This window comes from Lepisma saccharinum, chromosome 15 (genome assembly GCF_977018435.1).
Source record: "Lepisma saccharinum chromosome 15, izLepSacc3.1, whole genome shotgun sequence".
Lineage (NCBI taxonomy): Eukaryota > Metazoa > Arthropoda > Insecta > Zygentoma > Lepismatidae > Lepisma > Lepisma saccharinum.
The window spans coordinates 47887948-48032126 of NC_139243.1; the positions used below are offsets into that span (position 1 = coordinate 47887948).

The window sequence follows — 144179 nt, forward strand, 5'->3', positions numbered from 1 at the left end:
CAATGATCATAATTCAATAATGAGATACAAAACTTTGAATCCAGATTGAACAGCCAATTATGCTAGTTTACCCAAAGCTGCAAAATGTGTGATTCAGTCTATGGAGTTACGCATGCCTATAGTTTGATATGAATCTAATTATGCTCTCAAATACAAAGCCAACATTTTGAAAAATCCTCAAATTCCGATACAATTTTATACATATGAATGTATACAGAGGCCAGTGGAGGGTAAATTCTTTGAATTCGATATTACTAATCAGTTTCAATCCCTACAATACGATACGCCAGAGTTTGTAGCTGTATTGTTTCAGACAGAGAGAAATGACAATCAGGAAAATGATAGCAGCCAGTTTGATAATTGTAAAATTAAAAATATATATCTGAAGAATGGTCGAAAGGAGGTATTCCCACGTGAAAATTACAATTTAAACATTGCAGATCAAGATTATTTAAAGTTATATGAAGCATTTAGTGCATTTAAAAGGGTAACTGAAGGAAATATCAATATGTATTATAATCCAGACGAGTTCATAATTCACAGACCAATGTTTTTAATAAATGCATCAAAAAGAAAATTGTTAGTTATTAATGATCGAATAAATATTAAGTTAATATGCGAGTTTCATGAAAATTTACCTGAAAATACCATATGCAATGCAATTTTGATTGTAGAGAAATCATTATATACAATGTAAAAAATGAGAGAGTGATAGAACAATTTTAATAGAATAGAATACAATATATTTTTTATTTATTTACTTCAGAGCAAAATTTAGCCTTAGGTCTACTCTACACCACCTAACTCTTCAAATATATATTACAATAAATAAGAAAAATGTTAAAAAAATATAATATTAATATCTATATCACTAACATTTATCACACTGTTTACTTGTATTATAGTGTCCATATTCTCTAGTATGGACATTGCAATTTAATATTTGCAATTTATTATCATCCCCATTGAGGGCTATTTTGTTTCTAATTATTGTATGCACACCAGGCAATTTGCTATTGAGATGATATGAAGACATCCTTTTTGTTTTCTTTTTAAATAAACATTCTTTAAAATCTTCCATTGTAAGTTTTCTTGTACATGCTCAACTTACACCCTTAACTTTTTTAATTTCTTCTTCACCATCAATATTTAGGCAATACATTTTTCGTCTTAGACCAGCAAATTCTGTTATTATAGACCCTGCTGCTTCATATTTCATTTTCCAAGGAATCATGTGGTTTTTAAGACTGTATAATAGATCTTCTGAATAGTTGCTAACATCGAAATATTCTTTCTTAGAAAACAAATCACTGTATAAATGGTGTGTTTCTATCACATACACAAAACTGTCCTTATCTATGTAAGCTACTTTATTTTTTTATATATATATCTAAGTTTCATAACATCATAATGAAATTTATACATCACCAATTTAGCTAATTCTAGGACGGTAACACCCGCAGCTATTGGAGCATCACACATTACATTAGTATTGCATCTTTCAATAAGAGTCAGATCATCAGTAATTCTTGTAAAACCTTTGTATGTTGGATCGGCAATAAGTTTCTAGAGTTTTTTTCGATGGGACGCCAAATTACACCTTACTCGATTTCTTTTGTTCTCTAAACATTTTCCATATATGGAGTTACTCATTAATTTATAAATATTTTTTTCAACTTTAGAATTTGTTTGTATTCGATTGTCTGTATTTTTCTCAATATATTGAGCTAACCATTTTTTTTTCGTCAAATTTTAACCCTTTATGGATTTTTATTAATTTCATACCATGATTCAAATAAAATTGTAACAGTCGATAATGAAGCACATAATTATTTTTGTTCTCAAATGATAATATCAATTTTGTTTCCTTCATACCCGGGACCTTCTGAGAAACTGGTGCCATAGTGTTTGTCATGGAGATTTGATGGATATTCCAAATCAGCTTCCAGTAGACAACCTTTTGGATAATCTTCAGACCAGTTTAAGAAATCCGTGTCTTCAAGTTCTGTATCGGTCATCCATTCGTAATTACCAATAGGGAGTGATTGAGTCATGACATACCCATATAAATTGTTCATATGAATATATAGAATATATTCATTTTTGTCATCAGCATTATAATTAGATAAATATATATTGTTACCTTTAGCATGTCTTAAAGGGCATTGGGTTATATCACCACATTTAGCAGATTCAACAAACATGAACTGATTGATATTGTTGATGAGACCAATTTCAACTTTTGTATTTAAAAGATAGCCTGCCGGGTGTTGTATACATAAAAACAGGATCAACTTCATATAATTTAAAACAACATTCTCGAATATTTTCAAATACATCTGCCAACAAGAGAACATCTAGAAACAAGTACTTGTCATGATAATCTCCCTTTGTTTTGCAATTTAGTGTTTTCCAGATTCTCTGTGCATATTGATAATCTTCCTCACTACATTCTTCATCTTGAAGTTTGTTATAAAATTTATCTCTCGATTTTTAAAATTATCTATGAAATCATATGGGAAGACTAATTTTCTCCTTAGCAATTTCATGTTATCACTACCAAAATATTATTTTATATGAACAAATTCATCATCGGTTAATTGACTTAATAGAGTAGCCAAACTGCTAGATAAAAAATGATATGAATCCAGGAATCTAAGAACAACTTTTTTTCCATTTTCTAATTTGATAGTTTTCTCTATAGTAATATATTTATCTTTACTGCGTGGTATAATATTAATATTCTCTGCATCATACCCCAATTCTTTGATAAATAAATGTGCATCAAAATTTTGCAAATTGTGAATGAATACTGGAATGAAGTTAGGTTTCTGTATTTTGAAGTTACATGAATTACAAATTGTATGAATATATTCTCCATTAAAATGGTTGTGGTGTTTCTCTTTTTCACTATCAGAAATAAAATATCTATTACAGTATTTACAACTTAAACTATTATCATGTTCCAATTTTTGTTATGGTGTAAGATTGTTCATTGGTTTTTCATTATGTAAAATTGGAGCATATTTTTTTACCCTCTCTCGAAGTGTTTGGGCTGCATCTTTGCCTCGATAAATATATGGAGGTGGACTGTTTTTTCCATATGTGTTTATCAGTTTTATTCCAAAGCTGCAAGCTTCATGCTTAGCCATATTTGTTGTATATGATGCATTCGAATCTGGGATACATGTTGCCATTGGTTTTTGTATTGTTTCGAAATCAGCATAGATTACAAATGGATGTTGTACCAATGGATTATAATTAGAAAATTTTATATTTTTGGATGGAAGTTTGTAAGTTACATGAGGATAAAGATAACATTTCTCAACATGTTCCTCTAATTCTTGTTCGCATGATTTGTTACCCCTACCATAAAATATTGACAGACAGTTATCACATATAGTAATTTTATGATGATCTGGTGTTATTTGTTTTCTTACCAATTTTGGGAGATCCTGTATAAGACAATAGTGTTTCTTGTTTCCCTTTATAACATATAATAATCTTATAATATGTGCACCATATGGTGGTGAATGGTGTCTGTGTATATAAATATCATAATTTTCATTATAACAATAAACATTCACAGCTATCGATTCATTATTATACTTTTTATATTGTTTTTTTAAATTGCTCAATAGCTGTGATGTGTACTGGATATTTTATTCCTGACATGGATTTTTTAAATTTTGTTTCAAAATTTTTGTGTTGGGAGACACGGTATTTATTTTTTTAACTGGATGAAAATATGCTACAATGCACCAGAGAAAACATTTATTATCATTATTTTTAATATTCAATACAGCTTTTTTATTTTCAATCTCGGGCAATTTAATATAACTAGATTCACCAAATGGGGTATATTTTGCTATTTTCAATTCAAGTTTATGGTTTGCATCACAAAGTGACCAACCCGAACCTCTCCCTTGGAACAGTTGTTGTTTTAACTTAAGTTCTTCACAAATTTTATCATAAATATCATCTAATTGATGAATGTCATCATAGTGTAAAATTACCACACGGGTAGGATGAAAATATTTTTCTTTTTCATTACGAGGATTTTTATACATTGATGATGAAATAAGATATATTTTGAGGGAACAGTTCTATAAGTTTTTTACAGATTTCATTTTTAATTTTGGATTTAAGATTACCTAGAAAATTTGGAATATCTAATGCTTCATTATTTATATTTGTTGCATCATATACGACATGATATAAAATTTCTTGTTTTTGGTTTAATTTAATTTGTTTGTTATTCATTTTATTTTTTTTATAATTAGGTTTTATATATAAAAAAAATTAGGTTAATATATTTAATTAAAAATAATTATAAATTTATATTATTAAAAATCTGTAGAAAAAACAAAAAAAATATAAATATATACTATACACTGCAATAAATATTTACTTTTTATATGTTTCTTCTCAAAACTATATAATTTTAGGTACTTATTTATTAACAAACCTCTTCTTACAACCTGTAATTCACAAATAATAATTTAAGATAGCAAACCTCTATTTAGAACCTCAATTTACTAATCTGGAAATTCCCCTTAGCCAACCAATCAGCACAAGTCACATGACCTTGTGGGCATGACATTCCTGAGCCAGTATTATTGATGTGACATTCTTAACAGGTCAATGTTCATAGGCAGCTGTAAGTGCATCAATCTCCACACACATGCACACTCAGGAATGTTTGGAATGCAAAGCATTCTCGTGACAAGACTATTGATTTGTCTGAGTAAAAACTAGGTTACATGAGAATTCCTGCAACATTTGTGTTAATATTCAATTTGCTTAGAAAAATCTGCAATAGAAAGGGGATTTTGAAATTCAACCCTATTCAAAACAAATAAATAACATTTTTTTAAACTTACACACAATTTTCTAAACTTACACACTGCTTATCAGCGATGTTTGCAGAATGACTTCAGTTATATATACAAAATTGAGAATGGTAAAATCCGCTGCAACACACTCCTTGAGGAATTCCACTTTAGATTACCTATGCAAACAACTCGCAACACAAGATCATTTTATACAAAAAACCCTAGACTAGAAATTAAAAAAAAAATCTCTTTTACAGACTTGCCACAAAATACAATGATCTCTCATCAAGATGTGATATATTTTCATCCGAGTTTGGCTTTCGGTCTTCTATTAGAAGGAATGTTTGTAAATAATATCAAACAGTGTCATTTTTACTTATTAACTGTTGATTTGCTATTCACTTTTGTGTTATTTTGTTACTTTTTATTATTTTTATATTTTTTGCTTATTATTATTATTTTTATCATTCCATTTTCATTGTTGACAATTTCAGTATAAATGACCACCTGTGCTGTATCTGGAATTTTCTCAATAAATAAATAAATAAATTCTAAATAGTACCTGGCATCTTGAGATATGGACTGAAGGAAACTTTTATCTGTCTCTACTTTTTTTTAAATACAGTGATAAGTGGGAGTTTGATTTTTAAGTCCACTTAGTAAACAGAAAGGCTTCAAAGACCCAAACCATTATGAGCCTCCAGCATGTATCAAACCCGTGAACTATTTATTACAAGACAACAACGTTATCGGGGAGGCCTGTGATGTTTCTGGTTTTAAAGTTGTTGACTAAGTAGATATGTTATATCATTTCTATGCCAACAAGATACAAGAGAGGCAAATACATATCTCAAAGCTATTTTTTATTATGTGTTGTCAATCTCACATTCCTTAACCCCAGAAGAAACTGAAATTCCAAAGATCACCGTACACCACATAACAACACTGAGGACCAAATTTTAACTTATTTTCTGCATCAGAAAGGAAATGAGGTGCTCTTTACATACTCGCATGTGCTGATTTCATAAATTGTCTCCAATCAGTTTTTAGATAGACAGGGTGCACAGAAACTCACCACCATATGCAGCACGGACACCAACCTGTCAACATATCCTTCAACCTTTCGTACTTTATGAATAATAATGTACTGTATAATATTCTGAAAGATTCATTAATTGTTTGATTTCGTGTTTTAAGTCCACTTTATGCATCGTAAGGCTAATCGAGACTGGACCTGCAGTTTAAAGCGAGGTCCGAACCACTTAGTGCCTCCACCGGGTATCGAACCCGGGACCCCTTCATTACAAGGTGACGACGCTACCACTGCGCCATCATGGATGCCAATATTCTGAAAGAATCACAACACATTACAAGAAGAGCAGAAGTATATTTGGAACCAAGGGGCAAAAATATAAACAGTATCACGTATGCGAATGGACGAACCTTACATGCTGCATTTGGAAGTGAGTTCATCTCGGCAGTTTTTGTATGAGGAGCTCTGTCTCCTTTTAGAAACTAATTGTAATCTGCTAACTTCGAAGTGCTACCCTCACATCGTCTCTCCATTTTACCTAATATCCTAATATACCCTGTTCATCATTTATGTTGCCAGATTGTCTGGAAAGAAATCCAGATGTTACACATGGCACCCTAACACATGGAATATTTCAATGAGGTCAATGATCAGCTGCACATAATTTGGTTACTTCGTATTTTCCAAGAAGTCAGTACACACAGCAGCAAATGCATTTCATTCTGCTGATACAACAAAGTTCATTGCTGATTTCAATTCCTTGACAATTAATTACAAGTAGTGTGATTTACACTTCATTATAACAAGTTATGTGCATAGAAAGGTCACATTCCATAAAAAATAAATATCAAACTAATTAAATGACGGTATGAAATCTGAATTATATTGAGGTACGTCAACCGAGCTACCCTTGGATTCGACTGAATTTTTCTCCACCGCTCCTTGGTAAATTTCTACGATGTACAGTCACGGGCCTTTCTGTGCTGTAAGAATCTCATAGACTCTCAATAGGATCGCTACAACTCAGGCGTGTAGCGACTGTACGTCTCCTGTGAGTGCCAATTCATAAGGAAAGATGTCTTTCTAATTCGAATTCTTCAAACAAATTTGGTTCATAAGGCAAGATTACTTCCTCAAACATAGCAAGCGAATATCTAACTGGTTATTTATAATTAGACCACATAATATTTTGCTTATTTTAAGTAAACATATAATGAAGTAATGGATAATCAAAAAGAAGAAAGCTTTTTGGAAGGTGCGTAGCATCGTAATGACGCATGAATAAGAAGAAAATATATATGAGAAATTTCCTTGTCGAAACTGGCTTCTAAATGTAATACTGTAACGTATGTGTGTTTTCAATTCTTGAAACGAGAAAGATACAAGTAAGTATAAGCCGAGACGAGACAGAGGAAGATAGAGGTTGCAACTAGACGAAACATACTCACTCACGCTCCCTGATGACGGAATTTAACTTGGTGCATTTTCAGCTCATCTAGAGAAGCCAGGTGCTTCCATAAAGAATGCTAAGCACCTACGAACTTTTAGGGAGGAAAAGTCTTTCTGCTCTGGTTGTAGTTGGTCTCGTGGAGAGGAATTTTTTCCTCGACCTGCATAAGCATCTCCGGGCTCACCTAGCTCTCAATTGGTTGGTGTCCGTGTGAAATCCTGGGGTAAAAGGTCACTCGGAGACTGTCTCCAGTATGGTAGATATCAATAATGTATGGAGCACTACCTCCAACTCACACTCCCTACATGTCCTCATGAAAAGGTCTAATGAACTCATTCATCTTTGAGCCGTTTGGGAAGCAGAGGGTTGGTTCATTGATTGAGGTGAGAATCACTTTGGATGCATCAGCAGTAAGGCTACTTGCACAGTCATTTAGTACGAGAGCAAGCTTCTTCCAAAAGAGATACACTGCAATCGAAAGACAAACACGAGTCTGTTCTTGTGCTAGGAACAACACAGATGATTTTCTTGTGTCGGTATTATTCTTAGAATTTTTATGGTAGTATTACTACAGTCCACTCTTCAGTAACTTGTAAAGATGGCGGTAAACATAGCGTTGGGATATTAATTCACCAGAGAATTGGAGTCTCCAACCAGTGGCGGCACCAGGCAAAAGTGACAGTGGGGGGCGAGAAAATATTGTAGGGTAAAAGTTACATTAAAAAGCCTTAAAACACACACACACACGCATGAACCCTCTCCTTACACACAAACAAGAAACATGTTGAATTAATTCAACAGTTATATTTCCTCAATCACATGAAACAACTTTTGATTTTATATAACGTAACTAATAATAAATGTTATTCCAACGCACATGGCATAACGATAAAATACAACATTAACATCAGCATTAATGCACATGTAAATAACATAGAGTTACAGTTTCTTTTAACTTTCAAATTTTAGAAATTTGAGAGAAGTTGCAACTTCCAAATTATTAATACACAGGATTAACATTTCCACCCTCATTTGAGTGGTAAATTGAAGCTCGTGAATATCCCATTTGACAAAGGAGTGACACTTCATAGTAAAATATATGTATTTACAAAATGGACATGTTTTATACACACACGTAAAAAACGCAAGTACTTTCACATATATTATACAATTACATAAAGTTGATTAAAGTGAATAACATAACTTCTTGTGTAATACACACAATAAGAGTTTTGAAATACATTATTTGTATTATTTAAAAATATATTTCCTCAACAAGATGAAATAATACAATAATAATTATTGATTTACATACAATATTTACATTTAATAATTACAAAATACAACATTTACATGAACATTATAAATGTAAATAATGTAAAGTTACAATGAAACTAATTTTCCCATTTCAGTGAATTACAAAATTTAATTCCTTATTATGAATACATAATGTATGCAAATCATAAGAACGAAGCAGCTTGTGTGTGCATTGGAAACTTGCAAAATGTTTGTAATCTTCTAGTGCTCGTGATTTGCAAAACCTTAAAATCATAAACACATAGATTCTTTCAAATTATATTATTTTACATCGCTTTTCTACCTTTTGTATCAATCGCGACGACGAGAAGGAATAATGAGCCAATGAAATGAATGATAGTGCCACCATGTTAGGGTTTGAAGCTGGACCTTTGGCTACACATTGTCATACATTCGTTGGCTAGGTAGTCAAGTGAGTTGAGTCGTCGACTTTCATAACTCCACCGAAGTTACCTAGTAGAGTCCCTGTCATTGCGTGGAAGCTCTTTGTAAGTGTTCCTTCATCAATTTCATCTAATCTCTCTCATCCTCTTCGTCGCGATTAAGAGTAACAGGAAATCAACGCATAATAAGTTAAATACAAATTAATACATACTTATATAATACATATATATATATATTTATATACACATTTGCACACACACATATAGGTATATATATACAAACATATACATACAGTGGTGGTGGAACAGGGTATGCAGCAGAAGATAGCATACACAAACTTTAAGAAGAGGACACAGTTTACCTTTAAGTCATAAATGCACATGTTACAAACCTGAATATTTGTCTGAAAAGTATAAATTGTTAAGCTTGGTAGGAGATTTCAATAATAAAAAAACATTTTTACTCCCTCAAATGAAAAACCATTCCTGCGCCACTCAAAAGATCATTTGATATGTTTCCAATGTGAAGATTCTTCTAACATCAAATGTATGTATATTGTCTTCATTACAGACTCAGATTCCATTAGCACATGACAGTTTTCTTCACTAAATACAAATTCGTGCAGCAATAGAAAACACAAGATGGACACAAACTCCAATCATGAAAAGCACATTCTAATTCTTTCATAGAAACAATTTTAAAAATAAATTAATCTTTCCTGCATATTTGACATTGGATTGATAATAGTGAAAATTTTTCTGTAATATGATCCTCCAGCATGGAATTTATTAATATAAAACTCTTTGTAACAAATAGAGGAAGCGTGACAGGGGTTGAGTTAGGTCGCCAATATAATGGAACTGTGTGCTTTCTAAGTCACCGTTGATACAAAACCAAGATGGCGGACACCACAAATATAACACCATTAAGCCTTGTTTCCATTATTATGAAAAAATATAAATATGCTGACCAAGGCAGTAATTTAATTTATTAAAAACATAAACTAAACGTAACGTTTCAACCTTCTAGCAAGGTCTTCATCAGACTCTGTATCAAGTACAAAAGTAACAAGATACCTAAAACAGGGCATTATATATACACAAAACATTACTCCCTCCAGACTATTAGAAAGTTGTTTTGGAACTTTCTAGCAGGTGGCTGTCACTATTGAACTGTACTTTCACCTAAAAGGCGAAAAATATATACTTTCATATAGAATGTGGATTGGGTTTTATATCTCACGCTCTTTTTCCTTCATTTTCTTCCTTCTCCTCTCCTCTTTCTCTCTTGTCCTTTCCACTCTTTCTAACACTTTCTTCCATTCTTTGTTTAACTTCAGTCCCCCATTCCAGTTCATTGTGTCTTCTTCACCTTTCTTCTCTATTTCCTTGGCTTCCTTCCATTTTCTCACTAGCATTCTCTTCTCCCTTCCTATCTGCTTAGCCTCATCCCACTCTATGTCATGTCCTGTTTCTCTCGTGTGTTTAAATATCGCATTTCTCTCTCTCTCTTAAGTCGTACATCATCCCTATGTTGTTTCAACCTATCTTTCAGTCTCTTTTTTGTTTCTCCTATGTACACACTCTGACATTCTTTACATTTTACTTCGTAGATAATCCCTTCCTCTAGTGAGAATGCTAGTGAGAAAATGGAAGGAAGCCAAGGAAATAGAGAAGAAAGGTGAAGAAGACACAATGAACTGGAATGGGGGACTGAAGTTAAACAAAGAATGGAAGAAAGTGTTAGAAAGAGTGGAAAGGACAAGAGAGAAAGAGGAGAGGAGAAGGAAGAAAATGAAGGAAAAAGAGCGTGAGATATAAAACCCAATCCACATTCTATATGAAAGTATATATTTTTCGCCTTTTAGGTGAAAGTACAGTTCAATAGTGACAGCCACCTGCTAGAAAGTTCCAAAACAACTTTCTAATAGTCTGGAGGGAGTAATGTTTTGTGTATATATAATGCCCTGTTTTAGGTATCTTGTTACTTTTGTACTTGATACAGAGTCTGATGAAGACCTTGCTAGAAGGTTGAAATGTTACGTTTAGTTTATGTTTTTAATAAATTAAATTACTGCCTTGGTCAGCATATTTATATTTTTTCACACAAATATAACTCTTATTTGCTAAACAATGGTTGATACAAGAACTGCCTCCTAAAATGGAAAGGACGGATAAATAACTTTTTCCGCAAGAAAAAGTGGAGGTGTTCACAAGAAAATTGTTTTTTATAGAAACAGTGATCTTATAGCGTCGTTCCAACGGGAGACATTGGTACGGAATTTCGTTGGGACACCAATAGCTGAAAAATCATTTCTAGGTTTCTGTACTGTTTATTACGGTGGAGTGAAAAATGAAAATTTACGAAGTTTGACTTGTAATAGCAAAATGCTCGTCAATGCTCGTCTCAACAGCTTTAAAATGTGGGTATGCAGTCACGCTGTACATTCCACTTGTAAGCGATTTGCAAGCACATTTCTCCAACTATGAGGATTGATGTCGAGCAAAAATGGTACACATCAATCCTCAGAGTTTGATAAATCGCTTAAAAGTGACATGCATTGCGTGGTTGCATACACACAACGCTTCAGAGCCTTATGGGCGAGCCTTAGAATCGAGATAAAGTGTAAACTTGCCTTTTTGAAGCAACACGGCAACATAAGATTGCTATTACATGTCATATTTTGAACATTTTCATTTTTATTCCACCATACTCTTTATTAAGATGCTAGTACCTACTTCCAATGAAGTAACTCTCCTGATTTTCCTGACTTCATTAATTGATGTTACATTCTTAAAAGCATCAACAATTACTGAAATCCTATTCTAAACGAAGTGCTATATACAAAGAGCGTTAAAATATTGTAATCAATAATAGTGAATATCCACTATTCGTTTAATTATAGAACTAAATCATGAATTGGAAACATTATTGTATGTGGAAGCTGTAAATTCACTACAGCTTGAAAATTCAATGAAAAGAAAGGAAAGGAGAACATGACATAAAATATTATCAGATATGATAAAAATTTGCCATTTTGATAAGTAAAATGATATTTTGATAATACATAAACAGAGTTTGTAAAATAAATATGATTAATGTTGCACGAGAGAATTACGTGCAGTCACCGGAAATAAACATACAACACCTACACCCTGAAATACAGGCTTCCCTGCAATGCGTTATGTGCAGTGGTGTGGCATGGGGGCACTTTCCCCCAACTATTTGCCACTTTTGTTACATGAACTATGCTAAACCGTATGTACCAAGGGAAAGTAAACTGTCCTTGCCTCCAACCCTCAGTTTTGGAACCCATTCGCCACCACTGGTTATGTGTGCTATCTTACGCTACAGCGATGACAGAACGTCCTGTTAAAAAGTTTCTATTGAAGTCATCTGATTTATTTATTTATTTATACATACTCCCCATAACAGAGATATTGCTCCACTTACAACGGAGGTTTACAATTAAATAAGTTTACATATGCATAATATTCGTATACATAATCATAAATACGAACATATACAAACACTTAAAACTAATTACATATACACAAGTAATTAAATGATACCAATGCCTATTTTCAGTTGTATGATACATACAGAAATTATATTTAGCATTAATAAAATAATTTAAAATATAAAAGTATAAAAGCACAAACTTTTAGATCACCGTAGAATTGAGAAACACACATAATACATTGCAGGGAAGCCAGTATTTCAAGATGTAGGTGTCACATTTTTAATGCCGGTAAGTGTACATCGCAAATAATTGGGGGAAAAAAACAACTAATTTAGAAACTTTTGTAAGCTTCTCATAATTCAGTATGTTCTTCTGATTGCTCTTAGATATTATGATTATTTATTAACAATAAAATAATTGTTTATTCATTGTAACAACGTTTAGAGTGTTATTATATTAGGCATCTATACTTCAGGCTACAGAACAGACACTCTGATTTCTACAGATTTGTGGAAAGTGTTCGTCATAGGTCCCGAGTTTATTGTATTCCCCGCGGCCCGCATGTAGTTCAGAAAATACAGTGAGCTGCGTTCATCATACATCCGTCAAAAAATACAAATGAAGTACAACAATAAGAAGAGGAACTCTAGTTGAGTGAAGAATGCATTCTCTGATAGCTGCAGCCTCACACGGAGGACTTTTAGAAACCGCTGCAGTGTGAATGGACCACAAATAAATTGGCGTATGCTGCCTAGATTTAAGATGAGATTCATTCAAGGTTCAGCAGATAAGAACAATATTGTAAATTTACGCGTCACGACTACCAGATTTGATTGTGGCCGCCATATTGGTCTTGAATGTGTGATGAAAACTGAAGCGTAGTGCATCCACCTGTCCCCAGGAGGCAAGAGTATACAAAATGGCGAACAAAGGAAGACTTACGACGGAACAGCGATCAGCAACTGTGCTATTGTTCGCCGAAACAAAGAGCATTGTGGGGACTCAAGAGGCGCTTTCGTGCACATTTCCAAACTCGGTGGGCCCCCTCGAGTAAAACGATACACAAACTGCATGAAATGTTTCTAGTGGAAGGAACAGTACTGGAATCGAAGCGTGATCGTCGTAAACCTGTGCGTTCGCCTGAGTATATTGAAGCCGTCTGCGTCGCTGTGCAGAGAAGTCCTGGCAAATCGACCAGAAAAGCAGCAACACAAGTTGGGATATCAAGACGTTCTGTTCAAAGGATTTTTAAAAGTGATCTCCACATGTATCCGTACAAGATTACCGTGGTGCAAAAACTCACAAATGAACAGAAACAGAAGAGACTAACCTTTGCTAATTGGGCCGAGGGTAACAATGCAACACTGTACATCATGTGGTTTTCTGACGAGGCGCACTTCCATCTGGATGGTGTGGTTAACAAACAAAATGTGCGCTTTTGGGCAGCTGAGAATCCACGAGTGCTTCATGAAGAACTTAGCCATGCACCGAAGGTTACGGTCTGGGCTGCTATCTCCAGTCATGGTCTGATCGGACCCTTTTTCTTTGAGGAGACAGTAAACAGTGAACGTTACTTGACCATGCTCCGCAATAGCTTTATTCCACAGCTTTTTGCCACAGCTTTACTGTTCAATATGCAGTGGTTTATGTAAGACGGTGCAAGGCCACACACAGCAAATATTGTGCTGGATTTTTTGCACGACATTTTTAATCTTCATGTAATTTCAAACAGATTTCCTGATCGTTTCACTGGTGGACAATCCTGGCCCGCATATAGCCCAGATCTCAACCCTTGTGATTATTTTCTTTGGGGTTTTTTGAAGGACAAGATTTTCGGAATAAAACCCTCAAGATTTAATGGAACTGCGAAGATTTATTGTTCAGGCTTGCAGTGAAATTACGGAACCCATGTGCCGTAGGGTAATTGGAAATATTAGTGTTCGCTTGACTGAGGTTAAAAGTCAAAACGGTGGCCATATTGAGCATGTATTTCAGTAGTACGTTTTTCCAAAGTGTAACCTTTGTGTCATTTATGTTTCATTGAGAGATTCTTTATGATATAGTTTTTATTCAACAACAAAATGGTGGATCATTTCGTGTGCCACCCTGTATCTGCTCGCAGACCTTTTTCCTGTATGCATAAGGAATAGGATAATTTCTTCCCGCAATGGGTTTGTCTGTATCCAAATGCATTTCGTGAACATAACCTCTACGGAACTCTGGTATATTGGAAAACAAATCCTCATACATGCCAAAGAGATTAATGAACAATTGTCTTTGACGATCAGTCAATGAATCGGCTTTATTTAAATGTTCCATGAATTTACTTTCGGTACAATTAACTGGTACTATAACATTATGATCGGCAGTCACCTGTACACAATTGTAGTACATTGTATCCTCTTTGATATCAACAATTGGAATAAAACGTGTCAGAACCTGACCTGTAGTAGTACTTACTAAAGCCTTGTTGGAAAAATCCAGTAAACTATGCATTGAATAAAATACATCAAGGCCTAAAATGACATCTAGCTGGAGGTTCTGCACTACTACAAACTGAACGTACATTTCGACAGATTCAATCATTATGTTTAACTTAACAATCAACATCACCTTAGATTTTTGATTGCCAGTAAAACCAACTAACTTCATATTTGAAGCATTTAACAACCGGGGTTTACTAACCAATATTTCTAGCCAAGTTTTCTTTCTTAATGGAACAATTTAATGGAAGATTAACATTGTGGTCACTTTCATCCTCATCATATTGAAAATCTCTCTCCCAATCACTCATTTGAACTACAGAGATGGTAGGATTTATATGATTTCCTTTGACACCCACCTCTGAGCAAAGGATTCTTTTTATTTTTTGTTCTATCTAAAGGATTTCTTGTCCGATGAAGTTTCACATTTGAAACAGTTTCATCATCCTCCAAAGTAATAGAATGTGCAGTTGCTTTAGTATTTAGCAAGTGTACATCATTATTGAAATTTCTATGCTTAAATCACAAACTCCTATTGTGGATAAAAATTGAACAACTTTTCCATCCCTAATTTATTTCAATGTATAATATCAATATTGTTATTAGATGGATGCCCAAAATATTGCTCATAAAGAGATTCATCTAGTTTTCCATTATCTAAAAAGAACAATGGAGCTATATTAAATACCTTAACTGTCGTGTTAGTGTCCAATGACAATAAAAATGCATTACATGTGTCCCATTTTGCCCATACAGACTCATTAGAGGTATGCATAAGTTTTGCTAAAAACGGTAATGTTAAAATCATTATTTGCCTAGTTTTACCTTTTAACACTGTCAACATTCTAGTAAAAGATTATTTCATTTGTTCAACTGGCTTTCCCCTGAGTAAATCATTCGTACCTATCATCAATATTACACTATCTAATAGCTCAATATCATCAATGATACGTTGTGCAAGATTATCAATTGTCTGACCAGACACACACAAACCTATGTGTCTGGGACCATTAGGTTCTTTACTCCATCTATACCAAAGCATAGTTTGTGATAGTCTGACAAATAAACTGTCACCAAGTAGTTGTTTGTCACCCACTAGAGGAATCCTGTTACCATATTTCTTACTACAGTTGATGTCATGTGTACTTCCTAATTTGTTATAAGTATAAGGTGAATTATATTTTATCCCATCACTCTTAAAACCAGTATTTTATTAGTAAAAAATTAGTAAAAATGTTCCTTTTTTAGGAATACTCACATCCCCATCGACATGAGTACTCACAAGATTTCCGGTTGTAGATCAACATTATTAACATTTTTTGACACTTGTCTACCACTTCGATTGAAAGTATTGTGTCTCCAATTACGCCTATTTAGCTTACCTACATAATCAGTGCTTATGTTATTATCATGTGGTCGTTCAGATCGATAACTACGATTATGATTTTTTACCAACAGTGACATTAGCTATTCCTGCCTTGAAGTTACGGTTTCTAGAACTAGTGTCAGCATTATCATTTTTGGAAGTAACAGTCTTCAACGATTCGAAGTTCTCAATTATTTGTAGCACATGCAGGAATGTACTAACATTATTAACAATTATGTGCTCACTAATTTTATGAGGCAGCAAGGTAGCTATTTGTGCTACAACTTGAGTTTCCTCTTCATGTGGTTGAATTGACATTAGACTTTTAGAGTTCTTGTTTACGAATTGCAACATACTACCATGAACGCTAGAAGAATAAGGTGTATTCAACACTCTTGTCAATTTCACACTTTTCCATCTGCTATTCTCATGATGTGCCAAGAAAGCATTTTTAGTCTTGATATAACACGAAAAGTGATTTGTGCTGATTGTACCAGCTCCTAGCACAATTTAGGGATATATTGCAAATACTCAGTTTCTTGCAAGTTATATATCTCAAAGTTTTCTTCAACCCTATCTGAAAATTCTGAATGAGCAACATCAGTTGTTACCCGTGAAAGTGTGGAAAAAATTTTATGTCTTGTGGTTTTATAAATGGATGGCCCTTAGATTCCTTAACAAGTGAAGAAGACTCTATTTTAGTCTTTTTATTATCAGCGTGGATTTCAATACCTGTTTTTATGGTATTACTACCAATGTCATGATGGTTTCTTTCGCCTTTCTCTATGCTTCCTACTTGCACACTGATGAGTATTGCGGAATGGCTGGCTGTCAGAACAAATAACACCATCTAATTCGGAATCTGGAAAATCTGAAGAATCGGATCCTGTATTAACGGCAACATCTCGTATTGTTTTAAGCTTCTGTAAAGGATTGGCATTTTTACTATCAATCAATGTATCAGTATTAACTGCTTTATCCTCAAAGTTACATGCAATTGAAGTCCGAGCAGCCGGTGTGGAACGAGAGTTCGTGTTGGAATGGTAATGTAATGGAGGGGAAGGTGGGACAGCAAAGGAGGGGAAATAACTTTCACTACTTCTCAATCTGTGCTTCATTGCCAGTGCTGGCTTAGCAACTGAACATGTTTTATCGATTTTATAAGTACCTGATGCTAAGTGGTCTCAGGGAGAATGAGTGTCTTTTTTAAAACTTGATTTTTAACTGGTTGTTTTTAGACAGGAATGTTGTCAGGGATTGTTCAAGTTTTTCTAACCTAATCCTTTATTAACACTTAGTAACACGGCATTATGATTAGTGCCTAGAGAAAATTCGAACCTGTTGAAGGGGGCAGTTGAACCCTGAAACGTTGTTTTCAAAACTTTATACTCACTTACGTATGTAAGTAGTTTCAATTTTATACTATTTTTAGTATTGCTTATAACACCTATCTTTTGAAGTATTCACAATAAAATAAATAATACAGTCATAAATAGTGTTTTATTATAAAAAAGACAGGATATTACATATAGAGTGCAAAAATAGAAAACACAACATATAATTTTAAGGTTCTGCCAATTCATATGAACCAGAGAAATTATATGGTGATTTCTCTTGAATGGACATTTTTTAAATGTATTACTTGTTATAACTTACAGAATTCATCAACATGCATAAAACAATATATTCATTCTGATTCACTCAGAGTAACTCTAAAACAAACCCAAATTTGATCACAAATTCAGTGTCATTCAAAAGTGTGGAATCACCCATATAATTTCTTCAGATATCAATGTACATGAATGGAACCATATGAAGTAACTGGAAGACCAAATGCTTCATCCCAAAGGTATGTTACAAACCTAATCCAATATCTTGAATTCAACTTCACTTCTTCAGATGGGAATAGGGGAAAAGAGATACATCAAAATCATGTAAAATTTTCTGGCAAATTATGAAATCCATTTAACAATGTTATTACACAAAAAAAAAAACAAAAAAAAAACATGAAAAGATGTGAGATGCAGACAGTGATACTCGATATCGAGACCTATTACCAAAAGTGAAATAAGTACAAGACAGTGGAGTCAACCAATTCAGTTAATCCATTGCACTAATCAACTTCGTAAATGCCCTCGGCTAAATCTGAAGTCCTGACTGGTACAGCATTATACATATATACCTGTCAGAATTCAAACTAAGTGTTAGCACAGTAGAAGCTACGGTTCTATGATGAAAAGGAAATACCAACTTATATTTAACTAAGGAACAACATTCATATTTATGCTGAAACAATTATAAGTAATTTTATGCAAAATATATTCTTAAAAAAAATACATCATCAAATTATGCATAGGTTATAAAGACCATTATCACATATAAATGTAATTGAAATAAAAAAAATATTTCTTTATTATAACCTCTTGAGGTAGCATATGTCTCTTTCATATATTTTAGCATGTATCAGTTCTAAATCTGAGTATACTCAATATGTCTCTTTCTTCATCCAGGTTTTCTACAATCCTGGTCTTCAGCTTTCAAAACTCAGCATCTGGCTAAATCACATCCAAATGTAGAATATATGGGTGTCACTTTATGTAACTTTCCTCAAAGCATCCATTTGAGGTATTGTAGCATTTGTAAGCTTGCTTGTTAATGGAGATGAAAGCAGATTCCAATTAACTGCTTCAAATTCAACATGGCATATTTTATACATATGAGTGCTATTCCACAACTTTCCACTTTTTTGAAAGATTATACCATAATCAAAGTTCTTCAAGATTCAGAAACGGCTTCTATATAGCTTAAGCATTCAATTTATCATTAAATTGCAAAGTCTAATGCTTTAAGAGCAACAATAATTGTACAAATATATCCATCACATATTGTCACATTTGTACTTATATTTGTTCCATCATCAGCCATCAAAAGTCACAGACCACTAGTATCAGAGCAACTAATTCAAGAAAGATTTTTTAGCATGTATTATCTTCAATCGCTTTTGTTTTATATTTTTGTCAATAAGTGCTTAACAGCTTGAATCTTTGTGAAGTAAATGTACATATTTGCTCTGTTACAGCTATTTTAAAATGTATATTAGAATATACTTATCTAATGATTACAATTACCTTTTTTTTTTAATGTTGATACAAAATACCAAGAATGACATCATATTATACATTGAACAATTTTAAAGAGTTGACTTTTGTATATAAACCTTGATGCCAATGCATCAAATTTTAATCAAATTAATTATAAATTTGAATGTATCTTATCTTGCTTGTCTGAAGGAACACATATGATTGAAGATATTTGTTTTTCATACTATCAGTCAAAAAAAACCATTATGAATATGAATTCAAAGTATTGCACAATTTGATAACTTTATCATAATATACAAATTGGCTTTTTTAAATATCATATTTAATAAAATTAGTTTAAATAGTAATTTCAGACACTTAGTTACATTATATGAATAAATTTTGAGTAATCATAAGACCAAAATTATTATAACTATTGAACAAATGTGGAACTCTGAACTTAGCCTAACCATTTCAAATATTAATATGACAATACATCAATTTTATAGTCATAATGTATTTAATAATTTTCAATTTACTCAATGTTAAGGATAAAGCCTGCCATTGTTATGTATGCTAATCATTAGAGCCCGGATTTATATGCGAAATGCATGTTTCATGTAGCATGCAAAAACTTATGGAAAATATTTTTTTCTTTTCGACGAACTTGTAAAGAGTCTTTTGAGACGCATATGATAGCGCATATAAGTGCATATTTTGAGTGAATTTTGTTGTGCATGCATATTTCTTAAACTTTGCAGGATAAGGCATATTTCGAATTTTATTGTTACATACTAGCATATTTCATAGTCTATCAAGAGAAAATAGCGTTGAGTTTGTCGCCCACAATCGTTGGTCAATTCACTTTCGACTGCACGGCGATAACCGAATGACGAACATACCAACGTTATAATTTTCAAAGTTTTTTTTTCCAGCATTTTATGTAGCGCTTTTTAAACAACAGCGATTTAGCGCCTCCTGATGCTTTTACAACTGTCAACTAGCGCGAAGCCTTTCTCGCTACTTGGCAACTATTTGGAAAGGGTTTCTGCTGTCAGTATCAAAGGAGTTCAAGAACGTGTAAGTGTTATTTTGTGTTCTGTTAAACATGCCATCTGAAAAATCCAGTAAGGCGGTATTGTTACATAAACACGTATAATAATTTGGAAGTGGTGTATTCACAGAAGATGGGTCAGTTTTGTTCTGTGTGGTGTGCGAAAAAAGTTTTAGCAGAGAAGAAATTTCAAGTTACTCAAGATGTCAATACAGCAAGAGGCAGGGAAGCCCTTCAGAGAAGATCGCGCAGCAAACAACAACTGCTTACTATTGCGTCCACTAATTCAAGATCTGAGTGCACAGTAAGTGATACAGTCTATGCAGATCTGCGTTCTGCGTTTCTGAGTGCTAATATTCCTTTGTGGAAACTGAGCAATGCCCATCTACGAGGTTTCCTTGAAAAGTACACGGGAAAGAAGGTGCCAGATGAATCAACACTACGTAAAAACTATGTGAATGTTTGTTTTAATGAGGTCATGGGAGAAATTCGGGAAGCGTTGAAGCACGAGAAAATATGGGTGTCTATCGATGAGACTATTGACGCGGCAGGACGTTGTGTTTGCAATGCTGTTGTTGGTGCAATGAAGGCGAGTGGTAAACACTACTTACTGAATATCGAGGTGTTTGGGAAAGTGAATCATTCCACAATTGCCAAATTCTTTAAGGATTCGTTAACTTTGTTGTGGCCAGATCACATCCAGTATGACAATGTGTTACTGTTTGTTACTGACGCGGCCCCGTACATTGTCAAAGCAGCATCTGGTTTGAAAGTATTGTATCCTAAATTAGTCCATCTGACTTGTCTTGCACACGCTCTTCATCGCGTAGCAGAAATAATCAGATACCAATAACCGGAAGTAGATGCACTTGTATCAAATGTAAAGAAAGTATTTGTGAAAGCTCCTTCGCGAGTACGTCTCTTTCGCGAACTGGCGAAAATGTTGCGTTACCTCTGCAACCGGTATTAACAAGATGGGGCTCGTGGCTGAGAAGCTGTGTCGTATTATACAGAAAATTTCAATGAAGTGAAACCAGAAGATGCAGCCGCTATTTGTGTGTCACAGAAATGTTTCTCTAGAAGTGTGCAATTATTACACACTTAGAGTCCCGTAATAGCTAATCCTTTGCAACATTCACTGCCCTTGTTGGGCAAAGTATCGCAAACTTTGTCCAGTGAAACTCACGGTGTTGACAAAATAGCGTCAGAAAAACTTCGCCATTAGACAAAAATCCCGGTTACAGAACAATCTGTGACATTGGAAATGTACTGAATGGTGAAAATGTGGACTTGGAAGAGGACCTAACACAGGAGGAAGTTTGGTGTTTCTCACATGCACCACTGACTTCTGCTGATGTAGAAAGGAACTTCTCGATCTACAAAACGTTTCTCACTGATAAAAGCAGAGGGTTTACAGAAGAAAACCTAAGGAAGACGTTCATAGTTCATTGCAACAGAGGTCATTAAGGTAAGATGTTTGGAAAATAAAATAATTGTATATTGTTCCAGCATATCTTAGTGCATATTTTTGATATTTTTTTTTAAAGGTAAGATGTTTGGAAAAAAATAATTGTATATTTTTCATGCATATCTTAGTGCATATTTTTGATATTTTTCGTGCATATTTGCATGCATATTTTGCTGTTTGTTTGTGCATGGAAATCCGGGCTCTACTAATCATCAATGTTTGTTCCTTGTTAAGCAGTGAACCAAGATGCCATTGATCAAAGAGCACATTGACAGAGTGCAAGGAAAGTTGCAGATCTCTTCATCTGCAGACACACTGAGAGGTATCCGGCCAATTGTTGATAGCACAGTGGTGAAACTTGTACAGAGTGGCATGCCCAAGACGGGGGTTAAAACACCCCCTTTGGCACAGTACGTCTAAAACAAGAATGTTAAAGGCAGGAAAATTTGACAAAATGAGAGCTACAATAAGAAAGTATACATAACCCCTCCCTTTCAAAAATCCTGGGCACGCCACTGCTCATCCACAAATTGATGCAAAGGGGAAGTTTGTGTGCCGGTCACTATGAAGCACCATGGTTCTGGCATTGCTTGTGAAATCAGTTCTGCAGGAATACTGATATTGTTGATATTTAGAGGCACATCTGGGAAACAGTCAAAAGATGAAAATTAAATTAATCAATTTTAAGTTCACGTTAAATGTTACAAGATTCATTTTTCTAAGTGAGAGAAACATCTTTTATGAGTTACATCAGTGGATTTTAAATATCATTTTAACATGGTGTATTATGTAATCTGCTGAAATATGATCATGTGTACATAGGTGACAATGTGCACAGCTCAGGCCAATAAAATCCCTATCCACAATGGTCACAAGTTACAGGTGAAAGTGCCTGCAATGACTGCTTCTTTCTCTGTTTTGTATCTTGGATAAGGTATAGGCATAAGAAATGGTTCGTCTGTTAAAATTCAAACATCAGTATTATCTTTCACCTACTGGTGGCATGTTCGAAAGCATGATTGAGATCCCTGCAGGATATAGAGATATTCCTCCTGAGGTGCAGACAATTAATTCTGATAATGCAGATGTCAAGATCCTAAAGCATGTGAGATGTCCACAGAGTCAAGAGATTTCTATTTAGAAATCCATTTAGAAACACTGACAGTATGATTTCTAAACATTCAACACAAATCAATACTTTCAATATGCAATACTTCCTTAATGACTTCTGTGTGGTGTGTAATCTCCTCATATGCATAATAACTTTATGTTTCCAGACAAAATATTTGATTCAAATTAAATGGTTAATAGATTACTGTTTGATGTGTGTGTCCCCATATGTACTCTGAAGTTATCTTTACAGGAAAATCTTGTCACTAATTCAGTTTCTCTTTGAGAATAAACATCCTCATATGTTTATTAAACTTATCTTTCCAGCTAAAACAACTGTGCAAATTGAATAATTGAAAGGTTTCTCTTTAGCATGAATGCACATATCCGAATTAAAATATCTTTCACTCCGAAAACCTTTGTTATACATTGAACATTTAAATATTACTCTGGACTGTCAAGCTTCAAAACATCTTAGCAAATTCAACAATGGAAAAGCTCCTATGTACTGTGAGTTCTCACATGCACATTAAGTCGACCCTCAGGAGCAAAACCTTTGTTGTAAATTGAACAATTAAAATGCTACTCTTTTCGTGAACATTCATATGTATACACTAAGATCTACTCCACGTGCAAAATATTTCTTGCAAACTGAAAAAATGGAAAGGATTCTCTTTAGTGTGAACCCCAACATGCTAATTATGATCAAACTTGCGGGCAAAATCTTTGTTGTAAATTGAATAATTGAAAGGATTCTCTTTTGGGTGAACATTCATATGAACATTAACATCTCCTTTTTGGGAAAAATATTTACATTAAGATCTCCTTTTTGGGAAAAATATTTATTGCAAGTTTAACAATTGAAAGGCTTCTCTTCAGTGTGAACACTCACATGCACATTAAGACGAACTTTACGGGCAAAATCTTTCCTGCAAATTGTACAATTAAAAGGTTTCCCTTTAGTGTGAACAGTCATATGTATAATAAGATGATCTTTACGGGCAAAATCTTTGTTGCAAATTGAACAATTGAAAGACTTCTCATTTCAGTGAACATTCACATGTATACTAAAATCTCCTTTATGGGCAAAATATTTATTTCAAGTTTAACAACTGAAAGGTTTCTCTACACTATGACCCCTCACATGTGCCCTAAGATTAACTTCACGGACAAAACCTTTGTTGCAAATTGAACAATTGAAAGGCTTCTCTCCAGTGTGATACCTCAAATGTTCATTAAGAGTAACTTTACGGGTAAAACCTTTGTTGCAAATTGAACAATTGAAAGGCTTCTCTCCAGTGTGACCCCTCATATGCTCATTAAGATGACACTTATATGCAAAATCTTTGTTGCAAATTGAACAATTGAATGGCTTCTCTCCAGTGTGAACCCTCACATGCTGATTAAGAGTATCTCTACAGGCAAAATCTTTCTTGCAAATTGAACAATTGAAGGACTTCTCGTTTAAGTGAACATTCATATGTATACTAAGATCTCCCTTACGGGCAAAATATTTATTGCAAATTGAACAATTGAAAGGCTTCTCTCTAGTGTGACCTATTACATGCAGATTAAGATTAACCTTACGGGCAAAAACTTTGTTGCAAATTGAACAACTGAAAGGCTTCTCTCCAGTGTGATCTCTCACATGTTCATTAAGAATAACTTTACGGGTAAAACCTTTGTTGCAAATTGAACAATTGAAAGGCTTCTCTCCAGTGTGACCTATTACATGCAGATTAAGATTAACCTTACGGGCAAAAATTTTGTTGCAAATTGAACAACTGAAAGGCTTCTCTCCAGTGTGATCTCTCACATGTTCATTAAGAGTAACTTTACGGGTAAAACCTTTGTTGCAAATTGAACAATTGAAAGGCTTCTCTCCAGTGTGACCTATCATATGCTCATTAAGATGACACTTATATGCAAAATCTTTGTTGCAAATTGAACAATTGAATGGCTTCTCTCCAGTGTGAACCCTCACATGCTGATTAAGAGTATCTCTACGGGCAAAATCTTTGTTGCAAATTGAACAATTGAAGGACTTCTCGTTTAAGTGAACATTCATATGTATACTAAGATCTCCCTTACGGGCAAAATATTTATTGCAAATTGAACAATTGAAAGGCTTCTCTCTAGTGTGAACCCTCACATGCGCATTAAGATTAAATTTACGGGAAAAATCTTTGTTGCAAATTGAACAATTAAAAAACTTCTCTTCAGTGTGACCCCTCACATGTGCATTAAGATGCTCTTTATGGGCAAGACCTTTGTTGCAAATTGAACAATTAAAAAACTTCTCTTCAGTGTGACCCCTCACATGTGCATTAAGATGCTCTTTATGGGCAAAACCTTTGTTGCAAATTGAACAATTGAAAGGCTTCTTTTTTGAGTGAACATTCATGTGTACATTAAGATCTCCTTTGCAGGCAAAATCCTTGTTGCACAATGAACAACTCAGAGGTTTCTGTGTTGTGGAAACACTCATTAGGGTATTATGCTCAGCTTCATGGACAAGAGTTTTCATTGGATCTGAATAATTAAAAAGCATATGTGGTTCATGGGTTATAAAGTCTAATTTGTCAGAGAAAGTGTTTTTGGAAATGGGGGCTATACATTGCTTTCTGCTGTTATTAGGCTTGAAACCATCAACATGTGTCTTCCTTGCAAGTGTTTGTGGTGCAGGTTCAACCTTTAATTTTTCCTCTCTACTAATACATTCTGTAATTTCTTTTGGCTTCTCTTGTTCTCTTAAGTTTCCTGCAGACACCGGCAAATGTGGAACTGGTCTTGGGACATCTCGTACCTGTTCTTTCACATAGTTCTTGATCAGGTAGCTGAAAAAAATATGATAGAAATGTAGTTTCACTTTCAGAGTAAATAATGAGAATGACTGACATTTGCAAATCATAGAAAAGAAAGGAGACTAGAATAAACTGTTGATGGTGACGTACTCATGAAAAGGTAAATACATGTATATTATTATGTAGAATGTTCAGCAAAAAATGCAGGCTCGACCAGGACTCGAACCCAGGTCTCTGGCATTCTATGCCATTGCTATACCATGGAGCTTTTGAGCCAGCCTGATTTTTCGCTTCCGCTGTTCACCTGTGTGGAATCCAGTCGAGCCTGTATTTTCCACTTAAAGTTCTGCATAGTACATCTTCTCTGTGTGCCTAATTTCATGTATATTATTCCTTCAAGAATGAATACATAATATCTTTCACCATTTAGTCAAGAAATATTCATATTTTTGCTGTAATTTTTATCAGGGTGGCCATAAGCTTGGTGCATATCAATAGTGTGACAATATGTTGCCATTCCCTCCCACATTTACATTCACTCATTCTTCTTTTTTTTTCTTCTTTCTGTTGCAGGGTAAACAAGAGTTACTTCAACCATATCTACATGTGACCTGAGACGCCCATTTGACTAAAGGCTGCCACTGCACAGTGTCAAAGCTCAAGGTCAACCTCCAGCCTTCATGGCCTCAGCCTCTGAACTCCATTTAGGCCTAGTCTTCACTCTCAATGCTCAAGGTCGACTCCTGGTCTTACATAACGTCACACTCATAAGTCTCTTGCAGGTTGGGAACCAGTCTGGGGGTTGAACATTTGGAAGAGTAATTCATTCACAGTAGTCAGAAATGCCTCAAATAATTCAGAAAATAATTAAGGTGCTATATTTGCCTGACATTTTCAGCTTAAGGTGCTATATTTGCCTGACATTTTCAGCTACACTATCTCCACTCAAAAAAACTTATTAGGCAGAAATACGTGTTTACGTTCACACTTCTATTTAATTACAATGCTCTCAAGATTGTAATTCCTTGTAAAGACGAATGCCATATAAATTACAAATTGCTTCTATAAATAAACCTAAAGCATATCCTCATCCATCTAACCCATACCCAAGTAACAGTAGCAAACATTCCCTTATGTCATGACCTCGAAATAACTTCATGTGTAAATGATGCAATCAGAGCTGTAAATAAGGACAGGAAAAATGTGCAAACGTTTCAGAAACTCATCATTACTAAAGCTCGACACACTGCAGGGAAAAATGCACACAAGACATGGATTGCACTTCAACTCATGAACATGAGCTATGCAAACAGTAACCAAGTGCAAGAAATAATACCCCTAAAATGGACAGGAAAAGTCTCAAATGTGAAGTGTGTATATGGTGAAGATATTAAAAATATTGAAAATCATAATGAACTGATACATGATGGAAAAGGAAAAGAGGCGAACGAAGGAAGAGGTAGTGAAGTGGTGAGCGATGGAAAAAATAGTGATGTGGTGAAAGATGGAAAAGTTAGTGAAGTGGTGAATGATGAAAAAAGTAGTGAAGTGGTGAATGAAGGGAAATGTAGTGAAATAGAAAATAACGAAAAGGATAGTGATGGGAGAATTGAAAAAGGTAAGGAAGTGAAAAGTGGCCAAATTAAAGATAAACAAAACAAAATTTTTGTACGAACATCAGATAGAATTAGGAATTTTCCAGACAAACTGAAAAATGATATTGTATGCTAAATGATAAAGATGCAAGTAAAATTAAAGCTGTAAGGGATAGTAATACAAACCAATCTAAAACAATGGTAAACAATCAATCTAAACCAGTAAAAAACAGGGAACACAAAGATGTAAAAATAAACAGTGTATGGGCAGGGAGAGATGGAATGGGAATGTCTCTGAATATTTTCCACCAAAACATCCAAGGTATAAACAATGACAAAAAACTGCAGATAGAATCACTGTTAACAGATAAACTAGAAGACATAGACATAGTCTGCTTCATAGAACATTGGCTAAAATCAGGAGAAATTTCCTTCATAAACTTTCCAGACTTTTACCTAGCTTCAAACTACTCAAGATGCAACATGGGGAGGGGGGAAGCATGTATATTTATAAAGAAGAACATAGTGGCAAATGAATGCAAAATATTTGATCATCTCAATATTGAAAAACATTTCGAATCTTGCATAATTGCACTACCTCTCTTTAAAATAACAATAATATGCATTTACAGAATGCCAGATAGCGATTTAAATATATTTATCAATAATGTAGAAAACATTTTGAACCACTTCCAACAAACCAATAAAAAGTTAGCATTAATAGGTGACTTAAATATTAATTTCCTGAAAAACAATGTACACCATAAACTCAGCATGATTTTAAACATCTTCAACTTGGAGGCTATGGTAAAAGAACTGACCAGAGTGACAAAAAACTCCAAAACTGCTCTGGATCAAATACTTTTAAACACACTACATTTTCAATGTTCAGTAGAGGTTTACGACACAGGTTTTTCTGATCACTTCACACAATCTTTTAAAATTTCCATTTTTTTCTCTCACACAAGAAATGGAACTGAAGCCATAACTGAATACATAAAGAAAATAATTTTTAATTAGAATAATTATGTCTACTTCAACCACTTACTTAGTAAAGAAAACTGGAAAGATATATATGAGTGCAGTACAGTAAACCAGGCATTTGATAAATTCCATAATACTTTTTCCTACTATTATGATATACGTAGCTTTTCCAAAACAACGAGTTAAGAAACAAAAACAGAAAGACAAATCATGGATCACAATGGGAATAAAAACAGCAAGCCAAAAAATGAGATTCCTTAACAAAGATAGAAAACCTATAAACATAACTAAAACCTTTGAAGAATATTTCAGTAAATATAAATCAATATATAGAAAAGTGCTTCAAGCAGCAAAAAAAATGCACAATGACAAATTAATATCAATCAACTCTAACAAATCCAAAGCTATGAGGGATGTAGTAAACAAAGAATTAGGCAGAAACAACAGAGTACAAGAGAACATCACACTGTAGCACAATGAGTTGACCATAAAAGACCCCCAGGCAGTGGCAAACATGTTCAACAAGTACCTCACTGAATTAGAGATAAACAAACTCAAACCTCATCAAACCTATTCACAAATAAAGGTAAAATCCTGTAGCACATCAATGTACCTACAACCAGTCACTGAAAAGGAAATGGGAAACATCATTTCAAATATGAAAAGTAAATGGTCCACCAGGCTGGATGATATACCTTCAACAGTCATAAAGAAAAGTCTTACCCATATCCTCCATCCATTGTGCTATCTAGTCAACCTATCCTTCTCCAAAAATTAAACCAATAACACTGTGTAACAAAGGTTTTCTTTCCTGGATGGTATGTAGTGACCATAATACCCCTTGGTACCCTGATGTAGGAGCACTAGTACATTTGTTTGTATCAGACTCCATTTTCCAGCAAATGGGAAAAAAGGAATTTTTAAAATACGAAATTTCCCTCTTTCAAGGTGGCAACACTTCCCACTCATTACAGTGTGGAACAGGCCTAATAGCAGAAGGTACACATGGATAGTTGATTGAGTTGTTTGTTTTTGCCGTTATTCCACGAATGTTTGTTAAACAAAAACAACAGTCTGTGGTGTGGTCTTGTGGCTCTCGCCACACAATTTGCACGGGAAATGTCATTGCCTTCCCCTTATAGATTTGCAGAAGCCGGTGGTACGTTATTGAGAGAGTGTTTGTGTTGTTATTCATTGTTGTTCTGGATGTTTGTCTGTTCCGAGAACTCTTGTATGAGTTCACACAGTGTTAATGTACTGCTCAGAAGGTACTGGAAGCTGGACTTGCAGCACAAAGATTTCAGTTTGTTGCTACGTGTGACTGTTAGATATTCCTGTTCGGAAGTGACAAGTATCTCCGGTTCTCACATTATATGTGTTTGATGTATCTTTACTGTAAATCATGCCAACAAGTTGTGTAAATAACCCAAACAAGTTCTGTTACATATGTGGAAGAGTGACTGTTAAGTCCAATGTTACTCACCTGACACCTACTGAGGAAAAGGCTTATGAATTGTACTTTTCCTGCATAGTCGGGGAGCAGGATAAAAAATGGGCTCAGCACGTGTGTTGTAAATCCTGTGCTGTGAACCTTCGGGGATGGTTGAACGGAACACACAAGGCAATGACATTTGCCGTGCCAATGGTGTGGCGTGAGCCACAAGACCACACCACAGACTGTTATTTTTGTTTAACAAACATCATGGAATAACCGCAAAAACAAACAAGTCAATCAACTATCCATGTGTACCTTCTGCTATTACGCCTGTTCCACACTGTAAAGTTACCTGTTCGTGTGCCACCAAATGCTTGGACATTGAGTGACTGTGATACTGAACGTGAATCCAAAAGTGAAGGAAGTGAAGATCCTGTGTATGTGTGGAATGCAAGGGAACTGCATATAAATGCCAAGCAGAACTAAATGATCTCGTGAGAGATATGCAATTGTCCAAATCACAGGCTGAACTATTAGCTTCCAGACTACAAGGTTGGAACCTTTTGGGAAAGGACACGAAGGTAACAATGTATCACTGTCGTGGAAGTAATTTAGTGATTTTTTTCAGCTGTCAGGAAGGTTTGGTGTACTGTACAGATGTGTGTGGACTTATGTCTTTGAGTATGACATGAATCAATGGCGTTTATTTATTGATTCTTCGAAATTCAGTCTTAAAGCTGTGTTATTACACAATGGCAATAGTCACCCACTATTCCAGTCGTGTATGCTGTAGGTATGAAGCTCTTGCTTGACAGAATGACGTATGCGGATCATCCTTGGCACATTTGTGTTGATTTTAAGGTTCGTGGTCTGCTTTTGGGAATGCAATCAGGATATACAAAACACTGTTGTTTTCTGTGTGAATGGGATAGCAGGGCGAAAGAGAAACACTATCGTGTGAAACACTGACCCACAAGAAAGTCGATGGTTCCTGGACAGAAAGTGTTAGTTACACGCCTCTTGTTGATCCAAAAAAATTGTACTTACCACCATTACACATAAAATTAGGATTAATGAAGGTGTTTGTGAAGGCACTAGATAAAGAGGGTGGTGGTTTCCAGTACCTAAAGACAATATTTCCACATATCACAGATGAAAAGTTAAAGGAAGGAATCATCGTCGGACCACAGATTAGAGAACTCATTAAACATTCGAAGATATCCTATATGAAAACGAAAAAGAGCGTGGGTTGCACTGAAGAATGTGATAACAAATTTCCTTGGAAACCGAAAATCTGAACATTATGCTGAACTTGTAGAAGAACTGCTACTGAGCTTTCATGCAATGTCCCTAAAGCTTCATTATCTACACAGTCACTTAGACTTCTTCCCAGAAAACTTAGCTGCAGTATCAGAAGAACATGGTGAACGATTTCATCAGACCATTCGTGTCTTGAAAGAAAGGTACAAGGAAATGTGTGGGATTACCATGTTAGCTGACTATTGTTGGAGCTTGAAATGAGAAAACGAGGCACCGATAAGACTACCTTGAACATCTTTATACATGTTAATTTATGTATCATCCTTTCCATCCTTGGATGTATGTACATTACTTAAATTCATCTGCATTGTTACCTCTGATACCTATTGGTGTAATACATAACATATTTTGTTCATAATATATATTTGTAGTTCTTGAATTGATGTTAATTTCATTTAGGCATTTACGTAGGTACCTTTGGCTCAGGGTGGGATAAGGGAGCAGCTAGGGATGTGGGACAGTGGTCGGGCAGGGTATATATTTCGGTACCGGTACTGGTATTTATGCAGATCGGTAGCATTATTGTCATGTAATCCTTGCTTCTTGTACTGTGTAATTTCAAAACCGAATTACTTTTAGTTTCATTCTTCGTTACATCCCATGTCCTGCAGTGCTTCAAATAGCATAGCATTTACATTACACAATAAAATTTTCAACTATTATTTCTCGAAATCGGAGGCTGATACAGGAATTTCAGTTACACCACTGTGTAATCAGCGTGACAAGTTCTATCGGAAACAGTTGCATTCATTTCGGAAAGAGAAAAAAGTTGTAAATTTGTTACACAGTGTAATTAAACAGGGGGATAAGCACAACATAAGTAACTACAGACCCATAGAATTACTCTCCCCTTTCTCTAAAATCATAGAAAATGCAATGAACAAACAACTGACAACCTTTTAAAAAAATAACAACATAATCTCAAATTCACAACATGGCTTTTGGAAAGGTAAATCCATAAATACAACAATATTTGAATACATAGAACATGTCAGAACACTCTTAGACAATAGAGAACAATTCGTTGGACTATTTCTAGACTTAATAAAAGCTTTTGTTACAGTATTGCATGACCAACTCACAAATAAACTAAACCACTATGGTATAAGAGGGCTGGTAAACTCATGGTTCAAGTCCTACTTACAAAACCACAGTCAAATTGTGGAAATCTTACACACAAAAAACACTTCTGTATCTGCCTGCCTTTATAAACCTTGTAAAATATTATGTGGAGTCCCCCAAGGCTCGATCCTGGAACAATTCTGTTCATCATATACATAAATGACTTGTCATCAAACTTATAGAGCAACCAAAACAACTTTATATGCTGATGAATAGTGCTGACTGGCAAAAATGAGCAAACACTTAATTCGAACATCAAACACACAACAGACAGACACAACCCCACCTAGTGGTTGCAGGACCTTGTAGTTGGTGGTGGGGCTTGCGTGCTCTGATGATTCACTAGGCTATACCGGCGGTAGCATAGCTACTGGCAGGGTCTCCCATGCCGGGCAGGCTAGTGAAGAGGAGCCAGACTAAGAAGCAACCTATCGGTCAACGGCTCCAAAGGCGGAAGAAGATGGACGATCATCTCAACGGCGGAGGAGGCGGATGAACCAAGAGGAGTAACACCTCTTTAAAAAACCATGGTTCAGCTGGCTCCGGCTGATAGTACCATGTAAGGGCCCCTTGCCAGGGTTACGGCGAAGTCCTCAACGGCAGATGCGGCAGAGAAGGAATCCTTCGGTACGGCGCAAACGGCGGAAGAGGCAACCCATTCTCTTGGGAGTAATAAAGAGAAAACCACTGCCTTGTGGTGAAGAGGGATCTTCAAAGGTTAAGGGAGAAAACCCCTACAGAAAATCGTCCTGCTTGGAGGTCCAGGTAGCAGCCCTACCACCAAGATCGGGTGCTGTGGGTTAATAACCCGCACACCTTAAACTCCACTATTAAAGAAACATCCACGAAGAATAGCCGGACTGACTCTAAGATGACGACTTTTGGCATGAAAGGGAAAACGAGAATTGGGTGTTGGAATGTGAGAACTTTAAGAGAGAGTGGTAGACTTCAGCAAGCAGTAGCCCAAATGCAGGCCTACAGGTTGGACATATTGGGGATCAGTGAGACAAGATGGAAAGGATTTGGAGAGATGAGAGCTAAAGATGGATTTACATTCCTATATTCAGGAAGAGAAGAGGAGGAACAACATCGGGATGGTGTAGGTATTCTCTTGAGTAAGATATCAAAAAAAAGTTTATTGGAATGGAACCCTGTTTCTGAAAGAATTATAACTGCGAAGTTCAAAGCAAAGGTTTTAGGATATAGGGAAAGTAATCAGAAAGACTGGATGTCAACAAACACATGGGATAAAATTAAAGATAGAAAAATGAAGAAGGAAGAATTAAACACTGCAAAAACAAGAACCCAAAAGAGTTCGCTACAAAGACAATATAAAGAGCTTGATAGAAAAATGAAGAAGAGTGCTCGAAATGATAAACGCAATTGGATAGAACAGCAAGCAAGAGTAGCAGAGGAAGCAGCAAGTAAAGGTGATTTAAAACAACTTTATCAAACAACACGCTTACTATCAAAGCGACAATTTAAGAAAAATATACCAGTCAAGGATAAGAATGGCAGGCTGTTAACGGATAAACAAGAACAAATGAAGAGATGGAAAGAACACTTTGAAGAGGTATTAAATAGGAACATCAGAGAAAATGACAGAACGAGAGAAATAGAGAGTGAGGCTGAAGAAACTGAAGAAAATGAAGAGCGTACAGAGATGAGAATTTCAGACCTTCCTCCTTCAATTCAGGAAATCAAACTAGCACTTAAGCAACAAAAGAATGGGAAAGCAGCTGGAATAGACCAAATTCCACCAGAGATTTTGAAGGTAAATGTGAACTTGATGGCAGAAATATTATATGAAGTGTTTACGGCAATTTGGGAAAAAGAGAAAATGCCAGAAGATTGGAAAAGAGGTCTTATAATAAAAATTCCAAAAAAAGGCAATATGACAAATTGTAATAACTGGAGAGGAATCACGCTGTTATCGGTCCCAAGTAAAATACTAACTAGGGTTATATTAAATCGCATTCAAGATAAAGTAGAAGCCAAGATTAGGAGAGAGCAAGCAGGATTTCGTTCTAGTAGATCCTGCACAAATCAAATCTGTACATTAAGGATTATCAATGAGCAATGCATAGAATGGAATACTAGATTGTATACCATCTTTGTAGATTTTGAGAAAGCCTTTGATTCTATAACAAGGGAAAAAATGTGGCAAATATTACAGAAGTTTGGAATACCACTTAAGATAATAAGGATAATTCAGGAGTCATATCGACAATACAAGAGTCAAGTTATTCATGAAGGAGATGTTACAGAACCCTTCGAAACAGAATCTGGAGTGAGGCAGGGATGTATTCTGTCGCCTCTTATTTTTCTTCTCGTAATAGATACAGTAATGAGGGAAACCGTAAAGGAAAAAGAAGAGGAATGCAATGGGGCCTTATGGATAGATTAGAAGATCTAGATTTTGCCGATGATGTGTGTCTGTTGTCAGAATCTTATAGAGATGCAAAAACTAAATTGGAAGATCTGGTTGTAGAAGCTAAAAAATTCGGACTGACATTAAATAAATCAAAGACTAAAACAATGCGAATAAATGAAAGAATCCAAGATTACATTCAATTAGAAAATGAAATATTAGAAGATGTAGACAATTTTACTTACTTAGGAAGTGTAGTTGCAACAAATGGAGGAGCAGAACATGATGTAAAACAACGCATCAAGAAAGCAAATGGGGCCTTTGTACAACTCTACCCAATATGGAAAAGTAGGATTATAACTACAGAAACAAAGTTAAAGATTTTTAGAAGCAATGTTAAATCAGTATTGCTGTATGGAGCACAATCCTGGAAAGTAACAACTGAAATCACAAATAGACTACAAGTTTTCATTAACAGATGTCTCAGGAGAATATTAAATGTACATTGGCCAGAAGTAATCACAAATCAAGAACTTTGGATACGAGCATCAGAAGACCAGATTAAGAACCAAATTAAAAGAAGAAATTGGAACTGGATAGGACACACACTAAGGAAAGCAGACAACACAATTGAAAAGCAAGCACTTTACTGGAACCCTCAAGGTGCGAGAAAAAGGGGAAGACCCAAAAACTCATGGAGACGTACTGTTGAAGAAGAAGGAAATCAACAGGGGAAAAGTTGGAAAGAAATGAAGAAGATCGCATGCAATAGAGTGAGATGGAGACACTTCGTGGATGCCCTATGTTCCAATAGGAACGAAAGGAATTAAGTAGTAAGTTACACACAAAAAACACTTCTGTATCTGCCTGCCTTTATAAACCTTGTAAAATATTATGTGGAGTCCCCCAAGGCTCGATCCTGGAACAATTCTGTTCATCATATACATAAATGACTTGTCATCAAACTTATAGAGCAACCAAAACAACTTTATATGCTGATGAATAGTGCTGACTGGCAAAAATGAGCAAACACTTAATTCGAACATCAAACACATAACAGACAGATTTTCAGAGTGGTTCAGCAGCAACAAACTAACAATAAATAAAAACAAAACAGTAGCAATAAAATTCCACCACCCAAGAAATAAAAGCCACAACATATCAACTGTAAACATAGAAAATGAAGACATTAAATTTGAAAATTCCACAAAAGTTCTGGGCATATGGATACAAAAAACTCTCAATTGGGACACCCATATTAACTATCTAGCAGGAAAATTGAGCAAAATCATATATGGCATAAGAATCATGAAAGATATTACAGAAAGGAGCACAAAAAAACAACATATATTTCAGTCTGTTCTAATCACAACTAATATATGGCATTATATTCTGGGGAAATGCAGCAAACAGCACAAAAGTATCTAATCTTCAGAAAAAAATATTGAGAATTATATGAGAAAGAAATGGAATGAACCATGTAGGGAAATCTTCAGGGAACTTGGCATTCTACCACTACCCTACTACCCTGCCTCTATATACTTAATTTATTATGGCATGTAAAAATGGATCTGTCAAAGTTCTCCAAATACAACAAGGAAGTACATCATTACAACACGAGGAATAACTCCAATCTTGCAGTTCCAATGCATAACACATCACTATTTGAAAAAGGTCCAAAATCCACAGGCATCCACCTACACAACAAGTTATCAGATAATATAAAAACTACTGAACCAGTAGCCAAATTCAAAAAGAAATTAACTAATCATCTGTTGTACCATTGTTTTTACTCAGTTAGTGAATTTTTGGACATCTAATCCATCAACTCCATTGTGGGTTGATGGAGTGGAGGTTCATAGATTCATCCAAAAGAGTGCTGGATCCAACCTTACATGCTGTACCTTTCATACTTATCACATGAGTGCAAATTTAGTATCATATTATAATGTTATTAGTCTTATCTTTATATGATCTCTCAATATTTAATATTTCAATCCATTACAGAATATTATTTTTATATTGTAACTTTAACGTGTCTTTCTGGTGTTACTTTTATGTATAGACAGTAAAACTGATACAAGTACACACCTCCAAGTATAAATCTGTAATAGGATAAGGTATCATTTCATTGCATGTATATTACATTATTATATTTCATTGTATTAGTATATTGTAATGTTTGACTGACATGTCCAATATCACAGCATGAAAATGCAAATGTGATTCATGGACGAGATAAATCTAAATCTATCTGAGTAAAAAAAAAAGCCAAAAGGTACAGTAAATACAACTCGGTACTGGGAAAAAAATAAATTTCCTGGTGGATATCTTGGTTCAAAAGTGTTAAAGAGGAACTCTACTAGATCAATATACAGGGTGGTTACTCTAGGAACATGATAAAATTCAATGTAATTCCCAGTTTTCAAGGCAAACTGTCAAAAAATTCAAGGGTACAAGCAGATGCTTCCTCTATTTCAACATTATGTATTACAGACTTTCACCAGCCACACACAAACACACACATATATTAACAAAATAATGGGTCTGTGCAATTCCTATGAATCCAAAAATTCTAATTTATTTCAATGAAACGGTATGGTGTATATAAAATTCAATGTATTCAATTTAAGGTGTAGAGTTTACATTTGCCATTTCACATACTCAGGCTTCAAATACATGTACAAACAAAAGCCATAAATGTTATGGAATATATCATTCTATGAAAAATTGTCAATTGTATAAGAATTTCAAACTCAATTTACACAATCAACTTCAAGATATCTTGCAATAATCAGTCTGTCAGATAAATTGTTCTGCAAAGGGCACTAACAAAGTAAACGTATTGAGAGAGAATGCTGTTATATTTTCAATGCATCTTTCCCTTCTTTCCTTCCTAGATAAAAAAAAAGCTAAACTGTGAAAAACTTACCTCGGGGCATTCGTAAATGTATGAATTCATTTGGATTTACAAAAGTTGCAATTTTTTACATACAATTCACGCATAATTAGCCACAGTTGCTGCAGAAAACATATATTTCAGTATGTATAAATGTTCTGAACGTGTATATTTGTTACAGTGTAGTACCATCACAATCAAAGAGGGAGAAGGTGGACTATAAGATTATTGGAAATAGTATCAAGTCTGTCCTAATTACATATTCAATAAATCTGAGGTTCAAGTATAGTATTTATTCATTTCGTTGAATCATCTTTACAGAAAGTACACATGAATGCTTCAAGAAGATAAAATTGATAATATTTTGTATCATGCTGTCCTTTCTTCTTGTGTGTAGGGCATATTTTTTTCCATTTGAATTTTCTATCCTATGAAGTCTCACATGTATATTAAGTATCTTCATAGGTAAAATCTATGTTCAAAATTAAACAATTAAAAGTATTCTCTTTGGTGTGAAACCTAATTTGCACGTAATGTATGGAAATTTTACTGTTGGGATTTAAAAGGTTCTTCATTGTGATGAATACTTAAAACTGTGTTTCAAAACCAATCTTTTGAAGTATTCACAATAAAATAAATAAGACAGTCATATATAGTATTTTATTACAAAAAGACAGGATATTACATACAGAGTGCAAAAAATAGAAAACAAAACATATAATTTGAAGGTTCTGTCAGTTCAGATGAAACAGTAAAAATATATGCTGATTTCTGTAGAACGGAATTTTTTAAAATATATTACATGTTATAACTTACAGAATTCCTCAACATGCATAAAACAATATATTTATTCTGATTCACTCAGAGTAACACAAGCTTGATCACAAATTCAGTGTGATTCAAAAGCATGGAACCACCCATATAATTTCTTCAGATATCAGTGAACATGAATGGAACCATATGAAGTAACTGGAAGACAAATTGCTTCATCCCAGAGGTATGTTACAAACCTAATCAAATATATCTTGAATTCAACTTAACTTCTTCAGATCGGAATAGGGGAAAAGTGACAGATCAAAGTCATGTGAAATTTTCTGGCAAAGAAAATGGTGAAATACAATTAACAATGTCTTTTCAATTTATTCAATATTAAAAACAAAGACTGCTATTCATGAATGTTTGTTCCTTGTTATGCAATGTACAGTGGTGGAAAAAAGTTCTTCCCCATAAGACTTTAATGGCAGTAAATAATGCTGGAAGGGTAGGCAACACACATTGCACCTTTAGGTGATTGGGTGATTCTGTCTGTCTCAAGAGCAACTCGTCTTTCATGCAAAAGCCAACAGGCACAGGAAATGTAGGAAAGTCACGTGACTTGTTGTTAGTCAGAAAATCGCCTTTTCTCAAGCCAGGTCGCAGAACCGACAAGAGCTACACATCATATCTCTGAAAATGATTCGCCTAAAAAAGCCCAGCCAGCATCATATAAACTGAGTACCTGGAGGAAACTCTGGGGGGGGGGGGGGGTAAGGTGGCCAGGGGCATGGTGCTGATCACATCATCCCCACCTTCGGCCTGATGAAGAAAGCTTGGGGCCCTAACTCCACACCCTCTACATGCCTTCATGGCTTGGTGCAAAGCACAAGGTAGCACTTTGCTTTTTAATTTACTATACATCCTGATTCTGTCAGAACAGAACATCCCAATCTCTATGTGGGCTTTCTTCCAAGTTCCATAGGGATGTGAATAGGCTCCAATTTTTCTTGACACAATTTATACATGTTATATTTCCTTTTAAGAACAACAGCCTGTGCGCGTGTGTGGGGGAGGGGGGTATAATCCAAACATGTGAGGTGATCCTTTTCCCACTACTCCATTCTCAGAAATAAATCTCAATTCCACACACTGAAAATGTAGCACTTTCTACATCTTAGCATGCAAATATCTAGTAGCAAAGTAATGTGGGGAAAGAGAAAAATTAACGATTTGTAATGGCACTCAGAAAATTTCGTAATTTTTTTCCCCAATTTGAACTGACATTCATAATATTCATTAACAATCCAAATATTGACTAAAGAATAGGTTAGTCATTCTGCTACATTCAATTCTTCATTAGTGTAGTTACCGTAACTGTCTCTCTTAGCCTTCCCGATGGTGCAGTGGTAGTGTTGTTACCTTATAACCAAGGAGTCCCAGGTTCGATATCCAGTGGAGACACAGTGGTTCGGATCCCACTTTAAACTGTAGGTGCAGTTTCGATTTGCCTTACTGTGCATAAAGTGGACTTAAAATACCAAATTAAAATAAAAATAAAAATCACCGTAACTCTCTACAAAGCCAGAGGATCCAGGTTCGAAACCTCTTTAGGCTTAGATGTAGCATTGCATTCGTAACATTACCCATCATATTCATTGTCACGATTATCGCAAGAGGTAAAAATGCGACATAAAATAAGCCAAACAGATGCTTGGAATCAATCTGAATATTGGTTACGTTGGATACGTGATAGAATTGTCTTAAAAAGCACTTCCTGTGATGTAATAGGGTTTTTGATTAGAGACCATTTGTATAATACATATCGTTGTTGCGAACAATAAGTAGTTTCACGTTCACCATACTCTTCGGTTGTTTAGAAATCATAAGGAAGAAGGATCTCTAAATTTCCGCTTTCACATGTCAATGAAACTAACATAGTTCAGTGTAGGTCACAAAAGAGATTTACATATTGTTATGGTATCTTTTAAACGTCACAAAATCAATTCCAATAGAATACGATACTACACCTTACGTTCCTGTAAATGTTCACCATTAGTCTGGCGAAAAAAAAAGTAACGAAGATTTCCGTGTTTCCTTGAGCAAAGTTAAGGTGCCTGCTTGTAGCAAGCAAGCACCAACTGCTTCGATCAGTGACCTTCACTGCCGGAGTGACTCACAGAAGGCCTGTGCTCGTTCCAGTGTGCGTATTTTATTTTGTTTGTTCCAATCCACAGTTATAACATTCTTATATTTTCGTAAAATATGTAGTAAACAAGTTGTATACATTATGGTCTTCCAGAGTGTTGTTGCCTGCTATTTAAACGTGGGAGATGGGGTTGTTTTAAAACATTTCTGAACCAAAAGGTCGAGCACGAAGGAAAAAGTTGTGTAAACATTGGAGGTAATAACAAGGTAATAGAAGTTGAAGGAAATGCTGGAATAAATTATATCAGAAATTGAGTAAAAACAGTTTTCATCGCAAGTAGGGCTATCAGATCACTCTGCAGCGGAAAGAAGGGCAAATTGTCTCAAAATGTTGGACACGAATGTATTTGCAGTAAATATAATAGGTTACGATGACATCTTAGCATATAATGAGAATATGACACATCTTCAGTTCAAAAATTAATGTTGAAGTGAACGGTTGAGTTCAAAATTCCTCAACTGCTAATGAATAGCATGGCCATATGTGATTTCAACTTGGGTATGCAAGACAACGTTTTTCGTCCAGACGGTGCCAGGAAGGGAAAACAATCCATGAATTCGGGAAGGAAAAAGTTCACAATTTCGTAAACAAAGTCTGGAAGTTCTTGTTTAATGAAATGTAAAAAACTAATATATACTGGGAAAAAACATAATTGTGTGCCTTATTTCTCCAATAAGGACTGCTTATGTAATTTCTGGAATGAAACTTGTTACTTCGAACAAATTACCGACACTTACAGTAGGATCGATAAAACTTCACAAAGTAAACATTTTTATACATATATCCGGACTTTTCCGGATCTAGAAAATCGGGAAATAATTTCTGAGCTGGGATTGTAATTGTTTTTCTGATCATTCAGTAGCAACCATGCACACTCTTTGATTTAATCATACTTCTCCAATGAACCATGTTATCTCAGACTCCCATCAGATTTTCTGTTTCTCAATCTAATTTAAAGTTACGTGATGCCAAAATTACGTATAAGACATTTCTGATTTGTTTCAAATACCTTCTGGAGGCCAGACACAACTCTAAAATCTAGGACACATCTGGAAATAAGAATGCTTCTTATAACCTCTTTCTATTTTATGTAGCGTCGTTCTTCTTTCACCTTTTGCTAATCGCGACAAAGACGATGAGTGACATGATGAAATTAATGAAGGAGCACTCACAAAGAACACCCATACGCACGATGGAATTCGTACCCAGGACATCAGACATCATAGCACACTGTGCTAACCACTCCATCATGGATGGAATTCTTACAGCCCTAATCGTTTCACAATCATTTTTCCTATCATTAACTACACACGAAACATAAAGAACAATCTAAATAAACAGATGCCAGTTCACACTCTAACCGTAAAAAAACATACGCATTTGAAAATGAAAAATAATATTTATTTTTAGGTAGTTGTGATGTACAAGGTAACCAAAAAAGTTCTTGCCGTTTTTGACGTCTCATTAATCATGCGCTCACAGAGAGAAAACGAAATGATGCACGTGCCTGCTAAGCGATCGTGAGTTAATCTGACCTTTGACTGTCACTAATACAGGCACGTTGCACACACACAGCAGTAATAGCTCGTGCAGTGTCAAAGAAATGGAGGTATCGAAGCAGCTTGTTCGTGTGTGTTTGTTGTATGACTGTAAAGTGGTCCTGTCAGCTGCCGCATCAAGTCGCCGCATTGCCAGGCATTTGGGGAGAATGCCATGAATGAACACACTGCCAGGCATTGGTTCCAGAAATTCCGTTCTGGAGATATGAGCCTTTTGGATGACCCTTGCAGTGGACGACCACATGTGTTAGATGACGAGTTCCTGAAAGCAGCCATCCAGGAGGACAGTGGTCTAACATGTGATGAACTTGCAGAAAGGTTCCATGTTTCTGCTGAAACAGCTAGACTGCACCTGCATGGGATATGGAAGTCATACAAGTTAAGCAAGTGGGTACCCCACACATTGTCGGCAGCCAACAAGGAACAACGAGTGACAGCCTGTTTGTCCTTGCTCACTCGGCACCTGAACACATATGACACTCCCAAGCGTACCAGACATTGGTTGCCGCCACGTGACCCTGTTCCTCACACCTCTGCACCCACAAAAGGTTATGCTCTCTGTATGGTGGAATTGTTGGCAAGTGGTGCATTACGAGCTCCTTCCACCTGGTCAGACCATCACTGCTGGCCTCTACTCTCAGCAGTTGCAAAGGGTGCACCGTGCATTCCGGCAAAAGGAGCCGGCATTGGTGAATCGCAAGGTTGTGCTGTTCCTGCACGACAATGCCAAGCCACATGTGGCAAAGAGAACCTGGGAGACCCTTCAGCAACTTGGCTGGGAGACACTGTGCCATCCACCATATTCACCGGACCTTGCACCAACAGATCACCACCAGTTTCATTCCCTCGACAACCACCTCCGTGGGAGATCCTTCGCAAATGAGAGAGACCTGCGGAACGCACTCACGAACTTCTTTGCATCCAAGCCCGCCGAGTTTTATCACCAGGGTATTGTGCAGCTGCAGGAACGTTGGCAAAAGGTGTTGGATGCTGATGGAGATTACTTCGAAACCTAAAGGTACGTACCGTCCACTGCATTGCTCTTTGTTTATCACTGCTCTAGAAAGGCAAGAACTTTTTTGGTTACCTTGTATTATTGTAAATAAAGAAAAATATTAGTGATAAAATGACGGAAGTAGAGGAACAAGGTTCCGAGTTCGAGTTCCGACCAAAATGGGTTCATTATGTATGTTCATTCACGTCTTTAATGTAATCATAAATCGTCGTCATGAATAATTTAACTTCAGAGGAAGAAAACTGAGGTAATTACTAATGAAAACAATAACAAAACAAATTTGATATTAAAGCCCTGGCTTTGGGCTACAAATTCCATCACGGGGACTAGCAATTTACATAGGTGTAGAAACGCTTCATACAATTTGATGATATCGCAATTACATAATTGTTGTACAGCCACTTAAATGAACCCCCCAAAATTACTATTTTATTATTAAATTAGCATAATATCACATAGTTTACCTATTCATAATATGAGCCTCTTTGGTGCACTTTGTAGATTGTTTCATTGGTTGGTTGTCTTAATTAATGTTGTATTAATCAACATCAGGTTAATCGTGGCAGGCAAAGTGGAGGGAAAATGACAATGAAGCAGAATGAGGGGGGCCCTTGGTTCCCGATTAATGAAACTTTGTCTACATGCAACTGAGTTGCTGCGTGAAATCACTGAAAATGTAATTTATTAATTTCTTAATTTTGCTTATTTTATATTGCTTTTCTAGCACTTGCGTCAACAAAGGCAATGAGGATGATTAATGAAGGTATGAAATGGATGATAGGACATGATGATCCATGCCTTACACAAAATTCTAAGTTGGGACTAATGAATATCGATTCGTCTTATCATTTGTCAAGTAGTTGTTTTTAACTCCAATCCTTTTCAAGGACTTCTGGGTTGACAGCATGTGTGTTGCACGATGATGATTCGATGAAAACCACCATTTCAGTGAACTTTCTTGACAATGACTCTAATATTAGTAAAGAGAACATTTCCTTACGAGTAGCTGTTGTTAAGAATCCAATTCGTGAAACTTTTTCTGGTGGTCTCACAGCACCCAGCTGTTGTTTGTTATGACTAGGCCTGGGGGTATGACTCACGCTGCTGTCAATACTCAACCGTTCCCGAGATGCTAGGTTCACCAGGCAAACCTAAGCGACAATTTTGTTATTTGGGTTGCACAGACAACAGGCTTTAAGATGTTACGATAGTGTAGGTCTCGTGGCCCAAGAACTACTTTCTCTGACTGTACCAAGATGCAATTGATCAAAGAGCACATTGACTCTAGCTTACATTGTGGTGGACCCGCAGATCTCTTCAACTACAGACAGATTGAGAGGTGGTTGGCCAATTGTTCGTAGCGCAGTGGTGAAACTTCTCCTGAAATTGATGCAAAGGGAAAGTGTGTGTGGTCACTATGAAGCAGCAACCATTGGTTTAGGTAATGCTTGTGAAAAAAGTTCTGTACGAATGCTGATATTGTTGATATTTAGAAGCACATCTGGGAAAAAGTCAAATAACGAAAATTAAATTCATCAATTTTAAGCCGAATAAATGTTACAATATATTTTTTTCTCAGTGCATCAGAAGCTGGTGAGAGACAAGATATTTTTATGAAATACATCAGTGGTTTCTAAATATCATTTTAACATGTTGTTTATGTAATCTGCTGAAATATAATCATGTGTACATAGGTGACAATGTGCACAGCTCAGGCCAATAAAATCCCTATCCACAATGGTCACAATTTACAGGTGAAAGTGCCTGCAATGACTGCTTCCTTTTCTGTTTTGTATCTTGGATAAGGTATAGGCATAAGAAATGGTTCGTCTGTTAAAATTCAAACATCAATATTATCTTTCAACTACTGGTGGCATGTTTGAACGCATGGTTGAGATCCCTGTAGGATATAGAGATATTCCTCCTGAGGTGCAGACAATTAATTCTGATAATGCAGATGTCAAGATCCTAAAGCATGTGAGATGTCAACAGAGTCAAGAGTTTTCTATTTAGAAATCCATTTAGAAACACTGATTGTATGATTTCTAAACATTCAATACAGATCACTGTTTGCAATACTTCCTTAATGACTTCTGTTTGGTGTGTAGTCTCCTCACATGCATAATAAGTGTAAGTTTGCAGACAAAATATTTAATTCAAATTAAACAATTGACAGATTTTGTTTCATGTGTGTGTCCCCATATGTACTCTGAATATATCTTTATTGGAAAATATTGTCACAAATTCAGTTTCTCTTTGAGATGAAACATCCTCATATGTCTATTAAACTTATCTTTGCATCCAAAACAATTGTTACAAATTGAACAATTGAAAGGCTTCTCTTTAGCATGAATGCACATATGCAAATTAAGATGTCTTTCAGTCCCAAAACCTTTGTTGCAAATTGAACATTTTAAATATTACTCTTGACTGTCAAGCTTTATGTGTACATTAAGTGTACACCTACAGACAAAACATCTTAGGAAATTCAACAATAGAAAAGCTTCTCCGTACCATTAACGCTCATATACATATTAACCCTCCGTCATCTGCGCCATCATAGTAGCACAAATGTCCTGCATGCAGCACTTAGTACCGCGCTTAGTGGAAATCAGGCGATATATATTTGAACGAAAACAGTCCATTTTGGACATTTTCATTTGCTTAACTAAAACTATATAATCTAAAAACATTACAGAAAATATCACATAGAAGTACATGCTTAGACTCTTGAAGCAAAGGCCCCAAAATATTATTCAAAGGTAATTATAATGTTCCCATATAATGAAGGAACACAAAATTGAGCTCACCATTTACAAAATTTTCAACATGTTTTTCAAAATGGTTTGAAATCATACAACTTATGTGGGCTTAGAAAGGAACTATTTGTTCTCTAATTCTTAGTCAAAATCTTCCTGAATCGCAGAAAAAGGAATGAAATGAGTAAAACACAACTCAAAGTTAATTACAAAATATTAAAATTTTCAAATCTCCATATGTTCCTTCTACTTTTACGAGATCTGCGTGAAAAATGATATACAAACGCAAATAAAATGAACGAATATTGTCACTTTTCAATATCGTTACTTTCACAACTCTGACATTTCGTATGGGTTCTGCGATGGTTTCTTCATACAATTAATTTGCATTCCAAACAATGTACCTTCGTTTTATTCTTCTTATATCTGCAAAATTCATGGCTGGAGTGATATGATTTAAGATAGGAAACATTCCCGCGTGAGGTACTGAGTGCTGCCTAAGGACGACCGGTCACTTCAGAGGCATGTAAACAATTGAAATAACACTAGAGAAAAGGTGCGAGTATCTCTGTTTACATGGAAATAGTGTAGATAAGTTACCTAGTGCTTTCCACACCATTGTTTCATTGGTAAGGAAAATAATTCAAAATTTCAGAGTGGGTTAAGAAGGGTTAAGTTGGCCCATACAAGCAAATCTCTTGTTGTAAAATGAACAATTAAAAGGCTTCTCTTTTGAGTGAATATTCATATATACACTAAGATGTATTTTACAGGCAAAATATTTATTGCAAATTGAACATTGAAAGGCTTCTCTCCAGTGTGACCACTCATATGCTCATTCAGATGATATTTACCTAAAAAATCTTTGTTGCGAATTGAGCAATTGAAAGGCTTCTCTCCAGTGTGAACCCTCACATACCTACTAAGATGAACTTTACAGGCAAAATCTTTGTTGCAAATTGAACAATTGAAAAGCTTCTGTTTTGAGTGAACATTCATATGTAAACTAAGATTTCCTTTACAGGCAAAATACTTATTGCAAGTTGAACAATTGAAAGGCTTCTCTTAGTGTGAACTCTCACATGCTGATTAAGATCTACTTTACGTACAAAATATTTATTGCAAATTGAACAATTGAAAGGCTCCTCTTAGTGTTAACTCTCACATGCTCATTAAGATCTATTTTACGGGCAAAATGTGTATTACAAATTGAACAATTGAAAGGCTTATCTCCAGTGTGACGTCTAACATGCTCATTAAGATGAACTTTACGGCAAAATCTTTGTTTCAAATTGAACCATAAAAAGGTTTCTCTCCAGTGTGACACCTCACATGCTTATTAAGATCTCCTTTACAGGCAAAATATTTGTTGCAAATTGAACATTGAAAGGCTTCTCTCCAGTGTGACCACTCATATGCTCATTAAGATGATATTTACCTGGAAAATCTTTGTTGCAAATTGAACAATTGAAAGGCTTCTCTCCAGTGTGAACCCTCACATGCCTATTAAGATGAACTTTACAGGCAAAATCTTTGTTGCAAATTGAACAATTGAAAGGCTTCTCTCCAGTGTGAATCCTCACATGCCTATTAAGATGAACTTTACAGGCAAAATCTTTGTTGCAAATTGAACAATTAAAAGGCTTCTGTTTTGAGTGAACATTCATATGAAAACTAAGATTTCCTTTACGGGCAAAATACTTATTGCGAGTTGAACAATTGAAAGGCTTCTCTTTAGTGTGAACTCTCACATGCTCATTAAGATCTCCTTTACGGACAAAATATTTATTGCAAATTGAACAATTGAAAGGCTTCTCTCCAGTGTGAACCCACAAATGCTCATTGAGTTGAACTTTACGAGCAAAATTTTTGTTGCAAATTGAACAACTGAAAGGCTTCTCTCCAGTGTGACCCATCAGATGCCTATTAAGATCTCCTTTACGGGCAAAATATTGATTGCAAATTGAACAATTGAAAGGCTTCTCTCCAGTGTGAACCCTCGTATGCTCATTAAGATCTCCTTTACGGGCAAAATATTTATTGCAAATCGAACAATTGAAAGGCTTCTCTCCTGTGTGACCTCTCACATGCTCATTAAGATGAACTTTACAGGCAAAATATCTATTGCAAATTGAACAATTGAAAGGCTTCTCCTTTGAGTGAACATTCATATGTACATTAAGATGTCCTTTACGGAGAAAATATTTATTGCATATTGAACAATTGAAAGCCTTCATTTTAGTGTGTATTCTCATATGCTCATTAAGACAATCTTTACGGGCAAAATCTTTGTTGCAAATTGAACAATTGAAAGGCTTCTCTCCAGTGTGAACCCTCGCATGCTTATTAAGATCTCCTTTACGGGCAAAATATTTATTGCAAATCGAACAACTGAAAGGCTTCTCTCCTGTGTGACCCCTCACATGCTCATTAAGATGAAATTTACGGGCAAAATATCTATTGCAAATTGAACAATTAAAAGGATTCTCTTTTGAGTGAAATTTCACATGTTTGCTAAGATCTCCTTTACGTGCATAATATTTATTGCAAATTGAACAATTGAAAGGTTTCTCTTTTGTGTGAACTCTCACATGCTCATTAAGATGAACTTTACAGACAAAATCTTTGTTGCAAATTAAACAATTGAAAGGCTTCTCTCCAGTGTGAACCCTCACATGCCTATTAAGATGAACTTTACAGGCAAAATCTTTGTTGCAAATTGAACATTTGAAAGGCTTCTGTTTTGAGTGAATATTCATATGAAAACTAAGAATTCCTTTACGGGCAAAATACTTATTGCAAGTTGAACAATTGAAAGGCTTCTCTTTAGCGTGAACTCTCACATGCTCATTAAGATCTCCTTTATGGACAAAATATTTATTGCAAATTGAGCAATTGAAAGACTTCTCTCCAGTGTGAACCATCACATGCCTACAAAGATGAACTTTACAGGTAAAATCTTTGTTGCAAATTGAACAATTGAAAGGCTTCTCTCCAGTGTGATGTCTAACATGCTCATTAAGATGAACTTTATGGGCAGAACCTTTGTTTCAAATTGAACCATAAAAAGGTTTCTCTCCAGTGTGACACCTCATATGCTCATTAAGATGATATTTACCTGGAAAATCTTTGTTGCAAATTGAACAATTGAAAGTCTTCTCTCCAGTGTGAACCCTCACATGCCTATTAAGATGAACTTTACAGGCAAAATCCTTGTTGCAAATTGAACAATTGAAAGGCTTCTCTCCAGTGTGAACCCTCACATGCCTATTAAGATGAACTTTACAGGCAAAATCTTTGTTGCAAATTGAACAATTGAAAGGCTTCTGTTTTGAGTGAACATTCATATGAAAACTAAGATTTCCTTTACGGGCAAAATACTTATTGCAAGTTGAACAATTGAAAGGCTTCTCTCTAGTGTGAACTCTCACATGCTCATTAAGATCTCCTTTACGGACAAAATATTTATTGCAAATTGAACAATTGAAAGGCTTCTCTCCAGTGTGAACCCACAAATGCTCATTGAGTTGAACTTTACGAGCAAAATTTTTGTTGCAAATTGAACAACTGAAAGGCTTCTCCCCAGTGTGACCCATCAAATGCCTATTAAGATCTCCTTTACGGGCAAAATATTGATTGCAAATTGAACAATTGAAACGCTTCTCTCCAGTGTGAACCCTCGCATGCTCATTAAGATCTCCTTTACGGGCAAAATATTTATTGCAAATCGAACAATTGAAAGGCTTCTCTCCTGTGTGACCCCTCATATGCTCATGAAGATGAACTTTACAGGCAAAATATCTATTGCAAATTGAACAATTGAAAGGCTTCTCCTTTGAGTGAACATTCATATGTACATTAAGATGTCCTTTACGGAGAAAATATTTATTGCAAATTGAACAATTGAAAGGCTTCATTTTAGTGTGTATCCTCATATGCTCATTAAGACAATCTTTACGGGCAAAATCTTTGTTGCAAATTGAACAATTGAAAGGCTTCTCTCCAGTGTGAACCCTCGCATGCTTATTAAGATCTCCTTTACGGACAAAATATTTATTGCAAATCGAACAATTGAAAGGCTTCTCTCCTGTGTGACCCCTCACATGCTCATTAAGATGAAATTTACGGGCAAAATATCTATTGCAAATTGAACAATTAAAAGGATTCTCTTTTGAGTTAAATTTCATATGTTTGCTAAGATCTCCTTTACGTGCATAATATTTATTGCAAATTGAACAAATGAAAGGCTTCTCTCCTGTGTGAACTCTCACATGCTCATTAAGATGAACTTTAAGGGCAAAATCCTTGTTGCAAATTGAACAACTAAAATGTCTCCCTTGTGCAGGAACACTCATAAATGTATTACGCTCAGCTTGATGGACAAAAGTTTTCTTGGAAACTGAACAATTAAAAAGCATCTCTGGTTGATGGGTTATCAATACTCCTTTGTCAGAGAAGGTGTTGTTGGAGATGGGGGCTATACATTGATTTCTCCTGTTAATAGGCTTGGAACCAACATGTGCCTTGCTTGCAAGGGTTTTTGGTGCAGGTTCAGCCTCAAATTTTTCTTCTCTACTGATACATTCAGTAATTTCTTTTGGCACCTCTTGTTCTCTTAAGTTTCCTGCAGACACTGGCAAATGTGGAAATGGCCTTGGAACATCTTGTACCTGTTCATGCACATACTTCTTGATAAGGTAGCTGAAAAAAAAAATGACATAAATATAGTTTCACTTTTTGAGTAAATAATGAGAATCACTGACATGTGCAAATCAATGAAAAGAAAGGAGGGTAGAATAGACTGTTGATGGGGACGTACTCATGAAAAGGTAAATACATGTAGAGTGTGGCCAGAAAGTCCCTTTACACCCGAACTAAATGCGTGTAACAATGTAAGATGGTAAGATATTTAAGGTTTTTACCTCCCATCCTGATCATTGATATGGCAACAGTGCTCCTCACGTGAATTGCCACGTGCCTGCCACGTAACTGCCCACGGAAGGAGAATTAAAGTCTGTCTTTGGTCTGTGCGTTGACCAGTTCATTATCGCGCCTTTCCGTGTTTGGTGAACAACAATGGCAGATACCAGTGACTTCAATTTGGAGGAGCGCTTAGTGACAAGTGTGTGGGTCCATGAACGAAAGCACAACAACGAAAATATGCCGCAGGTGATGGATAGGTTTCGTGAACGGTTCGGTAAGGAGCCACCAAGTTGTCAGACTTTGATCACGTGAGAGAAGAAAGCTTTTCGCCTGGGAAGTGTTTTGGATGCCCCTCGTTCTGGTCGTCCATCAACCCAGTGTCAGTGATGCGTTCATCCTGCAAGTTGACCAGAAAGCGTTCTGCAGAACTTGGAAATGCAAGGAGCACAATGCAGCTCCACACGAAAATGGACTTAGGCCTGCATGCATTCTGGCCAATGGCCATCAATGGGCGTATCAAGCTGTGCAGGGATCATGGAGGTGCACATACAGATGTTTTGGACAACTAACTGTAAATATTATTCATGTAAGGATGAAATTAGTGGAGGTGTAAAGGGACTTTCTGGCCACCCTGTATATTATTATGTAGAATGTTCAGCGAAAATTGCAGGCTCGACCAGGACTAGAACCCAGGTCTCTGGCGTTCCATGCCTTTGCTCTACCACTGAGCTACCAAGCTGGCCTGACTTTGCCTGATTTTTCACTTTTGCTGTTCTATCTTTGTGGAATCCTGTGGAGGCTGCATTTTTCACTTAAAGTTCTACGTAGTACATCTTCTATGTGTGCCTAATTTAATGTATATTATTCCTGCAAGAATTAATACATAATATTTTTTTACCACTTAGTCAAAAAATATTCATATTTTTGCTGTAATTTTCATTAGGTTGGCCATAAAGGTTGGTTCATATCAATAGTATGACAATATGTTGTCATTGATTCGCACAGTTACATTCATTCAATCTTCCTTTTCTTCTTCTTTCTGTTGCAGGGTAAACAAGAGTTACTACAACCATATCTACTTCTGACCAGATATGTCCATTTGACTTAGGGCTGCCACTGCTTAGCGTCAAAGCTCAAGGTCAACCTCCATCCTCACATGCCCTCAGCCTCTGAACTCCCATCTTGGTCTCATCCCTCTCAGTGCTCAAGGTAGACCCCTGGTCTTACATGAACTAACACTTGTAAGTCTCTTGCAGGCTGGGGACCAATCTCTGGAAGCTGAACATTTGCAAGAGTAATTCATTCACAGTAGTCGGAATTGGGGGATGCCTCAAGTAATTCAGAAAATTATTTAGGTGTTGTATTCACCTGACATTTTCATCCACACTATGTCCACACCAAAAAATTTTATTAGGCACAAGTACATGTTACTGTTCACTCTTTCTTTACAATGATTCCAATTTTTTTGATTTGGTGTTTTAAGTCCACTTTATGCACAGTAAGGCTGACTGGGACTGGACCTACAGTTTACAGTGGGATCTGAACCACTATGTGCCTCCACCGGACCTCTTGATTACAAGGAAACAATGCTACCACTGCACCATCAAGGAGGCCTACAATGCTTTCAAAATTGTAATTCCTTGTAAAGATGAATGACAGAAATTACCAATCGCTTCCATACATATTCTCTACATATTTATAGGTACAAGTTTCCTGCGTAACTGTAACAACTTTTCTCATGAGATTTTGGCCAGTGCATGGGACCATGGCGACCTTCAATCATGAGACAATTGGGGAGCTATTATAAACGAGTACTATAACACAGCCATGGAGACCTACAACAACAACTGGGAGTTTGTTGTGCTGACCACACAACATAGCATAGCTGGTTGGATGATCACCCACCTCTACTGAGGCATGTGGGAGTGAGCCAGGCAGTCATTAGGTAGGCCCTGAACTTTATGGGCTGTTGCACCACAAGTTGAGAAAAAAAAACAACTACATTCAATGCAATTTTTTTTGTATAAAATGTCCAAAATTCAATCATTTTTGAAGATATTATCAATGTACATTAATATTTCGATTTGATGTCTGTTGCCATTGAGAGTCTCATGTTAATAATAATGGAACCTATTATCTAGTAAACACAAGTGCTAAACGATTATTTTGAATATCCATATGGTTAGTTTATTTCTTATGCAGAGGTAGTAAAGCAGCCATTATCACATATAACAAAGTGTATTTTTGGTAAATGTAGATGTAGCTGTAGAAAAGCTACTTTTATGTAGCCTTCTGATTACTGCTAATATATTTGCTCAATACTGGTGCAGTACCAAAGCACAAATAGTGACAGGAAAAAATGAAATGCTGTCTACTTTAACTTTTATATTAATGAGATACAAATAAATTAAGTATACAAAAATTCATAAAAATGAAAAGTGTGCTGTATTTGATGAAAGGATGAACCTAGATTTATAGCGCAATGTAGGTGCGAGACCATGGAGCTTTAGGTCTGACAGTCAAAATTGGACAGACTTATTACTGGACGTGAATGCTAAAACTAAAAATCCTCGGAATCTTGGTACCTTTTGGTCTAGGAAAAAGTAATGGAGTCGCTTGGTGGGGTTTACTGCTTCAGTATTCTCTAAATATTGTTCTTAATATGCTGAACAGTAACATATGGTACATTGCTCAGGAAAAGCAGAGAAAGAAATGATTACAAATATAAACTGCAAAATTTTTATCAAACAGCAATTTGATGTTAATAAGTCTTTATTGCTTAAGTCAAGAAACAAAAGATTCAGAAAACAAAATTATGTTTAGTATGCTTCAAACAGGCAAGTACGGATCACCATCAGAATATGCATCTGTAATCAAGTGTTCTACACCTCTCACATGAAACTCCACTGCAACAAGTGTTCACATTTGGTTCATGCCCTCAATCAAATAACTAGTGTATCTATGAAATCACACTCCTTGGATGGCAGGCTGTCAGTCAGTGATTGAAAACATGCTGAATTTTTGAACACACTATTGGAATGTCAAAAACACGACTCCTTCCCCCTCCCCCATTCCAATATCTCTTTCCTTCTTTGAAAGGGAAACTCACTGAATTTGTCTGCATGCAAGAACATATTGCTTTACCTTTGCAAAATTCATATTTAGGCTACAGAGTTGAAGAACACAAGAAAATGCATTAAAGAAAATAGTATGCATCTAATCCTCCCTTCACAATATAGGTAGAATGAAATTACTATTCATTAATATTAACCTTTTGTGTCCCAAGTATCTCGATCAAGATACCCAAAAGTAAGCCTCACGGTCCCAAGCATCTCGATCGAGACGCTGTGTCAAGGTCGTAGTTTTTACGTTATAACGTTTCTATTTTTGGCTAGAATTTCGATTTTTTTATATATTGTTCCTAACACATGTATTTAACAGAAATGGTTTTTTTGCATTTTTTTTTGTCTTCATGAAAATGGAGGGGAAAAGGTGGGAAAAGGGACTTCTCTTTTGAGTCTCTTTTCAAGGTCAAATTTTTGCCGCCAAAGGAAGACCGGCTTTGTTGTTCTAAAGCAATGCTTTTTCACTCCCGCCTGTGAACTGCATTCGACGGAAGCTTGTTTATCAGTATCCGATGTCAAAATGAAAGTTTTCCGTGAGGGCGGAAGCAGGGGGAGGGGGAAGACTGGTTGTTGAATCTGCTTTGTGAGAATGGAATTTCGAAGCGCGCTGAAGGAAACCTTTGTTTTTTTAGCACAAGTGTCCACAAGTTGCGACAGGGGTTACCCTGCATTGTCTAAAAATAGAATTTCAAGCAGCTGCAAGAATCGGCGCTCATTTTTCACTGCGTTCTAGCTTTTCGTCCGTGAATGTTGTGCGTAGGTGTTATTTTGGGCCCAAGTGTGAGGACATTTTTTGGGTGAAGTGACAATTTTTTAAAATAATTTTTGGGGGTTTTCTCCCTTCCCCCTCCATATATACGCCAAATTTGCATAAATTTTGCATTTTGTGCATTTTTTTTCGGGGGGGGGGAAATCACAATTTTTTTAAGAAAAGTATTTTTAAGGGGATTTCCCCCCTTTCCCCCTCCATATGTATGCCGAATGTGCATAAATTATATATCGTCTGAATCTGTGATTCATTCTGCGTACAACGGTATATCTTTCATATCTCTAAGCCCTGCGACAGGTTAAGTTTGCAGCAGGTTTTATGTATCAATCCACTCTAAAACGGTACTCAGCATCCCCGTGCCAGTCTCGCCTTAACCGCCGAGCTGTTCATATCACAGACAGTGAGAAAATCCGCAGTATTGAAGCGGAACTATTTTCTGCACACACTTTTGGGTCTATATATGCGAAAAGTTGCTGCAAGGTTAACCTGTCGCGAGGCTTAGGGCATTTAGTTTCTGAGCAATAGTCATTTCAAGGTACCGCTGGATTTTGAAGCTTGAATCAGTGGTGTGCCGACCATTCCTTTTGGGGGTACAACTCAAGTTACATTGGTCATACGACAATGATGCAAATATTTTTCTGTTTCTTACATGCGAGCGATAATTTCTATGTGCATTTTGAACTTTTCATATCCTTTTTTTCGGGGTGCGAAACCCCATTTTTTTTAAAAAAAAAAAAGTATTTTCAGGGGATTTCCCCCTTTCCCCCTCCATATATACGCCGAATGTGCATAAATTATATATCGTCTGAATCTGTGATTCATTCTGCGTACAACGGTATATCTTTCATATCTCTAGGGCATTTAGTTTCTGAGCTATAGTCATTTCAAGGTACTGCTGCATTTTGAAGCTTGAATCAGTGGCATGCCGACCATTCCTTTTGGGGGTACAACTCAAGTTACATTGGTCATATGATAATAATGCAAATATTTTTGTGTTCCTTACATGTCAGCGATCATTTCCATGTGCATGTCGACACTGTCATGTACTTTTTTCTTGGGGGGAGGGTGGGGGAACCAAATTTTTTTCCGAAATTTTGAGTTAGCCCCCTCCCCCCCCCCCCGCCACATATACGCCGAATTTGCATAAATTTCATATAGTCTAAATATCTGGTTCATTCCGCGTACAATGGTATATCACTCATCTCTCTAGGGCAATTAGTCTCCGATCTACACTCATATAATTGAAACTCTGCATTTTGCTCAAAATCGGCTTGGGACCGAGAGGCTTACTTGTGAAAATGGCCTTGGGACTCAAAAGGTTAATGATTTGCTTCATAGCTCATGTAGCGATAAGAACATTTATCTATGAACAATATCTGAGTAAAAGTAAATTCCGAAAGGTACAGCGCAGTTGGGTACTGGCCAGAAAAATCTTCCAGTATTAAAAGAGAAAGTAAAACACTACTAGATTGATATAGTATAGTTACAAAATAAAACAAGTATTTCAATATTTATAAATATTCTGAATGAGTATAATTGTTACTGTGCTGTACTATTAAGATAAATGGAAGCAGGGCAGTAAGGTTGTTGGAAGCAGTCTCAACTTTGTCCTAATTATGATATTCAATAAATCAGAGGTTCAAGAGCAATGAATACTACAGGAAGATAAATTTGATCATTTTGGTATCATGTTGTCCTTTTTTCTTGTAATAGGTCACACTTTTTTCTCTTGAAGTGTCCTTTGTTATGAATTCTAAAATCCATAAAAGTTTCTTCATAAGTAAAATCTATGTTTCAAGTTAAACAATTAAGAGGCTTCTCATTGATGTGAAATCTCCTCACAAAAAATTTGCAATATTGTTATATTAGGCTCAAGTTTGGAATATTGTTATATTTGGAAGTAGATGATACACACAGTGGGATATGTTGGTGAAAAAACAAGAACATCCAGCAAACACAGATACCATGTGTTGTTGCATTTGAAGGCTGTACCAATCACGTAATGTAAATACTGTATAACAATATTCCAAACTTTTTGTAAGGTGTGTATATGGAACTTTTAATGTGGGCATTTGAAAGGATTTTCACTGTGATGAATACTTAGGTGTGCATTTAAACACCAATCTTCCAAAGTATTCATAATAAAATAAAAAATACAGATATATATGGTGTTTTATTACAAAAAGCCAGTTATTACATACGGAGTGCAAAAAAGAAAAAAAAGCATACTTTGAAGGTTCTGCCAGTTCACATTAACCAGCAAAATTGAAATGTTCGAAATGTATTGTATTTCGTTACTTACATAATTCTTCAACATATATAAACCAATATATTCTGATACACAAGGCGTACCTCTACAACAAACCCAAATTTAAATACAAAATACATGGTGAGTCAAAAGTGTGGAACCACCCATATAATTTCTGCAGACATCAATGAACATATGCAGTATGTAAGAGACCAATTGCTTCATCCCTGATGCATGTTACACACACAATGCAACATCTTGAACTTTTCGCATGGAAATAGGAGCAAGTGACACTTTAATCTGCCTTTACTCACGAGTGAGTGCTGCGCTTACTTTTCGTTTGAAATTCTTGTAATTCGAGCTTCATGGAAGTGTGAGAGCCAAACTCTCATCAACCTTCCTTTCCGAGTATCCCCATGCAATAAAATACCACACCGTAAAATATGAGTCATCGCTAATGCTTTCTGAGCCATCTCTGTTTTTCATATGTGTCAGAGGCGAGAAAATAAAGGAGCACGAAGCTCACTCGCGACTAACTGTATTTTCATGTGGCATATATTGATTTGATTTTATATTTAAATAAAGCAAGTGAAGCATAAAAAAAGTGTATTATTCATAAACAAAATATACATATATTGCACAAACTTCCTGATTTGACTCAAATTTAGCAACCAAAATCATTACAAATACGAAACTACTTGGGTTGAGTGCCACGCTCAGCCGCGAATAACAGCATGGCAGATCTGATCACAAGTAGTGCCAGGTTAAAATCAAGTGAAATCTTCTGCCAAATAGAATAGTGAAATTCATTTTACAATCAGTTTCAAGTTATTCAATGTTAATAAAAAAGACTGCCATTACTACTTGCATGCCATTCACAAATGTTAGTTCCTTGTTATGTAGTGAAACTATTTTCCTGTAGTATACGGTTATTACAAGCATAAGAAAACAGTTTTTCTTTGTGACGTTTCAGGAGAACACACACTCCTTTCATCAGATATTTATTTTCATTTTGACTAAAGATACAGTTATAACAATGGTTAGTAATTTTTTAAACAAAAATAATCCGTTATATAATGGATGTTGTCAATGTTACATTGTTGTAATATAGCAACTTAACTGTGAAAAATGCAGTCTGTTTTATTTTATTTCAGATTTTTTTAAAATTATGAATCCCAAATATCATCATGTAAATCAAATTCATCTTTGTTTTCACAAAGTCTCTTGATGTTTTCTGTTACATTAAATTTTAAACATGGTGGCTTACTCCATTTGTGAAAAAGAAAACTCCATACTGGATCTATGTTACCATTTTCATTATTTAATTTATTTCAGTGTTCTTCTGCAATGAACGAAGCTTCCCAGACATTCAACTCTGTGTTTCCCGTTAATCTTTTTAAAACCCTTCTCTTTTTAATCAAATGCTTCTCTTCGATGATATGAGTTGACAAACCTGTTCTTGGGTTTAGATTTATAATGTCCAAATCTTGTTCGTGCCATCTTATTGCCATTTTCCTTGCTGTTTGTCCTACATAATCCTTTGAACATGAACAACTTATATTATATATTCCGGTGGTTTCCACATCTGGTAGAGAGTTTCCCAATTTGAATTCATTAAATGTACATTCCAAACTTCTTGGTGATTTAAAAACAATTTTGAAATTAAAACTTCAAAAAAATTTTGCAATTTTATGTGAGAATCCCTTGTGGAATGGAATGCACACAAATTTATTTTCAACAGATTTTTTATCTTTGTCTGTATTTCTCTTTTCCTTTAGTTTTCTTGCGACTTGTTTTTTGATTTGGTTTATTCTGTTAGTGTGAAAGCCATTTTCTTTTGCTATATTAAAAAGCCTTTCTTCTTCATTTTTGATATTCTCATTATTAGAACATAGTCTTTGTGCTCTCAGGAAAAAAAATAAAAATATGTTATCCATTTTTATACGCGAATGTTCTGAATTGGCATGGATGTATTTTTCCCCTCGCTAATTTTTTTCTATGGACTGATGTTTGAATTGTTGAGTCAGTTGTCTTAATTTGCAGATCAAGGAAAGAAATTACATTGTTATTCTTGGGTTCGCAAGTGAATTTTATGCGACAATGTGATTCATTTAACAATTTAAATACATCCATAATGGTGTTCTCATTTTTAGCAATAATTAGCACATCATCTACATATCTGATGTAGAGTTTGATATCCGCACCTATCGCATTAACAATTGGAGATTCTATGTAATGAAGGAAAATGCTGGAGATGATTCCGGATACTGGGTTTCCCATTGATAGACCATTACTTTGCTGATAGATTTTGCCATCAAATATAAAGTAATTGTAATTTGCACATACAGTAAACCATCGAACCATTTCTTATGATTCTACTGGGTTAACCTTCATCTCAATAAGCCATCTGTGTAATGCATCTGTGGCACCTTCTATTGGGACACTAGGATATAAATTTTCAACATCAAAACTTGCAATACGATACTCATTATTCCAAACAATATTTTTTAGTTTCTGTTTCACTTCATATGCATTTTTAACACTGAATGGTGTTTGTTGTTTAATTGTAGCAAGTCTTTCAACTAAATATTTGGATAGTTTGTATGCAGGATGTGTGAAAGTTGCAATGATGGGTCGTATTGGAGTTCCCGGTTTGTGAGTTTTTGGTAGTCCAAAGGCAATCGGCAGCGTTGAATTTTTGACAATGGTGAAACTAGTTGTCATTGATCAATGTAGAGAACATTAACATTAGCTTACATTGTGGTGGTCAGACTGCAATGTAAAAATTTCATAAAAATTGCCCTCCAATTCCGGGCTCTGCCCCTGATGTAATTGTCCTACCACCCCCTACCACTACCGCGACCCTGCCTCCGCTATGCTCTGGCTGCCTGCCTTTTTCTAACGGCATGTTAGAACCTGAGCAACACTATTTTTCAACAAATGTAAATAAAAAATACAAATGAAAACATGATTTTAAAAAAGTTCAATCCTAGTGGAAATTCGTATATATATATCCATGTTCAAAACCAAAGTTCTACCTGGTAATACTGTGTGTTTAAAACAGATTAGGTAAACAGCTATGGTGAGTAATGTAGTAGTAAATTTTTCATTATTTCGTAGAAGTGTAACTTAAAATTGAGAAATGAACAGTCGCAATTCGAAGTGTGAAATATATACTATTAGCAAACATTTTTTTCACCTTCAAACGGTAAAACACAAGGGTCGATTGTGCAATCTAGCCTTAGTTACAGACCTCAACTGCAGACACCCTGAGAGATGGCCGGCCAATTGTTCATAGCGCAGTCAGGCCCCTTGCACACTGGTGGCAAAAAGCCGAACAAGGTAAATTTCAGAATTCATTTGCCTGTGCATGAATGAAGTCGCCATCGATGCTAAACCTTAAATTTCTCATTAAAAATTTAGTTTATGTCTCTATTAATCAATAGAGATGTTCCATCATGGACGTCACATACGAATGTGATGTTGATTGATAAATTTACAAACTTGAAATATAAAGCTTCAAGAATTACTCGAAATAAGATGTACAACTAAAATATACTGTGCGTCATTCTAATCCAAGAAGGGGAATCCAGAGCTGATCTTTATAAAGGAAATCTTGAAAGGTTAGTTAATTATGAATTGTGCTCACTCTTATGTGGGACCTGTGTATTTACAGTGTAAAAATGATTTTGTTTATAGGAAAAAGTTGTCAAAGAAATTAATTTGGTTTTAGTATTGTTTCATTTAAGAAGAATGACATATGGGATCATATCATATGTTGATTAATATATGTGAACGCGAGTAATGGTGCAGATTGTGTAATGTAATGATATTTACAAGTTTCACAGGAGATGGAAGGCATCGTGAATACTGGAAATCACCATTGAAATAATTTTTAAAGTTCAGAAAAACAATTTGTCTGTGTTAAAGATGCAGAAAATTGTAATGTGTGAGTACTAATGATGTATTGAAACGTATGTTGTGCGATTTCTTGTGCTGCTTTCGATACTTTGTTTTCACATTGAAAACATTATAAACTTTAACAGATCATGGAACGTTTGTAAATACTTAGGCGATGAAACCTACCAATATTTAGATGATGAAACCTATCACGTACGGATTGTTACAACATAATCACATAGGAGCATAATTATAATGATAAAATCCCTCAAACCTACACCTAACATAAACATATGCATTAGAGTGATGGAAATACAGTTATCTACATAAAAGAATAAAGAGTATGTGGAGTGCAAGAAACAAGTTCGTGCATGATGCATTCCCAGATGTAGAACCAAGTAAGTACATTGTATTGTGTATTGTGAATGTTGTCTGTCAATGCTGCCTTCACTTGCTTCACCAACATTTGCCCCAGTGGGATGCTAGCATATACTGTTTTCTTCTAAATCCTCAAAAGAGGTAGTGATATGATCTAAATCATTCAATCATACAATTTTGGAGGTTATTTTCATGCTTTCCATGTATGGAAAAATTTGTAGGAAATTTAAATGCGATGCTGAAAGTTACTTTAAGATTATTTAAAATATGATTTTAAACTTTTACTGTTCTGTTTAAAGTCTTACATTTTTATAAAGAAGTCTGGAGGACTTCAATGCATTGTCATAAGTTATGTTAAGAAAAGTATATTAATTGCCAATGTTTCAATAAATACATGTACCTGTATAACAATGTGTTTGTTTATTATCACTCTCATTTGTTATTAGCAATAATATATAATGTTTTACTTTTCTACAGAATCATTAATAACTCCTAAAGTGTAGTGCATTTACTGTGAAATTGTTATTTTCTTCGGGAATGTTTCTGAGAATTCCACGAGAAATAGAGCATGTCACCATAGTGAGTTGTAAATGGTTCATTTAATGGACTTTCATTAACAGCATTGAATATAGTGGAAATTATTTGATCTGCGATTTTTAAGACTTATTTCAGTCTCTTATTCTACATTCCATGTATATTTAATGTTAACAATATAATTTACATTTGGAATAGCAAGTAAGATTTTTGAAACAAATGGATGAATGAACGAGATAAAATTTTAGGGTGCATGTATGACCATTTCGTACCCTTCAAAGTATACGAGAAAGAATCCTCTTTATCTCAAACCCTTGCCTTAAAGTTAAAAAAGGGATGTAAAGAGTCCCTTGAGAAAGTTTACAAATGCAAGCTTGTAAAGGGACCATCAGGGGATTTGCGCAGCATGTTAGAAAGTTAAGAAGACATTAAAACTTCTACATACAGAGTGGCATATGTCACCTCTTCGTTTACTTGTCATCAGCTTGAAATTTGGGCATTTCTTGTTTGTCAGTTAACTCTTTCAACTCTAAAATTCATTCATGCAATATTTATGCTGAATATATGAATTGCATCATGTTCAATACTGTATTAAATATATGCATGTATAAAATACATGTATGTGCAGGATAAGTAATAGGATCTTTCAGTGGTGTATATATAATTAATTTCATTCAGTATGATTCTTGATCCTGCATACTCCATGACTGCATTGGTTTTGTATTCTAAGACATTTGTATTTCGAGTCCAGATTTTTGTGTAACTATGAAATATGTAATGGTAAATTTAGAGCCAAAATGACCGTAAATTAGCCTCAGTAAAAAATCTTAAGGAAGGTGTGGATAAATCACTCCACCATTGGACTTAGTGTTTTGTTAAAAATCTATGAATATGGATTCTATTTGAAAACAAGGAACAAGTATCTACATCAGCTTATTAAATATAATCAACATTAAAAATCGTAAAAACAACCCATTGGAATATTTATGTGCATGAACATTTATAATGTCACAAGAAAATTTCCCAAGCATCAGTGTGTGAAACCAATAATACAAACTAAAAATTATGATTTGTATCTCGCAACATAAATTATCTACAAAGTTCTATAGCAATGCTGATATTGTTGATATTTATAGGCACACTTGAGGAAAAAGTCAAAAGGCGAAATTTAAGATTATCAATTCTAAATTCAAATTAAATTATATAATATTAATTTATCTTGGTGCATCAGTAGAGGAAGGAGTACAGCTTGAGTTCTTTGTGGTGAGAGAAACATTGTTTGCAAAAGCTACATCAGTGGTTTTCATAACACCATTTTAACATGCCGTATTATCTAATCAGCTCTACGAATCATGTGTCACATAAGAACTACGACCATGTGTACATAAAAAGATATTACACGCAGCTCAGGGCCATAACATCCTTGACCACAACAGCCAATATATACAGGTGAGAGTGCCTGCTGTGGCAGCATCATTGTTTGTTTGGTATCTTGGTTAAAGAATAGGCACACAAAATGGATTGCAACTACTGGTGACCTCTGTGAAAGTACAAGTGAGATCACTGCTGGATAATAAAGACATTCCTCCCGATGTGTAGACAACAATTGATTTTGATAAAACAGATGTTTAGATTCTAAAGCAAGTGACATTTGTTGAGAGTCAAGAGATCACTGTTTGGCAAATCACTACTTCTCCCATCCATACAGCCTTAATGACTTCTGTTTGATGTGTAATCTCCCCACATGCATTATAATTTATATTTACAGACAAAATATTTTATGCAAACTGAACCATTACAAAGTTTATTTTTTGTGTGTCTTCTCATATGCACACTGAAGATACCTTTAAAGAAAATTACTAGACACAAATCAACATTTAAGATGTTTCTCTTTGATGGGAAACTTCCTCATATGTCTATTCAATTTGTCTCCAGCCAAACATTTGGTGCAAATTGCATAATTCAAAGCTTCTCTTTAGTGTGAATGCACATATGCGAATTAAGACATCCTTTATTGCAAAGTTTTTGTTGCAAATTGAACACTTCAAAGATTTCTCTTGACTGTGTATTTTGAGTACATATCTCCAGACAAAACATTTATTGCAAATTGAACAATGGAAAGGCTTCTACTTAGTGTGAACGTTCAAATGTGCATTAAGTCGATCATTATGGGCAAAACCTTTATTGCAAAGTGAAGAATTAAAGGCTTTTGTTTCAAGTGAACCCTCCTATGTACACTAAGATCTTCTTTTCAGGCAAAATCTTTGTTGCAAATTGAACAATTAAAAACCTTCTTTTTTGAGTGAACCATTGCATGTATACTGAGAACTCCTTTATGGGTAAAGTCTTTGTTGCAAATTAAACAACTGAGAGGCTTCTCATTGGTATGCTCCCCTTTACGAGCAAAATCCTTGTTGCAAATTGAACAAATCAAAGGCTTCTCTTTTTTGTGTGAACCCTCATGTGTTTACTAATATCTCATTTACAGGGAAAATCCTTGTTGCAAATTGAACAATTAAAACGCTTCTCTTTTATGATTTTCCTTTGCACACACGCTACGAGACGTGCACAGGTTTGAGTCTCCTAGGGAAAGCGCAACAAGAGATTTCGGCCTATGTGTGGGACCGGTGGCCACCCACCATCGTGAGGAAATTGGGGAGTTACAAATGAGTAGCGTAACCCGGCCATGGAAACCTACAGCAAAGACTGGAGGTTCGTCGTGCTGACCACACGAAACCCTGTAACTGGTTGGATGATCTCGCACCTCGGGCAAGTGAGTGAATAGAATCAGGTGGGAGTGAGGCCAACAGTAGGTGGTAGACCTGGGTCCTCATTGGGTGGTTGCACCATGGGTTATATAAATATATGGCCAATATTAGGCACATGATGCTTCTGTATGTTGACAAAACGTCGGCTCTGTAGTGTTGTCTATAAATACTAATACTAAGTCTTCATTCCCCAATTGGTCAAAGAAACATTTTTCCTCCCTGCCAACTGGGTTCATTGTAAAATATTTCACTGCCATCTCAATACTGTGGCCATATGCTTTGTTTGTGTTCATTATCAACATGATTACACATTCATTGCTTGTAACAGTTACTCAATTTACAATTTTGAGTCTGGACCGTAGTTTCTTTATTGTGTTACTGCTAAAATTCAGTGATTACAACAATCTGTGCTATAAGAACATGGCAATAAAATGTACTGGAAGATAAAAACATTAATATTATTTAAAAAAAAGGCTACTGAAGTGCGAAAACGAAAATTGTGGATGATATTGGTCAGTGTGCTCTGTCATTCATGCAGTACTTCCCTTGTTTAACACACACACATATATGTAAAGCCCCTATCACACGGGACTGGATTTCTAGTAGGAATGCCTATTTGGCGCTGAACTAACTTCCTAGTTAGGAATCATGGCAGCCTGGCTGACTGCTTGACTGGTTTGGAGGAATAGGACATCTTCTAATTGCTACTTGCTTTCCTCGACTGGATTCTGTGGAACAGCCAATCAGAGCAAAGTTTTGCCATGTGAAGATAATCTGTGTGTGTCCAAAGGAGCACTTTTGTCTGTGGTTTCCGAGTGTTACTCCAGCAATGTATAACGTATACAGCGTGAAAGGCACGTTGAGTTACACCATCTATGCTGAGTGCACGGTGTTTACATTTGAAACAAGTAAAATATTCTTCCATAAGTGTACAGTAAAACTTGTAAAATATATATTTAAGAAGCGCCATTGTTTTGTACTTAATAACATTCTGTTGAATAGTTATCAGCTTTTAAATATGTGAAGTGATACATTGTTTACATCTCACGCAGCTGTCATTACAACTTCCCTCATATGGGAACAAAAGTCTATCCTCAAGTACGCTGATAAGTATTGTGTGAGGCCAAAACTAGTAAATTGGTAGTCAGTCCAGCGCCAACTAGGGCATACCTACTGGAAATCCAGTTCCATGTGATGCGGGCTTTAGTGCCTGGGTCCATACTTGCTTCAGTAATTTTTGGATGGGAGGGGGAAATACTGGTCAAAATTGTAAAGTCAAGTTATATGCTTCAGTTTGGTTACAGGAGTTATTATTAAAAACAAATTTCATATTTCATTTGCACAAAAAATATGCAAAATCTCAAGCTTGTTTGAGAATTGGATAAATAAATCAAAATGAAGTGCAAAAATTGTGAGTCCTATAGTTAAGGTGGTTTGAGTTATCCGATGAGATTTTGGTTATAACAATCAATCACATGAAGAGAGAAGAAAACAGGTTAGTTTCATGAGGTAAAATTATAATCTAGACAGTACAGTGGGATCCATGAGTATTATCGTGCAAATCGTCCACGACTATTTTCATTAATATTTCTCTTTCAGCCTGTGTGATTTTAAGCAATGGATTTTTATGTATACTTGCGCAGAAGTTGTCAACAGCTTGTTTTGAGTTTTCTTTTCATTCTTGAAGCTCTTATTGGGTCAAATAGAGTGCACGAACATGGTGATGAACAATTTCCATGGTAATACTCATGGATCCCACTGGACATATAGGCATAATGTTCACAAAATGAAACTTGCTAGAATGCACAAGACCACACCAGCAATGCCCTTTCTGCATTCAAAACTACGCAATAGGGCTGCTCATACACATATGGGATAAAAAATCTTTTCTGATCTTTTTGCATAGTTGCTCATTTTGTTGCACTTCGTCCAATAAACTAATGTGTGATTTTTTTTCCAGAATGGATAACATTCAGGGGTTGCTCAAGGCACATATATTTTGAATGGTATTGTATACTTTTGTATAGCTTTCTTATACGAGGTGCATCCAGAAAGTAATTTTCCCTATTTTTTTCCCGTGAAAGTAAACATAATGAGCCGTGTAAATTGCACATGCGTATCAATCATATGCAAGGCGGACAGATCCTGCCCGGCGCCAGTAGCGAAGCAGCAGTGGTCCGAAGTGGAAGCTCGTATTCCTTCTCCCGCTGCATGCCAGTAGCGAGGCAGCAGTGGTCCGAAATGGAAGCTCGTATTCCTTCTCCCGCCGCATGCAAGGTTCGGTCGGTGATAAAGTTCCTGAATGCACAAAGCATTGCGCCAATTGGCATTCATCGTCAGCTCTGTGAGGTCTATGGGCCGAACATTATGAGTAAGCAGATGGTGCATCGCTGGTGTCGGCAGTTTTCGGAAGGTTGTCAAAGTGCCCATGATGAAGAGTGCAGTGGGCGTCCGTCCCTCATCACTGATGATCTGGTTGAGCTGGTGCGGCAGCGCATCGTAGAGAACCCTCGCTTCACGATTACGGAGTTGAGTAGCCTTTTTCTGCAGATATCGCGATCCGTGTTGCATGAGATTGTCACGCAGCGCCTGCTGTTCAAAAAATTGTGTGCCAGGTGGGTGCCGAAAAACCTGACACCCAAACACAAAATGAAACGTTCAGGAGCAGCACTGACATTCCTGCAATGGTACCATGATGACGGCGATGATTTCCTCAACAGGATTGTCACGGGCGATGAGACGTGGATTTCGCACTTCACCCCGGAAACCAAGCAGCAGTCAATGCATTGGCGGCATAGTGGATCTCCGGTCAAGAAGAAATTCAAACAGACGATGTCGGTACAGAAAGTGATGTGCACCGTGTTTTGGGACAGGAAAGGCATTTTGCTCATTGACTTCCTCCCCAGAGGTGAAACGGTGAACGCTGACCATTACTGTGAAACACTAAGGAACTTGCAACGTGGCATTCAAAACAAGAGGCGTGGCATGCTTACTGCAGGTGTTGTGCTCCTCCATGACAATGCTCATCCACATACGGCTCGGCACACAGCAGCTGTTTTGACGGAATTTGGCTGGGAGTTGTTTGATCATCCACCTTGCAGTCCTGATCTGTCTCCCAGCGATTTTCACGTTTTCTTGCACCTCAAGAAATTCCTGTCCTCCGGTGAGCGTTTTGGCAACGACGAAGAGCTGAAGACGTCTGTCACACGCTGGTTCCATTCACAGGCGGCAGAGTTCTACGACAGTGCGATCCAAAAGTTGATACCACGATACAACAAGTGTCTCAATTCTGGTGGTTGCTATGTTGAAAAATAGCTGAACCTTTGCTGTACCTGTTGCCAATAAATGGTTTCCTGAAACTGTGTTGTTTTTTTTTTAAAAAAAATAGGGAAACTTACTTTCTGGATGCGTCTCGTACTATGAAAGTCTCTGTACTGAGAAGAAATGAATATTTGTGTGTGGAGTTGTACTGTTGAAAATGTTGACAGTGTTACTGAAATAATATTACTTTTCCAGGTTACTGAGATGTTTTGAGCAATGGAGTCCAAACACCTCACCACTAGAAACAAGACCATTGTATGGCTTATTGGACATCAAGAGCCTCATCTACCGGATTATGTGTTACCTACAACAGGAGATGTTCTTCGAACCTTCTTCCATTACCATATCTCACTGAAAGAGACAGTTCCTGTCAGCTTGAGGTGCACTTGTGGGGAGCTGGTGACCATATGGGAAAAAGCCCATATCCCTACTGCTTTTGAGCCAAACATCATCTCGAAGATGAAGGGTGTTGTAGATGAATATAATTTGATCAAGAAAAACAAATCATGAGTGTCACAAGCACAGAGAGACAGGAATCAAGTATTTTCAAAGAAAATGTCAAAAATTTTTGACTTTGCTCAAAACAAGCAATAACTTTGATCAAGATTCAAGAAGACAGACAGTTCCTGAAGGATCAGCGTGGTGACAGAAAGATGTGAATGGCTGGTGTAGATGTGCATTTGGCAAAACAGGAAGAAATGGCAAAATTACGGAAAGAAGCAGAAGAAAAGCGAAAGGAACGTGAGAAACAAAGAAAAGAGGAAATGACGCCCATTGCAACAGTTGGCATTTCCAGCAGCAGTGAGGAAGACAATGGCAGTGATGCAAATAGTGATGATGGCGCTTATGAGATGCAGATACCACTGTATTAAAAAAAAAGAAAACTTGACACATCTCGGCCCAAGTACATCAAAGAAGTCCCAAATTTTACAAAACATGCTCAGTTCCCCAGATGTTTCTTCAACATTAGATCGTACTAATTTGTCAGATAACAAATTTACAATTTTAACTGCAGCTATAGCAAAAGCAGATTGTCAGGATCTTGCAGACACTCCACTCTCACGTTCAACTGTGCAACGTAGAAGGTCAGCTCATCGTGCCAAAAACACAGACAAAATAAAAGCAGATTTCACACAAGCAGCGAAACTACCCCTTATTGTTCACTGGGATGGAAGGATTATGAAAAACAGCACAGCCGATGAAACTGCTACCAGAACAACTAGTTTAGAGAGACTGGCTGTCATTGTCACTCGCCATAACTTGAAAAAAAGTACTCGGAATTGCCAAAATACCATCTGGAACAGGAGAAGCACAAGCAAAGATACTTATGAGCTGCTTCAATTGTGGGAAGTGTGTGATGACATTGTAGGGATGAGTTTTGACACTACTGCATCAAATACAGGTCTAAGAAAAGGTGCTTGTTCACTTCTCGAAAAAAACATTGATCGTAACTTGCTATATTTTGCTTGTCGTCACCATATCCATGAAATTGTATTAGCTGCGGTTTTTTTGGTATTGTTTGGGCCAACTAGTGGTCCAAATATAGCTCTGTTTCAATGATTCAAACTGAAATGGCCAGAAAACAACCAAAATGATTTCAATTCTCTTTCTGATCCATGTCTTGATGATCCACACGTGATGGATTTAAAGGAAATGTCACAGAATATCTTACAAATTGTCTTTCATCTGAAAAGGGATATATGCCTTGAGATGATTAACTGCAAATTGCAGAGCTATGTCTTCTTATTCTTGGTGTTCTACCCAGAGGCAAAGTTTACAGCTTCTGAGCTCCTGGAGCATATCATATGGCTAGATGGATGGTGAAAGTAATCTATTGTTTCAACTAGATTACCTGTTTACCTGTTCCGTGAGCAACTGAATTAAACAGCCAACGAGGAAAACAATCTCAAGGAGTTTTGCTTGTTTACCAGTATCATTTATGTAAAAACTTGGTTATGCTCTCCCATAGCAAGAGATGCTGCAGTACATGATTTGCATCTTTACAAGGAACTGAAATACTATGAAGCAGTCAACAAATCTGTGGCTCTAAAATCGTCAAAGAAATTGAAATCACACATATGGTATTTAGGTTCAGAACTGGTACCACTGTGTTTATTTTCAGATAAGCTGTCTCCTGAAGAGAAAAAAATGGTTATTACAAGGATGAAAAGAAGTGGAGAAGATTGGAAAAGATGGGGAATTAAGCTCACAACTGCAGATGGACTACAAAGCAGGAACCTACATGATTTGATAGACTCTGCCTCTACTTCTGCCTTAACCTCTTTCAAAGTCAATATTGATTTCATTTTTAATATAGACCTACAATTGTGGAATGATATTGAAGAATAAAAGGAAGCAAAAAAGATAGTAAATTCATTAAAGGTTATCAATGATGCAGCAGAACGGTCCGTTGTCCTCATGAGTAGTTTTAATGAAACCATTACTAAAAAGGAATCTGAAATGCAGAGACTGATTCAAGTTGTAGAAGAAACCAGGAAGAAAATCCCTGCTGCTACAAAGAGATCCCTGAAATTGCAATAAGTTACTTATAAGACACATAATCACTAGTGTAATCGACGTTTTTAGTTACATATGTTAAAAATTATGCCTTCCTTTATATTTCTTAATTTGTTCGTCAGGAAGTTTAAAGAAATATTATTAATTTATTTCATGAACAACTCATCTACACACTCTTAGTTCAATATTTCAGACTAAATATTGTATTTCTTAGTGTTTAAAAGCAGTTGAGATATAGAAAAAATACATGTTCCGTAAATCAATTTAGTAGTATTATTTCGAGGGCGCTGTGCAACCTCTAAACACAAACCGATCTTCTTGAATTTTGGCAGGTATATTCTCTGATGTGAAAGCAACAAAATAAGCCACTATGTGAAATTTCACCTCACATGTTTTTTTTTGTTTTTTTTCAGAACACCCCTATTACACACGTAATGCCACAATGTGGTATCTCATCTCAAGTGTGCACAGTTTTGCTTAAAACATTGATAACAACATTTATGTTGTTTGGCATGGTGATATGCATGCTGCATCCAACTTAATTTTTTAACTATTTTAAAGGTAACGGTTTCGACTGTTTTATGATTTTTTTTAAAAATTCTCTTAGCAGAAAGACTAATTATAGTAGAATTTTGGAAATCATTGTCACATGAAATTTGAAACTTTCTTAAGAAGCACTGCTTGGATTCTAAAAAAAAGTTATTTATGTTGATTGATTGATTGAATTGTTGTTTTAAGTCCACTTTATGCACAGTAAGGCTAATCGGGACTGAACCTACAATTTAAAGTGGGATCCGAACCACTATGTGCCTCCAACGGGTATTGAACCCAGGACACCTCGATCACAAGGCGACGACGTTACCACTACACCATCGGGGGGGGGGGGAAGCTTTATTTATGTTGAAAAATAAAACTTAAAAATTACCTTACGCAAGCATGCATGCTTCTATGGACAAGGTATTCTTCGTTGACAAGCGACAGTTAGTATGGTAGACTAGTGGGAATGAATGTAGAAGCAAATCAGAACCTTAGTACGTAGAATGCATTTGGGGACTTTATTTTAATGCTAAGAAAACCAAACCTAACCTGCCTAACCTAACCATTAAAGCATATATTTAACAAAATCTTAAGTAATCGCTAAAACTCCCCAGCATGTGTTAACAAACATAAATCAAAAACGAACCATGTAAATATTGCATTCGTAGCATGATGAAATTGCAACAAAACCTGAGCCCAAAATATTTACATGCTGTGTAACCACAAGGGGATGGGAAAAGGCATGGGACATACAGGGGATGGACAAAAATATGGAAACGCCTGCGAAGAAAAGCCGGAATGCTGTAGCTAATAAGGTGAAGGACCACCTTTATCTTCCAAAACGGCCTGCAGTCTCTGAGGAATGGACAAATACAAGTCCTGGATGGTGATAATAGGATCTTGCACCATTCTTCATGCAAAACATGTTCACAATCCTTCTCAGTGTTTGTCTGTCTTTGTCATGCAATGTACATTTTCGTCCACCCAGGTGTTTATCTGATGATGTCTTTCTGGACACACTATTATGTCATCATGATCTTCGATAGAGTCCCTCTCGATATGCCAAATAACATGGCTACTTTGGTAACAGAGGCCCCTGCAAGGCGGACACCAACAATTTGCCCTCTTTGAAACAGTCAGCTCCGACATGATTCAGTATCAACTACACTGCACGCTGTCTGCAGTGCAACTGTCGACTCCTACCAGGCCAAGAGTGTCCTATCTCACGGCGCAAAACACAAAATGTCGCACCGTATCCGATTTCAAGTGGAAAAATTGTGTCGATATCACCTGTTCCGATGTCGTGGTGTTTCCATATTTTTGTCCATCCCCTGTAACTCCCCTTTGGCCATGTATTCTTAAAAAAGAAAAAAATAAAGGTGGGAAAATATGACAAAATGAGGGCTGACTATCAAAAAAGTATATCCTTCCAAAAATCCTGGATACACCACTCTACACATGGCTTGATCCCAACAAAAAAAAAAAAAGAAATCAAATGGCAGGAAATTTCAGAGGACTGTAAATTCCAAACTACAGTTGATATTCCAAAAGAAAAATAAATATATGCGTTCTTATATATGTTTAAGGATATCATGAAACAAATTTTATCCCAATCTGGCATGGTGGGGTGGGACACTCCTGGACAATCTTGTATTGAATGACCAGTAACCCTGCAGCACTGGTGACACAATACAGAAATTACATGAATCATAATCTACAAGCAATCCTTGTACTAAAATTTTCTTCACCTACCTGTCTGCAGGATCTGCCATTTTGCCTTCCACCTCATCAGGATTCTCTACAGAATATTTCATGTCTTTATCTTCACTTAAAATTAATTCACCATCGTCACTGTCCTCAGCTGGCATTCTTGTAACAAGTTGTCCATGATAACATGGATAAAATCCTTCACTTTCATGAACATTTTGCCCACTAGGAACTTCCTGATTTCTGCCTTCAAATTGAATCCAACTATCACCACTCACATTTTCCACTTTACAAACTGAAGTTTCTTTCATGTACTCACTAGATAGTTTGCTGTCAACAGAAGCATCCTCTATGCACTCATTAGATGGTTTGATGTCAACAGAAGCATCCTGTATGCACTGATTAGATGGTTTGATGTCAACAGAGATATCAACATCAGGAGGCTCCTTGAATGATTCAGTTTCTGTCTTGACACATGACTCATCCGGAAGCCACACATTCTCCAGAGATGTTTGTTCACAAACTAATGGATCGGCACTTTCTGATTCAGACTTTATGAACACTTCCACAGGAGACAAACCTGTGTCAGACACTTGAACAGCCACATTTTCTTCACAATCATCGGACCAGGATGCAGAAGCCTTATGAAAGACAAAAACAAGCAGTGTGGATTAAAAATTATGATCTTTAATTTAAATGTCTTTTTTACTTTTTATAAAAAAAAAATCATTTTTTCTTATTTATGAGGCTGTCAATAAATAACGAGGCAGAGGATATTTCACAGTACTTACATTATGTCCCTCAGAAGTATTGTCTGCCACTGTTAGGCATTTATTCCATTGTGACAAAAGTCACAAAATGGCATGCTCGTAGAACTCCTTTGGCTGCTGTTGGAACCAACTGGACATGTAATCCTTGACATCATCGTCCAATTGAAACTGTTGTCTCTGCAGTGCTTTTTTGAGCTCACCGAAGATGTGGAAGTCACACGGGGACAGATCTAGACTATAGGGGGGGGAGGGGGCTCAGGACTTCCCACTTGAAGTTTTTCAGACATTCCTTTGTTGTGTTGGCTGTGTGTGGTTTAGCATTGTCATGCAATAGGCAGGGTTGGCATTTTGCCCAGGTTTCTTCGGAACAACCCAACCCAGGTGGGTTTTTCATTATTATTTTTTCAGATAAAACCTGATAAAACCTGGGCAAAACTGGGTTTTATTGGGTTTTTAAGGTTATATTTAAAAATATATATCTTAATAATGAAATACATTATTCCCCTAGTAGTAATGTATCATAACATTCATTTGTATTGCTTTCTACCCTGTCCCAACTCTCCCTAGAGCAAGCGAACAAAAACAAGTCTCTGCGCAAGTAGTAACATGAGATGGCTCCACCATTGAACACGGGAGAGAGAAATGGATTGCCTGGAGAGGAGTAAGCAACTGCAGTTACCAGCCTTCACAGCAGCATGTACTGCTTTGCTCTGACCACTCTATTTCCTTCCCTTTTCTCATGCTATGCACACCCTTGCTCCAGAGACAATTGTCACAAGGAACAGTTATTTAATATTTCTGTTCTAAAATATTTGTCCAAAACTTGATTCAACTCTTCCTGGATGGTGTAATAATTAATGCTGTTGTTTTGTGCCTTCTGGTAGTCAACAACAGTACTCCATACTGCCACCTTATTATAGGTGAGGACTAATAACATTTTATTCTAACAAGAGAAATGCCTACAATGCCAGAGGTCCTGGGTTAGAATCCCAGCCTGGGCATGGGTATTCTTTGTATGTCCCTTCATCAATTTCATCATATCATCACTCGTTTTCATTTTTGTGATTAGCCAAATGTGGCAGAAAAGAGGAGTAAAATAAAGCGAATCAATCGCTCAACCAGTGAAACAAACAAGAGAAACCCATATGTATGTGTGTGTGTGTGTATACTTGGATGCATCATTGTTTATGAAAACAACACAAATTTGAGTAGTTGTTATGATGAACACATTAACAAACAACACGGTAACATAACATATCAACTTGAATAGTGCCGGAACATTTCTTCCCAGAAAAAAAAAGCAGTAAATAACTTTTTACAGACTTTTAATTTTCTTACTTAGGTTTGCTACCTTCTTCCTCCATAATGATACTCAAATTTAGATGTTAAATCACATATTTTTCAAGATTATGCACATTTTCAGTTAATACTATTAGTAAATATTTCATTCTGAACTTCGCCAGTCCCAGATAGTTAGCACATCATGCTATGATGCCAAATGTCCTGGGTTCGAATCTCAGTCTGGGCATGGATGTTTGAGAGTGTCCATTCATCAATTTCATCACATCATCAATTATCCCCATCTTCGCAAATTATTCAAAAGTTGCACAAAAGCACAGTAAAATAAAGCAAATCAATCAATCAAATCCATTCGGAACTTCAGTTTATGAAACAAATTATTTTGCGAATGCAGTGTTGTACATATGTTGGAATGAATTATGCTACAAACACATTTTTTTCTAATATATTTAATATGCATAGACCATTAAATAATCCAAAAATACTATGTACACGGTAACCAAAAAAGTTCTTGCTTGTCTAGAGCAGTGATATACAAAGAGCAATACAGTGGACAGTACGTACCTTTAGGTTTCGAAGTAATCTCTATCAGCATCCAACACCTTTTGCCAACGTTCCTGCAGCTGCACAATACCTTGGTGATAAAACTCGGTGGGCTTGGATGCAAAGAAGTCCGTGAGTGCGTTCCACAGGTCTCCCTCATTTGCGAAGGATCTCCCACGGAGGTGGTTGCTGAGGGAATGAAACAGGTGGTAATCTGTTGGTGCAAGGTCAGGTGAATGTGATGGATGGCACAGTGTCTCCCAGCCAAGTTGCTGAAGGGTCTCCCGGGTCCTCTTTGCCACATGTGGCTTGGCATTGTCGTGCAGGAACAGCACACCTTTGCGATTCACCAATGCCAGCTCCTTCTGCTGCAATGCCCGGTGCACCCTTTGCAACTGCTGAGAGTAGAGGTCAGCAGTGATGGTCTGACAAGGTGGAAGGAGCTCATAATGCACCACTTGCCGATAATTCCACTATAAAGAGAGCATAACCTTTCGTGGGTGCAGAGGTGGTCTTGAGGTGTGAGGAACAGGGTCACGTGGCGACATCCAATGTCTGGTACGCTTGGGAGTGTCACTTTTCGTCACCAGTAAGCAAGTGATCAAATATGGGTGTGTTCAGGTGTCGAGTGAGCAAGGACAAACAGGCTGTCACTCGTTGTTCCTTGTTGGCTGCCGACAATGTGCGGGGTACCCACTTGCTTAACTTGTATGACTTCCCTATCCCATGCAGGTGCAGTCTGACTGTTTCAGCGAAAACATGGAACCTTTCTGCAAGTTCATCACACGTTAGACCACTGTCCTCCTCGAAGGCTGCTTTCAGGGCCTCGTCATCCAACACATGTGGTCGTCCGCTGTGAGGTTCATCTGAAAGGCTCACATCTCCAGAACGGAATTTCTGGAACCAATGCCTGGCAGTGCGTTCGTTCACGGTATTCTCCCCAAATTTATGTGGCAGCTGACAGGCCCACTTTAAAGTCATACAACAAGCACACACGAACAAGCTGCTTCGATACCTCCATTTCTCTTTGACACTGGAGGAGCTGTGACTGCTGTGTGTGTGCAACGTGCCTGTATTACTGACACTCGATGGTTAGACTAACTCCCGATCACTTGGCAGGCACGTGCATCATTTCGTTTCCTCTCTGTGAGCGCATGATTAATGGGACGTCAAAAACGGCAAGAACTTTTTTGGTTACCTTGTAACACAATGTTTTAAATCTGCTTCAATACACTTTGTTCACAGTTTATCACAGTTGTGTTTTTCCTATTATTTTTCTGGACTTTTAAAGCATAAATACCTCCCCCATGTATTAACCATGCCAAATTATAAGCTTGTCATTTTCAATTGTCTGGCCAATTTCATCCAAATGGAATACCTTATACATCATCCAAAATATCTGGCTAGCATTAATGCTGAATCAGAAACGGAACGAGTAATAACTCCTGTTTGATCAAGAAAACTTGCAAATGCAATCATACCAAAATGCAAACACCTTCCGTAAGCTGGCTTTATTCCAACTACTCCACAATAAGCTTTCAAATGCTATGAGAATGGCAATTCTCATGGTCAAAACATTGGTGACTTCCAATTTGGTCCACAACGATCCCAAAACATGCACTATATTTCAAAACATTTATTGTCAAATTATAGCTTAAGAAAAGCCATAAAATTCTTAAGACTCATAATATCCAAAAATGTAGTTTAGGGAGAGATTTGAAAGTGTCATCAGAATTTGGAATCTACCTCAGCATAAGAAAAATCAATTTTTTATCTACACTCTTGAAATGCTTTGAACAAATGCAAATGCAAAACAGAGCGATTCCCTAGGTATATCTAGTTGGACTAATTTAAACTAAAAACCTCTAAATCTGCTGTAGTTATTGTGGTCTCAAAATTGGTGACTTACCCCCAACCTTCCTAAAACACACACACTACATTACACAGATTTTATTAAAAACTTAAAACTCAAGTGATGCTGTAACATTGCTGAGACTTGCGTTTCTTAATGTACGAAAATATAACCTAGTCAAATATGAGCATAATTTAAAATTCTCGCAAGGCATGTTAAACCAGTCTGTCGTCTACTATCTTTAAACATGGTGACCAATTTTTCTCAGATACAATGTGAGACCAATCCTTTAAGTTATATTGCAACTATAAAAAGTGCAACTCAAAAACCTTTGCATTTATGGCGGTTATCAAAAATAGAATGTGTTTGATCTTACCTATTACCACCATTCCTCTCCTAAGCTAAGAAATATTATTTCAAAAGTTTTACTGCAAAATTACAGACCAATGAAATCTCTAAAATTACTCAGTTTAATTCCTTAAAGGGTCATTCAATGTCAAATCAACCAATTTTAAAATATATGGTTGCATGATCATTTTAGAAAAATTTCATTTTTAGCACATAGGTTTGTACAGGTTTCTATCTTGTAGATATTAAAACCAATGTTCCAAAAAAAATATTGTCTTTAGTTCTTCTGGGACAGCCATTTTTCCAACATAGCGCATGAGTTTTTTTTGCTCATGTAGCAGTATACAGAAACCTTAATATCTCAAAAACCATTAAAGCTAGAGACCTGGAACAAAATTTATTCTGTAGCTAATGAAGTATACTTGCTATGATATTCAGGTATGTTTTGCTTGAAATTGCATCGTAAGTACGAAAATTGTGGTGTAAAATGGGGTAACAAAAGTAAAAAAGTTGCATTTTTAAGCCCAATTTTTTTAATGAAGGGGTTTAGTCTAAGGCTTGATTTTTTTTTTCATTTGTAGACCTACCTGCAGGGTGTCTGTAAATAAAATATCAGTGCTTAGAAATGCACCCCTTTTTTACAGCAAGGGCTCAAACATGGCCGTTCATTGAATTTTGACAGTTTTCGGGGTTAAATATCTCAGATGGGTCGCCTTTAAAAATTCTGAAATTTGGCACACAGGAAGCCCTTCATGAACCTAACTCACAGTAACAATCTCAACTTTTAGATTCAACTCCTTTTGGTCAATATGAGGTAACGTATGTCACATAATTTCTGACCTGGCAAAGTAAGGTTAAACTACATTCCATACTTAGAATAATGAAGTCTTTTCTTTTTCTTTTTTAAATTTGGGTTAAATAAAGGCTCAGAAAATATAGTAACATAAGGTTTTAATACTTGACTTACCATAAATTCAAATTACAAGGTATGACAATTGAAAATCTGCGAAATTTCTTTGCAAAAGGTTTGATTTATTAGGTACCCACGACCAGTTGGTATTGTCAGCTCCAAAACTGAGCTTCCCCCACATTTTTATCAATGTAGCAGTACATGCAGCTTAAGATAGGCAGTGGCATGCCCAGAAATTTCGAAAGGGAGGGGAGGGGGGTTACATATACTTTTTTAGTATACAGCCCTGTTTTTGCCACATTATCCTCCATTTGACGTAATTGTTTATGGAATACTAGGCCAAAGGTATGTAAAGTTAAGCTTGGTTGGTCCACGTTGCCTAGCACACCACACACCGGCTCGGTCCCCTTGAAAGACCAATACTGGGCATTGCTGCCTACCAATTATCTTTTTGTTATAATATATATATGCCACGACTACACTCAGTTCCTGCGGGGCATGAGAGTCCGCATCCCAAGGTTCGGGTAAGGGTCTTCCTTTGAATAATAAAATTAAAATTAAATTTATGCTTACTCATCTAAGACTCCAAAATAAGGTAACCATTCTCATGCTTGAACTTCCATCGTGATCGCACCCGCATCCCACTGACCAGTGAGGATACGCATGCGAGTCGCGAGCGAAATCAGCATAATCGAATCTGACGTCTTATGGATTGATAAAGCCTCCGCCTCACTGACCAGTGATGGCGGGACACCTCACCAAACCAAAAGGATGCCAGTTAATTTGTACTTATGAGACAAATTTACTATAAGGAAATACCTATTAATGATTACAAATTTATTTACAAATCCAAACATAGTTAAGTTAAAAGAAAAATATACAAACTTCTGATCAAAAGAAAACTACAATGCCAAAAAATAAAATTTAGATCAATAACGACCCCGTAACATAGACTGAAACTTGCTTTAGAGTAAACATAAAACCCAGAGAGCTCTCTCTTATATAACATGTCCATATCCCATCATAGAACTAACCCAGCTTTAACTTGGTTTCAATAAACAGGTGACAAATTATTCAGTAATGGTCGACGAAATTACTATTAACCAAAACCAAAGAAAAATTTGAATAACATCTTTTCGTAAATTTCTATTCGTGCTTCTGTCATATTTTCACATCTGCATTATGTTCTCTAGAACTTTCTAGCCTTTCTCTACCCAATATCAAAGCCATATCTCGGCCACAAATTACAAATGTCCACGTGGAATTCCGTAACATAATAGGGGACTCTATGTTTTCCCTTTTTGGCTACTCACATTGCAAAAGCAAAACAATAGACTTTTACAATAAATGATTTCTAGAAAAACTTATATTCGACCGGTCACCTATTATAACTGTTTCAAATTACATCTAAATAAAACCTAAATAAGAGAAACCAATAAACTTTCCTCAACGTTACGGATACTCAGACTTTAAAACGGACATGAAAACTATATAAGCTGTGAGATTTAAAAGGCACCCTCTGACCAGAGGTATGCTCTCGGATTAAAGTAATAAAGAAATAAATTTATTTAAATGAACCTCCTGACCAGGAGAATTCAGAATGATTTAAAAATTACTCGACGAGAAGGATGTATATCTTGAATTTATATCGGAGTCACACTGACCAGTGACAACTTCGACAGAATTTAAAATGTATGAATAATTTCAAAGTTTAAATTATTAAGATTAAATATATAAATATGAATCAAATTATTTATATGCCTGCCAAAATCCCCTTTAAGGATCATGCTGACCAGCACAAATCCCGAAAGGTGGCTTACGGAAAACCTCGGACATTGTGAAAGGGAGAGCTGACCAGCCACTCCTAACACAAAGCCCGTATTCTCCCAGCCCTGGACCTCGACAAGCGATTTAATCACCTAACGGTTCCTGAATCTACTGCTATACTGATTATTTTGCCAGCGAAACGGCTGGTATTTATACTCGCGGGATTGCGCAATTCTATTCCCCAACAAAAGATTTGGACAAACTGAAAAGTTATTTTTAGCTTAAACAATTACCCCTTCCAAAAAGGCATATCGAGAAACACAATGAAAGCTAAACTTATTTACAAACCCGCGCAGCGCCGAACGAAAAAGAGCCCATTGTTGTTAAGAAAGAAAAATTATGCAAGCTTCAACTTGCTTCGCGTTCTTTTTCACTTGGCAGAAACTGCGTTACAATTTTAACAAGGATAAAATATACATTCAAAAGATTAGAACTCCAAAATAATTTATACGAGGGCTATCGAAAAGTAATTTGAATAATAAAGAAATTTACCAAAATTTATCAATCGTTACAATATGCCCCTTTCTTTTTTTTTGGAGAATTTTTATCAAAAAATTTTTAAAATTAAATTTTTGAGAAAAATTCATATAACATGCTTATTTCTCTACCCAACACCTACAGTACGAATATATATATATATACATGTAAATACACTAAAACTACTATTTGAGCTTTAGGGAGAGCCATACCCCTTTTCACCACAATTGCCTTTCTTTTCCACTTAAAAAAAAAAGTTCGCACAAGTGGCTTTAGTAATGAATCGGCACTCACGTTCTTCCATTAAGGTCTCGATAGGCATTCCACCATCTTCAAGCAATTCGTGATAGGTTCCGATTACATCTTCTTCCTTTCACGAGCAGCAAACTTCTCCTTCAGGTTTCAATTTATATGTATATCCATCACTCCTTTCTCACAGTTCTCTTGAAGTGCTTTCGGGCTGTGAAAGTCGTCTAATATCTCTCAGTCTATTGTTTCCAGACGAGGTGTTGGCTGGACGAAACTTCTTCAACAGTATTCTACTTTTCTTCCAACACTTTGACACTGGAATTATTTGCACTAACATTTCGTGTCACTTATCTCATCCTCAGCTTTCACCAAGTCACAAATTTTCAAAGAGTCCATTTTCTCTGCTGGTTTTACTACTTCGTTTTTCCATTTGAATCTCTTCATCAGGTTTCATCAAAGTCCAAGAATCTTCACTTTCAGACAGGTATCAATAAGTGTGTCACTTCAAATTGTAGTCTACTTTTCAAGACAATCTCAGTTAAAATACAATTCTCACTTGTCTGCACTACATCCAGTGTCTTTTCACTTTACTTTTGTGCATACATTCTATATACAATAAGAATATTTTATGGAATAATAGACTATATAACTATTTTACAATATACGCAGATTCCCTTTCTCTTTTGAACCCCGTGCTGGGATAATATACAACTATTTTTTTACAATATGAGCAATTACAGGTTCCCTTTTTCTATCGAGCCCTCACGTTATGGCGCCACTTGCAAAGTTAAGCTTGGTTGCCCCACATTGGGCGCCACTTGTAAAGTTAAGCTTGGTTGGCCCACGTTGCCTAGCACACGACATGCCGGCCCGGTCCCCTTGAAAGACCAATACTGGGCATCGCTGCCTACCAATTATCTTTTTGTTATAATATATATATGCCACGACTACACTCAGTTCCTGCGGGGCATGAGAGTCCGCATCCCAAGGTTCGGGTAAGGGTCTTCCTTTGAATAATAAAATTAAAATTAAATTTATGCTTACTCATCTAAGACTCCAAAATAAGGTAACCATTCTCATGCTTGAACTTCCATCGTGATCGCACCCGCATCCCACTGACCAGTGAGGATACGCATGCGAGTCGTGAGCGAAATCAGCATAATCGAATCTGACGTCTTATGGATTGATAAAGCCTCCGCCTCACTGACCAGTGACGGCGGGACACCTCACCAAACCAAAAGGATGCCAGTTAATTTGTACTTATGAGACAAATTTACTGGAAATACCTATTAACGCAGGGCAAGAAATTTCAAGTTTGAAGTCAGTCGCCGGACTAAAATGTTTGGTCGCCACTATTTGATATTGATAAATAATAAAAATATGAGCAATTATTAAAAAGTTAGGAATTAATGTTTGTGTAGCGCTGTCGTTCTGCACTGAAGTACCACTTATCAATCGCAGCTGCTGGGTCAAACTCTGACAGGGAGGATGGGGGGGGGGGGGTGTCAGTTTACGAAAACTCTGAGCAAATCATCCAGTGTCTCAGACTTCAGAGAGTTCCTGTAAGTAGTCTTGAGTCTGTTGTGACAGTTCAAACCTCCCCCACATGAGGCTGTGCTCATTGGCAGAACAGCACAAAATGTCAAAATCTGGAGCAAATTGGGGAATCTTGCTGAACACTTCGTACTGTGGATCTTCTCCAGCGTCCGATTCAAAGCTGCAAAGGAAACAAAAGTTTGTATTCTGTTCACTCTGCTGACAGAACATCCATTTTCTCATTATAAAGGCTCGAGTTCAAGTATATGTAGAGCTTCTTTATTTCTTCTATCACAAACTGAAGAATATTTTCTTTGATAGGCCAACCCACGGTGTCGAAAACATGGAGAGATGCAATCGCATCTGTTGACATAGACGGCAATGTTTCTGTGATGTACACCTTCGCATTGTTAATTAAGTTTCCTCTAACAGTCTGAAACTCTTGAACATCCCTGATCTTCCCTGAAATGGATACATGGTCCAAGAAATCTTGTTCGCTTGGTCCAACATTAGATTCCAGGTCAGAATAAACTGAAATACAGTGTTCAATTCTTATTTTCAGAGATGAAATCAAAATATTCTTATTTTGTAGTGCCACGCTTAAAGGGTTCAATTGCCCGTAGAAATCCAAAAGGAAGTACAGAAGCTTAACAAATTTAAATTGCTTCAAACTTTTCAGCAAATCCTTAGCTTTAGCGCCATCATTGTCTCTTCTATGGGCCACCTGTTCAAGATGGGTCACAACAGCTTTCCATGATTGCAAGAGAGCTCTTATTGCACGTTCTTTGCTGGCTAACCACCTAATAGTGTGGATATCACTCAGTTTTAGAATTTCTTCTATAACTTCTGCCGATTCTCTCAAGAGGTGAAGTCTTGAAGCGTGTTTGACACACATTTGAAACAACGAAATTTTAGTCGCCAGCCCAAAACGTTTGGTCGCCAATGGCGACCTGGCGACCGGAAATTTCGCGCCCTGTATTAACGATTACAAATTTTATTTACAAATCCAAACATAGTTAAGTTAAAAGAAAAATATACAAACTTCTGATCAAAAGAAAATTAGAATGCCAAAAAATAAAATTTAGATCAATAACGACTCCGTAACATAGACTGAAACTTGGTTTAGAATAAACATAAAACCCAGAGAGCTCTCTCTTATATAACATGTCCATATCCCATCATAGAACTAACCCAGCTTTAACTTGGTTTCAATAAACAGGTGACAAATTATTCAGTAATGGTCGACAAAATTACTATTAACCAAAACCAAAGAAAAATTTGAATAACATCTTTTCGTAAATTTCTATTCGTGCTTCTGTCATATTTTCACATCTGCATTATGTTCTCTAGAACTCATGAGGTAAACTACCATCTTCAGGGTCAACCTCTAATAACATTCATAACAAAATATAAGGGGAGCCTTTCTCTACCCAATATCAAAGCCATATCTCGGCCACAAATTACAAATGTCCACGTGGAATTCCGTAACATAATAGGGGACTCTATGTTTTCCCTTTTTGGCTACTCACATTGCAAAAGCAAAACAATAGACTTTTACAATAAATGATTTCTAGAAAAACTTATATTCGACCGGTCACCTATTATAACTGTTTCAAATTACATCTAAATAAAACCTAAATAAGAGAAACCAATAAACTTTCCTCAACGTTACGGATACTCAGACTTTAAAATGGACATGAAAACTATATAAGCTGTGAGATTTAAAAGGCACCCTCTGACCAAAGGTATGCTCTCGGATTAAAGTAATAAAGAAACAAATTTATTTAAATGAACCTCCTGACCAGGAGAATTCAGAATGATTTAAAAATTACTCGACGAGAAGGATGTATATCTTGAATTTATATCGGAGTCACACTGACCAGTGACAACTTCGACAGAATTTAAAATGTATGAATAATTTCGAAGTTTAAATTATTAAGATTAAATATTTAAATATGAATCAAATTATTTATATGCCTGCCAAAATCCCCTTTAAGGATCATGCTGACCAGCACAAATCCCGAAAGGTGGCTTACGGAAAACCTCGGACATTGTGGAAGGGAGAGCTGACCAGCCACTCCCCACACAAAGCCCGTATTCTCCCAGCCCTGGACCTCGACAAGCGATTTAATCACCTAACAATTCCTGAATCTACTGCTATACTGATTATTTTGCCAGCGAAACGGCTGGTATTTATACTCGCGGGATTGCGCAATTCTATTACCCAACAAAAGATTTGGACAAACTGAAAAGTTATTTTTAGCTTAAACAATTACCCCTTCCAAAAAGGCATATCGGGAAACACAATGAAAGCTAAACTTATTTAAAAACCTGCGCAGCGCTGAACAAAAAAGAACCCATTGTTGTTAAGAAAGAAAAATAATGCAAGCTTCAACTTGCTTCGCATTCTTTTTCGCTTGGCAGAAACTGCGTTACAATTTTAACAAGGATATAATATACATTCAAAAGATTAGAACTCCAAAATAATATATACGAGGGTTATCGAAAAGTAATTTGAATAATAAAGAAATTTACCAAAATTTATCAATCGTTACAGGTATTGGGTTATGACCCCCACAAACCCCTCCTAGGGCACTCCACTGAAAGTAGGCTATTTATTTTGGAGTGTCAAAGCTGGTAGAATATATTATCTTTTGTTTAATTTATTTTCCACTTTTTTTCCCCAAGAAAAGACATTCGTTGAAATAGATGAGTCATGCACAGCATAAGATTCAGAGACATGTTTTGATAGGATGTGGGCCAAGCCTGGAATTGATCTGTGCATGTACAATCTCTGCTGTAATTCTTCCTTTGCCTAATGTGCCGAGAGTAGTGACTTGTGAATGTCCGTTATCTGTGACAGGAAATGGAGAGGACTGTCATAAATACCCTTTTGGTAAGGTTCTCAAAGACCTAACTAATCTTAACAAAGTCAGTGAAAATGATAACACTTCTTAGGTCAAGACTACAGGTGTATGGCTTAGAGACAATATGCAAATACAATTAAATATAGCTTTTTATATGGTAAAGTATGTTGTGATCTTCAGAAGTACCACTTAAAGAAAAGGTTGAGTAAGGTAAGGTAAAAAAAAATGTCAAGAAAGCCTTATACCAGTTAAATCAATATGCCTGATATGTTGGAGTACAAGTTTCATATGTGAAGAAAGTAACTCACTTAAATGCCAGAATTGAAATCATGTCTTTGTGCCAAGCCAAGGAAAACTAAAGGAAAAGCATGAAGTCTGTTCTGTTTTTTATGCATCTCCTGTTTCAAAACTGAGGAGGCTGATTGCAGAAAAACAATAAAGTGATCTTGCTCGAAAAACTATTCACATCCTACAAGGAGCGCAAAGGAAACTGGAAAGTTGCTTTTCACTAAGTATTTGAGTCCCAAAAAAAATGGGGTTTCGCCCCCTCCTGCCCCCCTGAAAAAAATGATATGAAAAGTTCAAAATGCACATAGAAATTATCGCTGGCATGTAAGAAACAGAAAAATATTTGCATCATTGTCGTATGACCAATGTAACTTGAGTTGTACCCCCAAAAGGAATGGGGCCACTGATTCAAGCTTCAAAATGCAGCGGTACCTTGAAATGACTATAGCTCACAAAACTAAATGCCCTAGAGATATGAAAGATATAACGTTGTACGCAGAATAAATCACAGATTCAGACAATATATAATTTATGCACATTTGGCGTACATATGGAGGGGGAAAGGGGGGAAATCCCCTCAAAAATACTTTTCTTAAAAAAAATTGTGTTTCCCCCCGCTCCCCGAAAAAATGTCAAAATGCACAAAATTCAAAATTTATGCAAATTTGGCGTATATATGGAGGGGGAAGGGAGAAAACCCCCAAAAATTATATTAAAAAATTGTCACTTCACCCAAAAAATGTCCTCGCACTTGGGCACAAAATGACACCTACGCACAACACTCACGGACGAAAAGCTAGAACGCAGTGAAGAATGAGCGCCGATTCTTACAGCTGCTTGAAATTCTATTTTTAGAGAATGCAGGGTAACCCCTGTCGCAACTTGTGGACACTTGTGCTAAAAAAACAAAGGTTTCCTTCAGCGCGCTTCGAAATTCCATTCTCACAACGCAGATTCAACAACCAGTCTTCCCCCTCCCCCACCCCCTGCTTGCGCCCTCACGGAAAACTTTCATTTTGACATCGGATACTTATAAACAAGCTTCCTTCGAATGCAGTTAACAGGAGGGAGTGAAAAGCATTGCTTTAGAACAACAAAGCCGGTCTTCCTTTGTCGGCAAAAATTTGACCTTGAAAAGAGACGCAAAAGAGAAGTCCCTTTTCCCACCTTTTCCCCTCCATTTTCATGAAGACGAAAAAAAATGCAAACAACATTTCTGTTAAATACATGTGTTAGGAACAATATAAAAAAAATCGAAATTCTAGCCAAAAATAGAAACGTTATAACGTAAAAACTACGACCTTGACACAGCATCTCGATCGAGATGCTTGGGACCGTGAGGCTTACATTTGGGAATCTCACCCGAGACGCTTGGGAGCCAAAAGGTTAAAACTTAAGAAAAGGAAAGCAAGTGTGACAATCCTTTGAGTGGCCAGTACAATCATATAATTGAAATTATAAGAAGAAAAATTTAAATGAGCAAAAAACTAATGTTGAAAAGGTCAGAATCATCATTTTGATTGCTACCAATTGGTCAAGAAAAAATATGTGATGAACTGAAGGTTTCTGATAATTTACTTAGGAACTTAGTGAAAGAACAAAGAATCCTGCCTGATTTAACAAAGATTGAATAGGAAACTGGAACTGACAATACCAACTGGTCATGGGTACCTAATAAATCAAACCTTTTGCACAGAAATTTCGCAGATTTTCAATTGTCATACCTTGTAATTTCAATTTATGGTAAGTCAAGTATTAAAACCTTATGTTACTATATTTTCTGAGCCTTTATTTAACCCAAATTTAAAAAAGAAAAAGAAAATACTTCATTATTCTAAGTATGGAATGTATTGTAGTTTAACCTTACTTTGCAAGGTCAGAAATTACGTGACATACGTTACCTCATATTGACCAAAAGGAGTTGAATCTAAAAGTTGAGATTTTTACTGTGAGTTAGGTTCATGAAGGGCTTCCTATGTACCAAATTTCAGAATTTTTAAAGGGGACCCATCTGAGATATTTAGCCCCGAAAACTGTCAAAATTCAATGAACGGCCATGTTTGAGCCCATGCTGTAAAAAAGGGGTGCATTTCTAAGCACTGATATTTTATTTACAGACACCCTGCAGGTAGGTCTACACGTGAAAAAAAATTAAGCCTTAGACTGAAACCCTTCATTAAAAAAATCGGGCTTAAAAATGCAATTTTTTAACTATTGTTACCCCATTTTACACCACAATTTTTGTACTTATGATGCAATTTCAAGCAAAACATACCTGTATATCATAGGAAGTACACTTCATTAGCTACAAAATAAATTTTGTTTCAGGTCTCTACCTTTAATGGTTTTTGAGATATTAAGGTTTCTGTATACTGCTACATGAGCAGCCTCCCCGATGGCGCAGTGGTTGCGTCGTCGCCTTGTAAACAAGGGGTCCCAGGTTCGATACCCGGTGGAGGCACAAGTGGTTTGGATTCCACTTTAAACTGTAGTTCCAGTCCTGATTAGCCTTACTGTGCATAAAGTGGACTTAAAACACCAAATCAATCAATCAATCAATGCTACATGAGCAAAAAAGCCATGCGCCATGTCGGAAACATGGCTGCTCCAGGAGAACTAAAGACAATAATTTTTTTGAACATTGGTTCTGATATCTAGCAAAATGTACAAACCTATGTACTAAAAACGAAATTTTTCTAAAATGGTCATGCAACCATCACTGGATGGTTTGGCACTCTAAAAATGTATTCTAGACAGTTTTGAAGAAAAAAACATTGTAGAGCATTGCATAGCAACATGGAGAAAATAAGTTTTTCATCCACCATTTTGAAACAAATTGTTAAATTTGGTTCACAAGTTTCTAGCTGCAGAAATAATTTTACCTAAATAATTCTAAATAATAGTTTTTCTTGTATGTACGCATTGCTTGCATTGTAGAATTATTATTTTCCTATAGTTTGCGGTTATTACAAGCATAAGAAAACTGTTTTTCGTTGTGATGTTTCAATAATCTCCAATTATTAATGAGATAGGTACGGATATCATACTCTACATCAGATATGTAGATGATGTGCTGATTATTGCTAAAAATGAGAACACCATCATGGACTTATTTAAGTTGTTAAATGAATCACATCGTCGCATAAAATTCACTTGCGAACCCATGAATAACAATGTAATTTCTTTCCTTGATTTGCAAATTAAGACAAGTGACTCAACAATTCAAACATCAGTCCATAGGAAAAAATTATCAGGGGAAAAATACATCCATGCCAATTCAGAACATTCGCGTATAACAATGGATAATATATTTTTAATTTTTTTCCTGAGAGCACAAAGACTATGTTCTCATAATAAGAATATCAAAAATGAAGAAGAAAGGCCTTTTAATATAGCAAAAGAAAATGACTTTCACACTAACAGAATAAACCAAATCAAAAACAAGTTGCAAGAAAACTAAAGGAAAAGAGAAATACAGACAAAGATCTGTTGAAAAGAAATTTGTGTGTATTCTATCCCACAAGTGATTCTCACATAAAATTGCCAAAATTTTTAGAAGTTTTAATTTCAAAATTGTTTTTAGATCAGCAAGAAGTTTGGAATGTACATTTAATTAATTCAAAATGAGAAACTCTCTACCAGATGTGGAAACCACAGGAATATATAATATAAATTGTTCATGTTCAAAGGATTATGTAGGAAAAACGGCAAGGGAAATGCCAATAAGATGGCACGAACACGATTTGGATATTATAAATCTAAACCCAAGAACAGGTTTGTCAGCTCACATCATCGAAGAGAAGCATTTGATTAAAACGAGAAGGGTTTTAAAAAGATTGACGGGAAACATAGAGTTGAATGTCTGGGAAGCTTCGTTCATTGAAAAAGAACACTGGAATAAATTAAATAATGAAAATGGTAACATAGATCCAGTATGGAGTTTACTTTTTCACAAATGGAGTAAGCCAACATCTTTAAAATTTAATGTAACAGAAAACATCAAAAGACTTTGTGAAAACAAGGCAGCCAGGCAGGATGGTAATCACCATCACAACTATGGCTATGATCAAGAATATGTGGAGCTCTATACCTTCACTCACCCCCTGTGACTTCACAGTATGTGTTATCTACCTCAAAAGTAAATATTTATTACAAATTAAATGTTCCCTTTATATTTTGTCTTGAGACAAAAATATACACATTCCTCTTTACAATTGCTACAGATGAACATCTGGATTCCCTACCAAACTTGTAAAATTTATTGTAAACTGCATTTTTAAATTATACAAAAGCTTTGTATATTTCTATTCCTATTATATTTTGGTCATTCCAGTTATATATTGCATGTCCTCACTTTCCTAGCTACATTCACATCTCTTACTCAGTATGGCCACTGTTGGACCATGATAAAATACAAGTATAATTCCTGGTTTAAGGTGAACTTTCCAAAAATTCAAGGGTATAAACAAATGTTTTCTCTATTTCAACCTTACATATTACTACCTTTCACCCTCCCACAAATATAACTAACAATCTAAAAGGTCTGCGTGATTAAAGGCCGACACACACATCTCTGCCGTGGTGCAGATCACAATTTTTGTTTCACCTCCCTGCCTCTTATCATCACGTGCATCCCTGCTCGCTAACCTTCGCCATTGTTGCCAATTGTCATTCCATTCCTGGACACACTCACGCAAACATAATTGAAAACAATTCAATAGAGCTCCAGCTCATGGCTCACACTGTTCAACAGGAAGATTAATTTGGAAATATAGCATGATGTAATGGTTTCTTATTTTATGCAGTGCACTTTCATTGGCTAGTTAGTAACTAGTGTGGCCAACTGTATTAATGAAGCACTTTTCTATCACTAAGGACAAAGTGACTGTGAGTTTCGTTGGATTGGAAGCACCATAATATTATCTTAAGTACTTGACCGGTTTGATGTTGTGTGCTTGTGTGTGTATGTGAGTGTTTGGTAAGTGAACATTGAATTCCATAATGCCTCCAGTACTATTGATCATACTTCATCACTTTAGAATTGTTCAAAAAAAAAAAAGATTATGTGGATGCATGAGCATTTCTGTATTTCAACTCTCGGCTCCATAACATGTTCTTGTAGGAATTGTACGAAGGAAGGAAGCTGGTATTTTTGCTGCTTAATGCGATGTATATTGTTTTCTTTGTTAAAATTGGCATGCTTTGATGGCAAGTTCATAACAAAAGAGAAATCCATGCAGCTTATCGTCTGGTGGCAATATATGTACTTGTTATTCTTTTCTTCTTATTCTTGTTATTGTTGTGGAAGCCAGTTTCGTTTGTAAATGTACAACAAAGGCAGCTGACTGTCACCCATCATAGAGAGGCAATAATACTGCTTAAGGAGAAGTGTTTGTGGTCCAATTGTCAAGGTTTAACACGTTCGCAGCACAGATTATTAGTTCTCAAACCAGTAGTAGTGTCAGTCATGTATCACATGTCGTTGCAGTTCCAGTACCAGTGTGGATGGGCTTATTGGGAGCGAACAGTTAAAATGCCACCAAGCCAATTAATGCAATGGAAAAATAATACATTGTTTACTTTATTTGAAATCACACAAATAATGAATCACTATGAAGAAGTCTTCTTTTGCATCATTTTGGGTAATTTTATGCATGTGTTAGTCCAAATTTAGCAAAGTTTTAGTCCATATGTATGTACATATAAAGCCACTTGTTAGCATGTTAACTCGTTATAATGCATGGTATTTAAAACTCAATGTTTAGATAGAGCTGAGTTCTCTAATTTCCCTTGTTCTATGAACAGATGTGCCTCAGTTCACTGAAGCGATTTCTCTATCGAACAGATTAGCAATACTGGTTCACACATTCCGCTGCACCAATCGCGGCGGAGATATGTGTGTCGGCCAATACAACGTATCCACAAAATACTAATTCAATTAAATGACAAATGTACACACTCACATATCGTATATTTATACATACATAATATTTAATTTCAGTTGCGGAGTAGTTTACATTTTCCATTTCACTTGTTCATGCTTGGAATACATACATCTACAAACACAAGTCACAAATGTTAAGGAATACATTAATCAACAAAAAAATTGTTAATTGTATAAGAATTTAAAATTCAAATTTTAATTTTTTGAAATTAATTTGTTGTATTTCCAGTGGTATTCTAAAAGTTGGTAGTGTGTGCAGCAGGCCAATATTTTAAATATTATTAAAATGACACTTTATTAAATTGTGAGTGTGGCATGCACCCATTATGGGTGCGTTCCGAAAGTCTTAATGAAACAAACACATTCAATGAAAATAACTGGGCTCGTGAATCTGGTGAAACCAGTTATTTTACAGACTTATGGGATGCTCTAGGCGAAAGTGCAGGCATAGCTTTTTTTTTTTAGAACATTTCCACATGGTGTTCAGCGGAAGGAATGTTCTTAATGGCAAAAATAAACACTATTGTGGACACTGTTACTCATTTTAATCACATTCTAAGAACATACTCATCTTGTGCATGTTGCTTCATATTGCTATCTGTTAAAATTACAATACATTTTCGAAGTAGTTCAGTTTGTATCCATCAAGCACACGTGTTGTCTGCAAGCAGCAGACGATTATCACTGAACAAACCAGCCTCCTGGCCTGTGCGTTTGGTGAATCTCGTTCTTGCACAAAACGTACGGAATGCGACTTTTGGGACAACATAATGAATCTCACAGAAGCACTTGTGGGACAGCCAGTTACCATAACTCGTTTAACGTGTTAAACTCGTGCGACTTTCGGAACGGGTCCTATACTCTTGAAAAAGAAAAGACGAAGCATTTGCAAGCAATGAGGGAGCATTCTTCTTATGTGATCAAATGTATCAATAACCTAGTAAATGGAATAAACACTGTATGATAGAACAGGGGTTCCCAAACTGTTTCGTTTCATGACACCCTTAGTGTTTCAAGATACTTCTGCAGCGCCTAAGTCAGAATGTAAGCCTATCTAGCACTTGCAAGGCTCAGTTAGTGTAGTTTGGTTGCTTGCCTTAAGTTGAAAAAATAAACACATATTTCAAATTCAGAAACATTTTACACGTAAAAAGTACTAAATAAGCACATATTTGGAAGTGTCATTTCAGTGAAAGTATTGGAACATTTTGCGACACCCCTGTAAGCCACTTGGCTAGAATATTTTGGAAAGGATTTTTTTGTACATATATGTGTAGTCAATTTGGAACCATGTGAGTAGCGAAACTTTTAGTTTGGTTTTGTTTACATGGTTAATACGGGTTCCACTTTTGAATCAGAAGTATGAAATGTACACTATATAATTACAAGCAAAGTTGCACTAAATGTAGACAGGAATGGCATTTTTGGGAGTCATACTAGCTACATCCCTGTTTTGGATGTAATACAGAATTGTGAAATAGTAAGATGGAATGTAGTCTCTCTTTCCCCCTGCTGAACTTTCGTCAATTATTTGCAGATTATCATGTGAGGCTCGAAGGAAGTTTTGTGCTCAAGGCCAGATCAAGATGTGATCAGGTGTTTAAAGAATTTAGGGGCATTATTCTACTGCTAGGAGTCCTAAAGGTGACCCACCTAATCTAACAATCAAAGGATTTCAGAATATTTTATTAATACCAAGAGCCCTAACCTAAACTGACTAACAATAACAAAAACATTTAGGAGTGAAATAATACTCCTTCACATCCCACACATGTGAAATAAGATGGTAGCAGCAGTCTGTATCTAAGACAACAGTAAATGAATGACTGCTTGCAAAAAATCAGATAGAAGTGCTTGGGAGGGAAAAATTGTTCTCCAGAAAAAGTGAGTAAGTAGTCACAAAACCTCTTAAGTATGTTTTAACAGACATAATTAGAAATCAATCCATGTAAAATACCACAGCAATCTAGTCGGTAAGGACCAGCCCCTGTGACGGAGTGATTAGCACATCGTGCTACAATGCCATGGGTCCCGGCTTTGAATCCAGGTCTGGGCATGAATGTTTGTGAGTGTTCATTCATCAATTTCATCATATCATCACTCATCCCTATCTTCGGAAATTAGCCAAAAGTGGCACAAAAAGCAAAGTAAAATAAAGAAAATCACTCACACTCTAGTTGGTAGGGCATTTGACTGTCACGTGGGAGACCCAGGTTGTTTCCAGGGTGGGTGATCTAAGGTCGGAATTTTTCTGACCTTGTCCCTACAAAAATTGGTTCTGGGGTATCTGGGGGCAACCTTGGGGAATAAAGGCAGATGGAGCATAGTGCTGGTCACATCACCTCCAAAAGAACAGAGACTGAAAATGTGCGGGGCCCTACCCCCACATCCCCTAAATGTGCATTCATGGCCATGAAACAATTGGAATTAAACAATAGGCACTTGGACAGGCAGATGCTGATAATAATAAAGATCTTGCTGCGACTGAATTCAGTTGCTGGTGCTGAAAATAATTCTACTTCTTTTTTCTGTCAGGTTACACATGTTGGTATAATTCTGTTAGAATTTTGACAATTTCTTGGTTGTATCACTCTTGATTATCTGCCTCTCTTTACTAATCATGATGATAAGGATGAGTGATGATCAGATGTACAAAATTTTGTTGATGGGATTAAAAGCTTGGCCACAGAGCCAACAAAATTTACCTTCGACACAAATTGGAAACATGCTTGTCATGAGGATGCTGATATATTCAGGAATATCATTCAGCATATTGTTGCCATATACCATGTAGGCCCCTACATGGCCGTGTCTGTAGTTCATACATGATCCATGTGCATTTGACACAATGCACAATTGCAAACACATTCTTGAAATTTACATATTTTTGCATTTCTTAGTATTTACACATGGTTCTACACATTTTGTATGTGCATGCAACTGGTTCAGACACATAAAAATTGTGGAAGTATTTCATGATAGAAGTACGTGGGCCACATGTCAGGACTAAATACATCAGATATTCGAGTTTCTGCATTGCAAACAAATTTTATGTTATGTAAAACATGAATATATATTAATTGCAAAAAAAAATCAACATACATTTAGATCGGTACATTTGGTCACCAGCCCTACATGGGTAATGGTTTCGAAAGTTGAATGATTTTTTCAACGTTTTTACACATTGTACAATGTGTATGTATAATATGGGATGTAGTTTCATTATTTATGAAATGGGAACTTATTATGAGCAGACAAAAATGTTATGCTTTCTTTTTTTTCCAAATATAAAATATATAATTAAAAAATAACAAATATTTGCTCACGCTCTATCTCTCTCACTCTAGTTTTACTAGCATTTTATTTACATATAGTAGCTCTTGGCTTCCAATGAAAACAATTGAGTAAGCATGTATTTATTTGGGCAACAGAATGAGTGTTTTTATTGTTGTTGTTGATTAGGTTTATTTTACTTCGCTTTTCTGCCACACTTGGTTATCGCGAAGATGAGGATGAGAGTGATATATGATGGAATTGATGAAGGCCGGGATTCGAACACTGACGAGCATGCATTCTTGTTCCTGTGTGTTGTACTCTGCAGTGAATAATGAAATGAAAAATTTATTCCAAAACTTAAAAAGCCAAATGAATATCATTGAAGAAACTACAAAAATGTGTGTATTGTTATCTGTTTATCCCCTTAAATATATTGAATTTTTGGTAACAGTTAGAGTTTGTTCATAAGTTTGGAAAAACTGCATATCAGCTGACGATAGACAACGTGAGTCAAGATTTGCCAGCCGAATTAGCAATGACCAAAAAAACATAATCCCAAGTTGTAAAATGTTCCGCTATGCATATAAGGTAAGTACAAATGTAAATAATTCGGAAAAAAATGAGTTAAATGTGTTTTCACTATATCTAACTAGTAACATAATTTTTACATGGTTCCTCCATTCATATTGGGGGTTAGGCGTAGAGCTGACAACTCTGCACTGTAAAAAGCCATGTCAAGAATCAGCAATATAAGGCCACGGATATTCCCAAGGTAAAATATTCCGGAGGTAAAATAGTCCCCCGTTCGAATCTCCGGGTGGGGACTACTTTGGGAGGTCCCTGGACTAAGGATAAGATCTACGTTAGGAATAAGGATATTAAATTTGGCACCTGGAATGTTCTGAGCCTTTACCGGCCTGGGGCATTTCAGTGTACAGTTAATGAGATAGTTAAGTATAAATTAAATGTAGTAGCTGTCCAGGAAGTTAGGTGGCCAGGAGAAGGGAATTGTAAAACTAAAAATTATACTTTTTTCTATGGTGGTACTGAAAATCATAATTTTGGAACAGGCTTTTTCATAAATAATAGAATTATCTCAGCTCTTAAAACAGTAGAATTTATTAATGATAGGATATCATATGCAGTTTTACAGGGTAGGTGGTGTAAAATTATTTTAATAAACATACATGCACCAACGGAAGATAAAGATGATAATACTAAAGATGATTTTTATACAGAGTTAGAACAGGTCTTTGATAAATTTTCTCAGTATGATATGAAAATTCTGATAGCTGACTGTAATGCACAGATTGGCAAAGAAGAGACATTTAAACCCACGATTGGTAAAGAAAGTCTTCATGAATTAAGTAATGATAATGGTATAAGATTGATTACTTCTGCAACCTCAAAGAATTTAATTGTGAAAAGTACCACTTTTAAACATAAAGATATCCATAAATATACCTGGTCTTCTCCAGATGGTAAAACTCATAATCAGATAGATCATATTCTCATTGATAAGAGAAGGCATACTAGTATAATTGACATTCGTACACATAGAGGTGCTGACTGTGCCAGTGACCATTATTTAGTAATTGCTAAATTAAGAGAAAGACTCTCAGTGATAAATCATAAGCAACAAAATCTAAAAGTTCTAAAATTTGGTACAGGAAAGTTTACTGATGAAAGAATTAAGAAAGATTACCAAATGAAACTGTCAAATAGATTTGATGTTTTGCAGGATTTAAATGATGATGAAAATATAAATGAAACAGACGTAAATAAGAATTGGGAGCACATATGTAATGCAATAGAATCAGCAGCTAAAGAAAGTATAGGATACCATAAACCGAGAAAAAGTAAGCCATGGTTTGATAATGAATGTCATAATCTAATAGAAATAAGAAATCAGGCTAGACTTAGGTGGTTAAATAACTCTGATGATACAAATCTAAACAATTATAATAGAATAAAGCGAGAAGTTAACCGCACGTTTAGAAGTAAGAAAAGAGATTACTTGAAAAGCAAAATTAACGAAATTGAAACAAACAGCAAAAACAAAAATATCAGAGATTTATATAAAGGTGTAAATGAGTTTAGAAAGGGGTGGCAACCTAAAGTAACCTTGATTAAAGATAAAGACGGTGATTTTCTTGCTGACCCAAGCGATATTCTAAATAGATGGAAGAACTACTTTAATGACCTTTTAAATGTCCATGTAGGAGATAAATCAGATGTGAATGAAGTACACACAGCAGAACCTTTAGTTCCTGAACCTAACTTGACTGAAGTTAAAGATGCTATTAAAAGGCTAAAGAATAACAAAGCACCTGGCATTGATTTAATACCAGCTGAATTAATTAAATATGGTGGAAATTCATTAATATGTCAAATTCATAAATTAATTTGTTTAATATGGAATAAAGAAGATATCCCTCAACAGTGGAAAGAATCCATAATTGTTCCTGTGTTTAAAAAAGGTGATAAAATGAACTGCAATAATTACCGTGGAATTTCTCTACTCTCAACAACATATAAAATATTATCTAACATTCTTTTAACAAGACTAACCCCATATGCTAATGAAATTATAGGTGATTATCAATGTGGATTTAAACGCAACAGATCAACTACAGATCAAATTTTTCACATCAGACAGACACTTGAAAAAAAGTGGGAATATAATCAAAATGTCCATCAGCTATTCATTGATTTCAAAAAAGCATATGATTCGGTCAAAAGAGATAAATTATATAATATATTAGTAGAGTTTTGAATACCTAAGAAGCTTGTTAGTATGATAAAAGTATGCACCAGTGAAACAGAAAGTAAAATCCGTGGGGGTATTAATATGTCTGACAAATTTACAATTCATGATTTGTCTTAGAATATGCTGTTAGGAAGGTAAAGGAAACTAAAGAAGGACTAAAATTAAATGGTGTGACTCAGTTGTTAGCATATGCAGATGATGTAGACTTACTGGGGGATGATGTGAATACAATTAAGAATTGTTAAAATGTTTTGATTCAAAAGATTCTCATACTCAAATATGTTCATGTAAATTTTTCATAATGTGATATATTCTGTGAAGCAATTTTTTTTACGTTTAGATTGTCCTGTGGCCTAGAAGAGGAGAGAAATAAAACTTCTTATTTCCAGTTTAGTTCGTTTGAATAATGGCTTAAAAGTTAACATGCAGTATCAGGTTTGGGTAAATTTCTCGTATCGGACAAACGGATTTCTTCAAATTTACAGGAGAAATTACTTACCGAATGCAGTTTCTTTAGACTTGTGGAAGTTCGGGGAAGTGTTTTCTTGCATCGTTCATTGAATTTTCCCGGTCAATCATCTATTTTTCGATATAAATGTGTGACCGATGCATGAAAGCTCTTGCATCCATTTACTTCCATGTGGATGTAACCTGTGTCTGATGACGTAATCCCGGTCAGTGTTTCCAAACACATGTTTTTGTAACTGAAGAAGGTACGTTTCCACAAATGGTTTGTGGGGCTATGTGTCAATGGTTCGTGGGGCTATGGGAGAATGGTGTGTGGGGCTACGCATATTTTTTTCGAAACCAATTTTTCACTATTGTAACCTATAGTGACCCTACCTAACCTAACCTTACCGGAAATGGTTCGTGGGGCTATGTATGAATGGTTCGTGGGGCTATGCATCAATGGTTTGTGGGGTTATGTAGGTATTTTTGGGTGCAGTGGGGTGGAAATACTGCATGCCGAGTACAGTAGTGAAACTGTTACCGCCATTTTGCGTGTTACTAAAGGCAAAAAGAAACGAAGAAAACTTACTTGATATGTCGCAAATAGAGCTTATTTCCGTGAAATAAGCGAAATGCCACCTTCAGCAATGTTTCTCAATGCAGAATACATAAGTACGAATATTCAAATTAAATGAAGTAGCAAATTTCAGCCCTTTGTCCGATACGAGAAATTTACCCAGGTTTGAATTATGGCTTCTTAAAATTTAACAGGTTATGGGCCCAGCCCAGGTGTTCATGAACTGTGCTGCAATGTACTTTGGAGTTGCTTCATCACAGTGAAAAATTTTATCGTAAACTTTTGTGATGTACTCATGACTGATCACATGATATGATAATGTATGTAGTGCTTGTGAAGCTTTGAATCGAAATTTGTGCAATGTAATTTTTTTTGTACGAAAATTACGGTGTCAAGAAAATTGAAACAAATTCGATACTACAATGACGACTCCAATCGTGATTAATAGTGGACAGCCAAACATTGAAAAACTGGAAGGTGTTAAGAATTACGCCACGTGGAAGTTCATAATGAAATTAACTCTGATCGATAGTGGTTTATGGGACTGTATCGAAGCTGCTACTCCAGTGGATCCAGTTCGAGACCAGAAAGCGTATGCCAAGATTTGTTTGTGCGTGCATTCTTCTTGCTACCCACATGTTAGAAATGCTGAAAGTGCAAAGGCAGCATGGAAAAATTTGAAGGCAGCTTACGAAAATCAAGGTATAAGTAGGCGCTTAGCAATTAAAAGAAGACTGACCAGAGTGCGTTATGAAGATTTTTCCTTCAATGGACTTGTACCTTGGTGAAATCATATCATTACAACAAGAGTTGGCGGACGTGGGTTGCAGTGTCGATGATGAAGAAATCGCCGAAATTATGTTGATTGGATTGCCTGAAGAGTTTAATCCTTTGGTAATGGGTATTGAAGGAACACAGACGAAACTTACCAGCGAGTTTGTGAAGTCACGGCTCATGCAGGGTGATTTTCGACGAAGTGAAAATGTTTCCAAGGATTCTGCATATTTAGCTTCAGATAAGAAGAAGGGTCCATTTGTACCTATTTGCTATCATTGCAAGAAGGAAGGCCACATAATGCCTAGATGTCCTCAACTACAGAAGTCTAAGAAGCGGATGAAGAAACCTACAGTTACGAAGCAAGGACCAAGTTCTTCGCAACACAATAATTCGTTTTTGTTGACTACCCACAGTGCTTATGCCAGTAAAATATTTAATGATGATGACTGGTTACTAGATTCAGGGTGTACTTCACACATGAGTAAACGTAAAGATTGGTTTGATAATTATTCAAATTCTAAATCATCTGAAATTACCATTGCAAATAATCAAAAGGTGATCAGTAATGGAATTGGTGATGTGAAAGTAAAACTCAAAAATAATGTGCAGAAGTTAATATCTGAAGTGATGTTTGATCCAGATATTACTGCTAATTTGTTGTCTGTTAACAAAGTTACTGAAAAAGGTTATGTTATGCTTTTCGATGACAAACGGTGTAGTGGTTACAATGTATCTGATATTGAGATTAAGGCTACTCCAAAATTTACAGCAACAAAGGTAGGTGGCATTTATAAGTTAGACCAGGCTGAAAATTTGTCCATGATGAATTTAAACAATACTACTGTAAATTCTCTTGAAAATTGTGAAGAGACAGTAGCTATGTTGTCAGTTAATGCTTCACAAGATGTATGGCATAAACGTTTAGGTCACTTGAATCTAAAAGGAATGATATCTTTGAGAGATAATTTAGCTGATGGAGTATGTTTTCATGATGACACCCCAAAACAATGTATCCCTTGCATTGAGGGGAAGCAGAAAACTGCATCCTTTCCCAAGGGAGTGGCAAAAAGAGCTAAAGAAAAACTAGAGTTAATACATTCTGATGTTTGTGGACCAATGTCCGAATCAAGTTGGGGTGGTGCACGATATTTTGTTACTTTTACTGATGATTATACTCGCAAGAGTTTTGTATATTTTCTTAAATTTAAGCATGAAGTATTTGAAAAATTTGTAGAGTTCAAAGCTTTTGTAGAAAATCAGTGTAATTTAAAAATTAAGAAACTTAGATCAGATAATGGTACAGAATACTGTAACAAGAAATTTTCTGCATTTCTCAGTGAACATGGTATAATCCATGAGACAAGTGTTCCACATACTCCGCAACAAAATGGAGTTGCCGAAAGACTAAACAGAACAGTTGTAGAAAAGGCTAGAACCATGCTTCATGATGCTAATCTCAGTAAGAGATATTGGGCTGAAGCAATTTCAACAGGTGTATACCTGAAGAATGTTTGTCCTACAGTTGCAATTAAAGATGCTACTCCAGAGGAAATGTGGACAGGACATAAAGTTAATCTAAGTCATCTTCGTGTATTTGGTTGTACAGCATATGTTTTGACACCAAACTATAAACGAAAAAAGATGGATAGTAAGCCGAAACCATACATTATGGTAGGTTACTGTGAGTTTACAAAAGGTTATAGATTAGCTGATACTTCTAATTCTGGTAAGGTTATTAAAGCAAGAAGTGTTATATTCCTGGAAAATGTTGCAGGGTCATGTGTCGATAAGACAGATGTCAACACTGACATGTCTTCTGATGTAATTTTACCTCTGACTGTACAGATACCATTTAGTGGATCACAAGTTAAAAACAATGACAGTCAAAATATTGTAGGTGCTAGACAGAAATCTGAAGAAAAGTCAAGTGACACTTTATGTTTTGATAGCAATGTCGGCGAATTATCAGAAGTAACCAATTCAGAAACTGCTGAATGTTCTAATGTAGGTAGTGATTTTTCTCAAAATGTAGAACAAGAAAATGGTAGACCTGTTAGAAATAAGCAATTACCAATTTGGATGGGTGATTATGATTTATCCGACACATCCTTTATGAGTTTTGAGGAACCTGTAAGTTTTGAAGATGCCACAACATGCAAAGAAAATTCCAAATGGGAGAGAGCGATAGATGATGAATATAAATCACTCTTGAAGAATGAAGTTTGGGAATTAGTAGATCGTCCAAAAGACCAGAGTGTAGTTAAATGTAAATGGGTATATAAAGTAAAACAAGATGCAAATGGGGATGTAGATAGATACAAAGCTAGATTAGTAGCACGGGGCTTTACGCAACGATACGGTATCGATTATGAAGAGACGTTTGCACCTGTTGTAAGACACTCTACTCTCAGACTTTTGTTTGCTATTGGTGTGGAATACAATATGGACATAGATCATATTGATATAAGTACTGCATTCCTGAATGGTGATTTAAATGAGACAATTTATATGGAACAACCACAAGGTTATCAGGTTGATAATAAAGTGTGTCTACTCAAAAAGAGTTTGTATGGTCTAAAACAAGCAAGTAGAGCTTGGAATCAGAAAATAAATGATGTATTAATCAAAATGAAATATGATCAATCAAAATGTGAACCTTGTGTTTATACAAAATGTATAAAGGGTAAAAAGATGAGTGTAGCATTGTATGTTGATGATATTTTTGTATTTAGTGAAGATGCATGTGAAAAACAAATGTTGATCCATGTACTGAAAGAACATTTTGATGTTAAACTATTGGGACCAGTAAGACATTGTCTAGGAATGGAGGTTGACAGGAATAAGAAATTGAATACTCTAACTTTATCTCAAAAGCAGTATACTAAACAGTTACTTACACGTTTTGGTATGAATAATTGCAAAACTGTTTCAACTCCCATGGAGCTAAATGTAAAATTAGAAAAAGCTGAGAAATGTGAAACCAAATTTCCCTATCAGCAATTGGTAGGTAGTCTCATGTATCTAGCAGTTTGTACGCGACCAGATATTGCTTTTGCTTGTAGTAAACTCAGTCAATTCAATGATTGTTATGATGTAAGACATTGCGTTGCAGCAAAAAGAGTCTTAAGATATTTGGCAGGTACACTAGATTATAAACTTAAATTTCAAAAAGGTGGAAATGAAGTAAAAGTGTACACAGATGCTGACTGGGCTAATGATTTGGTAGATCGTAAGTCATACAGTGGTTTAGTTGTAAAATTTGGAGGCTCAATTGTAAATTGGGAATCAAGGAAGCAACGAACAGTTGCATACTCAAGTACCGAGGCAGAGTATTATAGTTTGGGTGATGCTGCCAAAGAGGCACAATTCATGAAAAATTTGTTATCAGAGACAATTGATAGTAAGGTGACAATTACAATTTTTAATGATAATTTAAGTGCTCATAAAATTGTTGAAAATTCTCAGCACCATAGGCGTACAAAGCACATTGATGTACGACATCATTATATTAGGGATGCTGTTCAACAAGGAGATTTTCATTTGGTTTATCAACCAACAAATGATATGATAGCAGATTTGTTAACAAAACCTCTATCTAAAATTGTGCATGACAATTATGTATCACAGTTAGGTATAAAATAATTATGGTCACATGTATGTAAAGTATACATATTTGAGTAAGGGGAAGTGTTAAAATGTTTTGATTCAAAAGATTCTCATACTCAAATATGTTCATGTAAATTTTTCATAATGTGATATATTCTGTGAAGCAATTTTTTTTACGTTTAGATTGTCCTGTGGCCTAGAAGAGGAGAGAAATAAAACTTCTTATTTCCAGTTTAGTTCGTTTGAATAATGGCTTAAAAGTTAACATGCAGTATCAGGTTTGAATTATGGCTTCTTAAAATTTAACAAGAATAATGCTAAAATATTTTTCAAAACTGCTAAAGAGATAGGTTTGGAAGCTAACAAAGAGAAAACTAAATATATGCTTACAGGCCGAAACCAAGTGTTAGGTAATAATCAAAATCTAATTATTGATAACAACTCGTTTGAACCAGTTTCCAAATTCAAATACTTAGGAGTAATATTAACAAATGAAAATTATATTAAAGAGGAAATAAAAAGTAGGCTTAATTCAGGAAATGCATGTTACTTCTCTCTACATAAACTTTTGTCTTCTCGTTTAATATCTAAGAAACTAAAAGTTAAAATATACAAAACCATAATTTCGCCTGTAGTATTATATGGGTGTGAAACTTGGTCCCTTACATTGAAAGAGGAACATAAATTGAGAGTATTTGAAAATAGGATCCTTAGGAAAATATTTGGACCTAATGGGGATGAGGAGACAGGTGAGTGGAGAAGGTTACATAATTTAGAACTACATAATTTGTATTCATGTCCAGATATTATTAGAATAATTAAATCAAGAAGACTTAGCTGGGCAGGCCATGTGGCACGAATGGGAGAGGAAAGAGGAGTTTACAGGATTCTTGTTGGGAAACCTGATGGTAAGAGACCAGTAGGAAGGCCAAGACAAAGATGGAGGGACAACGTCGAGATGGACCTAAGGGAAATCGGTAGGGATGCAAAAGAGTATATAGATCTTGCTCAAGATATAGACAGATGGAAGGCCTGTGTTGCTGCAGCCATGAACCTTCGGGTTTAAGAAGGCTAGAGAGTTAGTTAGTTAGTCTATCCGATTGTGATTTACGTCTGTTACGTGAGGTGACCTCGACACTTGGCATAGCAATCCGAGGGGTGCCGAAGGGTGGTTAGTGGGGGTCATAACCCCCCCCACACACACACACACACACACTTTAGCACCCAGTATTTCTAAAAAAAGTACACGTAACTCCCACCCTCTTTCAAAAATAAAAAACGATTTCATTTGATTACTACCAGAGATCCCGGCTTGCCATGGGTGTTCTTTGCATGTGTGTCCCTTCATCAATTTATCATCTTTGCGATTAGCCAAAAGCGGCAGGAAATTGAAGTAAAATAAACCAAATCTAACAATCTATCAATGATTTGATTTGATATTTGTTACTTAGAGTAGATTTTCTTGTCACATTTGGTTAACCGCGAAGATGATACAATATAATTAAGGAAGGGACAAACACTAAGAAAATCCATCGCCAGGTGGGGATTCGACCCCCACTGTGATAACTAGAGACCGGATGTTAGGCAAAATGCCTATTCTTTCCTCTTAGAGATATGATGAAAACAAATGTTGCGAAGGCAAGGGGGGAGGGATTAGCTTCATTTAAAGGCAATTTAATTTTGCCTATTTCATACAATATTACCTATATTATTTCATAAATGCCAGATATTGCCTATTTTAGGCATTTTCTTTAAAATTGGGAGAAAATTGCAGAGGAAATTCATGTTTCATTTCCCGAAGTTGACTCTTTAATTTCCAATGCTAAGAAAATATACCTCAAAGCACCATCACGGGTTCTTTTGTTTAAAGAAACAGCCCCTGAACTTGCTTTGCCTCCACAGCCAATATCTGTGGTACTTGGATATCTGCTGCAGTATATCACACGACCAACTATCGGAAGGTGGCTGAAGTAATTAATTCCCTATCTGAAGATAATGCAACATCAATTCGCGTAACACAGCGTCTTTTGAACAATTCTGTTGTGCGATATGACTTAGGATTCATCACCACCCATTATTCAAATTTGCCAGACACAATAACATTACTGGAAGAGAGAAGTGAAACACTGATAAATTCTATGGACCGTTTTCACTCTACAGTTGACCAAATTTGTACTGTACCAGGTGCAAAGGGTCATGAGAAATGTCAGCGAGTTATTGCAGCTAATACGTACTTGAACAAATTAAGAGCAATTCAACAATTTCTGAAAGGTAAAAATATACAAACTGAGTTAGATCCACATGTTCTCGCGTGCTTTATGTATGCTCCGGTAACATCTGTGGAGGTTCAAAGATCTTTTTCAATTCTAAAATATGTGTTGTCCGATTGCAGACATAACTTGCCGGTTTATCACCTGAAGAAATACCTTGTTGTGGTATGCAACCACAATTAGTGCTTCTTATTCAGAGACTGCCAAACCGTACAGTACAAACTTGAAATGGATTTAAACAGTTTCTTAGTTAAAACTGCTGTGTGGAATATATAGTGTAAATTTTTTAAATGAAATAACCCTCTGTGCAGTGATAAAGTGTATATTTAAATAATTTGCATACTGGTTGTAAGTAGCCAACAATTTCTTTTGTCAGACTATTGTGTGTAGCCATTATACAATGGAAAATTTTTGGCTGATATGACTCCTGTTTGCAGTACAATAGTAGACTGCTGTCTCTAATGATGAGCTCCTGGTTTATTTTAAGCAACTATAAAGAATGTACAGGTATGTTTCTATATCTTTAAACACCCATTTCTTTTTGTATGTCTATCTTCATTATTTTGAGTTAAATTTTTATTGCCTATTTTACTGCCTATCTTGAAAATTATAAGTGCTTATTTGCCTGCCTATTTTATGTTTTTAGTGCCTAAACATCCGGTCTCTAGTGATAACCACTCCCCCACGGTTGGTTGATTTGGTGTTTTAAGCCCACTTTATGCACAGAAAGGTAATCGGAACTGGCCCTACAGTCTAAAGTGGGAACTGAACCACTATGTTCCTGCACTGGGTACCGCCGGCCCTCATAGAAGAGTGGTGTTAGCACATCGCACTTCGACATCAGGAGCCCTAGATTCAAATCCCGGCGTGGGCATGGATGTTTGTGAGTTTCCATTCATCAATTACATCATGTCATCACTCCTCCCCATCTTCACAAATTAGTCAAAAGTGGCACAAGAAGCAAAGTAAAATAAAGCAAATAAAAAAATCCACTGGTTACCGATCCAGGACCACTTGCATTCCCCCATGGAGGTCGGCCATCAACAAATACTAGAGGAAAGGGCTAACCATTCCGATACGTGGGTGTCGGTAAAGCAAACTGCATTTTCCCCCAGGGACAATTTTCAATTGGTGTTTGTGTATGATTTTTTTTTTTTTTTCAAAAAATTTCCATTGCTTGATTGGTAAATGTCTTTTATATCGGAGACACATTAAAATTTGATATTTTGTGTTTCGAATGGTTCGTACTTACCAAGTGTGTATTGCGGAACACAGTTGAAGGTGCCATTATGATTTTTACATGAAAATAACTTCGATTTTTCACATTACGAATAATTCTTTTGGTTCCTTTCTTCCGTTGCGGAACATATAATATGGCGCACACAGCTGTGGATCATCGCGCATCATGCTTGTGTTTTGTCGATTTGGAGTGGGTATGCTGTGTTTCCACCTTCTTAACCGAAAAATACGTTCTTCAGTTACAAAACACTTTTTTGGTAAATATTTACTATCCTTCGGACACCTATAACTTCTGAGTTTCGTCAATTTTTGACATTTGTACTTACCTATCTGCTTCGCGGATCATTTTTCAACATGTATTCACGTTTTTAGATCATTTTTTTTTTTAAAAAAAAGTGTTTTTTGTAACTGAAGAACGTACGTTTCCGCAAATGGTTTGTGGGGCTATGTGTCAATGGTTCGTGGGGCTATGCGAGAATGGTGTGTCGGGCTATGCAAAATTTTTTCGAAACCAATTTTTAACTATTGTAACCTATTGTGACCCTACCTAACCTAACCTTACTGGAAATGGTTCGTGGGGCTCTGCATCAATGGTTGAATTTCCGCTATGAAACATTCCCACATCACACAAAACACCTTCCAGATGTTAGACAATACTACAGGAACTTATTACGGTAAGTAGTTTCTTCTGTAGAAATGAAGAAATCTGTCCGAAGGATAGTAAACTAGTACCCAGATAGGTAAGTACAAATGTCAAAAATTGACAAAACGAAGAAGTTATAGGTGTCCGGGGAATATCAGATTTTTACCAGAAAACACAAATACAAATAATTTTCTCCAAGTGCATCTGCAAGGCATTGTGAAATCTGGAGTCCACAGTCCTGTGTTTATGATTGCCCTCATAACTTAAGTTCATTAGCTACTTATTGTGATTAAATCTATACAGCTAGAAAAAGTGATGGTAGGTGGCAAAAATTCGGTACTAGTTAGATATAGTGAAAACACATTTAACTATATCTAACTGTTACCATACCAAAATTGCATTCGTAGCATGATGAAATCGCAATAAAACAAAGGAACTCGGGCAGGTACTACTTTACTATACCAGAGACACCTATCAATGATTTATTTTGCAATTTTTTACATTGCTAACGTACTATTCTGCATTGCGGAACATTTCTTTAGGTGAAATAATGAATTTCTAACGAAAATAATGTCTATTTCTTACATTAACGAGTACTTACTTTTGTTCCTTATTTCCCACAGACCATCCACAGGTATCCCCAAAAACCATTGACGTTAGCCCAAAAATTCACGAACCATCACGGGGACGAGGTATGCCGACTAGGTTAGGTTAGGCCTGTTAGGTTAGGTTCCATTAGCACTCCTTTCGTTAAATTTAGCATATACGGACATCGTTTTTTCTCGATAAAAGAAAATACACGGTATTCTTATAACTTTAACCTTCCACTTCCTGCATTCCACTTCTTTCTTCAATATTCCGTGTTGAATTACAAATTCCACGGTATCTTCCACACCCGGCAACAACTTCACGACGCATCCTCGACACGTCATCTTGTAGCAGCAGCAGGCTAGACTCTAGTTTACGTCGTTCTTGCCCGTTTAAGTCTTTCTTGCGCACTCCTTCTTGCCCGTTTACAAAACCGTGCTTGTAGACAGCCGGCGCTCCGGCATCCGTGGGGTAAGTAAGTTTTTCTTTTTACACTTTCTGTCACTAACCATTCACAGGAACGAGGTATGCCTACGAGGTTAGGTTAGCCCTGTTAGGTTAGGTTCCATTAGTACTCACTTCGCCCCTAAATATGTGCTTCATCATCGAAAAATGTCCTCAGTACGTTCAATCACGCATATCTGGACAACATCGGTTTTTCTCGATTTTCTTCTCCAGGAATCCTCGCCTTGGGATCTGCTTTGTTGAATTCCTTATAAAATAACCGGTAACATTATCGTATGAGGGAAATGGATTCCTTCACATTTACAGGAGAAAGTACTTACGGAAATCATTTTCTTTAGCGTTGTGGAAGTTCCTGAATGTAGATTTGATCCATTTGAATGTGAATGTGTGTTGTTTTCTGCGAAAATCTCTGTCCGACACGCTGTTTCTGCTCCCGCCATTTGCTTTCTGCACGAGAGTGCAATGTTCCGTGTGTTAAGATGATGCAACCCTATAGCCAGTGTTTCAGCCTCGCCGTGTTTTCACTAGAACATGACATGTCGAGTATTTTTAATTTTTTTAATTATGCTTGCCTAACCTTACGGAAAATGGTTTTTGGGGCTAACGTAAATGGTTTTTGGGGCTAATGTCAATGGTTTGTGGAGCTAACGTCAATGGTTTGTGGGGCTAATGTCAATGGTTTGTGGGGCTAACATCAATGGTTTGTGAGGCTAACATCAATGGTTTGCGACATATTAGCATAATTTCAAATCCGGGCACAAAAGTAGATATTTTCCGGTGAACGAGGTTGCAACACTGCATAAATCGACAAAACACTCTCAGAACGCCCCCTAAACCAGTACGCCATCATGGCCATAATGTGTTACAGATTCGAAACAACAAGTAACAGTAAGTACTCGTAAATCTAAGAAATAGACATTGATATGCATTATTTCACTTTAGGAAATGTTCCACATTCGAAAATAACACGTTAGCAATGTAAAGAAGTCCGAAATATATGATTCGTAGGTGTTTCCCTCATACGATAATAGTACCAACATTTCACCCCTAAATATATGCTTTATCATCGAAAAATGGGTAAATATGCGACAACGCCCGGACACCTTTCACTCATTTATTTCCTTAATTTTACCACTGGTACTTACACAATATTGATATTTTGGCTTGCGGAACATTCTTTAAGGTGAAATTATGCCTTACCTCCACAAACCATGCACGTTAGCCCCAAAAACCATCCACGGGTAGCCCCACAAAACATTGACGTTAGCCCCAAAATCCATCCATGGGTAGCCCCACAAACCATCCACGGATAGCCCCACAAACCATTCACACAAGGTTAGGTTAGGTTCCATTAGCACTCATTTCACCCCTAAATTCATCGAAAAAAGAAAGCGCGGCGCCATCTGCACACACACACAATGTAAACAACAGCATAATGTTGCAGGCAATGCCAATTTCTTACGTAAAAAGTGATTAATTCTTGTTCGGCAGCATTAAACTACAAAGTTTTTACTTTCCGTGAAAGAAAATACCTCCAAGAACGTCCAGAACTCTAAAGAAACTCATTTCAGTAAGTACTTTCTCCTGTAAATTTGAAGAAATCCGTCCGGGCGATATCGCATATTTACCGAAAAATGTCCTCAGTACATTCAATCATGCATATCCGGACAACATCGGTTTTTCTCGATTTTCTCCTCCAGGAATCCTCTCCTTGGGATTTACTTTGTTGAATTCCTTATAAAATAACCTTTCCAACGATATATGACACGTATTCCTTAGGAAAAGGACGTAAACTAGAGTCTTACCCAGCAGGGATAGCGCGTATTGTGCTCTCATGCAGAAAACAAATGGTGGCAGCAGCAATAGCGCGTCGAAAATAGATTTTCGTAGAAAACCACATGCATTCGCATTAAAATGGATCAAAACTACATTCCCGAACATCAACAACGCTACAGAAAATTATTTGCGTAAGTACTTTCTCCTGTAAATTTGAAGAAATCCGTTTCCGGTATAGTAAAGTGTTACCCTTGGGCCCCTTTGGTTTTAGGCTCCGCTCTCTTCCAGCTTGAATTCAATGCTAATTTCACCCCTGTAAAGAACACACATAGATGAAAAATTCTGTATAAACCCCCGGCACTAATACGCAGTGGAATTACATTACACCCAAAGTATATACCACTGAAGATACTAATTTTCTTCCAAGAGAACAAAATAACCAGCCTTACCAACTCCATGTGTTCAAGGTAAACATAAACAAGAGAGATGAAAAAACAAAACAGTAACCAAAGCGCCAAATAGACTGCAGAGTTGCCAGATCAAAATTAGAAAAGTCCTCCTATCAGGATATGACGTCCGGTCGAAAGTAGAAATATAGAATCATAGAATAGTTAAGGTATAAAAGATTACCCTACATTTAAACTTCGCTGCGCTTGGAAATTGCAGTTCCGTCGGTGGTAAATAGATGGCGCGGCGGTCTACTTTTGCTGTTTCCAGTACAAATTGGAGGGAGAGCTCTTTCGGTGACAGTCACGTAGGTTCCAAACGTCCTTATTGGTCAGATCTCTTGTACCCTACGAAGCTGGTTACTATAAGGCAGTGTCTGCTGCCACGTTCTTTTTCTGCTGGATCCTCAAAAAAAGATGTGCGTGGCAGTAGACTCGGTCTTTGTTTTATCGTGATTTCATCATGCTATGTATGCAATTACGTCTGTAACACATGCTGTGAAGTTGTAGCGATTACTTTCACAAAAATGTTTTAAGATTAGGTCCCTCAGCATTCTTCTAATAATAAACCTAAATGCTCTCGTAGTTAGGTTAAGTTCTGTTAGCATTAAAATAATATCGCTAAATGCTTTCTAAAGATAAAGGTTCTAAATTACCTGTACATTCATTCCCACTAATCATAAACTTGCATTTCTCTCGTCTTAATCTGTTCTTAAGATTTGTAACATCATCTTAGCAGACGAATTACGTGGCAGCAGCAAATTTGACGCTTATTCTTACTGCTGACACGTGCGTTGCAGCAGACTCGGCCTTACTATAATGGCAGGGGCTCCCTTCCAGCACCGCTGTTAGATTGGAGGGGGGGGGGTGCGATGCGTGCCAGTCACCACAAAACTCTTCCCAATCGTTTCGTGAAGGTTGACCTTGCCTTTCCTGTGTAATTCATAACAGTTTCTCTGAGTGCTTATTTGAAGACGAAATTGGTAATGTAAAATGTAGGGATTTTCAACTGGCGCCTGAATTTTCAAATTCAGTTCTCAAAATCTTATTTCCTAATATTTCACGTTCTCTTATGGAAATATTCATTATCATTTTTAAAATATCGAGTGCAGCATATGTTTTCTGCAACACGTGTATCATTAAATCAGCATAACAAACATGCCATATAATTCTTGAAATTTATGAAAGTATGACTTCGACTATATTCCTAACAATAAACTCCATGATTTCAAGTGTATCGTCATTATTTCCATTTATCGGTCGTGGCGAAATTTGAAACATTTAACAATTTTTCTAAGGCAGCCTTCTGTTTTTGCAGTTCTTAAAAATTAAGATCTACTATTGACGAAATACTATGAACAATACCTCTAGATTCCTCGATCACTATGAATTAAATATTCACCATACTCCTAAAACTTGTAAGGTTATTGTTTGTTTTTATTTTCGAAGAGTGTCAGTAATGTCAATTCACCTCGTATGTGGAGCATAGGCGCCGACTCCATGGGGCTTGGGATGGCTCGAGCCCCCACAATGTTAACGATGTGGGGGCAGAGCCCCCAAATAATTTTGCTTTAGAGGATCTAATGTATTATTTTGCTTCTCTTGTAAAGTTTACTCAGAATTGTGCCACATGAACTTAACTTTAAATACACATTTGAAATGTTCTAGACCATCAATTTGGGGGGCTGAGACCGCTAAACCATCAACTTTGGGGGGGGGGGGGCTGAGACCGCTAAACCATCAACTTTGGGGGGGGGGCTATGACCAGAGACAGCAAAACACTTGACTTATTACTATATACTAAGTATGTAATTATGAGTATTGTTAAAATTTTTACTAAAAAGAGTTTCAAAAGACGATGTGCATGAACTAGAGTAGTGGATGAGACTTTTGGGCTACAAATGGCTCTAACATGATATTCAGAACGAGATCATTGATATATTAGGGAGATCTGTTTTGCGCTCCGTGGTAGCAGATATTAATAGTTGGGCATATTTTGCTATTATGGTTGACGAAACTTGTGAAATATCCATTCGTGGACAGTATTAATATTCTGCATTAGAACTGTGAATAAAAATTTTGATATTTTTGAGGAATTCATGGGCTTTTACGTGATTCCGAACACTGAGATCAAAACTTAAAAAAGGGAGAGAGTGAGTCATTCATTGATTTATTTCATTATTCCCCCAATAATTTTGACAAGTCGGCGCCCCTGATGTGGAGTGAGTTGACCACATGTTCGGGGTCAGTTGACAATACTTGTAGTTCTACGCTTGATATAGTTTGGAATATTTGATTACAAACAATAGGTGGTTATAATTAAAGTGACGGTGTTCAGAGTGGTACAGCACGGGCTGTAATGAGAGTAGCAGTCTGAAACTTCGTAAATATGCTAATGAAGCAATGCGCTCGCGAATTATGCCCAAAAATAGTTCCAATTCTCGCCACCAGGGTACAAAATGGCGCTGTAAGCAGTCAAAACGTGGTATAGTTACAGGAAAATGGCAGGAAAGATCTAGCACATGAGAACAATGGTTCTGGCATGTTTATTAGGAACTATGGTTACAAGAACTGTTCAATATGGCCTCCCAATGAAGCAACATGCTGCATTCGTAACACGGCATGGTCGACGGTTGCTCACAGCATGTCTGGTGAAATCTGAGCGACATGTCGTTGTATGCTAGCCTTCAGATCAGGCAGAGACCGGACATGTCCCTGATAGACCCGATCTTTTAAATATCCCCACAGCCAGAAGTCACATGGATTAAGGTCGGGGGATCTGGAACACCATGCATCTGGAAACTGCCTAGAGATGATGCGGTCATTAGTGAAGGTTTCTCGCAGCAAATCTTTCACGTGGCGAACGACATGTGGTGTTGCCCCATCTTGCATGAAAATGGTGGTTGCAAAGCTGGAATCACGTGTTGCACAAGGAGGTCCCTATAACGTGCAGATGTCACTAACAGGCCCTCAAGGTGTCATCCAAGCAGTCACGTAAACTGAGTGCAATGGTTGTACCTGCACAACATGTGGACGAGTGGAACCCCATATGCGACAGTTCTGAGTATTCACTACACCGTCCAGAGTAAAATGCGCCTCGTCAGTCCACAGAATATTCCCCGGCCACATGTCATCCACTTCCATGCGTGCCAAAAACCGATGGGCAAACTCACAGCGTTGTGGGGTTTCAATTGGTGCACAGTTTGAATCTTGTAGGGATACCAGTGTAAAATGCACCGCAAAACCTTGCGAGCTGTTGGCCAGGGGAGTGACAATTCACGTGCCACAGCTCTAGCACTGGTTGCAGAAGTTGAGGCATGGGCTGGACGGTCATCTACAGCTACAGCAACTTCGTCCACAACTTCCACGGGGATGGGCCGCCTTCCTCTCCCTGGTGCAACACCCAATTCACCTGTTTTCTCGAATTTCTTCATCTTCTTCTTCAGCCCATTAATTGACATGGGCCCTCTTCTCGGCCCTTTCTGTTGGCGATATTCCCGCAGTGCAGCGCTGATATTGCTCCCATTCTGGTAAAACAACTTCACTAGCAGTGCACGGTCTTTCTTTGCCATTGCTTTTTACACGGAAAAATTCAAACTTTTAATGTTCGGCGAACATTCACATCACTAAAGGAAAAAAAGCAACAAGCGTCACCAACGACAACCAGAGAGCTCACACAATGATTAGGCAATGTCACCTACTTCGCCGTCAGAGTTACGGAAAATTCCACGTTTTGACTGCTTACAGCGCCATATTTTACGTTGTTGGCGAGAATTGGAACTATTTTTTTTGGGGCATAATTCGCGAGCGCATTGCTTCATTAGCATATCTACGAAGTTTCAGACTGTTACTCTCATTACAGCCCGTGCTGTACCACTCTGAACACCGTCACTTTAATTATAACCACCTGGTGTAATTCGTATATATAGCTTACATGTGTGTGTGTTAAACATATTAACTAACTAACTAACTCTCTAGCCTTCTTAAACCCGAAGGTTCATGGCTGCAGCAACACAGGCCTTCCATCTGTCCCTATCTTGAGCAAATTCTATATACTCTTTTCCATCCCTACCGATTTCCCTTAGGCCCATCTCAACGTTGTCCCTCCATCTTCGTCTTGGCCTTCCTACAGGTCTCTTACCATCAGGTTTCCCAACAAGAATCCTGTCAACTCCTCTTTCCTCTCCCATTCGTGCCACATGGCCTGCCCACCTAAGTCTTCTTGATTTAATTATTCTAATAATATCTGGACATGAATACAAATTATGTAGTTCTAAATTATGTAACCTTCTCCACTCACCTGTCTCCTCATCCCTTTTAGGTCCAAATATTTTCCTAAGAACCTTATTTTTAAATACTCTCAATTTATGTTCCTCTTTCAATATAAGGGGCCAAGTTTCACACCCATATAATACTACAGACAAAATTACTGTTTTGTATATTTTAACTTTTAGTTTCTTAGATATTAAACGAGAAGACAAAAGTTTATGAAGAGAGAAGTAACATGCATTTCCTGAATTAAGCCTACTTTTTATTTCCTCTTTAATATAATTTTCATTTGTTAATATTACTCCTAAGTATTTGAATTTGGAAACTGGTTCAAACGAGTTGTTATCAATAATTAGATTTTGATTATTACCTAACACTTGGTTTCGGCCTGTAAGCATATATTTAGTTTTCTCTTTGTTAACTAATTTTAAACATATGCATTATACATTATTATGATGTTGTTTATTGTCAAACAGATAATAATAATCAGGGAAAAACATCTTTGTAGCAACGACCTGCGGAGTGTGGAGACCGAAAACTTAAAAAGTAGAAGTTTACATCTTCCATTATAAAACTTCCATTGAGGCATTATTAGCCTCTATAAATCGTATCAGTATATTTCGAAATAGGTCTAACAAGCATAAAAAATTAATATTTATGACGACGTTCAAAATCTAAAGAGCGTTATACAGTATTTATTTTCTGTTTGTTAGTTCCTCATTCGAATTTCGACAATTGCATGAGTGTTAGCGATGCTCCCTCATTGGATTCATCGTTATATCTATTGTTATCGCTGCAAATATTCTACAGGGAGAAATACGATGTTAAGGAATCAAAGAGTACACGAACTACCTAATTCTGAAATGCTAAAACTTCGATATATTAAAATTGGGCTCCCAGCCCAGATAGTCTAGCGATAGAAGGGTTACTTTGATCCCGTTTCGATCCCCTGTGGAGGGAACATTTTGTGAAGTGGTTCGGATTCCACTAGAAGTTTTAGCTCTGGTACCGATTAGCCTCTAATAATAATAACCTTGGCTCGATAGCCCTAGGCCTATCCAGGCCCGTAGCTAGAGAGGGCAGGGGGCAACTGCCCCCCCCTGAGAGCCTCCTTTGCCCCCCCCGTGAAAAATACATAACACATTCCTACTTGAAATTCTCACTAATGTTTAAAATTATATCATGTGTTACTCTAGCAACATAACAAAGACACTAATTAATTTTGTGATTTATTAGGGTGTATGCGATTCCGTATAATGTGGTATCAGGATTGGGGTGGGGGGGGGGGGGAATTCACTTCCAGATTCAAACTTCGGGAAATGATTTCACAATTTTCAGTATCTAGAACAGTTGTGACATTTTGAGTAGTCTTGTATTAATGGTGCCGAATGTGTTCCGATGTTTTTTCTGGGATTTGTTGCTATGAACTTGGAACTTCTTAAATGTTTGTTTCAAAAGTCTACCTTTTGGTAATAGTGATTCATGTGGTAGAAAGAGGGAGTGGATATTTGAATCTTGTTACTTATCATTGCTTTTCTGCCACTTCTGGCTAATCGCAATAATGAATGATGACGTGAAATTGATGAACAGACACTCACAGACAGTGCCGCAACCACAGGGGGCAGGGGCCATATCCCCCCTCCCGACCTTGGACGGAAGTTCATTGTAGGGGAAGCAAACATTGAAGTAAAAAAAACAAGACTAGGAGAGTCTAAGAATAGCAGGACAATTGGATACTCCTGATGGAATTAGTTTTTACGTGTTCCTTGGATTGGATTGATTCGGTGTTTTAAGTCCACTATATGCACAGTAAGGCTAATTGGGACTGGACCTACAGTTTAAAGTGGGATCCGAACCACTTTGTGCCTCCACCGGGTATCGAACCCGAGACCCCTTGATTTCAAGGAGATGACGGTACCACTGCGCCAACGGGGAGGACGTGTTCCTTGCATTTTTCTTCCAGACGGCCAAGGGTACTTGCAAGGGGCAATTGCCCCCTTGGATTTAAAATTTTATACAAATAAAAATACATTTCGTAAAATTTCTTGCTCGCTTCGCTCGCAATTTCTCCTATTCTTATAGTCCAAGTTCAGAGCCATAGCTATATAGGGCGGCGGGAGTCGGCCCTGGGAGCCCCCGTAAAATTTTTTGCCCCTATTAAAACAATTTCTTTCTATGAAACTTAATATCAAATATTAATGATGACACTGTAATCCAAGAAGTCATTGATCAATCAAGGGATTCCTATTTTTTTGTCAGGTGTTGAAACATGTATTTCAACTATAATATAATACAATTCACACAATATTCTGCAAAATGGTTAACGTAACCAGTAGGCAAACATTGGCTATAGTGATGCAAGAGTCTCTCTCCCCTTTGAAGGAAATAGAGTCCGTGGTGGACTAAGGGACCTATGTTTTAATGTTTTAGCAAGGTCAAAAAAGTATTACATTTTTTCCACAATTCATCAAAGTGCAGATAATATGTAACCATTATTATGGAATTGATTCGATTTTGCTTGTACAACACAACACAATGGTGTTGTTGGATTCTCGATAGATTCCTTGTACGTAAAAATCTTGCATACTGGAAACTAGAGGGAATCATTATGAAGCATGATTTATAAAGGGCTCCCTTAATCAGTTCTGCAGAGAGGCCCAAAGCTGTTGTTAGTCATCAATTAACATTATCGACCTGTGAATATCAAGTAGGGTGGAGGCACATAATGGTTCGGATCCCACTTTAAACTGTAGGTCCAGTTCCAATTAGCCTTAGTGTGCATAAAGTGGACTTAAAACACCAAATCAATCAATTACAATATCAAGTAGGTACAGTCCCTATTAGCCTATTTATGTTAAACTTTATATTCTTTGGCAACCTGGAAAGGTCATTATCGAAATATTGTTATTTGATGTTGCTCGAAGTTTTTGTTTGTTCGTTGCAGTTTCAAGATACCATCCCTTTTCTGTTACTTATAGCTTTTGGGGGAGGGGGGCAAGTGCCTCTGTGTACCCTATCATATCTGCCAATGTGACACAATATATTAAAAATTTGCCCCCTCTAGGATTGACTTCGCCCCCCCCCCCCCTACAAAGAATTCCTGGCTACGGGGCTGGGCCTATCTCCCGACCCACAATCCTACCCTAGAGGTCTGGAGTTTATCAACTGGTAATGGGGTGACGTGGGGTCAGCACGTCGAATCCCCAGCCTTATAGGAGATTTCCAACACCGGATTACGCTACTCACTCGTAGCTCCCCAATTTCCTCACGATGGCTGTTTCCAGGTGGACTCGAACCCATGTCGTCCCGCAATCGGAGTTCAAAGCACAGCGCCTTAGGCCGCACGGCAAGGGAGGAGGACCTCTGTGCATATAGTGGACCATTATACAAATCAAATCAACTAATCATTGCAATACGGTGCGAAAATCAGCATGCTTGGGCAATTTTCTTTGTTCGCAGTCATAGTCCTACATGTTAATTAATTATCATTTGTAAGGTTAGAAAACAACTTCTGCAGTACTGTCAAAGTGGACGAATTGGATTCTGTGTAAGAAAATTAATTTTTGAAGCACATCTAAAACTACTGATTCGTTTTTGATTAGTATTTACATGCATTATATATTCTGAAAAAAAAAATGTTACCTTCGTAATCGAATTGGCGATACTATGAGCCCTGTATCCCTGGTACAGTATCCGTGATCAGGGACGGCGCTGCAGAGACCCTATTGTCCTTTGATTTTTTTTATTGATTTAGCTACGTCAACACTTGAGATATTTGCACCCATCACATTATACGTGGCCCAGCCCCCTACCGTAACTAAACTCAGCACGTGTCTCTGTCAGACCTTGGGTTCTGGCTACGGGACGCACGCTGATTTGATTAAGTCCACTTTATGCACAGTAAGGCTAATCGGGACTGCACCTACAGTTTAAAGTGGAATCCGAACCACTATGTGCCTGCACATGGAATCGAACACGGGACCTCTTGATTGCAAGTCGACCACTCTACCACTGCGCCATCGGGGAGGCCTGTTGTCCGTGGAGAAAGAGCTTGCAAAATCTTTGGATTTAAAAAAGGTTGCAGCTGCTCATAAAAACAAATTAATCTTATCGTAGTTTCTTGCTGTGGTTCATTTTCTCATTTTGACAAAAAGGTACTCACTCTCTTTACATAGAAATTATGATACGTGTAGTATTTATACGTATATCCAGCTACAGTAGTTGATAATGAGTAGTTTTTATGGTGTGTTTTGTTCTGTTAATATGAATAATAAATCTGTGATATTGTTCCACTCAATAATGACTTGTGAAAAGAAAACAACGTAATTATTGCATTTTATTTGACATAAATGATTCGTGCCTGAAGGTACTTTGGAATATGATAGAACAAAATGCAACATCTCAGTGATTTATCTTTGGATCTGACTGTGAAATATGTCGCTGTAAAATTATACAGTAGTAAAGTAAGTAGCTATAAGGAAATACCATTTAGCCAGTATTAGTTACCCGTCCGAGAATTTGACTCCGAAATCTGTAGTCTTCAAACCTATTTCAGGCGGGCACCGTCACTGCAGCCCTGTACCCTGTGGAGGCTTGTAGTGGTTCGGATCCCACTTTAAACTGTAGGTCCAGTCCCGATTAGCCTTACTGTGCATAAAGTGGACTTAAAAAAACAACTCAATCAAATCAGCGTGCGTCCCGTAGTCAGAACCCAAGGTCTGGCAGAGACACGTGCTGAGTTTAGTTACGATAGGGATCTGGGCCACGTATAATATGATGGGGCAAATAACTCAAGTGTTGACGTACCCAAAAATTATTTCAATCGATCAATCAATCTTGTTTTGGTTAAACGGCTTATCACCGTATTATATGACGGGAAATATAGCCTACGTGCTCATGTGATCTTAATACATGAACATCATTAACACCTCTGCTTTAATATTTATACGGACTAGATGTGTGACCCGGATAGTTTTGACATTATCGTTATGCTGACCTACTCACGAATTGAGTTTGACATGGCTGGTCTATAGGACCTGTTGAGGAGATCTTGGAGCCACGAATGAGTAACCCGGTCACGGAAACCTTCAACAGCGACTGGGGGGTTCGTCGTGCTGACCACACGTCACCCTTTAACTGGTTGAAGTGTGAGTGAGACCGGCCCTTTTGAGTGAGTGAGTAGGTCCTTGCCTTCAAGGGCTGTTGCGCCACGGGTTTACTTACGTGTATTGGTGTAAGGTGTGGGCCTACAGCGGCTCGACCTCTCCTCGAAATTCTGTCAATTTATTTTGACCAATTCACTGGGGATTTTTTAAGAGTACTTTGTAACACGTATAGTGCTCATCTCGAAGATCATAGTATCGTTACTTGGACTGAAATTTCAGTTTGAAACCAATCAATCGAATCACGGCCTGGGCATGGGGTGTTCTTTCATCAATTTCATATCATCACTCATTCCCTCCCATCTTCGCGAATAGTAAGAAGTGGCAGAAAGGCGAAGTAAAATAGACCAAACAGATCAACCTCGGTTCATTATATCTGCTGTGAACTCAACGATGAGAACTGCACAAACGGACTTGAAGATTATAAGAAAGGAAACTGTGGCCGAGCGCGCTCAGCAGTTGCCCGATGGTCTGACCATGGAAGGTTCCACGTTCCAGCCGTGGCATCAGCCTGGACAAAGAGTGTGAGAGTGTAAAAAGAGAGAGAGAGAGAGAGAGAGAGAGAGCGAGAGTGAGTGAGTGCGTGCGTGCGTGTCTTCATTCATCCTCCTCGTCGCTAATTGTCAAACGTGGCAGAAGCAGAAAATAAAATACAAATACAGACGTGTCAAACGTGTAATTTTCAACTACGAAAATGTATAATTAGAAACATATGCAGAGGATAAACACTGTATGAAATTAACAATATATGGTATATTTCCTCTGCTTTACATACATATAAAATTTAATACACTAAAGCATGCACGAAATATCCAATTCTCATTGAAGCAGAGGAACTTAGTGCTACCTGTCAACGACAGAGCTATTGCTTGTTATTTAAAGTAAAAAAAAAAAAAAGTAAAGTGTTCCCCTGTGCTTAGCACCACGCCATGAAGGCGTATAGGGGCTGTGGGGGTAACGCCCCACACTTTCTTGATCCGGTCGTGAGTGGGATGATGTGATCAGCAGCACGCCCCTGACCGCCTTTGCCCCCCAGGTTTCCCCAGGTACCCATGTTATTCGACGCTGGGTGGGCGCCGGGGCCGCTTCCATCGTTATGTTATTTATTCAGTTTATTTTCTCTTTAGGAAAAAAGTTCCTGTAACTTCATAAGCATGGGCGTCCGGAAGGGAGGGTAAGAGGGGCCATGTCCCCCCTACGGGAGAATGAATGACCACATAATAATTATGTAATGCAATGTATCATTGTTATCTGTAATGCATTATAAATTACCAGACAGAGAAATAACACTAATAACATTTATGTAATTTTTGCTCTTTGTTTATTGTGAGATGGATGAATTGGTTGTGTAGTGTACTTAAATAATATATATTGTATATAATATGTGTTAAAGAAACTTTCAATACGTACACAATTTAGTGTCCACGTCGCTCCATGTTACATAGTATATGTGAAACGTATATCGTGCATGAAAGGTATACATGTCAAGGTAAAAAAGAATTATATTTGAAATTCATTTATCAAGCATTTTCTGTCTTTCAAAAATAGTTTGTGTGCTTGTTTTCCATTATTAATGTGAAATTGAACGTGTTGAAAAAATAATTCAAATCGTTTGTTCGAGCACAAATGCTTTAGCACCAACTTCTACCTCCTTTTTGAGTAATTTATAAAAATTATAATAATGTTGATCCCGTGTTCGAATCGGGCATGGATGTTTGTGAGTGTCCATTCATCAATTTCATCATATCATCACTCATCCCATCTTCGCAAATTAGCCAAAAGTGGCACAAAAGCGAAGTAAAATAAAGAAAAATTAATAACAATAATAATAATGTTAGAATAATAACATTATTGTTATTATTATTATTATTATCATCATCATCATTGGTACGTTTGTCCTAGTACTTCCACCAAACAAAAATTCGTGGTTGCGCCTCTGCTGAAAATATGCAATTGAATATGCATACCAATGCCGAGGTGGGAGACCATCCAACCAGTTACGGAGTGACGTGTAGTCAGCACGACGAACCCCCGGTCGTTGTAGTTTCCATGACCAGGTTACGGTACTCACTCGTAGCTCCTCCATTTTTTCAAGATGGTGGGTGGCCAAAGGTTCCATGCACAGGCCGAAATCTCAGGAGAAATGTTGTTACGCTTCCCCAAAGAGATTCAAACCAGCACCTATAGTCTAGTTGAAAGGCACAGCAAAGTGTTGTTTTTGAAAGTATGTGTTGGCCCAATTTTGCTTGTATTCTACAGAGCATTCCCTGGCATTCTCTACGAGACTCGGCGGCAAGCGGCCCGGCGTCAGCGCTTGTCTTTCCCGGCGAACGGGGTCCGCGACAGTTTTCATATTGTGTACTAACCTTGACTACGGTAGGTGTTGAAAATAATGTCAATACTGCCCGACCCTGTGGCCGAGTGGTTAGCACATCGCGCTGCGACACCATGGGTCCCGGGTTCGAATCCCGATCGGGCTTGGTTGTTTCTGAATTTCCATTCATCAATTTCATCATTTCATCACTCATCCCCATCTTCGCAAATTAGCCAAGAGGCACAAAACGCGAAGTAAAATAAACTAAATCAATCAATCAATCAATCGTACAATACTCTCTTTTAAATCACGGATGGTGTGCGGATTGTCTTTGTGTACTTCATTTTTTAGATTTCCCCATAAATAAAAATTGCAGGCTGACAAATCGAGGCACCTAGAGGATTTTTGAAACACCCGTTTCTTGTGAGAGGTGGCGGATAGATTTCCGAGGACTCTGTTCTAACCTTTGTTCTATCTCATCGAGTTCTTCCTCAGTAAGTACACGTGGGTTTTTCTTTCCACTTTTATTCAGAACTGACCCTGTTACTCTAAACCTTTATACGAGGTTTAATATAGTGGTCCTATGTGGAACGGGAACACCAGGAAATTTCGTTGCAAAACGTCGTCGCACTTCTCCATAATTCCTCTTTCCAAAGTAACACTCGATAAGATAAATCCTTTGTTGTAATGTAAACTTTTGTGGTGCCATATTAAGCCAAAATCTTCAACACACGGACACGACACAACACAACTTCCGAGGGAGGATTATACTGGCGTCAGTCTGCAACGTCAACAGAAATGGAAAGAGAGCGAATGCAGGGAGAGCGAAAAAAAAACCAGACTGTAGCGTGCGACTTTCGCGGACCCCGTTCATCGGGAAAGACAAACGCTGACGCCGGCCCGCTTGCCGCCGAGTCTCGTAGCGAATGTCAGGGAATGCTCTGTATAAGAACATGCCTTTTGGTTTTGATTGATTGATTTGGTTTATTTTACTTCCCATTTCTGTCATCTTTTGGATAATCGCGAAGATGAGAATGAGCGATGATAAGATGAAACTGATGAAAGGATAATCTCAAAGAACACACATGTCCAGGCCGGGATTCGAACCCGCGACCCCTTGCGTCGTAGGCCGGCGGGATCTTTTAGCATTTGTCACCAGAACTGCCAGATTTCCACCCTGGCGTTGAGTACAAGAGAAAGCCAGAGATTGGAAATAAAAAATGCTTAGCACTTAATTTTTAAACAATCATTCACTAATTTAAAGATGCAAACATTTGAACTTGTGATCGTGACCTTTTCTTTGTCAGTTATGAAAAATTCAAGCTTCCATCACAATATCAAAATCAACTTTATGTTAAGAACACGAGGCATTTGCGAATTTTCGGATCTACTTAATGAATGTAACGTTTGAAAAGGACGATATTCAAATTGACGTCATCACGCAGTGAACTCTGGGAAGAAATCGCGTAAAGTAGGTCAAACAGATTGGCAAGTGTTAAGTAAAGCTTAGAAGCCTATTTACAGCTTTCTTTTTATGAGTACAGGTTGCTCATATGATCATTCTTAGGCAAAGAGCGCAGGCACAATGCTTAATCGGCATGATTTCAACGCAGGATCTGGTATGTCTGGTGACATCCCAGTTCACAGATTCCCAATTCACAAACTGCCTGAATTCCTTCCCGATTCACCGATCATGACCCACCGGCGGAGTGTGGCACGTGCAGTCTTTTCTCCACGTGCAGAACCTCTTCTCAATTCATAGATTTCACCTCTCCCTTCCCCACTTCCTTGATTGTAAGAGGTTAGGTTAGGTTAGGTTAGGTTCTCACAGAACATGGAACTCCAAGAGCTTGCCCACGTTGTCCGTACGTAAAAACTAGATTTTTAACCCGAAAAGGATGGGATAGTAGTAAGAAAGTCAAGACCCTGATCTTTAGCTCGTCTGAACTCTTCGAATATCGTCGGAATCGGCGTGAGCTCCTCCGAGGAGGTGGGCGCGTATTGTTGACGGGGGAGGGGAGAAATCTGTGAATCTGGAAGTGTTTCGATAAGACTGCACGTACTCCTCCGGGGGTCATGATCGGTGAATCTGGAAGGAATTCAGGCAGTCTGTGAATTGGAAATCTGTGAATTGGGCATGAATCATCTGTTTGCCCGAGATATGGTGATTTCGCGCAATGAATTGTAGGGGAAGTTGTTCGATGAATATCATCCATTGAGGCAGGGCATTTGCTTCTTTGTTACCTTTTGAGCAAAGTAACTATTACTTTTAAAAAATAAGATTTCCAAAACTGCTGTTCATATTATTCCTGTAAGAAAGGATTATATTCAAAAAGCAGACCGATATGTGGTTTCAGGATCGAATGTGCTTGCGCGTCCCCTAGCTTCACTCCTATTCTTTTCTCAACAGTAATAATAGTATTAAGAATTCTCAATCATGAGTGGATGTATTACATTACATGTGCTTCGATGTTTAAGGCGGACGTTAATTGGAACTCTAGTCCCAATCCCGCGTAGCCTCTGTCTAATGTAACTAAACGCACGGCCATGAAATTAGGCGGGTAGCTGAAGTTCGCGCTGTTGCCACGTCGGTCGTCGGAGCACAACCCCGTATGTTCGGAGGTTTAAGGGAAAGAAAGATCTCGTTGTAGAGTTGGTCTTTGTAATCCATGTGATACAAATTGAGAGTATTTGCTCGAAAGGTCAAGGATGACAAAAGGTTCCCCGTAGAGAGGTCGGTCTGCCGTTCGAAACGGCATCGTAGCCCAGTTGACGTTGCCACTCAGTACGCGGGAACCAGCCACTTTGTCCCGCTCTCACTTTGCTTCTCCCACATGTGGCACCAGCGCACTTCTGCCCAGCCGCCTATTTTCATGGTCGTGGGTTTAGTGTTGTTTTACCAGCAGCCAGAAACAACTTATTTTGAAGAACCACGAACGTTTCTTTCTCTTATTCTTAGTCCCTTATGTATTCGAGGATACATTATTTAAAAATTTGCTTAATTAATCTTTGTTACGCCTTTGTACATTTGCGTAACATTCAAATATTCAAAATGTTATTTGGTAACTTTTAGATTCAGACACTTTCTTGCTTGATAACATCATCAGAACAGTTGAAATATTCTACTACATTCTCCTGTATGTAATCCTAATATTTTTCGCTATGCAGAAATTAAATTAATTTAATAGGATTCTCATAATTTTTAAAGTTTATCTGTTGTATGTTCGAATGTTTTTAATTTATTGCTTTAAAAGATTATATCATTGTAATGAAATCGGGTTTTAGCAGTATTTGTACGAAAATAACCATACTGCAAACCATTAATGCTAGAACAGATATAGAGCGTTTACCTTGTGTAGTTACTTTATTAATGCAGAAATTACAAAAATAGTCAAAGACAATGGTTACGTACAACTTTGCGGTAACCGGTACTTATTTGAAGTTGGGGTTATGAGCGCAACTGTCGCGCGTCATTGTATCAAGAGCGGTCCCACAAATGAAAAGTGTCATGTGAGCCGGAGAGTCCGTCGGGAGCGGAGCTGCGACCAGTCGAGGTACCTGAGGGTGAGATGCCCTCCGGTGTGTTGCGGCTGGCTTCCGATTGGGCCATCCATGACTGGTTGCTTGTTCAGGTGTCTTAGCTGGTATCTGGTCGGATTACGTAAGGCGAGGGTTGCGTCGATTGGGCCGTGTTGTGGAACGGCGTAAGTGTCCTGTGGGACACGTCGTGGTGGTGGCCTCCGGCACACTTCACGCATCGGGGTCAAGCGAAACAGTGGCGTTGACCATGCCCTCTGGCATGCATGGCACTGTAGAATTCAAGTGTTGCGGTCCTTTCAATCTGCACTCTATTTTGCCGGTTGCCGTGGAAGCGTGCGGTTCCCTCTTGAAGATGGTGGGACGTGTGTTCCTCTGCGCTGTCGCTGTGGGTTCTGGTTTTATGGTTGTCGTTTGTTTCCGCTTGGCGTTTGAGTGTCGTTGCCTTTGGTTAAATCTGACTTGTTGAAGTTGTCGATCCATGTTCGTCTTGTAGCTGAGGGCATTTGTAGATATTAGAGCTGAGTGTGGGCAGCCGTTCTGTAGAACTCTCTTCTGGGAGTTAAGCTGGATTGACTCTCAATCTACTTTTGCTGGCTGCTCTTGAATTCTCTCTGTAGTTTTTGGGGGTAATCCATTTGGCTGGGACGTCCTGCATCGCAGGTTATTAGTTGGGTGGGTGTCCCCACAATTGAAAAATTTTGGCGGGGAGCTACCGCTCTTTCTGCCTGTATCCAGAAGTCAACTTTCTGGAGCTGATCATGCCCTAGCATTTCGGGTCTCTTGGGATCCCTCGTTCGTTTCTGCCTGTTAAGCCCGTTCCATGTAAATTGGTTCCGCGGATCATCTGCTCATCCTCTGGTGTTGAAAAAATGGGTGGGCTGTCTTTTTCTGAACTTCTGAACTTTTGGGCTGAAGGTGGAGTTCTGGTGCTCCTTTCGATGCCCTCAAGAACGTCTATTGTGGCTTGGCAGTCTTCTTCTGTGTTAGGTTTGGCTTTGAGGCTGCCTCTGGAGACATTGCATTCAGCTGCGTCCGTCTTGATGGCATCCAGTTGTGCTTGGCCGGAATGCCGTTGATCATGACCGAACATGATCTCTGTACGGGAGTGGAATCTTGGGGGATCTCTGTCGGTCCTGGTCTTGGTGGCTTGCGTGTCCGCTCCGATGTGGAGCCCAGCCGATGCCGAGTTGGGTTGCTTGGGAGGTGGCACACTTGCCCCCTCTTGCGTCTTTATTGGTTAGAAGTTGTGATGCGGGCTGTGTTTTGCTTTAATTGCTGGTGGCGAGGTATGCTCCCGGAGAAGTCTTCCTAGAGCCTATAAGTGGCTGGATCTTGTAAGAGGCGCAAAGCCACCTATAAGATTTCTAGGTGTTCGGTTCGGTGCTTTGTGGAGCGAAGTGAAGTCTTAGCTTGGCGCTAATTCGTCTACCTCTCGTTCTGCTAATGAGAGTTGTTCCCATCTCATCAAGCTTGAGTGGGGTCTGGGGAGTCGGGCGTGGCTTCACCATAGGTTCCTACAGTTTCTCCCTAAAAAAATTATAAGCGTTGATTAGTCGAATTTAAATGGATCAAATTAGCAACTAGTGTAGTCCCAGATTTTGCGAAAGCAAACAATGTCGCTATATTAACTCTGTAGGAACCGTATACCTATAAGAATAAAATCCCTTGCGTACCAATTTGAGCAAAAGCAATACATAACAACGATAAAACTGTAGCAGCTGTAATAATACTCAATAAAGAGATCATTCCGACAAAAATAATACAATTTTCGAATAACCACGTAAAGTGCGTGCAAATCCATTCATTCAGTGGTTAATAGCTACTTCCAAAAGCACCAAAATAGATAAATCCAGCGTGGAACACTTATATATTTGAAGCAGTCCACCTAATAACGCTGCATGGCATTGGAAATGTGCTGAATTACCAGTGGAATCATTCTGCGGCTACAGGCTACCATCTGGCCAGTCATAAGGTCGGATATTGCTCAAAGATTGATACTGTGCTTGCATAATGTTTTATTTTTTTATTGTAGTTCAGTAACATACTACAGGATTTATCCGTTTTTCTCGCATTCACTGAAACGTGCCATACAACGTTATTCGGGGGAATGCTTCATTTATTGGTTTATTTATTACGTCTTGTTTCTGATGACGAAGTTAAGCTTTTGTAGCCTTTTCTACCACTTAACCATTTATACATCGAAGTTTCAGTTTACAAAAATTAGTAAACAATTGAAACCATTACATAAAAAGGGGAATGTTGAAAATGAAGAAAGAGAAATATGAAATTGCAAAGAAAATTACAAAAAAGGAAAAATGACTTATAGGAATGAAAGTCTAAGACCCCGGAAATGGAATATCCGGGGGCCTATACAAGCTACTAGAAAGTTACTTCACTGGCAGAAGGGCTGATTTAAACTTGCCGTACTAGGAACTTTCGGGGAAAAAAAGTTCCACACCTATGGAATGTCAATATCGAGCCTTGCCTCAAAACTCAAATAGCTGCAAATGAAATCTACAGACGTACAGCCCATATGCGGATGATCTGCTAACAATAACAGACCACTTCAGAAGAGAAATAGAGAGAGAAAAATATATAACAGTATACAAACTGGCAGTAAGGTGTGGAAACGCGAAACTTAAATTATGCGAAACAAAAAAAGAACTACTTAATCTTAAAAGTGCAAATCTCAACTCCAAATGAAAACTCAACCGCAAAGCACTAAAAGGATAAGGGAAGCCAAATATTTGGGAGTAGCCCTGAAGGAAGTAATAATCTTTAGAATAAATATTGAATACAAAAGGGGAGGCGGTAATGACAATTGTTTAACGAATTTGATGGTCAGTTGCCACCCAAACTAGCCTTCCTCTGCGGTGTACATAACTAATATTTCGTCTTCCGCCTTTAAAATCGATACACCCATTCATACACTCTCCCCTGGCTTAAACAATTGTCTCCTCACAGAACCTTCATTCTGCTGTACCAATTTTAAAAAGGGCATGATAGAGAAACTATTGATCAAATGGGTAACTTTTACCTACCTTTCGAGATACAAAGAACTCAGGACTGGCAGCGAAAGTGTGATGTATCGGAATGGAAGCATGTGAGAGACGGCTGGGATCGTCTCTGGCAGTGTCCGATCCTTTGGCACATTGGACGACAAGAGGACTGTTCTCTTCTCACTGGTCTTGGTCGAAGCATCTTGCGTCGTCTTATGAATTCTCGGAACTGACGAACTTTGTAGGTCGATGAAAACGCCCTCTGCTGTAGGTGTCGGCAGGGAGCTTTTTGATGACCACCTTGTGGAGCTGAAGGTCAAGTGGTGACGAAACTCAGTTTACTGAGCTTTAGAGCGTCCATGTTGCTTTTGCGATCATCTTCTGCAGCAGCTCTTGTTTGAGCTCTGGAGATGTAGTATTCAGCTGGGGCTGTGGTGACAGCGCCCAGTTATTTGCGCGCGCACGTTGTGCTTCTATATAATGATGACTGCACCGTGGTCTTCTCCGTGCAGGAGTGTTTTTTTTTCTGTCGGTGCTGCTGGTGGTCCGTGTGGTGGTCCGTGTGTCCGCTCCGATGCGGAGACAGGGTGAGGCTACTGTTGTCGTGTTGGTTTCGTGGGGGGTGACGTTTCATTACGTTCTTCTTCGTGAGAGGGGTTGTGATGCTGGCGGTTTTACTGATTGTGCGTAGGGTAGGTATAGAATGCATTCGCTGAGCAGATCCGGATACTTGACATCCAATGGAAATGTTCTGCGAAGTGGGTGTGGGCGAATCTCCCTCTACGAGGAACCCCTAAAAAAATAATATATAATTGTTGCTCAGACGAATTTAAATGAAGAAAAAATTAGCAAATAATGGAAGGAAACAATATCGACACACTCACGCTGCAGGAACCATTTACCTATAAGAAAACAAAAACCCTTACGTACCATGTCAATCTGGAGTCTTGCCTCAAAACTCAAAAAGCAGTAAATGAAATCTAAAAGTGTGCAGCCTATATGCGGATGACCTGTTAATAATGACAACAGGCAACTCCAGAAGAGAAATACACTAGATAGAAAAACAAGTATAGCAATGGAGGAAACGCGAAACTTAAATTATCCGAAACAAAAACAAATTATTCAATCTTAAAAGTGCAAATCGCAACCCTAAAAGAAAGCTTAAATATAAACGTAAGTGAAGCCAAATATTTGGGAGTAGCCATGTAGGAGGGAATGATCTTTAGAATACAAATCGAATACAAAAGGGGAGGTGGTAATGAATAAAATTGCGACAATAGCCTCAAATAATTTCAGGTTACCCCCTCTAATTAGATCTTATCTTATCTACAAACACGAGGGTAAGTCATTAAATAAAAGGAATTTCGAGACTCAAAATAGTCCCTTAGTAACAAGCCATAAAGGTGTGGCGATTGAGAAGTAGCCACGCAATCAGGCCTCCCACTGCGGTGTTCGATACTGACATTTCGTCTTCCGTCTTTAAAATATTTATTTACACCTATTCATCATACACTCACCTCGTATCCATACTGAACGTTCATCCTGGTTTAGTTTTAAAAGGTTTCATTGCCATTGACAACAAAAACGAATAACAATTTGTTCCTCTTCTACGATGCAAGTCAAAAGTGGAACGACCATGTTGCGCAGGCGCATACTGCTCGATCGTCACGACACCTTTATGGTGTGTTACTAAGGAACCATTTTCAGTCCCGAAATACAAATTTTTGCCCTGAAGTTTAGAATAAAATTCCTGTTATTTATGGACTTAACCTCGTTAGCATGGACCACATCTTTCAGTAAATCGACATATGTAGTACAAGCGGTAAGGTCTTCACAGAGGAATGTGGCCCTTGGACTCACAGGAGGATTTAACCAACCCCAGAATATTCTTTGTGATGTTCTTACGGGCCGTATACCTGTCGATTATGAAACTCGATTAAGAGCACTATCCTACCACTTTAAAAAAAGAGAATGAGAGAAAAAATTATTTTTACCTACCTATCGAGATAATGAGGTCAAGATCAATCTGGAATGGCAGCGGGAGTGTGAAGTAACGGAAATGAAGACAGGAGGTGGGCGAACTTCCGGACAACGGAACTAGATTTTGTAGGCTGTGAGACTTGCCCGTCGAGAGGACGTGTACAGGGAAACTGGAGCTTCTGGAGAGCGTGTACGGCGAGGCTGGAGCTTCTGGAGAGCTGTACGGCGAGGCTGGAGCTTCTGGATAGCGTGTGCTGCGAGGCTGGAGCTTCTGGAGAGCGTGTACGACGAGGTTTGAGAAACTGGAGAGCGTGCACTGCGAGGCTGGAGCAACTGGATAGCGTGTGCTGCGAGGCTGGAGCTTCTGGAGAGCGTGAACGGCGAGGCTTGAGAAACTGGAGAGCGTGCACTGTGAGACTGGAGCAACTGGATAACGTGTGCTGAGAGGCTGGAGCTTCTGGAGAGCGTGTACGGCGAGGCTTGAGAAACTGGAGAGCGTGCACTGTGAGGCTGGAGCAAGTGTGAAGCGTGTGCTGCGAGGCTGGAGCTTCTGGAGAGCGTGTACGGCGAGGCTGGAGAAACTGGAGAGCTTTCACTGTGAGGCTGGAGCAAGTGTGAAGCGTGTACTGCGAGGCTGGAGCTTCTGGAGAGCGTGTACGGCGAGGCTGGAGAAACTGGAGAGCTTGCACTGTGAGACTGGAGCAACTGGATAACGTGTGCTGAGAGGCTGGAGCTTCTGGAGAGCGTGTACGGCGAGGCTGGAGAAACTGGAGAGCGTGCACTGTGAGGCTGGAGCAAGTGTGAAGCGTGTGCTGAGAGGCTGGAGCTTCTGGAGAGCGTGTACGGCGAGGCTGGAGAAACTGGAGAGCTTGCACTGTGAGGCTGGAGCAAGTGTGAAGCGTGTGCTGCGAGGCTGGAGCTTCTGGAGACCGTGTACGGCGAGGCTTGAGAAACTGGAGAGCGTGCACTGTGAGGCTGGAGCAAGTGTGAAGCGTGTACTGCGAGGCTGGAGCTTCTGGAGAGCGTGTACGGCGAGGCTGGAGAAACTGGAGAGCTTGCACTGTGAGGCTGGAGCAACTGGATAGCGTGTGCTGCGAGGCTGTAGCTTCTGGAGAGCGTGATCGGCGAGGCTTGAGAAACTGGAGAGCGTGCACTGTGAGACTGGAGCAACTGGATAACGTGTGCTGAGAGGCTGGAGCTTCTGGAGAGCGTGTACGGCGAGGCTTGAGAAACTGGAGAGCGTGCACTGTGAGGCTGGAGCAAGTGTGAAGCGTGTTCTGCGAGGCTGGAGCTTCTGGAGAGCGTGTACGGCGAGGCTGGAGAAACTGGAGAGCTTGCACTGTGAGGCTGGAGCAACTGGATAGCGTGTGCTGCGAGGCTGGAGCTTCTGGAGAGCGTGAACGGCGAGGCTGGAGAAACTGGAGAGCGTGCACTGTGAGGCTGGAGCAACTGTGAAGCGTGTACTGCGAGGCTGGAGCTTCTGGAGAGCGTGTACAGCGAGGCTGGAGAAACTGGAGAGCGTGCACTTTGAGGCTGGAGCAACTGAAGAGGCTGGAGCATATAGACGGTGTGTCGACTTGTAGGCTTGAGGCAGCCGGAGGAGGATGCGTTCACATCTGCCAGGAGAGGCACAAGGATTAGATCAACAGGATTCGATCCAAGCATAATAAATAAACTATTTAAACAAATACGGGAAAAATAAGTAAACTATTTAAACAAATACGGAAAGAAACAAATTATCACATGTAATGATTGGAGCCTCCTAGGATTTACTTAATATTATAAAAATTCCGGCAAAATTAATAAGCAGACCGTTATAAATTCTAAACTCGAAAAGTAGGCGTTCTCGTGTAACTCCCAGGAATTTTTACTAAGGGAATAAAGGCTGAAGTGACAGCATGTGCAGATATAACAGAATACTGCTGGACACCAGTAGTTCCCCAGGAGATTTAAATTAGATTGGGAAATAATATACTCACGAAAGTAAATCAATGAAATGATCCCAATTAAACATAACAAAGCAACTTACGTATTTAGTCTTTCTTTATTGGATACATATATATTTCGATATTATTAAATGTATCCTCATTTACGCACATGTACAGTTGGTGTAGCTCATTAACCAATAACCAAACTCGTGTTGTTCTTTTTTTTATCCAATTTTAACACACTTATTTGTGATAGTTAGGCATGTAAGGTAAGTTACATATATACCAAATAGGCTTAAGTCACTCTCACTTTAAATAATTTTATAATTATATAATATTTAAAATAACATGTTATCGTATATTGATTATAGCCATGTAACAAAGATATTAAACAGTTTTTCACTGTAATCCACTAATTATATACTATTTATAATACATAAAACTTATCCTACCCACGCATAAGACAATACCTAACTTATTCTATCTTTCTATTGCAACCCCATACGGAATGCAAGACGCTCTCCTGTTCTGGAAACCAGAGCGAATCAAATCCACCAGAAGCAAACTTATGAATCCCATTAATAAATATTAACCTATCATCGGAGCCGAATGTTTATAGACTCACCATATATAACCCGTACAAACAAACATTTCCCATTTACATTTCGACTGTTTCTTGCTCTAATTGACTGGCCACAATCTCAAGAATAAAATTTTATAAATAAATCAATCGATAGAACGTGACACAATGTGACATGTATATCAAATTCCAAACCATTCATAAATGAATAGGAAAGATTTGTTCTGGATACCAGAATGAATCGTGACATTAAATCACAATTGATTATAACAACATAAAATACATAATACCCAAATTATGTGAAACCCTGCTTTTCTGTTCATTATTTGTAATATGTAGGTAATTGCACATTATAAATAAAGAAAACAAAAAATAAGAAAGCGATAAAATTCGGAATGAAACGAAAAAAGAACGCCCTGGTTTAATTAAAGGTACCAGGGCATAAGTGCATACCTTGGAATGTATGCGGGTAAAGGCGGGGCTATTTTGTGTGTCCCTCCAACCTTTTTCTGAGTAAAGAAGGTAATATCGAATTTCTAATATCGGAATATCAAAAACAAGATTAATGATTACTTACATTTTATCATTAGCTTCAAGTCCACCGGCGATTTGAGACAATTGATCTCTTTGAAGACCTGACTTCACCAAATGGTCGACTGGAGGAGATTTCATCCTTAGGCAGGAGAATGGCGACGGAGCTGACGAAGGACTGATTCACACTGATTTCAGGATTGAAAGCGTGCTGTCTTCCCTCTGAGAAGTGACGAATGTCCGTGCAGTTCTTTGCCTCTGTGCAAGTTTCACATGAGGTCAAACGCTTTCTTCAGTAATACCCGATGCTGTCGACTGCCTGACACAGAGGCACCTATTTTCTCGAGGCTGGTGGCAATAGAAAGATGCATTGTAGAGGTCCCTGAAGTTATGTCGATCATTAAGAGACGTTGGTTCTAGATCCTCTTTCTCCCGGAGGCTCGTCAACAGCTTCTCCTTAAACGTTGCCCCATTGGTTGTGGCAACTTGAAACATTGCCCCGACTGGTAAACACAATAAGGAAACGGCCGTGATTACCCATCCAGACACAATAAGAACGCGAGGAGGATGGTCTTCGAGGTAGGTGTGGACCTCCACTGCAGTCAACGATGCCAGGATTCCGAAGAGGATGAGGGGCAGGACGAATCTCGTGTACCTTACCTCCAATCGCCTCCTTCTTAGACTAAGAAAACTCAGCAAGCAATAGATGCGCTTCCCGTTGAAAGTGGCAATCATCAACACCTCAACAAAACACAGGAACGCTGTGGACATGGGAAGAACGTGTTCGTCTACCATTTCGAGTACGTGCAAACCGTTGACCCTGTACCCATAAGCACTGCACATGAACATGGCTAGGGTCAGCTGCACTCGCAAACTAATGCGCTTGCTAGCGAGTTTTGTGGAAATGTCTCCCAATGCAGTAACTAAGGCATCTATCTGTATAGCGATTTTCAGGATTCCAATGATGGCCAGCGAGAGGAAGATCAAAGCACCCCATGCTGCAGGAACAGGAAGATGGTTGATAACGGGTGGAAGTGTTTCGAAAATCATACCAGGACCCCTTGTCGTCACCTCTTCTATTCTTATGCCAGATCTTGTTGCTAGATGACCCAATACACTGTATACCGCAATCGTTGAGAGAATGCTTGTTATACCAGTTGAGAAAATAGATATTGATGCTTCAAAATGCACGCTGTCGTGTATCTTGTTTCGTCTAGCTTTGTGAAAAATAGTGCCGATGCCTGGAGCCAATGAGAGGAGAACTTGACTGGCCGCAGCAATCCATGTGTGAGGATTCACTAAGTTATCCAATTTGCAGCTGAAGAAAGCGTTCAGGCCCGCGTTTGCTCCTGGCAGCGTGAGTGCCCTCGCAAGAACCACCACGAGAAAACTCATCCAAACTGTTGAGCCAAGAACAACAGCTCGTCGCAAATGGGTCCACCTCAAGGAAGACACGACAAATATTATGAAATGGACGGCGGCGAGTGTAATGAACAGGGGCCACACAATTCCTTGCGCATATCCAAATTCTTCAGATAGCAACAGGATTTTGTTCTGTAAAAATTGAGTCTCAGGTATTTGGGCGTCATCTTCAGGGCCTTCAGAAGCGGAGCCTCTGCAACGGATGTCGGTCCACTCCGCAGAACACGTGCTCCAAGCGGGCATACTTAGTGAATGGGTGGCAAAAGCGACGGCATATGAGGTGATTGTGGAATAACAGGTACACAGAACGGTCGATGCAATAACAATCATACCTCGGCATCCTACTAACAATGGTGTTTGCTTGTAAACCCATAAGACCCCTTTTCCTGTAAATTGCCCTAGAGCAGTTTCCAGATTGTACAAAGGTAGGCCCAAGATAGTCAGGAGAGTAACGAAGGCTATGATGAAAGCACTGCCACCATTCTGCACAGCTGTGTACGAGCATCTCCACGACATCGCCAAACCGACTCCGTAACAAAGGAAGGTTGTCAATCTCTCCAGCAAAGACTCGTGTTCTGCGTCCGTAGTCTTGGTGTGCTCGTGTAGAGTGGAACTTGATTTGTTGCTGTCCGGTGGACTGTCTTGAAGATCCTGAGATTCAATGGAGATACTGATGGTCTCACCTTCGGCCTGGGAGTAGGCGATAGAGCTCGAAGGGTCGGTCAGCGAGTCTGCACAACTACTTGCGTTGCTCTCTGTGTCTGCCTGCTCCTGCGGTTCACGCCCGACGTTTCCTGGATCGTGAGAGATGTGGATGCTTTTATCGTGCGCCTGAAAGTGGGCGATGAATCTGGTGTTCGCAGTGAATGGTTCTGGCGAAGCGGAAGCTCTGCTGTCCGTCTCCTCACTCTCTGCCTCGTCTTTACAAGCGGGGCTACGGGGCGCTTCTTCGTCAAGGCCGGGTTTACAGTCAAGATCGGGTACGTCGGGAGGAGCTACAGTAGTAACGCACCGGCGTTGACGAAGAAAACTTCGTATAAATTTCGTCTAAACCGGAAGTAGATAAGATAAGAGATAAGGAAGTAGATAAGGGGGGGGGGGGTTGTTAATTGGTCTGGGCGTAAATGATAAGTGGATCGAGAGGAGAATAATTGTGTGTGAATTGTGATCAGTGTTAATGTGAAGACTTGATACGGGTTTCCGGTGTTGATGGGTGGCTATTTTTGGGGGGCGTTTCCCGTTTGAGACCGTTGATGAGTCTGAGATTCCTGGAAATGGGTGTAACGGTTTTCTGTCTGAATAGAACATGTCCGAACATGTTTTGGGCGTAGGTTTGGATGAATTTGCAATTTCTGGGTGGTGTAACGGTTCTGTGTGAACATGCCTGAACATGTTTTGGGCGTAGCCTTGTAGTTTTAAGTTTGTTTAACGGAAATGGTGACGTAGGAGGGAAAAGGGTATAAATAGAAAGGAAAGAGGATCTTAGTATTATGTGAGGATGGATGTAAGCGGTACACGTTTGTCTGATAATGGTGTGAATTTCTACGAGATCAGCTACGAAGAGTTCTGGGAACTTGTTCGGTCTTGCGGCGATCTGGACAGCGATCGAACGGTCCTGGATCGGTTGCTGAGTTATTTCCCGTTTATGTATGTAGCGATACCTGAATCTCCCTGGTGTGGATGTCACGTGGTCAACGGCTCAGGAAAAAGAATTCACCGTCGCTGCGAGACTTTGAAGGAGATAGAAGAGAGGAAAATAAGAGGTGACGAGAGAACAGGATTTCCGAGTCACCGGTGTATCTGCGAACTACGTCGCAGGAAGGAAGAGTTGGGCGAAGCTTTGAAGAAGAGAGTGAAAGAGTGGCTTTCTTTGTTGGCAGACAGAAATTCCGTGTGGTGTTCTTGCTGTGATCGTCCATTGTTACTTAACTTAGAAGGTCATCCTTGTTTCCCTGTGGTTCCTCCCGAAAGTTTCGATTTTCGCAGACGGCTGTTCCCCGACGATCCTGAGGATATTCTGGCTGAACCTTTATCGCCGATAGCGAGGACCCCGTCACCTACAGTATCTGATTTTGAGAATATTCTGGCTGAACCTTCATACCCGATACCAAGGACCCTGTCACCTACAGAACCCGATTTAATTCGTTTTTACCTCGTATGAGAGTGTTTACTCACCACGATTGCTGGACTCGCACCGAGCCGTATGTTATCGATTACCTGTCAGTGAATTCGAGATACAGAACATACAGAAAGTGGCCTATAGGATTATGCCAGACTCCGGAAGAATTAGTGACTGCAGGATTTTACTATTCAGGCTTTAGCGACAGGGTATTATTTTTTCATTGTTCGTACGGACTTTGCGATTGGACATCCAAAGATTATCCTATTCTAGGACATTACATGTTGATACCCCAGTGTCCTTTCATACAGAGTGTTGCGGCGTTACATCGTAACTCCAAAAGCTTCCGTTTGTTAATTGGGGGGGGGGGGGGTAAATATGTGTTATAAGAGTGGATGTGTCTAATTGTTTAGGGGCGTTTGTTATGTTAGTTCAGATAGATGGTGTTTGTGTAGGAATGTGTTATAAGACCGGTGCGGTTGGGACTGTAAATGCAAAGATAGAGAAAATGTGATACTCTTTATTTGCTGGATGGAGAACGGAAGGAAAGAAAAGAAAAAAGTACGTTTCTCCGAAGAGGTGGAGGTGTATGCGATACCGGGGGAGGAGGATCGACGAGGTACGTGGGCACTCGACGCTCTGCGCGAGAGGATGCGCAAGGAACTTCAGGGAGAAGTTATCAGCGAGGAAGAGGAGGGGTAGATAGGTATATAAAGAGTTCCGTTGTGTTTGAATTTCACTATTCACCAGACATCTTCAGCTGTGTACATCATTGGAGATAGTTGTTACCGGAGGAAGCGATAGAACCGCTATTCGAAGGTAAGTATGATGGGTTTGGTGTCCTGGGTGTTGACGTTTTTTGGTGGGGTGATTGGAAAATTATCCCCAGCTGAACCAGTTTTGGATTGTAGTAGTGACGTACCTGCTGCTGAAAGTTTACCGGAATCATCGATACGTCCAGGTGGGAGTACGGAAGAGAAATGGTATGAGGGTAGTTGTATTAGCGAAGTAGAATTTCGACGTAATTGGGAGGAAAAAAATGCCGGAATATCTGCATTAATATGAACTGTGTTTTCATCATGTTGCCTATGGTAAAAAACTTTTGCTGAAAACAAAAAACATATGTCTTACTTTTTGTTTCTTATTTCCAGATGGCATCCCTACCGTTCGAATTTGACCTCCTACACACGAATGTGAAAAATGAAGCTGAACGTGGAGGTGAGAGAAGGAATCTATGGAGCAAGACCCATGCGAAGCAGGCTGAGAAGCAGATTGCGTGCTTTGTAGATTTTTGCGAGGAGAATGGTTTAGCTGGAGAGTTGTTGGAAAATCTCGAAGAGGTGTGCAAGGATATGGAGGTTAGGCTCGACAACCTCGTCAAGCTGTTCACGTACATATTCGACAAGAAACAAACAAGTCCGGTGTTTGAGGGATTTATTGAAAATATAAGAAAAGCTACCTATGTACCATCCCACTTCAGCATGAAAGTGTGTTTTGAACTGATGGAAGTTTTCAAAGGTGTGCGGAAGCAGAGAGGTATAGATAAAATGGGGGGTACAGAAGGTGAAATGGAGAAGAGGATGCTAGAGATTTTGAAAAAACGAAAATTGGATAACTAAAAACTAACAATGCTAACACACTAATCATCTTATTCAATTTTTGTTATTTCTATATATGTAATGTGTATAAGTTGTATGTTTATCGTATTGTTATGCATACAGTTTATAAAAGTTGACATGTGTGCAGAGTAACACTGTTTTTTCTGATCCATATATGTATTTTGAATAAATGGAAATAATAAACATATATTGAATATATATAAAAATGATTATGTTAATTATTTACTTGGAATACTTACAAAGTTCTCTCTCTCCATATTCTTGATGGCTTCTATAAGATGTCAGAACAAACACTGTCAGTGTATTCGACAAGTTTCATTTTCCATTCGCAATATCAAAAGGAAATGGGTGGATGTTGATATCTCTGTAAGGAAATGGGTGGATGTTGATATCTCTGTACGGAAGTGGGTGGATAGCGGTATCATATTCTGCTAACATGAATGACAAACCATTCGCAGTATGTCACAGAACCTGCTAACACACATAACTCATGTTTAAAGTGTAAAACCGTATACCTTTGTAACCGTAAGTTAATGACCGCTAATAACAGTATATATATATATTTGTAACCGTAAGTTAATGACCGCTAATAACAGTATATATATATATATATCACACACACACCCATATGTCAGAGTATATATATATATATATATTACATATACATCTTGACCTTGACGACCTTGACCTTGACCTTGACGACCTTGACCTTGACCTTGGCCGTGACCTTGACCTTGGCCGTGACCTTGACCTTGGTCGTGACCTTGACCTTGGCCGTGACCTTGACCTTGGCCTTGACCTTGGCCGTGACCTTGACCTTGGCCGTGACCTTGACCTTGACCTTGGCCGTGACCTTGACCTTGACCTTGACCTTGGCCGTGACCTTGACCTTGACCTTGGCCGTGACCTTGACCTTGACCTTGGCCGTGACCTTGACCTTGACCTTGACCTTGGCCGTGACCTTGACCTTGACTTGACCTTGAAACTTCAAACCCGGATATCTCGGTAACCGGAAGTGCTAGACCGGAAATAACACCATATTCGGATTCTACGCCTCGAGATCTATCGATTGGACAACTTGACCTTGAAATGACCTTCAAACTTCAAACCCGGATATCTCGGTAACCGAAAATGTTAGACCGCAAATGACACCATATTCGTATTCTACGCCTCAAGCACAATAAATAGATAGACTCAATTATGTCGAGGTAGTTCACAAATCGACCGGAAGAATGTGTGATTGTGTTATCTTGCCTAGTTAGAAGATTGCGAATTATCTCGAGGAAGTGCAAAACCAACCGGAAGCGAATGTGCTATCGTGTCTACATATAAAACCACATTGTCCCTCCACTAAACAGTCTCAGTGATACGATCGTGGTGGAACCATGTACTGGCAGTTATCCGGTGACGAGTTGCTTGCGCTATTTCGTGATGGGTATTTCAAAACACCCAAACAGCTCCAGGAAGTTTTGTTACATATTGCGCAAAAGATCATCTTGGGAGAGACGATCACCTTAGTAGAGGAGTATGATCGGATGCTGCAAACTGTGACAACGACTGTACCAGAGCTCTCCGGGGAAGAATGGACGTCTTCGAAGGGGACTGCATCTTCCGAATCGCATCAATGCGCATCCGACCCTCTTTCACCACCAGAAATTGCAGTGGATGGTGCTCCCACACCGGGGATGGAGCCTCGACCAGGACCGTCTTGGAGACCCGATCCCGGACTTTTTGGAGAAGGAGGTGGTGTACCCCCAAATGCCCCGGAACCTGTACCAGGACCTTCATGGAGGCCTGATCCAACGCCTTCGATCGAGAATGTGCCTGACCCTACATCTGAGTCTTCTGGAGGTAAGAAGAGTAGGAAAAGGAAGCATGTGCCTTGGGTGGACCAAACTATTGGTAACATTATATTCCACAATATACAAGAACGTAGTTATCCAAAATTCCGTGCTAAAGGACAACGTGTAGAATTTAGTTTTTCCAAGCAACCCGAAAATGTAGACCCCCAGACCTGGATACGTGAGGGTGTGGAAAATTTACTGCTTTATGTGAAAAAAGGTGCCAAGGATAGTGATCAGATCGGTCTCACACTTTCTAATGTATCCGATGTGACAGTGAAAGATATTTATGTGGGATGGCATAGATGTGATCAGTTGAAACCTGATATGGTTTGGGATATTCTGTCTAAAATACTTCAGAGTGCTAAGACCTTTCACTTTACAGACCGTTTAATGTTAAAAGCTGACCACGTTAACATACCGGTTGGTGGTGGTGGTGGTAAACGTGTGTATTGTCTCCCGAATCACATGGCTTCAACAGTGAAACGAAGTGTTGTACGTGTGCGAAATAGAGATAAGCCTTTGTGTTTGGTTGAAGCTCTGATTATAGGGAAGGCACATGCAGATCGAGATCCTGCCTATAATGCCTACAGAGCCGGTTTCAAACTGCAAAAACCTGTGTTTGACCTGATGATTAAAGCTGGTGTGAATCTGACAGCCGATGCATGTATCGGAAGTGGGATACCTGAACTCAGAAAATTCCAACAATACCTTAGCGATTATAAGATAATTGTGTACAACAGTCTTCGAGATCCTAAAGACATACTCTTTGAGGGGCAAGTACAAAATGTGTCTAAATGCATCTACCTCTTGTATGATGACGTTCAGCAACATTTTGATGTTATTGTTAATCGTGTTGGGGCATTTGCAGCAACGCAGGAATGTCGCGGGTGTAATGAGTTGATATTTGGTAAACCACACAGTCACGCTTGTAAACAGATATGCTCTATGTGCCGTGCCACACCACCATGTGTACCCCAATCTAACACCTCCATCACGTGTAAGGTGTGCCATAGAATATTCAAAGATCGTGGATGTTTCACTAGGCATATGTCTACATCGTTTCGAAATGGTACAGTGTGTAGTGAAATTCAGCAGTGTCCAAAATGTTACAGAATCGTATTCACAAGTAACAGACATGAAAAGAAACATGACTGCAATGCAAAATACTGTAAAACGTGCAAAAAGGTAAAACCGATCAACCATCACTGTTACATACCAATTCCGAACCCCCAACAAAGGTCCAAATTTTTGTTGATATTTTACGATTTTGAATGTTACACTGATGTCCCTTATACAGAAAAAAACAATTCTTTTCTTCATGTTCCAAATCTGATCGTGATCCAAACAGCCTGTCATGCATGTTATTTACAACAAGATTTATCAATACCTTGTCGAGTTTGCGGAATACGTCAATATGTATTTTGGGATGACCCAGTCGATACATTTTTATCGTACCTCGAACTGCAACACAAATTCAATAACGTCACTATTTGTGCACACAATGCACGTGGATATGACTCAACATTTCTGTTACGCAGAATGTTGGAAAGAGGAATGGCAGCTAGAATTGTTTTGAATGGAACGAAAATCATGAGCATGAAGTATCAGAATCTACATTTCATCGATAGTTTAAACTACGTTCAATCAAACCTTGCTGGATTTTCCAAACTCTTCGGCTTACCGATGCAGAAAGGATATTATCCACATTTGTGGAATACCTACGAACATCGAAATTATGTAGGAGAAATGCCACCGCCTTCAGCATACGGATATGATCACATGAAATCTGTGGAAGATCAAACTAAATTTATGCTATGGTACGAAAACGAACGCAAGAACAATGTTCCTTTCAACAACAAAGAACAGCTGTTGGAATATTGCATTAAGGACGTGACACTATTGAGGCAGGGTTGTTTAAAATTAAGACAGAATTTTATGGATATTAGCAAAATAGACATCTTCCAAAAGTGTATTACAATAGCATCCGTATGTTCATTAATCTACAGACAGCAGTTCATGCCTAGTGAAAGCATTGGTATAATCCCCCAAGGAGGTTACCACCATGCCGACATAATGTCGAAGGCTGCATTGAAATGGTTAACATATGTCGAGGAGCAAAACAATTTCGCAATCATCCACGGTGGGAGAACCCGTGAGAAATATGTGTTGGGTGCACGCTTCAAAGTAGACGGTTTCCGTGAAGAGACACAAACCTGTTACGAGTTTTTCGGGTGCTGGTTTCATGGCTGTCCACGATGTATATCCACAAACAGGTGTGTATATCCGGAGTTTGACAGAGAAGTGGGAGAAGAGGATGGTAGCAACCAGCAGGAGAAAACCCAAAACAACAATTATGTCGACCGTGTGAACACGGCAGCATTTCGATATGAAACAACATGTCGTAAAATCAGCGCTCTTCAGTCTGAAGGATATAATGTGGTAACTATGTGGGAGTGTGACTTTAAGAAAATATTGGACGCTGACCCACAACTTGATAAATACTTGTCATCACATCCAGTTGTGCAGTGTACACCTCTAAACCCTCGTGATGCATTATATGGTGGTAGAGTGGAGACTGTGAGAACTTATTATAAAATCAAGGAGGGTGAACAGCTGAAATACTATGATTTCACCAGTCTCTACCCCTATGTTAACAAATACTGTGTATACCCAATAGGACACCCTACCATATTCCTTGAAGATTCCATGCCTTCTGTACCGGAGATATTAGCCATGGAAGGTTTTATAAGATGTAAAGTCCTCCCACCTCAAACACTTCTTCACCCTGTATTACCCACAAAAATGAACAAGAAACTCATGTTTGTTTTGTGCAAGGAATGTGGATTACAATTAAAATGTGAAGGTACCTGTCAACATTCTGTAGAACAACGTGCACTTTCAGGAACGTGGGTGATAGCGGAAATGCGTAAAGCATGTTCTCTTGGTTATACCATACTATCGGTATCTGAAGTATGGAAATATGAAACAGCTGTGTATGACCCTGCCACAAAAACGGGGGGGCTGTTTACGGGGTATGTGAACACCTTCCTGAAAATAAAACAGGAAGCAAGTGGATGGCCGATGTGGTGTAAGACGCAAAAGAATAAAGAAACCTATATTCAGCAATATTTTGAGAGGGAGGGGATTTTGCTGGATGAAAATAACATTGAGGTGAACCCCGGTAAACGCACTCTCGCAAAACTGTGCCTGAATTCTTTGTGGGGAAAGTTCAGCCAACGGGAAAACCTCTCACAAACTACAATCATCACTGAATCTAAGGATTTCCTTGATAAGATAACCGATCCGAACATTATTATTGGTGGAATTATATTTATCAACCAGGACACGGTAGTGGTAAACTGGAAATATGTCACCGAGGCTGCTCCACAAAATGACAAGGTGAGTGTCCCCATCGGTGCATTCACAACCTGCCATGCACGTCTTAAATTATACGAACTTCTGGAAAAGTTAGGCGATAGAGTGT

The 144179-nt window shown here is 37.7% G+C and overlaps 5 protein-coding genes across 5 annotated transcripts; 2 read left to right on the forward strand and 3 right to left on the reverse strand.

The window, feature by feature from the left end:
* The first annotated feature begins 13558 nt into the window (after positions 1-13558).
* On the forward strand, positions 13559-14134 carry LOC145999234 (uncharacterized). Its single transcript, XM_083136168.1, has one exon. It carries the CDS (start codon positions 13559-13561, stop codon positions 14132-14134), a length of 576 nt encoding a protein of 191 aa, XP_082992294.1.
* Positions 14135-33174: 19040 nt separating this feature from the next.
* LOC145999235 (uncharacterized) lies at positions 33175-37796 on the forward strand. The gene is made up of 2 exons (XM_083136169.1): positions 33175-34077; positions 37755-37796. Exons 1-2 carry the CDS (start codon positions 33175-33177, stop codon positions 37794-37796), a joined length of 945 nt encoding a protein of 314 aa, XP_082992295.1.
* A 9267-nt stretch (positions 37797-47063) lies between these two features.
* Positions 47064-48887, reverse strand: LOC145999236 (uncharacterized). Its single transcript, XM_083136170.1, has 2 exons — positions 48884-48887; positions 47064-48392 (listed from the first exon to the last, which is right to left on the reverse strand). The coding sequence occupies exons 1-2, from the start codon at positions 48885-48887 to the stop codon at positions 47197-47199; spliced, it is 1200 nt and encodes a 399-aa protein (XP_082992296.1). The 3' UTR covers positions 47064-47196.
* LOC145999237 (uncharacterized) lies at positions 48713-90217 on the reverse strand. The gene is made up of 3 exons (XM_083136172.1): positions 90209-90217; positions 72641-73236; positions 48713-50569 (listed from the first exon to the last, which is right to left on the reverse strand). The coding sequence occupies exons 1-3, from the start codon at positions 90215-90217 to the stop codon at positions 48919-48921; spliced, it is 2256 nt and encodes a 751-aa protein (XP_082992298.1). The 3' UTR covers positions 48713-48918.
* A 43753-nt stretch (positions 90218-133970) lies between these two features.
* Positions 133971-138181, reverse strand: LOC145999238 (sodium-dependent dopamine transporter-like). The gene is made up of 2 exons (XM_083136173.1): positions 138155-138181; positions 133971-135944 (listed from the first exon to the last, which is right to left on the reverse strand). The coding sequence occupies exons 1-2, from the start codon at positions 138179-138181 to the stop codon at positions 133971-133973; spliced, it is 2001 nt and encodes a 666-aa protein (XP_082992299.1).
* Positions 138182-144179: the final 5998 nt, after the last annotated feature.

Coding starts and splice junctions, on each gene's coding strand:
- LOC145999238 (XM_083136173.1), bottom strand. CDS start 138,181: ATGATTCCGGTAAACTTTCAGCAGCAG. Junction 135,945..138,154: donor CGGTAAACTTTCAGCAGCAG/GTACGTCACTAC, acceptor GCCCACTTTCAG/GCGCACGATAAAAGCATCCA.
- LOC145999237 (XM_083136172.1), bottom strand. Junction 50,570..72,640: donor ATGGCAGATCCTGCAGACAG/GTAGGTGAAGAA, acceptor TTTTTTTTTCAG/CTACCTTATCAAGAAGTATG.
- LOC145999235 (XM_083136169.1), top strand. CDS start 33,175: ATGACGACTTTTGGCATGAAAGGGAAAACGAGAATTGGGTGTTGGAAT. Junction 34,078..37,754: donor TTCCACCAGAGATTTTGAAG/GTAAATGTGAAC, acceptor TATTTGTTACAG/TGTAGTACCATCACAATCAA.
- LOC145999234 (XM_083136168.1), top strand. CDS start 13,559: ATGTTTCTAGTGGAAGGAACAGTACTGGAATCGAAGCGTGATCGTCGT.